Source organism: Triturus cristatus, chromosome 5_1 (genome assembly GCF_964204655.1).
Source record: "Triturus cristatus chromosome 5_1, aTriCri1.1, whole genome shotgun sequence".
Taxonomy (NCBI): domain Eukaryota; kingdom Metazoa; phylum Chordata; class Amphibia; order Caudata; family Salamandridae; genus Triturus; species Triturus cristatus.
In genome coordinates, this window is record NC_140587.1 from 636,591,187 (window position 1) to 636,735,365 (window position 144,179).

Consider the following 144,179-nt stretch of genomic DNA (forward strand, 5'->3'; position numbering starts at 1 on the left):
CCGCTGGCGCACTGCTCTTTTGTCGGGGCCACAGATTGTACCCAGTATGCCCAGGCACCTCTTGATCAACAAACAGAGGTGCAGACTTGCATTCACTTAGGGACCAGGACTCAGAGGCCTGATGCTGGAGTATCTGAAGCAACCCTTGTTCAAAAGGGGGTCACCTCAAGTAAAGCCTCCTTGCCGTCCTTGTCGGTCTGTGACTCTCTCAGCTGGGCATCAAAAACTGGATCAACACAAAGGACCGCTTCTCCAGTCTGATTTGTGACCCCGTCTTTCGCCCAAGACAGTGGTAGGGGTACACACTTCACTGTTTTTATGGGCCTAGTGCTTCCGGCCTTCTACCTTCACTGCGGTCCTAGTTGCCAGCAATGCCTGTGCTGGTTCCCTTTACCTCGGCTCCAAGTTGGATCGGCGCTGACTCCCCAGGCTGGATCTGATGTCCGGGCCCCTCTGGCAATGGATGTAGGGCAGCAGATATCTATTGGTGGACAGAACAAAGATCTTTAGACAAGGCATTCAAATAATCTATCAACAGAGAGGATACTCTATTTCAGAAAACTTCTTTAGTCTTGGGGCGCCCCATACATTAGCAGGGCACCCAAGAACCACTTCATCTATCTGAGAGTAAAAAAAACACCCTGGACCTATTAGCAAGAATAAAAGGAACTTTTGGTGAACTGACAAGAGTAAGCCGTTACATGATTTGATTTGTTTCTCCCAATCCCAAGCAGCCAAGGAAGTCTGTGTTTATTTACTAAATTCTGAAGGAAAAGGTAAAACAATATGGACATACTCTGAATCCTTACATTTGTGTATTCCTATATTATTCATCTGAAGAACCTCAAAAAAGGGAATTTTTAGAACAAGCATTCTTTTGTGCTTCTTGTCTTAACAAACTTGTGTTTCATAAGTCATAGTTCACTACACTTCTACTTATGAACCTTCCACTACTTGTACAGGACTGCAGACACTTCTAAAAGTATTTTTCTTACGTAAAAACACCTACATTTTATGCTTAGGACCATGCTCTCATGTTATAGGCGCAGCGGGAAAATCTAAAAACTGCTAATTTAACAGGGATCCTTACTACATAAATAAGTAACAAAACCTCAACATAGTGGGTACATGAATTTCTCCAGCAGAACCTGTTGTGGCAAACAAACTCCTATAAAGCAATATTTTCCTTCAAAATGTTTGCTGAGGATCACATGGGCGTCTCTCCTAACATTGTGAACCCTTGTGCATGCTACTTTTCACGATCTGGACTATGTAACATCATTTTCAAAGAAAAAACCCTATTCACCAGCTCTAATAAGGATTGTCAGCTCAATTACACAGACTAACTAATAACAGACTAGTAATGCCCTTACAAAACTGTAGATAGCATGAGAACAACATAAACAATAATGGTGTTATCACTATTAATCCTAACAATTTTAAAACAGTATTACTGAATAGCGAATTAGACGTGCACTATGGGGTGCAGCATCCTGTGGAATGAATGAGTAAAGCAAGCCCAACCAATTATCTCATGGCCGTTCCTAGACAGCTTAGACAGGCTCAAGAGAGAGTGAGAAAAAGAGAGAGAGAGAGAACATAAATTTGCTTACCCTTAATTTGCCCAGGAGCTAGCCTTCTTTCCCCCATTCAACAGTAGATAACCTAAACAGGTGACCTCCTGTCGACAATATTTACCCCCCTTTTTGGCAGCTGGGCACAAGCAGACTTGTAGGAGGTAAATAGCACATTGAGCTAACTAGAAAACATTAATAACCAACTGCCAAGTCCTTTAGCTTATTGAGCTGTGTAATATAATAGCACATTAATGCAAACTTTATTTCATAGCCTTTTTATCTGGCCCTAGCACAACAATTTTGATTGAAAACCAGTATTTCTGTATGCATGGCAGAGCTATTCTCTGCACATGACCTACAGACGCTCCTGCCCTTGATAATGTTACTCAGTAGGATAAACCCCACCCTGCATATCTACTACACTTGTATTATTTCTCAAGAAAACAGTGATATCCCCATGTGCTCCTAACAGAATATGCAATATTTCCTTTAGCTAATGTTACCTAAAAGAGATCTGTGGTGTTCAATCTTGTTCCAGGAAGGCTTAATCAAGGCCATAAGTTCATTAAAACAAGTAAGTAAATTCTTCCATTTCTTAAATGTAGTTAAATTACTAATGACGATTTCCTAAATATTATTAACATGAATTGAGAATTAATTTTGACCCTAATTTTCCTAGGCACATTATAGCTTCAGACGTCATTAGAGCAAAATTGACATTACCTGTAGCGTTTTACCCCACAATTTTAGAATCAGGAAATTTAATTAAGACAAAGAAATCAGTTTATTAAACTACTCTTCAATATTACAAGCTTTCATAGAGTAATGTGGAAATCACACACTGTCACAGTGGCTCCCTGCGTGGACATTTTACGTTCAGTAGTGCTGGTGAATTCTAAGTACAGAACTTGGCCTCTGACCCTTAAACCTGTTGTCCTTGTCTGTGCAAGGCTATCCCATGCGGCCTTTACAATTCAAAGTACTCCCAAGAAGCATGGTTGAAAAATATTCCTGCTCCGTGCCTGTGATCTGCTAATTTAAAGGTAGGATGCAGTTTTGCTGTCTTATTTTTGTTTTTATTCCTGTGAAATGTGCGTTCTAGCACCTAAAGAACTTGCTCAAAATTCCAGTTTTCTGAATGCCATAGTGCGCTCAGAATTCTTGTGCATAAAAGAATGCATAAAGGCTTGCAATGTAATTGACATGTTTGTACAGCTACTCTTTGCATAACATGTAAGTGCATTTCAGACTGCAGCCATAAGGCCATACTAGGAATTATGTTTTAAGTTTGTCCCTAAGATTCAGTAATATTGTCATTGCTAGAGAAACTAATATTTACCTTTTTAATTTGGTGCAACAACATAGTTTAGTTGGAGTGTAGCTTGTGAGCCATGTGTTATTTACTCACTGTGTTTCACAACCAGCAGGCGTCAACTTTTACGCTTTTTCAGGAGAAAAACCCTTTGCTATATTCTAATGTCCTCAAAACGTTTGTACCATTCATTACCTCCATCTGTTCTGAGAGACAGCTTCCTTCGGACAGACAGCTTTGAATAGCTGTTAAAAGCTCTCTTTCTAGCGCCTTGAATGTACACGGTTCAGTCTATTTAAAACCCAGGCATTCCAAGCCAGTCAAAATCTATTGTTTTGCAATGTGGTAAAAGAGGCGCTTTTATTTTAGCAGCAACTATTTACTCAGATAATGTGAATGCCTTTTAATATTTAATATAATGTATCTAAGAATAATGCTGTAACATATTGTATTGAGTCCTAGTTGTGTAAAGCACAGAAAATTCGTTTTTTTTTCTTTCTGTGAGGCCTATTTTTTCCTATTGAGTTATAATTATAATTTTTTTTCTTTCCACTGGGGCGATATAATAATTGAAGTTTCAGACATCTATACTTTGTTACTGCTTTACTTTTAATAGTAGTGTGCAGCAATTTAGCATATGTTATACAATTTATCCTTTGAATTTTAAACTGTAATTCTTCCAATGACATCTGCAGAACACAATGACGACAAAAAAACAAATTGAGCTCATTCCAGACATTTTCAAGAAGGGGCCACATACTCAAAACACACAACACTGCTTGCTAAGGCAAGCCATTCTTACACAAAAAAACACAATCGCTACTCACTCAAACAAGTACTTCACAAGCATCACCACTGGTGTCAGTCCACAAACCACATAGACATTCAAACACACAAACAACCCACAAATCAACACTTAGGACAAAAACAAGAGGCAGCCCACAGACTGAACTCAAACCAAACCATTTGTATATACCAATTGTAAATCATATTTACAAAAAGAGTGCTCGAAAGTAGTCCAGAGAGTGCACCAAGACAAGTAAACAGCCCAAAGACTGTGCCATGTTCAAAAAGACAGGCTCTAGCTCCAGACCTTTTCCAAAATACACCGAATTATCAATGGAGCTGGCAGAACACTCAAAAGTGCTCCGTATCACCATTTATGAATTTTACAAAGTGCGTAGATAAGGATCCTCTGTGGTGTATTTATTCCACAGTGTACTATACATTATGGAAGAAATACCATATTTAGGTGCCGATTCCGATCCTGTAAAACCCGGGTACAAATGGTCGTAAGGAGTGTTTTTTCCGTCCGACTCGTACCTGGGAAAAACACCTTACAAACTCGCAAGTACGATACGCACAGAAATACCATTTCCGTACGAGTCGTACAAAAGACCGACCGGCAAAAAAATACATACAAATCTGAATCCGGACAGCGCGTACGCGATGTCCGGACGGAGTCAGGCAGCGTTTTACGGACCAGCAAGTACGATCCGTGCCTACGTCACTCCGCACCGCTATTTTTTTACGGCAGCCAAAAACTCCCGGGAAATTGAGGACGACGCGAAGAAGGAGCACCGGTACGCGACGGACAGCGATGGACCCCAACCTACGCATCATCCCGGCCCTCATAGCCTACGACCTCGTGTTCAGAAACCGACGCAGACGCCGCAGAAGGTCAGAACAACACCCAGGGGCAAAGGGGGGTGGGGGGGCTGGGGCAGGAAACATTACCCCCACCCAATTACAAATATACGTATGTCCTGCACAGAAATTACCTCCAGGCTCTGGTCACTGGGGGGGCGTGTCCACCAATCCCTACCTACCTCCACAACGGAAGTGGACGTCGACTTGTACTCGTCACCACTACAATGGTGGTACGGCCCGTACCCATGCCCACAGAGCATGGGTACGGGCCATACCACGCGTACCCCTACGTCACCGCCACAATGGTGGTGCGGCGCGTATCCACGCTCTGGGGGGCGTGGGTACGGGCCGTACCACGCGTACCCATACGTCACCACCCCAATGGTGGTACAGCCCGTACCCACGCCCCCCCAGAGCGTGGGTACGGGCCGTACCACGCGTACCCCTACGGCACTGCTACAATGGTGGTACGGCCCGTACCCACGCTCTGGGGGGCGTGGGTACGGGCCGTACAACGCGTACCCCTACGTCACCGCCACAATGGTGGTACGGCCCGTACCCACGCCCCCCAGAGCGTGGGTACGGGCCGTACCACGCGTACCCCTACGTCACCACCACAATGGTGGTACGGCCTCTACCCACGCCCCCAGTGCGTGGGTACAGGCCGTACCACGCATACCCCTAGGTCACCGCCACAATGGTGGTACGGCCTCTACCCACGCCCCCAGTGCGTGGGTACGGGCCGTACCACGCATACCCCTACGTCACCGCCACAATGGTGGTACGGCCCGTACCACACGTACCCCTACGTCACCGGCACAATGGTGGTACGGCCCGTACCCACGCCCCCCAGAGCGTGGGTACAGGCCGTACCACACGTACCCCTACGTCACCGCCACTATGGTGGTACGGCGCGTACCCACGCCCCCAGAGCATGGGTACGGGCTGTACCACGCGTACCCCTACGTCACCGCCACAATGGTGGTGCGGCCCGTACCCACGCCCCCAGAGCATGGGTACGGGCCGTACCACGTGTACCCCTATGGCACCACCACAATGGTGGTACGGCCCGTACCCACGCCCCCAGAGCATGGGTACTGGCCGTACCACCCGTACCCCTACAGCCCCATTACATGATGGATACAAGGCGTTCACACGCCACGGATGTAGGTGTACGGCTTGGTGCAGCACATCAGCTGTAAATTGGGGGTGGTGTATGCCCAGGACAGCAGTGTACCACAGCAAGAGCGCAAGTGGGTGGGTGGGTGGGTGCAGAGGAATACCAGCAGTGGACAGGGACATGGGGGTGGGTGCAGAGGAATACCAGCAGTGGACACAGACATGGGGGTGGGTGCAGAGGAATACCAGCAGTGGACAGGGTGATGTGAGGGGTGGGTGCCCATCACTCCCAGCAGTGGACAGAGCCATGGGGGTGGGTGCAGAGGAATACCAGCAGTGGACACAGACATGGGGGTGGGTGCAGAGGACTCCCAGCAGTGGACAGAGACATGGAGGTGGGTGCATATCAACTCCAGCAGTGGTCAGAGACATGGGGGTGGGTGCAGAGGACTCCCAGCAGTGGACAGAGACATGGGGGTGGGTGCAGAGGACTCCCAGCAGTGGACAGAGACATGGAGGTGGGTGCAGAGGACTCCCAGAAGTGGACAGAGACATGGGGGTGGGTGCAGAGGACTCACAGCAGTAGACAGAGACATGGGGGTGGGTGCAGAGGACTCCCAACAGTGGACAGAGACATGGGGGTGGGTGCATATCAACACCAGCAGTGGACAGAGACATGGGGGTAGGTGCAGAGGACTCCCAGCAGTGGACAGAGACATGGGGTGGGTGCAGAGGACTCCCAGCAGTGGACAGACATATATGAGTGGGTGCAGAGGACTCCCAGCAGTGGACAGAGACATGGGGGTGTACATCATTATCAGATGACCACAACTCCATGGGTGTATGTACGCATCCCTAACTTTGGACAATGATGATAGTGCCATAACAACACATCACTGACAGCAGTGTCCCACTCCCAGGAGGATGGATGTCTTTCCCCCACTGCATGACACACCACATGTGGGTGTGAAGACAAATAACACATGCATACCCACCCCTGGCAGATGCAGCACAATACACACACTGAGATCATGCCACAAGACTGTATAGTCATTTCACTGCCTACTAAACTAAGAGAGCCAAAGAGAACACACACTGTCATGCACTTCCCAGGACTGATAGGAATGTTCAGGTGCTGGGCCAGCCACCAAGATGTTGTCTGTCATGGAAGGAATAGGGTGGAGTTCCCACAGATACAATGCCCACAATTGTGAGTCAGGTGTTCAAATACCCAGCAGAACAAGTACCATATGTGTGCTAGGCTGGTATTACACACATGCATTGTGCGGAAAAGGGACAATTTCTCCATGAAGGCATGGCAAAATACTCTATACACAAGTACAGTGAGTACCAAGGATGGCACAGACGATGCAGCCGGAGACATTGCTGAGCAGGCATGGCCAGAGTTGAAGGGATCCATCACCAACAAAGGAAATGTAGACACAGGTCAACACAACAATTGTGCAACTCTCTGCAGGGAAGATGTCAGGTGCCACAGAGGAAGGAACACTCCTTGGGACAATGTCTCCAAACACAAAGAGCATACACGACAAAGAATCTTTGCAGAGACCTTGTGATGGCACGCAGATACCAGGTTCCACCCCATGAGCAGCAGACTACAACATGTCCCTGAAACATAACACATGCCCACAACCCCAACTCCTGTAGCATCAGCAACAACATCAATACCTGAAATGCAAGACTTTTCTAACGAAAATAGAAAATGTTTTATTCAGCATGAAAATAATAATGTGCAAACGAGACTATTCCCAAAGGCCAATGGCCAGTCCGTATCATCAGTCCTTGGGGGGGGACACATGGCCATGCATCTCCCCTAGCTTGTCTGTACATCAGACGACTCTGTGTCGTCGACTGGGGGGGGCATCATGTGGGGAAGGACCAGGCACTGCAGGGACAGGAGGGGGAAGGGTAGGTGTGGTGGGTGCAGGGACGGACGACTCCACCACAGGGGGTGGGGCAGCGCCAAAGGTGGAGGTGAGCTCGGTGCTGCACACTTCTGCCAGTTCTTCAAGCGTCTCCCCTGCACCCGGAGAAACAACAGACCCCAAGGAGGGGGGGGGGGTCGGAGGGATGGGTTGCAGCGCTACTGGGGGAGGTGGTGGACAGGCTGAGGGACTTAACTCCCCTACCCGTGGAGTGCCTTGACCGTTTCCGGCCAGGTGAACTAGTCTGGCTGAGGCCCAGCCCAGCAAAGTAGGCCTCCTTCTCCGAATCTGGGGCAGGGGAGCCAAGGACCCAGTGGGTGTGCCTGCTTCCCCCTGAGTGTGCGTGTCAGGAGGTGTGCGCTTGCCCTTACGTGGTGGTGTGCTGCTTGTGTCTGGTGGGGTGCGTGTGTGTGGATGTCTTGGTGTGCTTGGGACAGGCATGGGTGTGGGACTTGTGGATGGGTCAGGGGTAGGGGGGATGCAGCGCTGCAGGTGACTCACTACTGCCATCAGTGACGAGTCCAGGGACCTCAGCAACATCCGTTGGTCAGACATCGCTGATGACATGCCCTCCATGTACGACACCATCTGGGTCAGCAGTCTGGTGTGGCCATGGAGGACAGTCAGGATCGATGTCTGCCCAACTTGAAACTGCCGCTGAATGTCCACAGACTCGGCAGTGAGGGCAGCAGGGGGGACAGGGGCAGGGGCTGCGGTGCCTGGCATGAAGGAGACACGGTGTGGCCTAGCACGGACAGAAGGGACCTGAGCAAGTGGGAGGGAGGTGATGGGAATGGAGGGGGCGGGTACGGATGGAGTGCTGCTGCCAGCTGTTGGACCTGCCTCCGCTCCCTCAGGGAGTTCAGCCTCGGACCCGTCAGCCTCGTAGTCAGTGTTGGTACTGGGCAGGTCCTCTGCCTCACTCCCCTAGCCCTCGGTGCCACTTGAGTCCGCCGACTCCTCAGCAGTGGTGACACCACTGCTCGATCCCTCCTCCACGTCCATGCCGGTGTCTCCCTCGGTGTCCTCCGATGATGCTGTGGGCAAGGTGAAGAGACAGGAAAAAATCAGTCACCTGTATACATCTGACACATGAGTCCAAACAAAATAGGCAACAGTGCATATCAGGAAAGGCATCATGAGTAACATCTAGAATACTCCCCACATATGTAAGCCCTGCACTCCCCAGTTGGTTGACCCACCATGCCACTTTGAAACAATGAAAATTAGGACACAACAGCAAATAACTTGGAATCACAAGATCATGAGAAGCTAGTGTCTGGGATCAGTTGAGCACAGCAAGACTATGAAGGCATGCCACCTCTTGTTCACTGTGAACCAAACAGTATTGTCGCACCCAAGGCCAAATACCACATGCCAATGCAGAAGGTGTCCCCACACTCAGAGACCTGTGAGTACTTTTGAAACGCCAAAGAAATACATTGTGACTCCTGGAGAATCACAACCCTTTACACAATGGACATGTCTAGAATGTGTGAATGTGGCACTCTGTGAACACAACACACATGTGTCTGTATAGCAGAAGTCACACAAGGAGGTGCACACCAAACTACATGTACACACTCATTGTCTGAGCTGCCAGACTCATTCAAATCAGCCACTGTTAGGCAGAAATGGCGTATCAGTAAGTACATATACATGGCACCACGGTGGTCTGGATGACTTGACACTCGTAAGTTGGTATCAGCAACAACCAAGGACTAACCCAAATGCTACCACACTGTGGGAACATGTATATGTATATACTCCAAACAAACTTTGTTCAAACTGTGCCTTACTTTAAAATGTGCCAGCGTGTCCCTGGAAAGTGTAAAGGTGGTGTCTTGTGCACTTCCTTGGGAGACATCTGTCATGCAGGCACATCATTGTCCTTCCCAACAAAACAACAAGGTCAAGCATATGAAACATTGAGACATGTTGACAGGTGTAGTGAGTGCCAATGGACATTTTCTCTGAGTAACAACTTGAATAATGTCATTTGTCACATGGCTATCCGTCACCTGATCACACAGTTGGCTACACATATGACCTACTGACTGTCATCTGGAGTGGCACACATGTCCACACCCAGGACAATGCATAAGCTAATGGGCCTGCAATTGTTTAGCAAAAAAGCCTAGCTGTACTGTGGGTTCCCCCTCATGGCAAGCCAGAATGTACCCACAGATGTCAGCACACAAAGTCACAACTGTGTAGCATCTGAACCACACACAGGAGCCAAAAATGTACAAGCAGGATACATGATTGTCAAAAACTGACACAGGCTACGAAGCACGAACATTAAGCACTGGCCAACATCACGGGGGCACTACACGATGACTTTCTGTACTGCGAATCATCACACACAAGTATGCCCCTCCCGCACACACCCACCCATACCTGAGTCAATGTGACTGATACCGATCAAGAAGTGACACCTCTTATTCAGGGTTACAATAACTGTGCTTGAAAACTAGCTTCATTAACACAACATCACCTTGTAGGGCTGCCAAAACATATTGGTCACAAACAAACATCAACAGATTGTTGTGAATAGCCACACAGGCACTGCCCAGTGTGAGTATGCACAAGCAAACTGGTGTATCCCTGTCCAGTGGACAAATGTATCACACATGTGAAAAATACTACCTAGGCCAGGGAACAATGCCACAGAGGCAGAGCCATGCTGAACCCACAGTGAATGTGCACAGTGTTGGATGACACACATGAGTAGGAGGGCAGGCTGTGTCAGGGGACTGTAGTGGGCACACTGCTCCATGGTCCTGGAATGAGCTGACTGTAACAGGAGCAACCTTCCCGGCACTATGCATATATCCCACTCATGCACATCTTGTCTGAGGCCACAACATTGGTAATGCATGCTGCAAGTCTGTTCATTTGAAACCTCACACTCCTATGTTGAGACTCAGCATCAGTGCCAACAATTATGCACCCCCAAATGACTGAACAGGACAGGGCACAGGCAGACCACCCCCACACATGATGCTGAAAGCAGTGTGCACCTTGATTAACTGGCGGCCTAGATGACCATGTGCAATAGTGATAACACACAGACCAGGTTACACATGTCAAGGAGGGGAAGGGAGGAAGAACAGCACAGGTTGACTTGGGTGAACAGGATATGCACTGCACATATATACCCTGGCAGTGTATCCAGGCGACTGAGCAGCTACAAAAGCTGGCGACACACAACAAACACACATGTACCTACCCCCTTCCTGCTGCTGTAACTCCTGTATCCGCCTACCCAGGTCAGGGAAGACCACCGCCAGGACACGCTTCATCTGGTGGGTCAGGCGCCGGCACCCGCCATGCTTGCGAGGAGCCTCCTCCTTCAGCATGACCCAGGTGATCCTCCGGGTCCAGCACCGGATGTCCTGCCATCTCTTCCTCACTTGTGGCAGGCACCGACTGCGTCCCTCCACCCATTGCACGGCCTTGACGGCATCCTTCCAGATCTTCCCCTTATGGTAGGCGGTTACCTGTGTGGATGACAAAGTGGGACAACATCACTACACCTGCACCATGTCACAGAGACACACATTTGAACATCTTTGATTTGTTGAACAGGGCATAGTATGCTGGCAAGTAATAGCACCTTAGTCATAGGGACTTTTTCCACTGTGGACGCACCAATGCACTACATGGCATAGTAAGTACACAGGTGGCATGAGGGGTGCGAAACAATCCCTGATCATGGTACACACTGTGCATCCCAAGCAACACAAGGCTGATGGACAGCACTGCAAAGCAGTCACATGCCCCAGGCCACTGACGAAACCTCAGCAGAGTACACAGACACACACAGGCACACATCAATCACCTGCCATTGGCAACAGCGGATGCAAACCTCACTCTGCACATGTGCCACTTGTCAGGGGGGGTCACAGGTGTGGGGCTAGCTCAGCAAGTCAGACACACAGCACGGCTTACTTCTCACATCAGATGGATTGAGCAGTTGCCTCCTCCATGCAGCTGTGGTGCAACACTCCACATAGACACTCACCCACATGACAAGAAACATTCACACACATCAATGTCCAGGGGGCGTACACATCATTTGGGCACTCTCACCACTCTCACCACAGCTCCACTCAACTCTCACACACATCTGTGGGTGCAGTCACCTGTCACACCAGGGTGACCACTGAATCACCGCAGGACAATAGAACAAGAATGCCCAAGAGGATTAGGCTGGCTGAATGTGCCATGCACTATGCAGTGAATGTCACAGTAAGCACAATGCAATTGAGGAGTGCACACATGAACTACATCAAGCCCTGCATGGGAGACATAAGCCATCCACCCCCCCCCTGGGACCCACTCCAACCAACATTGCATATCTGTCACACCTGGACACAATGCCAGAAGTGACAGACACAAAAAAGGTGCACAGGCAAAGGTAGCGGAGTCAGCACTCACCTGCTCCCCTGGCCGACCATACAGCATGGGGTACCGTGGGAGGATCACATTCAGCATGGCCTCATTCTCCTCCTGGGTGAAAGGCTGGGCCCTCTCCACAGTCCTTGGCATGGTGCCAGAGGGAGACAATACAGCAGCAGTGGTATCGACTGACATGTTGTGCAGGCAAGTGCCTTCCCATGGGTTCTGCCTGCCTTATATCTGCCTTGCTGGCCTATTTCATTTACAGGAGTACAGAGTGATTGGTCAGACTCATTTGCATCCTACGTTTCCTCCAATCCCTTTAAACATACACCAGTGACAGCCTTAGCATCTTTCGAATTTGCAGCATCATGTCAAGTCGACAAGCACTTTGCAACAATGTATAATGTGGCCAACTGCTTTTTCCAGACCACATGATGTTAAATTTTGAACTTGAAACTCGGTATCCATGACAACCAGCATGCATTTAGGCCCTAATACTTGTCCCTCATGTGTCCCCATTGTAATTCTTAAATCCCCACACAGGTACGGCGTGTTTCACACGTACCCCTAGGGCACCATTACTACAGTGATACGGGCCGTACTCACACGTGTACGTGCTGTCATGCGTGAGTACGTGCCGTATCACTAGGGTCTACGGTAACACAACTATAGTGATAGGAAAATACTCACGCGTGTTCGGCCCGTACACGCGTGAGTACGGGCCATATCACTAGGGCCCACGGTACCCCAACTATAGTGATAGGCACATACTCACGCGTGTACGGGCCGTACACGCGTGAGTACGGGGCGTATCACTAGGGCCTATGGTACCCCAACTATAGTGATAGGCACGTACTCACGCGTGTATGGCCCGTACACGCGTGAGTACGTGCCTATCACTATAGTTGGCCCTAGTGATATGGCACGTACTTACGCGTGTACGGCCCGTACACACGTGAGTACGTGCCGTATCATTAGGGCCTACGGTACCCCAACTATAGTGATAGGCACATACTCACGCGTGTACGGGCCGTACACGCATGAGTACGTGCCGTATCACTCGGACCTACAGTAACACAACTATAGTGATAGGCACGTACTCACGCGTGTACGGCATGTACTCACGCGTGAGTACGGCCCGTACACACGCCCTCAGAGCGTGTGTACTGCGTTTCACAGCTTACACTGGTGATAGGAGGCGCACACGAAAGGAATGGAGGTGTCAGACTTGCACAAGGCTGGACATCAGGTCATTGTCAGTGCAGTCTGTCATGTGCAGGGCCTAGGTGTGTCAGGCAGTGATGTGGCACATGTCTCATCATGTTGTGGCACAATAGATGTGTGATGAGCTGTTTACACATATCATGTGTGATGGGGCACTACGTCGCACACTTCCCCTTCACACTTTGCACATGTGTGCATGTAGGACACACATGTCAAGCACTGCATCACTGGTATGGCACAGTCACCAACTACGCAACTGTCCCCTGATGCCAGGTACACGGATAATTACACCTGACATGTGACTACCAGCGTGCCACGATGTGACTATGTCATGTGTGTGTCATGTGTTCCCATGAGCTTGCCGTTGGTGTTCCGTCAACTCCATCTGCTGTTGCAGCATCCAACATGTGTCTGTGTGCATATGTGCATGACACACATATACGCACACCATGCCACATGTGGACTCACACGTTACATGCGTCATGATGGTTTGAAGATGACTTCCTGACATGAGGCAATATCTGCGTTGTCTCAATATCTGTGTCATCAGTTTTTGACATGTACCCCTTCATGGAAATGTGTGTTATCTGTCCTTTTTCAGATGACATGTGACCTGTGCATCTAGACTCCCGCCAGCTGTCTGTATGAGATAACATCCTTCAAATGCTGATATGTGGATGTCTGTCACTCATGTAATGTGTCTGGCTGGTCACTTACACTGGCCCACAGCTATTTTAATGGCATGTCACGTCAACATTGCCATGCAACTATTGTGGCTGGCTCTTCGTAGGAGTATCACCTGGCTGGCCTGCGTGTCCTGGATGTATTGCACAGACCAGACTCTGTATTAAGCAGATGTGTATTAGCTGTTGAACATGTGCTCACCTCAGTGACATTGGTGTGGTAATGTACTCACTCTTCGTTATTCCTTCCAAATCTCTGCAGGGCACCGCCTCTCCCCAGACGAATGCAGACCTGGATGCCATGCGTGAACATGACTGCATACGCAGATACCACTTCTCGCAAGAGTTGATAGAGAACTTGACCCGTCGGCTTGAACCACACCTCCAACCACAACACAGGTATCCTACAGCTCTGACCCCCAAGATGAAGGTGATGGCAGACCTACATTTTTTTGCCACCGGCACGTTTCAATTGACCATAGCTGATGTTGGTGGCATGTCCCAGACAATGTTCAGCCGTGTCCTGCATGATGTTTTAGAAGCCATGTTGGTGCACCTGGATGAATTCATCCGTTTTGCCACTCGTGAGCAGTTGACAGGTATCAAGGGTGAGTTCTATGCCCTGGGAGGGATGCCTCACGTAATTGGGGCCATTGATGGGACACATGTGGCTTTGGTACCACCACAGGCACAGGAGGTAGCCTTTCGGAACCGCAAACATTATCACTCTATCAATGCCCTTGTGGTGTGTCTTGCTAACATGCTGATTTCCCATGTCTGTGCCCGTTTTCCAGGGTCCGCACACGATGCCTACATCATGAGGCGTAGCAGGGTGCCAGAAATGATGCTGCAGCTGCACGCGGAACGAGCATGTCTTGTTGGTGGGTATACTCTGTTAGTCCTGTGTTTTGTGCTATCTTTGTATCTTACGGCATCTCCTGACCCACTTCTTCACATGATGTTTCCATGTAGGGGTCTCTGGCTATCCCAACATGCCATGGCTGATGACGCCTCTCCGCAACCCCAGAACAGCCGCAGAACACCGGTACAACGCCACCCATGTGCAGACGAGGCGCGTGATTGAGAGGACGTTTGGACTCCTGAAGAGCAGATTCCGGTGCCTCCACAAGACCGGCGGCGCCCTCCCATATGCCCCGGTGAAGGTCTGCAAAATCTTCATTGTGTGCTGCATGCTGCACAACATGGCAGTGGAGAAGGCCGTGCCACTCATCCTTGATCCGGATGAGCAGGATCATCCACCCGTGGAGGATGAAGGGCTTGGGCACGGGGCAAGTGAGGATGAGGATGAGGACATCCGGAGTCACCTTATCCGCAACTTCTTCTCATAATGGTGAGTCCCTGTGTCTGAGTGTGCATGCTTTGAGCCTTGTGTGGCATGTGTTGCAATGTGTGAGTCCAGCTGACTGTCTGCTAAGTGACTTGGAGGTGTGTTCTGATGTGTCTTTCAAGTGATGATGTCATTCCACACATTTTAGCTGGGACACTAAATTTTTTAAGAGCATGGTGACAACATAATTCCTGTAGAGTACATGTACATGTCTGCGGATTACTAGCTCTTTGCTGACTTGTTGTGTGTCTGTCCTCCCCAGGTTCTTGCGGCTGTCGTCTGCTCATGTCATCATTGCCCTCCTGCTATTCCTCATGAGTATTGCAACGTGTGCTGGATCAAAGTTACATGCACAGACATGGTGAAAAGTATTTTTGGGTAAGGAGTGCAGCAATGCATTTTGTGGGTGGTATGTGTTTGTGATATGTGGGGACTGCTCCTGTGCATGTTGTGTTACCATGCATACATGTCGACTCCCCATGGGGCACATGACGTGTTGCATGGCTCCCATGAATTGATAGTCACCCTTCCTGACAGTCATCTGTAATGGTTTGTGGATTCTGATGAAGGCATCAATGTGTGTATAACGTCCCTCAGGAACATACGGGATGTTAATGGTGGACATAGTGTGGGACATCCCCATATGAGGCTCAATGGGGAATTGTAGACTCTCCGTGTGCAGCAAGGGGTGTTAGGCTCAACCCCTTCACTTGTGTGCCAGCTCAGTAGGATTTACCACATCTGTGTGTTGAAGGGGGTGTCCAGTGTAGGTCACACATGGTCAGCCAAATGACCTGTGAGTCTGTTCCAATTGATGCATTTCCCTTAGAGTGAGGCTGAGTAATAAAGGTGTTCGTCACACTCCAAGGTGCCTCATCTCTGTCAATGCAGGTCTCTTGCCACTTTGCATGCGGCATATCTGGCATAGTTGTGGAAGATTATGCATAGGAGTCCATGTGTAGTTTAGCAACATGCATGCAGTTGCTCATAGATTAGGCTCCCTATTTGGCATGAAGTACATGGTCGTGTATGTTTTTTGGCATGTTGGTCCACACAATGGGCCATCAACACCTGCTGAGGGTGTGTCTCCTGTGCGCAGGTCGGCCTTCAGTTTCCTGATCCGGTGTCATGCTTCTTTGGTAATTGTGCATGCATTGTCTCTGGGTGTGCCATGTGACACTGGACACTCCTTACTTTACACAAGGGCCCACAGAGTATCCAGATTTGGATACGCCTCCAAGATGCTCCTCACTTCCTCCCTCCACCCATTCATTTGGCTGTCCTCAGCTTGTCTATGCCACTGTTGCCGCCACGCGGTGCCAAAGGCTGGACCATCAGCACATGCAAGGTGCACATTGCACCACCACCCTGTCCTTGCATAACCCACATCACACTACAGTCTGATGTAGCAGCCACACTCCTAGCTATGTCCATCCGCACATCTAACGCCTGCTGTCAGACATACCCTGGGCACACACACGACACCTTTGCATGCTGAGTGTGCAACTCCAACTGCCTACACTGCGCTGCCCCGTCTTCCAGGCCCTGTCACACCAACCAGGTCACATCCCTAATACTCCCCACCGGCTCTGTAGCCCAGCAAGGGCATGGGAGTGGGACTCAAGGCTTCAGCATGTAGTATGGTGTCATCGTCTGGGACATGGCACAGGTATAATTTCTCAGCATGTCAATCTACAGAGTGTCCAGGACCCCCCTCTCCACCATCACATGCGCACAGCACCTCATCATCAGCTCGTTTGCCATTGACAGCCAGGTGCTCCTCACCCTCAACAAAGACACAGACATTGGCAGTTCCATCATTCAAGTATGCATGAGATCCATTGATGAATGGCTGAACACGAGCCACCTGGGGCTGGACTTGTACAGGACTGAGGTGATCATCTGAGGATTGTCCCCTTCCAGCTGGGTCAAGTGCTTGTGTCCCACCCGCAAGAGCCCTGCACAAGCACCCAGTGGCCACACACACAAGATGGTGTGCATCATGTTTGGCTCGCTCACATTTGCCATGCTAGTCCACAGCATCTGTACCTCATGCTGCAACGCCCTCTGCATTATGCACATGATCCACAGATAGATCCACACCAAGAAAAGACAGACCATCCACCAGGTCCATGACAACATCCGTATCAAATACTGCCCTGCCCTCTACGGAGCAAGTACATCCAAACTCCCAGGAAACTTGTCCACATCCAGGGTGCATCTGCACACCTCAGCTTCAACACCCTGCGCCCCAGCCACCTCACCGTCCACCATAGATTACTGCAATGGATCACTGTCTGCTGCAGGATGACCTCCACACTCCCCACCCACACTCAGGAGGCAGTCCACAACCCCGACCCCAAACCAACCTTGTACGTCTGTCATCCTAGATCCTGTTGGGCCATCTCCGTGCATCCAACCTTGCCCTGGCCACCATTCTTCACATCCACCGTACTCCAGCATACAGGACATTGTTCTCCCACCTGGCCACACATACCTGGGACTCCCTCCCCGGGAACCTCCACATGAGCCATGACCTCTACGCCTTGATGATAATCTCCCAAATAGGTCTGTCCGCACAGTTTAGCAAGCCCCCCCTCAGCAGCCAGAGGCCATCACAGGTGAGTGTTGTGCTCCATGGCTACATTGAATGATACCTTGTGACCCATGTGTGTCCTGTACCAGACTCTGATCCCAGGGTATGGATGGCTGGAGTTACTTCAACACTGAGGCATAGTTTGACATTTCCACACACATATGTTGTTGAATAATGCAAAATGACAGGAACGTCTCATGACCAAAGTAATATCTTTATTTGCGGTGGGGTACGTGTTTTGGTAGATGAAATTAGGTGCTCTACCGGGGGAATAGAATCCAAAGTTCACAGGGGGAGATGGTATCCTTGGCATTGGAAGTCATCAGAGTCCAGGGCACAGTGTTGGTCATCATTGGTCAGACTGTGACCAGCAAGTCCATGTGGAAGAGAATGTCATTGGATGAGGTGCTGCTGTTGCGCCAGAGGGCCAGGTGCCAGGCCAGGTGACCTGGGAGATGTGGATGGTCCGCTGACTCTCACGGTCTTTTCCGTGGATGACCCACCTTCCTCCGGGGACCCTCAGATGCAGGCCTTGACGATGTTTGGGACGCTCCGTCAGACGAATCCTCCTCCTCCTCCTCCCTCCCTGTGTCTGGTGCTGGTCTACGCCTGGTGGCACAGGGAGGGTTGCCCATGCTTTGGGCGATCTGACGGAGTGATTGGCTCATGTCCCTGTGCACCGCCAGGAGCTCAGCCAGTCTTGCCTCCATCCGTCCTTGGTGTTGTTGATGACTGGCATGATGCTCGACCTGCAGGTTCTTTATCTCATCGAGGGTCCCCTGCATCTCTGAGAGTCTCGACACAACCTGGTTGATGCCTCTGGTGTCACGCCGGTATGTGTCCAGGATGTTGCGTATGTGTGACATACCGGTGTCCTGAGCTGGCTGGTCAGGTTTGCGCCTCCGCCTGCCTCCACTCCCACCACCCCTGCCCACTTGAGCCTGGCCAGCCCTTGTGGGCACATCGGGTCTACGGGACCCCTGAGGGATGGCATTTGCAGGGTTGCCTGCCTCCTCCTGGGTGCCCGGAGAACCTTGTCCCTCCTGGTCAGACTGGCTCTGTTGTTCAGTGCGAGCAGGGCTCCTGGGTGTGTCCTGGGATGTGGCAGGAATGGGGGGGGGTGGTTGGCTTGGGCACCAGAGGGTCCAGGTTGGTCGGGGTCATCCACGGAGTGGTGAGAGTCGTCGCTGCCGGTGGGATCATCTTCACGCGGAGCCTGGGACTGTGATTCTTCCCCCCCAGTGTTGGGGGAGATCGACGACGTTGCCCTGTGTGTGAGAGAGAGACAATGTTAATGTTGTGTCATGCGACATCTATGTTTCATACATATTCAAGTTGACACAGTTCCTCCAGGTAGTTGGATGTGCCTAGCATTCCTCTCAATGTCCACTTGGGGATGGGTATGTTGCGGGGGACAGATTGGGATGTTCTCCTGAGTGTTTGACCTGTAGATTGTTGGCTATGATGCTTATTTGGCTATGGATTGGTCTTGTTGTGTCACATGTCCATTGTGGGAGTGTGTAAATCCGTTGGCTGCCCTGGGGGTGTGTGCTTGTGGTTGGGGGGGGTGTGTGACCGGGCCTGCTGTTGTGTGTAGTGTGAGTTGTCATTGAGTCTCCCAGGTGATGTATCTGTCCCCTCACGGTGCATGCTGGCATGACAGTGAGTGTGAGTTCCTGTGCTAGATACCTGTGCTTGTGGAGTTGTTGTTTGAGTGTACAGTGGTCCCAGGAGGGCCTTGTGCTGCATACAGCAGGGCTAAGTGTCAGCTACCTTGTCAGTACTTTGCCAGTCCCTGTGCATTGTGCATGAGTATGTATCTATGCCATATGGGCTGAGGGCATTGGTGTCTGCGTCTCATTTTCACAATGTATTGTGTGGGGCCCACCCTCCCAGCCTCCCGGACATCCAGTCTTGTGTTTGTGGTTGTTGTAGCCTTGGACATGGCCTTGCCTTGATTTGTGAAGGGTGCATGGAGACGTTAGTGGCATGAGCGTGGTTTTTGAGTGTGGTTGTGTGTGGTGAGTGCTTGGGGGAAGTTGCGTGCATTTGGTGTATATGTGGTGTGGACCCCATTGCCCCCATGTTACGTAAGTTGTTTGTGTACTCACCAGGCTCTGCGACTCCTTCGACTCCGTGTACTCCCACCGGTGGTAGCAGGGCCATCACCTTCTCCTCCCAGGGATGGTAGTGTACGGGTCTGCGGGGCGGCCCACCTCCAGTGATGTTACTCTGGGCATATTCTTTGTTCATTTTCCTCTTGACCGCCCTGCGCAGATCGTACCACCTGGCTTGGCATTCATGCCTGGTCCTTCGGATGGGCGCAACAGCATTCACCTTATCGACAATCCTCTGCCACATGGCAGATTTCTCAGCTATGCTGGTTTGTCTGACCAATGTTCCAAACAGCTGTGGCTCGACTTTGATGACTTCGTTGACAAGGAGGTCCAGCTCCGCCGTTGTGAACTTTGGATTCTTGTCTGTGGGCATGGTGTGGGGTGTGGGTGTGGGTGTGGATGGTTGTGGGTGTGTGGGTGTGAATGTGACGGTGTGTGTGTGAATGTGAAGAGGGGGATGTTTGTGAAGGAGGTTGTGTGAAGGTGTGTGAGTGAAGGTGTAGTGAAGGTAACAGTAATGTAGAGTTGTTTCTCTGTCGGGTCTGGCAGCAGTGGGTCTGTTGCAAAGGCTCATAGGTTGTGTGTGTGGGCCCTTTTTATTGGTCCATTTTTGGGTGTGGCTGTGTTTGAATTTTGGTGGGTGTGTTATAAGAGGTGGTTGTAATTTAGGGCCTCTGTTTGCCTGTTTGGATGTGCCAGGTCAGTCATTGAGATGTATTTTGTCATGTAGACGTGTTTTGTGGTGTTGTGCGAGTCGAATTGACCCTCCTTGTGCTGTTTTACAGTGTCCTGGTTCTGTAAGAGTCTTTTTCGCGTAGGTACGGTCCGTACATACGCGATGCTGGGTGAGGGTGCTAGGGTACGGTGTTGGAGTGCGGCGCGTACATGCGGTGGGGGTACGGTGCGTACACGTGTGGGCCTGCGGTATGGTGCGTACATGCGGAGGTACGGCACGTACATGCGGGGGTAAGGCGCGTACATAGGGTAGGTACGGCGCATACAGGTGCGGGCCTGGGGTTTGGCGCGTACATGCGGAGGTACGGCGCGTACATGCGGGGGGGTAAGGCGCGTACATGGGGGTACTGCGCGTACAGGTGCAGGCCTCGGGTGCGTCACGTCCATGCGGAGGTACGAAGCATAAATGCGGGGGTACGGCGCGTACTTGGGGGGGAAGGCATGTACATGGGGGTACGGCACGTACATGGGGGGTATGGCGCATACAGGTGCGGGGCTGGGGTACAGTGCGGACAGGGGGGTAAGGCACATACATGGGGGGGTACGGCGTGTACATGGGGGGTACAGCGCGTAGAGTTGCGGGGCTGGGGTACAGTGCGGACAGGGTGGTGTACGGTGCTGACATATTGGGGGGTGGGGGGGCTGTACAGCTCGTACACGGGCATAAGTTTACCCGTGTACATGTGTGCTACTGCGTTGGCTCCGTACGGGCCATTTTACGTGCGATTGTGTATTCGGACGGACAGTCGAGATCGGACTTGCGCGCTATGACTTGTGTTTTACGATTTGCACGTAAAAATGTCCGGCTCACTCTCGTACACTTTTCTCGACGATATTCGGACGTAAAAACTTTCCGACGCCCTCTCGTACACTTTTCCCGACGCTATTCGTAGTTATTTTTCACGTACGAATCGTACTTGGCCGTTTGTACGGTACTTGTACGACTCGCACGCAAAAAAATACGGATACGGGTCGTACGCAAAATATTTTTAACGGATCGGAATCGGCACCTTAATGTACATAAACCTATTTAGGTGTCCCCTCTAGGGGAGCCAGCTGAGTACATTCTAAATCCATATTGTTACCACCAAGACAGCAACACATTCTACGAAGTGTGCTAGGATCAGGCATGCCAAAAATATTACAATGCGATGTAATATTATAATCAAAGCGCATTTATCCTGAGAATTATCCTAGAAATAGAGAAAAATCTCCTCATTACCTGCCTTTATTTGCTGCAAACAAACAAACCAAAATCTTGGCCAAGGTATTCTAAAACAAAAGTGTTGCATCGCGACCTTACCAAACAAAAGTCCCCAGCTTCCAACTGCCAAGTTCTGAATCGACCTAATGGTCACTGTGAGATGTACGCCAAAGGGATCTCAGTCAGGGACCGGTCACCACCTGGAGGGTCAAATCAGGAAAATCGGAAAAGCACTTTGGTCTGCAAAGACAAGGGTCTCATAGTGCAGTGTACATCCTCAGCGAAATTCCAATCCTCCGTCGAGACTACTCTTTTGAGTGACCGTGTCTCCTGATAAGCACCACGACGGGCACCAATTTGTGGGGGGGAGCCTTTTCAGAGGCCCATTGGTGCTGGGGTTCGCCCTTTTTTATCCTTAAGTCCTTAGACTAACAAAATAGAGATTGGCACGGAAGCTGTAATATCAAAGCAAATAGATTTATTAACCTCCCATGAGGGAGACTACGTCAATACGGTACCCTCAGGCCACTGTATGAGGTAGTCCAAGGAGTACAGAAACCATGGTGCTTATATATGCATTAGTTGCATTGTCAGCATGAGACCAAGGGGAGGTACTGGCACATACAAGAATAGTTATTGACTAACATGGGTATACAAAAATTGCTTGTTCAACAAAGGGGGAGGGGAGACATTTCTCCTTACATCAGTAAAAACAGCCTGACAGTCACACACTAAGACAGATGCATTCTGGCAACTACAGGTCTTTCTGAGCATGCGCAAGACTCTGGCTCAGTACTGAAGGAGTTAACTGTAACTGATGACTCAAGCAGAATAGAACAGCAGGCAACAGTAAAGAGACAAGAAGCACATGGCTAGCACATGGCTAACTAAAATGGATGCCACAAACAAAATGGCTTCAGCTCATGCTAACAGCGATCTCTGCTAGTTTCCACACATGGCTGTCGGGGAACAGACTTAGTGGCATCGGAGCTGAAGGGGTATGCATTCTGCGATGAGGCCAGTACAATGATATAAAAGCTGCCATAAATAAATCAAGACTGAGTTCCCAATGTGTGACCTACTCGACCGCAGTGTAGGCCCAAGGCAGCGGTCAGCAGAGGCCCACAGCCACGCATTGCTGGCTCGCGATGCACAGAGTTAGTGACACCAGAGCAGGTGTTAGCAGTGTTCGATCACCTCCGTAACGAGGACCCTTTTTTCCTCCGGACTGCACCACGTCTTCCTCTTACTCCTCTCCATGATTTCAATTATATGAACTCTGCCATACACAAATCAAGACTCATTTCCAACTGTGTGAACTACTCGACCGCAGTGTAGGCCGCAGGCAGTAGTCAGCAAGGGACAACAGACAGGTGTCGTGAGGATGCTATGCACAGACTTGGTGTCACCACATCGAAGGGAGTACAGTGTTATAAACTCTGCCATAAAGTGTGTACTCTGCCATTGCGTAATCAAGACTCAGTTCCAAATGTGTGACCGACTTGGCAGCTGTGTAGGCCGGTGGAGTATGTCAATGAGAAAGGAGTACTGCTGGCCTGTGTCGCGGAGGCCGTGATGGTCTGAGGAGGCTGCTAAGCTCGTGGACCTCAGGCTTGGGTCTTGCACATGGTGAGCCCTCCTTGACACACACCGGTGTCGGCAGGTGAGCAGTGGGGCCTGGGTGCGCAGGTGCGGGCAAGACGGGGTCAGGGACAAGCGGACTGGGGTGCAGCAGGCGCACAGGATCGCAGGCAACACCGCTAACGGTGACAGCGTCGGCCTCGTGGTGGGCTGGGAGGTGCCACCCTGGCAGAGACGTTGGGCATTCTGGAAGAGAACCATGCCCAGAGCTTCGTGCTTTTTATTCACACCCCTAAACTGGCCTGGCGTACGTCGGGCCGGCCCACTCCGCTCACGCTTACAGGGGGGGGCGTCACAAGCTACATTTCCAGGATCTTCCCCACTGGCTGTGGTGACATGGTAGCGTCCACTGTGCACTACATTCCATACAGCAGCAGTGCATATGGACATGGATATGTCTGTGGTCTGTATACTGCAGTCTGTCCAGCACATCTCCGCCACACTTGGCATTGTGTACCTTCTCATTAATGGGTCACTTGCCTCCTTCGCACATGCCTGGTTCCCACCTCTCCCCACATTCCGCTATTGTGTGGCTAAGGAGCCTTGCCGTTGATGGCTAATGTACATGGCTAGCCCCGGTTGCCACAGAATGTTATGCTGTTGTGTCTGGTGGGTGGGCATGTTGTTTGGCATGTTTGATGTGAGTCTGTGACGTGTGCATTCCCAGTGAGTTGTGAGTTGCATGATTGTGCAGTTGGGGGGTGTGGTGTGTTCATTTGATACTTGTCAACGAGCAGTGCATTTCCATGGGTGCCATCCTGTTGGCGCTGATTGATGATGGACTGTCTGTAGAAGCAGGAATCATGCACACTGCCTTGGTAGTTGGCGACAACATTGGTGGCAATTCCCAGGTGGTCCACTGTTGCCAGCACATTGATGGAATGCGTATGCTTTCTGTTGAGGTAATTGTGTGCAGTGTCACCAGGGGGCACGAGTAGGACATGTGTGCGGTCAATTGCCCCCTAACATGTGTGGGAAGCCAGCTATGGCATAGGCGCCTTGCTAGGTCTCCAGCTGTTCCTGCACACTGTGGGGGGAGTATAGGTACTTGGGTACCAAGCTGATGATGGCATCCAAGACAGTTGTGATGAACTTTAATAGGGCTGGCTGTGGGACTCCTTCGACTCTGGTGGTTGCTGGTTGGAAGGTCCCAGAGGCCAACATGTGTGGCACAGCCAGCAGCTTTGTCTGCGGAGGGATGCTGGTTGTCCGCTGTGCTGGTACCATCAGCCTGTGGGCATTGGTGGTCAGGATATGTAGGAGGGTTGTCCTTTTGAGCCTGTAGTGGGCAATGACATTCTCTTGTGTTGGGTCTGTGAGGTTGGTGCGTTTTCTGACGGTCCGCTGTCCTTGTCTGCGCTGCCTCTGGGGTGGTCCGGGGGGCAGGGAGGGTGGTCCTGGGGGTGGTGGCGGTGGGTGTTGTGGCCCTGTTGGGGCCCGAGCTGCATGATCAGTGGCTCCATGGCATCTGCTGGTCTTCAGGTGTGGCTGTGGTCTGGGATCCCTTTTCTGGTGCCGGTTGTCATCCGACTTTGCACCAGGTCAGAGCAGGTGTTAATTTCCTGCTGCTAACGCGCCTTATCGCATGTTTTGTGATCTTATCACCGATCTGGCTGGTCGATGAGAATGTTGAGGTGTGGTGTTGTTGCAACTATTTGCTCTGGAACGCCTACTCTGCATCTCATTAGCGATAGTTGCAGGGGTCATCTGTGGCGATGTTATTTGAGGATGCTATCGCCGGAAAACTGGTGATATCGGCTGTTTGCACCAGCTTGTGAATGTGGCGATATATTTATCGCGACTTTGGCTGCGATAAAGTGCAGATAACTCGGCGATAGGCCCTTGAGTATATGCCCCTTGGTGTCAAACATGACACAGGCAGCATTCTAGTATGTGAAGTTTGCATCAACACGTTTCCATCATGCAGAAGTAGACATATTGTAATGATTTAGTACATAAAGGAAATACATATGTTGTTGTGCAAATCGTGATCGGCCTCTACCATGTAAGGGAGAAATAAGACCTCCAAAAATAGGTTTACTACAGTTGTACTAAATATTGTGTCATCCCCTGAAACTAAAAGGTTGCCCAGAAACAAACATCATCGTTAAAACGGAGACTTCTCTTTTTCAGCTAACAAACCTGTTTCTGCAACCATCTGCACCGACAGATGAGGTTCTGCAAAGGCTTGTAACACATATATCTTGGATCAGAGTAGAAGACACAAAGCCCTTCCAAAGATCGTCAGTATATATGTCACCCTTGAGGTGCTTGGAAGGAGAAAAGGCAGCAGTGGCCCGCCTGAGAGTTAAATGTCTTAATTTGCCTTTGAAGTTTTAACCCCTTCAGCGCTGCGGGAATTCCCCCGCGGTGCTGAAGGGTTCGAGCGCGGGCGGGCCCATGACGGAACGGTTCCGTCATGAGCACAGCGCAACCGATGCTCATGACGGAACCGTTCCGTCATGGGCATGGAAGGGGTTAAACCCAGAGCTTGTACACTCACACCAGTAGGTTTTCTACTCAGTTCTCCAAAACATATTTTGGTAATGCAGTAATTGTCATTGCAGTTAGGTATTTTCATAACTGAGTGAAGCGCTGTTTTTCCCATAAAAGAGGTAAAACATTGCTGATACATCCTTCACACGGTAAATGTTTTTCCTCCAATTGATACACCAGTGTTCTGATGAAAAATTAAGTTAAAACGTTTTTAAATTGTGACTTCACGCCTTGGTAAACAATGACAATTTGTATTTTTCCCACTGTTTCTTGCTACTGTAAGTAAACAACTTTTATCAATTAATATTTGCCCACAGGTGCCGGCTGAGCTAGAGTCCAAAAAGCTAGACGCAGTGTGAAAAAACGGTCTGTTTTCACTGGAAAAATGTGATGTCCACACGTTGCGTTTTGGCCATTTCTTGTTGCGGGCACTAGGCCTACCCACACAAGTGAGGTACCATTTTTATTGGGAGACTTAAGGGAATGCTGGGTAGTTTGTGGCTCTCTGCAGATTCCAGAACTTTCCATCTCAGAAATGTGAGGAAAATGTGTTCTTTTTTTTTTACAAAGTTTGAGGTTTGCAAGGGATTCTGAGTAACAGATCCTGGTGAGAGCCACACAAGTCACCTCATCCTAGATTATCCTGGCTGTCAAGTTTGGTTTAAGCAGAAGTCATTGAGTGTCGTGGAAGAAAAGGGTGGATTTGAAAGAAATCAAGTATAAAGTCAAAAGTAAAAGTAAAAGGAAGATATACCAAGAAAGTGAATGTGTGTGTAATTTATGTGAAAGAATGAGTGATGTTGAAGGACATGACGCCTAAGAAATCCAAAGTGGATTTTCACTTTAATGGACCATTTAAGGTATCCAAAGTGGCACGTTCCTCTGTCAGATGAGATGTTGGCCATTGGTAGGCAATAAGGCATTTCATTCTCTTAGATGATTTCCAAAGTGACATATGAGTAAACTGCATAAACCTGGAGAGTTATTGGTACCTCCCATTGATTCTGTTTTTCAAAGGGATGGCATTCAACACTCGCAGCCTATTGTTGCAAGTGGTGTCTCTTTGGACAATACTTGTGTTCTGGATTTAGTAAGTTCCGAGTCGAATATCAATGCCATGGAGTCAGGAAATAAAGGTAACAATTTTTGTGTTTCTTAGTTTCATTTTCCTTTACAATATTTTGTTGTTCATTATTATGGAGGCAGATGTGTTGTATTTAACAGTTGTGTTTAAAATGTATTTCATTTAACTTGTGTTTCCTTGCTGCTTTCATTTGTGATGTCATTGAACGTCCCAACTGTAATTTACGAACATTTGCAAAAGTCAAAGTAAACGCACTGCATGCACGCACAATACTCCTACTGCTTGAGGAGTGAACAACAGTGTCCGAATGGCACCTGCTCTCAGTTTTTGCAGTGCGACCCCATTTTACAGCAGGCCCGACCTTGCTTTTAGTTTACACTCACTGATGCAGTCACAACACTGTAAGGGTCTGATCTCGTTAGCCTCACCTCCATATGTAGTGTTCTCAGTGCGGCTCCTCCTACACTGTAAACGCACTGAGGTCAGTGGCAATTGCATTCCGTGCACAGCACTGCCACACTATACAGGTGCCGGGAACCTTCCAGGCAGGCCCGGTTCTAGCGGTGGGCCAGGTGGGCCAGGCCCACCCAAAGGTGACCTTTACCCTCCCAGTCAGCAGAAGAGGCCATGAGGACGGCCAAACATTGTGATGCTTTTTCACTTACTTTACATTAATTATCAATCTGAGGTAGCGTTAAAACCTTTCCAAAAGAAAATACTGGCTATTTGTTGTAGTTTTAAGAGTGTGCACATGCATATGCATGGAAATGATACTAAATAGAACTATGAATAAAATTGTACAATGACTTTTCCGTCTGTTTTTACTTTATTTAATAGGAATCTTTGCAGTTCTAGAATCCATTTAAAAGTGTTTTCCATTTATATTTGCTGTTTGAATTAGGTACAGATAAGGGCTAAAAATTCTTGCTTTAGGTGGTTTTGCTAATTTTTATGCCAGCTGGGACACTAAAATACGGTGGTGCCAGTAAAAAATTGGCCAGGTGGCAACCCTAGTCAGGTGTAATTAAGGAACCTCCAGAACACATTTTAAAGTGCATTGTTTTTATAAATACTGTTCCAAGTATGCACTGTAAAGGGGAAAAATGCTGACTTTGGGTGATTTTCTCTATTTTGGCTGGCTGAGACATTAAAATATTCATGTTGGAAGAAAACCGCAATGTGGCAACCGTACCTCATGTTTGAGGCAAGCTGCAGTTAGGCAGTGTGTATGGGGAAGTGGGGACAGGGTGTTACCTGCCAATGATGCAGCAGGTGCAGTGGCACCGGAGTCCAGAGCTGTGAGCGTCCTTTTGCACCTCAGTTATCTAACATAACATGTGTATTTGTAAAATTCATGTTAACCCAAGGGTATCTAGGCACTGAATAAAATATGTTTATTTTTACCCAACTCAATGGTACTCATTTTATTGACTTCAGAAGGATGGAAGGCTGAGTGAACCCACCAGGATTTCAACCTGTGACCATGACGTCGAACACAGGCCTCTACAGTCAACGCATTAGTGCACCGGACCTGAAAGTTTCTGTGTGTGGATTCTGAAGGTGTTTATGTATTTTAGTCTGTGTATGATGCACACAGTGTTATACTGTAGGATGTGGCATACATTATAATATTCCCATAGTGGCAGTGCATGCCGCATTGCATAAGCAGCTACAAGGGAGTCATAAATGTCCGCCCATTATCTAAAAATAAATGTGGAATTATCCTCTTCAGATGAACACATAATTTTTCATTTAAAACTAAGAAACACAATTAATGATCTCCTTTCATATAACATCAGCATACTAATACAAGTGGTAACTAAAACAGACATTTTTCGACTTTCTGTTATTGTATTAGTCATGTTTTATTATGGCTTTTATTATAACTTCAGCAATGTTAATTATTGTGATGTTATATGGGTAATGGCCATGTGACATCACTTCGTAGGAAGATTGAGGGTCAAAGGTCATATGATGTCTCTTCTTTGAAGTCATTAAGGTCAAGGATGTGTGATGTCATTTCTGCTACCCCTGGCATTTTGGTGAATTGATGTCCATGTGTAACTCTAGGGCTTGTACTCTACCTTCAGAATTATCATAAATTGGGCCCGCATTGGCCCACCCAAACCCACCCTGGGCCCACCCAGATAAAAATTCCTGGAACCGGACCTGCTTCCATGTAATGTCGTACCTGGCCTACACGTCCTTGTGCAGAGGAAAAAAATTTAGATTTCCAATTCTCCAGCCACCAGGCGCACTGTTCTATGCTGCTCTGTAGCTCTGCATCCAGAACTACGGCGCTGTCTGACAACGCTCAGCTGGGGATGGACCACTGCCACCCGTGACCTGCCTGCTTACCCTGTGTTGCAGGGGAGCACCTGTACATCACGTGGTAATAAATGACTGACATATTGAAGGCAGTAACTTCCGCTTCAGACCTCCACTGAAACAAGGAGTCTGGTCCGAAATTGTACAGGGAATGGTTTCTCTTCACGAGAGTTGTAGGAGATACGAGCAGCCGCGTGCACGTACTGCTGAAGAGTAAGTGAACAAGAAAGGCTCGTGGCGTTTTTCGAAAGGTTTCATTACCAGATGGCATCAATTTGGAGCTTCTGTGTTTCAAGGTCTGAAGGAGCTCCCAGACCGTGGCCTGGCAGTAGCCCGAGAGCGGTTGCCATGGAGATAGTCGCATGCTGGAATACTGGCAGGAACAGGGTTTGTTTCTTCTAAATAAGAAACAGAAATAGAAAGTAAAACAAAACAAGCTCTGGCAAAGCGAAAAGGTCTGGGCCCTGAAACCTATTGACATGGCTAACGATTTTTTTATACTTCTGTTAGTCCCAAAAATCTCGAGAAAAAAGACAGAGTTCGTAGGTGATTTGGCTTCCTTCGATATTAGGAAGTCATTGAAAGTTGTAAACATCGGCTCTGCACTCTTAGCGGGAGAAGAGTTTCTAGTATAGGCTCGCCTTTGTCCTGACAGCTAGAACAGAAGTGATTGAGATCACAATTGTGCACACAACGCCTTTACTGCAACGAAGGATTTCACATCAGAAGCCGGACTCCACCAGTGTATTAAACTACTTCAGACTGCTGACATAAAAGGCCTCCGCCTTATTCCCATCTCCCACTTTATAGTTATAGACTGTTGTGATGAGGATGGCTACATTACATCAGGCTGGAGTAGGAAAGTAGAAGGTTCTCATGTCTATTCTAGAATGCCATGCTCTTTGTTTGCTCGGTATGTACTACGTGTTTGCACACAGCTGAAGGGCTAGTGAACAGAGAGATATAACAAAGAACGAGAGACCGAACTTATTTTAGAGAATGCTTTATAAAAAGGCCCACTCTGCATGGACAAAACATTCTTGACATCCTCTACTCTCTTACCCAGCTGTGGAACCCTTCAGCGTTTTCACTGTGTAAAGGCCCCATGCAGCACGCTCACAGCTAAATAAATACTAGAACACAAGAAATAATTAACCCTCTATGACCAAGATTATAAATACAACTGGATCAGGACTAGTACCACAATTCTGGGCCTGCTCATATATCATACCACTTTTTAAGACAGGATCAAAGCAGGACCCGAAGTGTTATCGACCAATCTCTCTACTCGATTCCTCTGCCAAACTATTGGGGAGGGTTCTTTTAGTGCGACTGGAAGACTGGGCAAACACCCAACATGGCTTTAGGGAAGGGCTGGGGACTGTTGAGCTTTCGCTCAACTTAAATCTGCTGATGGGGAAATATACTCGAGCGAGAGAGAGTTCTTTATATCTATGTGTTATTGATTTAAGTTGTGCATTTGACAGGGTAAATCATAATAAACTCTGGGCCTGTATGCAACAACTGGGGGCACCTGGGGAAATTATTTCACTCCTGTCATTTTTGTATAGTAACCTAACAGCTAAAGTCCGCTTTGGGACCGAGGGCGAATTGACTCCACCTTTTAATCGAGCTAGAGGAGTTCGGCAGGGGTGTGTGCTGGCGCCCTTCCTCTTCTCTTTATACATAAATCGGGTGGCCAAAATATTTCAGCAGGCAGGCGCGGATACCCCTAAAATTGGAAGGCAGCCAATACCACTGCTTTTGTACGCAGACGATGCAGCAATTGTGGCGCTTACACCTATAAGTCTGCAAAAACTATTAACTCCTTTGCGGACTACATGGAAGAGCGAGACTTCAAAATAAATATAGCGAAAACTTTCACCATGAGTTGTGGTCAAGCAAGGGGAAAGAAGGATAACACCTTTTTTATCAAGGGGAGCAAAATACAAAAACATTTAACTACCTATGAAACAGTGGCTCTCTTTAAAGGGGTCTGAAGCCTCATAGGGAAGCTGCATATTGATTATGGCAAGAAATAATGAAGGTCTTTTTAGGTTTGCCTCGAAATTGGTTCCAAACCTATTAGAGAGCTTCTTATTTTATACAACACCAAATCAATCTCATCTTATATAGAGCAGGAGTCTGGGGGATGGAGGACAATGGAATGATATGGGAACAAGAACATTCGTTTTTAAGAAGACTCCTAGCAGCACCCCAATCCACATCAGAATCTATCCTTCATAGCGGCCTGGGTGTTGGGTTTGTTTTAGAGTTATTAAAAGCTAAACTGCTACTATTATGGCATTCTGCTTTCTGTAAAGCAGAGACACATTTCACTACAGCCATAATTAAAGATTGTATGGGTCTGGATCAGGCAAGTAAGATCCCCTGGCTGAAGCATATTAAGCACATCCTTGGAAGACTTGCTCAGACAGTTGGGGACCTTTGGGCCCACCTGGAGGATATTATTGGCAATCCCCAAAAAATGTGTCTTAAAGAGCACACCCTTACAATTTGCAATGAGGAACTATTTCAAGGCCTCTGTGGGAAGATATTTGGCTATGAATGTTCAGTCCGGGTGTAAAAAGTATCTTACGCAAGTCCATAACAATCACCACAGGTTTCTTTTAAACCAATTCCGACTTTTTATCTTTCATCAAATGGTCTCTTTTCCAATAAATGATGGGTGGGGCCCCCTTAACCAAAAATGCCCCTGTGATAACACATCAGAGCAATCGACCCTGCACATTGCACTTTTTTGGTAAATGTTATCAGTCATATAGAGAACTAGGGGCCACATGTATCAAGCATTTGCGCATTCACAAATGGGCCAATTCTCAGAATGCTTTTCACATGAAGGTGTCCCTTCCAAATACCGAATCGTAATGGTATGTATGAATATTTTGTGACTATGAATGCAGTTGCAAAACATTTGCATTTTACCACCAACTTCAAGTTGGAGGTAACCCATTCGCCCATGGGACCCCTTCCCATTTGGGAATGGTTGTAAAAAAAAAAATTAAGAGCAGGAAGTGGTCCCATGGATCACTGCCTGCTCCTAAAAAATGAAAATAAAAATTAAATTTTTATTTATTAAAACGCAACCCATTTTCCTTTCGGGAAAACGGACTGCATAAAAAAACGTTTGCTTTATTTAAAAACAATCATGGATATAGAGGTCTGCTGACCTCAGGAGGCCACCATCCCCATAATTTTAGCAATTCCTAGGGGGTCGTAAATTGCGATCTACCTCATTAATAAAAACGAGGTAGGTCGATTTGCGACCCCCTACGAATTGCTATATGAAACTCTTAGAGTTTCATACATTTATACTTACGATTGTCTAATTGCAATTCACAAAAAATTGCAATTAGGTAATCGCTATCACAAACTTTCATACACGTGGCCCTAAATCTTAAACCGCTTTTTTTTAAATGAAATCATTTTTTATTATCAAGAGACCTTTCAAGTTCTGTATGAGCTTAAGGATGATTTCGTCTGCTATACGGTAGCCATGTTTTTTTCTACGGTGCTGCATAGTAGGGACGCACTAGATAATTTAGAATTTGACATTTCTTAATTTATTAGACTACGGTCCCCCATGGAGGATGATCTTTGATTGTGCAATATGTAATATGATCTTATCCTGAATTGTGTTATGCGTTTAGATTTTAGCAGTTTAGTGTCATCATCCTAATTATGGCAGGCTACATTTCTACAGGACTGTGGTTCTTTCCTTTTAATATGAATATTTACTGTACATTTTATAATTCAGTTAAAAAAAAAATTGAAGTTTTTATGTATTTATATTTTAATATTGTACAACTGTCACAATTCTTTTGTGGTTTTAACATGCTATAAACCGAATAAAGTTTATTGAATTGAATCAATTAACCCTCTAAATGCTTGCCTTGGCTGCTAAATAGAAAGGGCGATTCTACCTTGAAAATAATGCAAAAATATCTTACACTTTATTACTCATAATTTTACTTCGACAGGCAGTATACACTAATCAGTAGGTTGCACGTTTTGTGGACAACTTAAAGTTAGGATGGTGCTGGACTGATTCCATGCACTCCGCATGTTATGTTGTCCCTAGGACCAGTGCCATGTGTTAGCCCCCTCTAAACCTAGACATGGAGCAAAACGTTCTGGCAACTACTGAACATGACAACCCTTTTCCCTTAAGAACTGTGGTGATAGACCTAGAACCTTTCGTTCAGTCACTCGTGCTCTCTTTCGCTCAGAGAAGTATACATAGAATACAAGAAGGGATGTTTTTCAATATTTATTGAACCAAAGTGATACTTGTGTTGAAAATTTCTGCTGCAATGATCAATAGACAGAAGCAGGGAAAAGTTATAATGAGTGTCTAGACAGTGAATAAAATGAAGAGTTCCACCATCTTACTGAGACAACTTATATATGCATTCATATACAGTATTATAACAGTCTAGTGTACTCCTATGGTGCAAACCCTAACCTACGTGTCTAAGGTGAAAATGTATGGTCTGTCAAGAAACCCCCTTCTGGATGATCTCCTTTACCTGGTGGGTAACAATGTAGGCCACCTTCCTGGTCACAAACTGGACACCCCTCGGGGAGGTGTCAGTCAGCTGCTGGGCGAAAGACTTCAGCATGTAGGGACCCCTGGAAGTCAGCAGAAGTGTCTCCTCTGATTATACTTGGGGAAAAAAGGTGATACATACAAAAAGGCATCCTTGCCTTGGGCCGAGATTGTGAACTGGCTGCCATTATTTGTATTCCACAGACAGCTGTGTCACCATATGGACGTATTAACAAACACATCTGTATAACACATAGCACACATGAGGGCCTTGTACACAATGCCAAGGCAGTGTGATAGTATTCTCACAAAGTTCACTGTGTCAGCAAGGTTGGTGTTTTCATGAAACGAACCAAAGTGTCCCAAATGCAAATGTGTGTCAAAAGTCGATGTGACAAAGTAAGTAGATGGATTGATTACTCAACAAAGCAAGCAGTAAATTAACAGTCTTTTGCTGTAGGTGTTTATCATAAGACAACATTTGAAGTGTATATTTTAATAAGCTGGTAGTTTTTTTAGGGCACACTGTATGTACATTTTTTTTTTTTAAAGAAACCACTTGTCCTATACTGAAAGATATTTTAAATATTTGTCTAACCTATACAAGTATACACAACACATTTCAGGCCCTCCCATAACCCTACAACGGGGCAACTGGGAGTAATTTTCCTCCATACATTTAACAGACTTGTACAGCATTCCCCTCAGTGCTGGTATGTTCTGTGAGCACAGTTACCGCTCTAGTTCTGCATTAGAATTTATTGGTTTACATACTATTGTTTGACTGTGTAGACCACCCATTGTGCCTCTGTGCATTTTAGACATGGAGAACTCACCAGTTTAGCCCCAGGAGCAAGTAAAAAGCATGTCAGAATTTTTCCCATGCAGCACGGATAAACCGGATCAAAAAGGGAGTCAGAATAAGGCCCAAGGTGTTACACCAGTATATACATAAAAGTCAGGGTACATACACAACTTTGCATATAATCGGCTGCAAAGATACAATATATCATGCAGGCATATCCAGCTTTGAATATCCTTGTACTTGTTGTGGCTTGGAACCCATCCAGTGTCTGAACATGGATGACACTGAGGGAAAAATTATTCTAGGCTTGTTTTTGTTCTGTAAGTATAGGTTATTGCCGAGGAGTTTGGTTGGACTTCTCCTAATGATGGGGTCAAGCTGATTTGCCTATGATTAGCCTCTCTAATAAAGGCACAACAGGCCACTTAAGAAATAAAAAAATTCAAAATCCATAGAAGCATATGCAGAGCTACATAGTTCGTGTCCCTAGAGGTGCAGAAATGTGGGGATGCCTTAGGAATTCCATGACGCATGCTGGGTGTGATACATTCTGGAATTCCATATGCAGCCACATGTTCCTCAGGTGTTAGTTGCCCCTATACTGCTGTGACAGGACTCCTCTGGGCTTGTTAGCAAATAAAGGCCTATAACTGTACCCAGAGTTGCCTCCACGTGCATCATTCTTTAATCTGGAGTTGACCGGGCCATCCTGAACCACCTATTTAACTATGTCAGAGAGTACTGTTATAGATTTGAGCAGAAGAGACTTTCTCCCAATGCTGTTACCCATTTAAGTTGTTTAAAGTATCATACACACAGGCATGACCCCTCTAAAGATACTAGGCGGATTTCAGGCTGTGAAGTATGCAGCATTCTCCTGGTGGCTAACAGGTCGAAATTCGTGAGCCACTGCTTTGGCCCAACATTCATAGTGATGCTGACAGGTGTCTTCAGGGGATTTTCAGAACCAGTTGCCAGTTGGTGGCTCAGTAGCAAGAAGTGCGGGTTGGCAGCGGTGATGATTGACTTCTTCTTCAAGGCTTTGATGTTGCTGGTAGCAAATGGTGCGATGCTAAGGACATGTGGCAATTAAAATATTCACTGTCTTGGTTGGCAAAATTCAGTGGTGTTCAGATTCATGCCAGTGACTGCACTTACCTGGTAATGGTTTCAAAATTGTGAGCACTCTTACTGCTCAGTGGGCCCTTGGCTCATTGTCTGGAGAGATGGTGGGTCTCATTCGGTTGGAAGTGTAGGACCAGGGAATCATAATAGAAGGAAGGGCTCAGGCCTTTGAACATTTGTGATGCATATTTCAGCAGAGGCTGAGAGCCAGGAGTGATCATGATTACTCCCTTGGCCTGTGTGGTGGGTCAAATGGAAATGCAGATGCTACTGCAGATGCTCCTGATGTGGCAGATTATCCCTTTGACAGAGGACAGAACAGATGTGAGAGCACTTCGAAGGAGTTGACACTCACAACACAAATTTCAAAGGCCCAGACACTAAATCACATCTGGATATGGACTATAAACGTGAAAGTGTGAGCCCCACAAGTGGTTCAACAGCGCTGTACACCAGTGTGCAAAGGAGATCACCAATACATCTGCTTTAGCCAGGACTAGGTACCAAAGTCTGCTAGTCTTTGTGCTGTGAGAGGGACCATCACATCGGAAGTCAAGACTACTTGCCCTGAGCCTGGAGTACCAGTCTTCTATCTACCTGCCAGGAGTAGCGGACCCTATAAGGAGGAGGAGAGCACCTGGAGGAAGAGAGGCCCATCGAGGAAAGCTATTGACTGGATCCCAGGGAGGAAAAGTGTGAGATGTCCGGTCTAGTCGGGACTAATGCGAGAGTGCAGGCTGTCAATCTCTTCTCGTGGAAGTCAGCGACATCCGTATGCCAGGTGGTGGCCACTGTGAAGTTAGGGCCGACGCTCTAGCTATATGGAGTCCGTGTCCCCCATATGTCAGGTAAGGGCTACAGTGAAATGGTTGAGCCCTTTGTATATATTGCGAATATCAGCACACTGTGTCATTATTTTGTGGTTCACTATTGCTCACTTGCACTGCGCCATCACTAGGAGCACCTGCAATTTTGTCCAATTGTTTTTATCATGGATTTATGTTGCGTGACACTGGAAAATATATTTTGTTGATGTATCTGTTTAGATCACATTTGCTCAGTGGTTAATAAAAATAAACAAAGTGCTGGTGCTCTCGTCAGGAGGCAGCTTGCACCTGCCCATTTATCCTGTTAGCACCACCTAAAACAGAACCAATTACTAACCATGAAAGTGGAGAGAGGATGTGGTGTAATGGCCAGAGATGCAGACTTCGGAGCTGGGGAACCAGGCTCGAGTAATGACGGCGGCTTGACATCCTGTGACATCCCTGTGCCTACCATAGAAGAATGTGAATGTTTCTTTAACTGGTGCTCATGAAAAGCGCCAGTGTTGATGATTAAGTGCCTTGCTCAGCACCAGCTCAAATTAAGCACTGCATTTGCTGTGTTTTGGGAGCAAAGTTGTCATACATCTCAGTTCCTTGCTGATGTGTCAAAGAACATCTAAATAATTCCTAGGGGAGCATTGTTTTTTGCATATCTGTATTACTCATGTTTCTTGGACTACTGGGTGCCCCTTGTTCTTTATTTTTTTTTTATGGACCAAGGGCAAAGAGTGATAGTGTGCGACCAACAATTCTATGTGTTCTAATTGTCTCTCATAGAATGGAATGGAGGAGCGATTCTTTTGGACCAGGAAAGTTTGTCTTGATGTCCCCTTCTAGGTATTCCATAAACAAATCAGGGTCAGCTATTTCTTCTACTACTATTCATCGCCAGCACCATACAGTCTTATGTCATACATAAACACTAAATAAATTTGATTACATCACCTTCCCTCCCATCCCCCACGATTGTATGCACTGACTCTCCTTGTCGGTATGGGACCAGGTTCAAAACTAGTTGCGCCATCTACAAAGCCCTCACAACTGACCCAACTGACCCAACCAACATCCCTGCCTACCTAGCTGACAAGCTCACCATCTCCGGTGGGTCTAGGCAGACCTGCAGATGGGAACCATTGGATTGGAGACATAGAAGTGGGAAAAAGGCAACATGCCTTCTCCATCAAACATCTAGAGCAAAATCCCTTTATATATCAGGAATGCCCCAACCCTGCTCCAATTTAGGTATGAGCTGAACACTCGCATCTTTGAAGAACACTACTGCATTAGTAGTCCTTAAACCAGCTATCCTCTGTATCACGTTTGACTATCTTTGACATTATACAGCATCCTATTGCCCATTGCCGAGGTTGTGCTGGATGAATATCAGGTACATAAATACATAAAGAATTTTGACCCTACGATCTAGATTGCTCCTGCGCCTTTACAACAGAGTCTCCCAGAGTTAGTGTCCACCCCTTGAAACGGCAGAGTGCCTGATTACGACTTTGGCGGTGGGGCACTGGGTCCGCCCCCTGCCACACAGCCAAAGTCGTGGTTGGACCGTCCACCAGATGAGGAGTTTCCTCCTTCTTGGCTGGCTGGTTTTTAGCATTCTCAAGGCACAGCCTCTATAAACGGGCACCGCAAAGGGAACTCCAAAAACAGTTCCTGCACGGCATGGACTAAAAAGTCCATGTCGTACAGGAACTGGGGTGCATGCACACGGGGGGCACATATTGTGCCCCCTGTGTGCCTCCCCATGCAGAGAAGGCACAGGGGGCCCTGCAGGGCCCTGTTTGTTTCCTCTCCACCACAGTGTTTATGGAGGATGACTCTCCCTGGGGCATATTAACAAGCCAGGCGATAAAATTATCGCCACTTTAGCGGCAGAAAACTGCTGCTAAAACGGCGATAATGGGCTTTATAATATGCTCTATGGAATTCCAATTGAAGCCCAAGTTAGATGTCCTTCACATTTAACATGGGTTTCAATTGGAATTCCATAGAGTATATTATCAAGCCCATTATCGCCAATTTAGCGGCAGTTTTCTGCCACTAAAGCGGCGATAATTTTATCGCCTGGCTTGTTAATATGCCTCCCTGACACTGCCGGCGGAGAGGAAACCTGTAATATTGTTGGCGGGACTGTGGCGGTACCGCCGTGCCTATTACTGGCTCCTGACCACCGCGAAGCCAGCATGGAATGGCTGTTCCCCGGCGGCTGTGGCTGGACTGTGGTTGTCCCACCGCCCAACTCTTAATAGGGTGGTCGGTAGATCGCCACCACCACCCCCACCGGCAGTCTAGCTGTCCGTGGACCGCAAGACTCATAATCGGGTTCATAGATTGAGATAGGACAGAAGATAGGGTTCCACGTCAAGATGAATCAACCCAATAGGGTTCTCCGAAAACAGAGCAAGATCATACCCATTGTGTAAGTGTGTGTTTATGCTGCCTAGACACAAGAGGCATGTGCTGCCAAGACAAACGATGCATACAATCTTAGGTTCCCAATCTTGCAGCTCTTTCCAGGAATTGAATTGCCATAAGTCTTTTTAAATCAACTCGGACATTTTTTCAACCTGTATTCTGCTGCATGTCGCTGCAGCTGCCCCTCTACCATCGTGTGAATTTCCTCTGAAGACCAGAAATGTACGCTTTATTTACATGTTCTCTGTCTTGACATGCGCTTCTGTGAAACTCACATGGTTCCATTTTCTGAAAGAATTAGGCTTTTGTTTGATAAAGAGAAAAGACATGGCTTAGATTACACAGTCAAGAGACGCTGAGTGGGATCACATGGTGCTAAATCTATTTGTTTCTGTCACTGAGATATCCTTCAGCTGAGATTTATAGCTCAATGAGGTATATGAATTACAAACTGACGTCTGAAAGGATGCAATGCTCACTGTAGCTGCCAAGTGTTTTATAACAGTGCACCGTATACCTCTTTGCTGTCGATGTTTGAAGCTGCTTGTGATAAAAGGTTGGGCGGACCTTTGATCCTAAAGCATTAATTGTGGAGCGCGTATTCCTTCATTAACATTATTTTCTTTGTAGTTACTACCATAAAATGCATTTTTTTATGTTGCTTTTGTATGCTGAGATTATGTTGAGTTCTTACAGAACATTTATAAACCTCCTGTACTAAGGGCCCATGCATCAACCGAAAAACCGGTCGCAAACTGGCAGATTCGCAGAATCTGACCCTTTGCGACCAGTATTTTTGCATTTGGGATGCATCATCCCAAATGCAAAAATAGCAATTTAAGTAATCGCTAAAAAAGCGATTACTTAAATTGCGATTGCATTTAGGAAATCGCAAATTGCGATTCTAAAATTCAATGCATGATGCAATCGCAAATAGCGATTTCGCTATTAGGGGTCGCAAATTACCATCAATTTGAACTTGATGGTAATTAGCAAAAACTTTGAAAAATGCACTAAAGTGCATTTTTCAAAGTTCCATGTACACACACACATGCCCTTGGGGCATGTGTGTGCGCAACATCTGCACACATGCATATTTCAGGGGTGCAACAGGGTGTCCTCTTGGTACCCTTATAATTGCATGCGCAATTTGCGAGTACTTATTGGATACTCGCAAATTGCGCATGCAATTTCCATTTATTCTTAAGGGCATGCAGGCCCATAGGAATGAATGGGAAGCCATTCCTTAATTGCGACTCGCAATTTGCGAGTCGCAATTAAGGAATGTGTAGGAATCGCTATTTTTTGAGCGATTCCTACATGCATAGGTTTTTGCGATTCCATAATTGCGATTCCTTAATAATCGCAATTAAGGAATCGCAAAAGCCTACCTTGATGCATGTGCCCCAAAGTCTTTATTACCATGCTTAGTTAGTAAAACAGAAAGTGAGGTGTTAATAGTTTTGCTCAAAAGTCCGCGCATTCACTACGAATATTCTGGGTGCCGAATACCAAGGCTATGCAGTCTGATTCCACTGCTTGCCTTCTTCATCCACCACCAGACACCCCTGAGCCTTCATCTCACTCTTGCAGAGTTCTTTTTCATTCTTGCTTTCTTGCTTCATCACTTCGTCATTGATTTTCCATATTTCTCCTCCTCTTTCGTTTCCCTTTTTGTCTCTTTTACTCGCTGCGGAGATTTATTGAGCAAAAATAAGTGCCAATCCCCAAAATGTTGTGCTGGTGGGCCCCACCGGCTCAAATTAAGCACTGCTTTATTGCCTTCTCTTCTGTCTTACATAGTCTTTGAGTGTCAGTCCTCATCCTGGAGACATCCAACTCTCTTTACTCCAGCAAAAAGAACGTTCTTCCTTTGGGTTCTTCAGAGACAAGTCTCTTATGTCTTCCATTTTCTTAAACTCGTCTTCACCCACTACCTACAGACAGTCCTTGGTCCTGCCTGTTCTTTCATTTTGTTCAAGTAAGGTAGCCAGGGTGATAAGGTTTCTGTTCTAAGACTGGATTCCTGACCCAGTTGTAATTCTGCATTTGTCAGGGACTGCTTTAGTGTCAAAGTCAGAAAGCTACAGTATTGGTAATTTTGGAAACAAACACCACATCTGGATTCCCTATACACTTATAATGTGAAGATAAGTATTTATCATATGTTTTCTAATCAACTGTATCCTACTGTGATTTGTAGAGCAGTGCTTTAAGGTCTTCAATACACTGTTGTGGTACTTGCCCTGTTGATTGGCAGATGTCTGTTCTGGACAGTTTATGGGCTAGAGAGTGGCCTGCTGTAGAGGATTGAGGCTGCACGCCCATCCTCCTCCTGGCAGCTTCCATTTTGGGAGCCTCAGTGCATTCTGTTCTTTCTCTGTTGTGGTATTTCTGTCATGCTAGTGATGTTTAACAATGTTTAAAGTGGCTTACAATTAATGCTTTTTGCACAAACAGAGGGGCCTAAAATATTGTGAATTATTTGGTAATGCTGTCTAATGAAGATGAACAGTGTGTATGTATAATGGTTTAAAATACTTAAAGTAAAAAAAAAACATAAACAAGGTTAAGATAATTAAATGACTTGATCTTTACGCAAAAATAGAGTTGATTAAATAATTCTCAGCCAAGGAATATTTGGTTTTGCACTAATATAAATTTGGCATTTTCTTGTACTAAGCATTGTACCTTCTGCCTGTGTCCTGGGTCACATGACCCTGAATAGTTCTGCTATTGGGGTTTGTGTATTACTTCCATACAGTAACACAAAGGGGGCTTAGGTATGGACAAGGGGGCGTCCTAGTAGGATCACTGAGAGGAGCTGTATCCAACCTCAGTTACACTTCAAAGGGCTTTGCCTAACTGTATACACAAGAGAATCTGAAACAAGGCCTGCCCTGTCTTTTGTCACCCCAGAGAGTTTGGAGCATGGAAGGGCCAAAACCTTTCCAGAACCAGATTTGAGGGTAGGCCAGTGAGTCGCCCACACAAAGGCTTGTACTAGGTATAAATATTGGGCCTCCAAAGTTACTCTTCAGAATACTCCTGGATACGTGGAAGTGAAATGAAAAAAAATGTATAGAGTGCAAACAGAGGCCCAAAGAAGTCAAGGAGCTGATGGTTACATATGTCACAGAAGAAGGAATGTCTTGTTGCCAGAGGACTTCCCTGCTGCTTCAAGGACTGCCCTGCTGTCTGAGAAGGAAGGTTGGACCTGCTTGCCTTATTCAGCCAACAGAAGCAAGGCTTTCATTTTATGTTGAACAGCATAAATGTTCACATAAACATTTTTCTATAATTAAATAGATGGTTTGACTACGGATATGGCAGAGGTCAAGAATGACTGTTTGTATTGAATAATTAGACTGAAACTGAGTGTCCAGAGTGGTTAAAGTGTTTGCTGAGCCCAAACCTGGTTGTCTTGCCTGCTGGAAAGAAAAAGTCCTGGAACCCATCCATCGAGAACGAGTCAGTACTCCAAATTTCTTGAAGGCGTTTGATGTCATATCTGGTGAGAAATGTAATTGCTCTGTGATTATGTAATAGCTTTCTAAGCCTTGTAACATTCCACAAGAGCAGTTCGCAGGGAGCACCCAGAAGACTGCTAAGAATACTATTTGGACCCACATTCTTGATCTGGTGAGTCTATTTTGTAATAATTATATTTATCTAGGTGAATGTGAAGATGGTGAATTGTTGTTAAATTTGATTCAGGGCATCCTTGTGCCCCTATTAATAATGGTTGATGTTTTGTATTATGCAGTTACTCTTGTAACTTTGAGTCTAAGGGGCATATTTATTAGGATATCATGCAGCGCAGAAAGTCACCTTGCTGGCTGCATGATAGGGACAGGGCAGGAATGTGCTGTACTTAACAATATACAATGCATCCCTGTCATTTCCCAGTGCTGGCACACAATGTGCTGCCTAGCGCCAATGCAGGCACCCTTGTACCATAGTGCAGGAAGGGACAGCATCCTGCACAACAACAATCCTGTGAGGCATTTTCCTTTTTCTAGGTGTGCTGCAGAAAGAGGAAGTAATGAGGAAAATAAAGTTATTTCTCCTTGTTATGCCTCACCTATGAGGCATAGCCTTTTGGCACATTCCCTGGTCTGCCAGTAATGATAAATCTGGGAATGCGCCAAAATCCATGGGAGGGTGTGTTGGAACACACACTCCACCCATGGAATGCCTCCCTGGTACATAGTAATGCAAGGCAGCGATTTGCGCTGTGTTATTCTGGATTTATCAAGCCACTCAAGGCCACGCAAGGTGGCCTTGCATGGCTTGGTAAATTCCACTACGGTTTTGCACCTCTTTGCATGGTGCAAGGTGAATCAAAACCTATATAAACATGGCCCTGAGTGTGGAACTCCTGAATATTTCTAATGTCCTCCCACTGGACACTGATACTCCAGTCAGAAAATGTTGGTTGATGCCTGAGGGCAACTTCAGCTGTTGCAGGGGAGCACCAAGTAACAAAAGACTTCTCTCTTCTTGAATGTAATTCTAGCACTACTTATTGAACTCTGGTTATGTCCTCTGATGTAAGGTGAGATAAATTAGGCATATGTAAGAGTAAACGTAAAATATTAGATTAGTGGCATCATCCTGCCCGTGTGAAATATATTCAGTAAATGAGCCTGGTCTTGGCATTGTGTCCTTTGTTGAGTTGCTATTCTTATAATACTGCTCCTGAGTACACGACCCTGGTTTGTGGTGTCAGGTGTGGTGCAGCTGTTGTGTAAAAGTGAAACACACAAAAGGTGATGGGAGGCTTCTTGCGATAAGTCTAACCATTGGTAACAGCATGGGCAGCACACCAACCGATGGTTCTTTTGATCACCATGGCACTTCAGTTTGGACCCAGCCAAATGAAAATCAGCCTTGATCCTGTTCCTCATGGGACCCGTCGAGCCTGATCTGGCAAGCCAAGTCCCCCTTGAACCCGAACGCAAGCAACTCAGCACCATTTTCACCCTAGTTATGGGCTCATCAGTCGGATACAGCTTGGTTCCAGTGACACATTGAGCATGGGACCCTTGTCTGGGCATACCCATGCCACTTAGAGTGGTACAAGAGACACACAAAAGGTGATGAGAATCTGCTTGCAATAAGGCTAACCACTGGCAATAGCTTGGGTAGCACTCCAACCCATTATTCTTTTGTTCACCATGCCACCTCAATTTGGACCCATCCATATGCAAATCAGTCTTGGCTCTGTTTCTCATGGGAACAGTCCAGCCCGAACTGCCAAGCCTAGTCCTCCATGAACCAGAAAAAAACAACCCAGGACCTATTTCACCATAGTTTGGGCTCATCAGCTGAGTACAACTTGTTTTCAGTGGCACAGTGAGGATGGTGCCTACATCTAGGCATACCCATCCACTTAAGGCGGTACATGAGACACACAAATGGTGATGGGAGGCTGCTTGCTATAACTCTAACCACTGTCAATAGCTCAAGGTAGCACTCCAACCCATCATTCTTTTGCTAACTATGCCACCTCAGTTTGGACCCAGCCATATGCAAATCAGTCTTAACCCTGTCCTCATGGGAACAGTCCAACCCAAACTGCCAAGCCAGATACTTTCTAAACCAGAACTCAAGCCACCTCTGGTCTTTTTCACCGTAGTTATATGCTCATCAGTTGGGTACAGCTTGGGCCCAGTGCTTAGTGAGCATGGGGCCCATGTCTGGGCCTACCCATTCCACTAAGGGTGGTACACAAAACACTTAAAAGGTGATGGGAAGCTGCTTACAATAAGTCTAACCACTATAAATAGCTGGGGGTAGCACACCAGCTCATCAGTCTTTTGCACTTGTGTAGAAGTGAGTCTCTGAGTTAATGAATCCCTGGTGTACTTTATTAATTTTCTGGTCCATGATTTAATACCTGGCGAATGAGCTTTCCTGTTGCTTTGTGGGATGTGTTGCTCGTACTGATGTTGCTTATGCTCTTCCTTGGTTTATTGCTTGATCAATCAACTGGAATGCCTCCTTTTTCGTGGATCTAGTTATCGGGCAATCCAGTGTCGCTGTTTGTTACATGAATCTATTGCTGTCACTGCTGGTTTTCGATTATCTTTTTGCTGTGTGGAGTTAGCTTTTCTATTTTTAAATATTGGAAATCATTTTGTTATTGAGTATAGCTATTGGTTTTACCATTTAATTTTGTTAAAATGAAAGAGTTATCTTTTTGTGGTACTGCAGTAAGCTGCCTACTTTGAGATGCTGAACATAATGAGGCTGAATTTGTAGTAGTGAGTTTCTGAATGTTTTATTTCTCTTTTTAGACTTTACTGTTCTGTCCTAGTTATTTGCCTGACAGACTTTGTACATTGTTCACCCTGTCGACCCTGCATATTGTTAGGAGTGTTTCTGGAGGTAATGTCACCTGTCTGAATAGGTGCTACCACTGCAGCTTTTAAATGGCTTTGATACAAATTCTTCTTTGTGGTTGATTTGGAGGACATTCTGTGCAAGATATTCTCAGATTTAGAGCATATTAAAGACTTCAAACTATCAATTAGAAGATGCAGTGAATCTGGTAGGGAGCATAATCTCTCTAAAGTTTGCAATCAATTGCAGTCAACATTTACTTTGGTGACTGAGTGATTTTCTTTTAATTCTATAACATTTTAGATTTTGACCACGGCGTAGACACTCATTAATAACCAATGCGAGTGTGGCTGACTTGAGGGTCTGTTAGTATTTTTAGCTTACTGTCTATTGTTTGTATTGTGTTCAATTTGATGTTGAGATTTGTGATACACACAGTGGTGGCTGGTGACATTTGAAAGTTGTGGGGCATAAAAGTTCAGGATTAGTGACATGTGGCGAGTGAGCAGTGCAAGCTAACCTGACTGCTATAAAGTGGGTTAGGGGGGCTCCCCAACCTGAGAAAGTTTTGAAAAAAGAGTGGGCAAATGGTGCATTTTCAAGCAAATTTCAGAAAGCAAGAAGGTTAATAAGTCAATTGTGAAAGTGTAGTTATGGCATCAATAAGGAGATTTCAGATGCCAACACAAGCGGGCCTTTTACTTTCAAGGTGCATCTCCATATCTACCCACAACCCGGCTCTCACCCACACTTTAATTGATTTTATTTAAACGTCCACTCACCACCACAGGCTAGAAGACACCAGACTAAAAGCTTGAGCCGATTTGGTGTTGGATTAAAGAGTAATGAACACTTAGAAGTGGGAGTCTGGGGGGACGAAGGAATAGGGAACGTGTCTTAAAAAGAAGCCCCTGCAGCATGACATTTCAATAGATGGCCTCAAACTTTGTCACGCAATAGTATATCCTGCTGGCAGCTAGAGTGAAAGGCGTGGGACAATTCTAAATGCATACCCTAAACATCTTAAATTAGATTCACCTGCACCAAAGAACAATGCAAAATACTAACCCAGATTGGATAATAACTGAAGAAAGAAAACAATGCTGTCATAACTGATGTCAGAAATCGCACTTTGTGAGATGCTTTCTACATACCCTTTGGAAACCTCACCACATGTTCATTGAACACTATTAACAAAATATTAGCTAATTGTGCGCATGCATTTAGTCACTAAGACTGACATGATTAGACCAATTTGTACGCCCATTCCTAATCTGTCTCTCTTAAAATCAGACAGGTATAGATATACAAATAATTGCTGAAATGTTGTGGCATGAACAAATATGTACAAAAGCAGGCATGCCATACACAAATACATGTACATGCATCCATATTTCACAGCAGATATTCACATGCCCAGAAGCATGTACTTTACACACTCATGGCCCACACATTGTTAAGCTACAAGACACTCGCATTTCCTGTCTACTGAGATAGCATTTGAGCCCAAAGCTGCCACTGTAAATATGCTGGACTCACAAGGAGAGGCAAGGACACTAAGAGCACAAAGTCTTCCAGGGGATAGTCGGGAGTAAAACGCCACCTAAACATACTTTCTTGCTATCAAGCATACTCAAACACATTCACAACTTCAAACAGATGCACACACTGCTCAAATACATTCAGAATACACCTGCAATGCTTTTTTCTCACTTACACAGTACTCAGATCTTCCTGACGATTGAATGACGATCACGCACAAAAGGCTGCTCGCCTAGCTCCAGCAGCATGAGGTTCAGGTCACATGTGTGGTCTGACTCCGGCTGGTTCCAGTTCGTTGAGGTGGGGAGAGGGAAAGACAGGCTGGCTGACGAACCCAGCAACTGCAGAAATGGCCAATCACAGCATGACTTGACAATCCATTACAGTGATTGGTCATGCTCTGTGGGCAGAGGATCCCACCCCCTCAGTGCCATGGGCACAAACTCTGCACCAGCAACCGCTCAGTCTATCCAGAAGCTGCTCCCTTGCTGTTACACAGCATGGTAGCAGTGCCAGGATTGGCTTGAATGGGGAAACTCACTAGTCATGAGGAGACAGGGGGTCTGCGGCTTCCAGCAACCCCCACCCATTAATGTGCAGCAGACAGTAGCCTCTAGTGTTCATGTCCGACTGGCCAGAGGAAGGCAGCCGTCCAACCTGGCATGCGCACTTTATGGCCTAGGTGACCTGCGCTGCTACCCATGTGTGTCTATCACATTTGAAGCCCCGCCTCCATACCCTTCAGAGCCATCATCATACCTGTAGCTGAAGGCTTACTTGTGATAACGCTAATTGGATTGAAATTGTTATAAGTGTGCACTTACTGTCTGTCTGTTAATATATTCACATAATAGAGGGGCCAAAATATCAGAGGTCAACACCCCAATGCCCTCAGGCAGGAACTGTCCTTGGATACACGTGGCCAGAGATTACAGCAAATACCACTGGAGCTCCAACGTATGGAACTGCCAAGTGAGGGCAGAAGGGTGCTATTAACAGGGTTAGAATGCTATCCTGTAAGTTAGTTTAGTTTGACTGAGATTTTGGCTGTTTGTCTATTGATGTTATCTCTGAAGTATTATTAATTAAAGCCACTTCTTCAACTACTTCTATCTGATGAATGTCAGAATCATCCAACTGGAAGATTTAGATCTCCATGAAACTTTTCTGTCTGCAATCTTCCTGCTCCTTAATGAGTGCTGGTGCCTTGTTACACAATGGGCCCTGAGTTGAAAAAGCGAGTTCAATAATAAAAAAAAACAGCGGGACTCTTGCTATGATGGTAAATTTTTGCCACTGTCTTGAGTGTATTCGGAAATAAGAGCTGATTTGAGATTAAGTTGCTTTAGGGAGCTCCTTAAGGCTCTTGTGAAGAAGGGACTCTCTCAGGTTGTTGCAAGAGAGATTGAGCATTTGCTTCTCCTTTACTTTTCTGGAAATATTCTGTAATATATCACCTGGTCTGCACAGGGGCGATGGTTCTTTTTGTGGCTACACAGTCAGGATTATGATTGTGTAATTTAACATCAAACACTGCCAGGGTAAGTTTGAAGTGCTTGTTCAGTCTGGCTTCATTTGTGGCGTATGAGATATTCATATTCCTTAGCATGAAGACTGCTTTAGCGGTTTTGAAGTCAACTTCTAGTCCGACTTAAATAGGCTGTAGAGGCTGTAGTGCTGCAGAAACCTCGGGATAAATGCCACCTGTGTGGTGTACTATTCGGTACACCATTTGTTGAAATGTGGGTAGTGTGCATTGCTGACTGTTTTAAAATCAAGAACTAGTGCCAGTTTCTCAGAAGATTTAGTTAGAGTTCCAATAGTAGATGTTATTACACTTTCCACGTACCCACCAGACAACTCCGATCCTCCCAACACGCCCTTGCCTCCGTCTACAGAATCCACAAGACTGGAACCAAAGGAAAGTCGTTCTCCTACCTCGCCAGCAAGACCTGGAACACCTTACCCCTCCGCCTTAGGCTATCTGCGTCGCTGGCCCAATTCAGTAAGGACCTCAAGACCTGGCTCTTTGAATAATCCTCCACCCAGTTTGACCAGCAGGCCCCTCCCCCAGCGCCTTGAGACTCTCACTGGTGAGTAGCCGCACTATACAAATCCCTGATTGATTGATTGAAATATGGCCAGCTGTAGTGTTTTCCTCTGCCGAGTAAGTAAATCATCCTAATTTGCAGAGTGCTTCACCCACTTCTGTGACCAGCTTTGCACATTACACACAGGGGAGAAGCACTATGAGGTGCTGGAAAACCAGGAATAATTACTACTATAGGGGAGGGGGTTTGCAAAGTGCAAGGTGGAGTAAAGGGAGGGCTGAGGAAGGTTCTAGGGAGAAATATGCACCCACCACCAAAAGAGTAAGACTATTGCTATTCACAAGCTACACTTCTATAGTTACTACAGCAAAAAAGGACCAAAAACAGTTGCAAGTATACTTCAGTTCAGAGCGAGCTGGATTATGTCCACCATTACTCATGGCCACTCACAGGTACATCGACACCTTCCCGCAGAAACTGATGGAGGTAGGGACTTAAAATAAAACCCCATAGGAAATAATGTTTAAAAAAATACACGTGTTTAAACTTTATAAATTATCTAAAAATGCATTTTAATGTAAAAAAATATAATTGAAAGTTTAAATAAATATTATTTACCTAAACCTATTTTAGTAACCTTTTTCAGTTAAAAATATATACATTTTTAAATTCAATGATTAAATTTGAATGAATTCAAAACATTATAATAACTCTTAATACATAACAAATAAATATAAAAAACTTACATTTCGGTTGGGTGCTATTTTTTTAATAAATCTTTGAAATGTTTTGTTTTACTTTAATGCACTTACATTAACTAAAAGTATGATTTAATGATTAGTTAAAAGTGCTGTAGCATTTTCGCAAGAAATAATCTACTCATAGAATGCATTTAATTAATTCACATTAACATTCAACCTACAAGTATCTCCAATATTTTTTATAACTTTAATTAACTTTTCAAAATGTACCCATACTTTACCTGATGGAGATCTCTGCCACAATAGTGGAGGTCTCCACCAAGTGTGTAGAACAAACAATACAGTGATAAAGCCAGTACTAGTAGTACCTTTAAAGTCATATATGATTTATTTGACTGGTTCTACCCCCTGTGGGGGTGGAGACATCTAAATCTATACTTTTGAGTAGCTTTACTCTTGAAAATGGTGAAAAGCCAAAAATAGTAAAGTTACTCAAAAGTGTAAAAGTAAACTTACATGTGAAGATTTACCCATTCATAAGTTTACCTTTGTAATTAGTATCCATGGCGTTTTGGTGAATGCTCCATGCTATTTTGTAGCTTAAGCGTTAGGCAAGATCTTTTAATTTTTCTAAAATTATAAATATAATATACTTATAGAAGGTTTCAGCCAACTCCCGTTCTCAATTAGTTTTTTGTGGTGTCATTATTCACCAACTACAGCACACAGCATCAGGAAATCGGTCACCCCACTTCAGCCATTGTATAACTTCACAGTGTGCTGCCAATCTGCTCTAGAAAGAGGACATCTGCACAAAAAGTAGTTGTCGTAAGTGCCAAGGCAAGGTGTGCATTTTGAATCCATAGATTTGTTTTTTAACTAATTTTTTTTTTTAATTGTCATGGCTCCAGCAGTTCAATAAAGTTTTACAAAAACCATGATAAAACATGCATTGATAAAGCCAAAGGGCTGGCAGTCAATGCCATACCTATTGGCTTCACCACTGCTTGTCTCGTGCTATCCTCTAAGTTGTCATGATGCTACAAAGATCAGAAAGTAACACAAAATGGAAAACCAGACAAATAATAAGAAGAACATGGATACACAAAACAAATTGCAATCAGATACCTGGAGACTGTGGAGGACCAGATAGTGGCTGCTGGGGGTGAATTACAAGGGTCCAGTTTTCCAGGTCTGTAAGAAGACAGACTAATCAGAACAGTGAAAGGACTGCATCCAAGACAATTTAAGTAACAGGATAGTGAAAGTAAATAGTCTCACAACTAGTTGGTTGTATGGTTTCTGTACACTCAGTTTGCTCACCGTATTTACACTCCCTTTACTTTTGTTTTGTTTTAACTGACTTTCCTTTGCATTTGTTTTTGGTTAACGGCATCGCCTATGAAGAGAGCTCCCCTGTCAGTTTTGGGCCTTTAAATGCTGAACTTAATCAGAAGTCACTCTCACAAACAGTATCTCTAGTTCTCTGAAGCTCAGGAGAGTGTGGGGTACTTCCTGGGTTTGCTAGCAGTGCTACCTGTCAGAGCATCAGGTAAACCATATATTGATTGAGCTTGCTAAGTATTACTATATCAATAAATCAGTCAGGGAGTTTTAAAGCGCACTACTCACCTGTAAGGGTCTCAAGGCACTGGGTTGGGGGGGGTTCGGGCAGCTGCAAGGTCATCTGAAGATCCAGGTCTTGAGGTATTTTCTTAAGGCTTGCAGTGTAGGGCTTTGTCTGATGCTGAGGGGGAGTTTGTTCCAGGTCTTGGCTGTGATGTAAAAGGATCTGCCCCCGTTCGGGCTCTTTGAATGAAGATGGTCTCTGCAAGGGCTAGGTTATCAGATCGGAGGTTTCTGTTGGGGACGTAGAAGGAGATTCTTTTGTTGGAGTATTGAGGTCCAGTGTTGTGGAGGGCTTTGTAGGCGTATGTGAGCAGCTTGACAGTAACTCTCTTTTCAATGGGGAGCCAGTAGAGGTCGCGGAGGTGCTGGGTGATATGGTCATGTTGTGGGATGCTGAGGACGAGTCTGGCTGTGGCATTCTGGACGGTCTGGAGTTTGTGAAGGAGTGGTTTGTTGATTCAGGCCTAGAGGGCGTTTCCATAGTCCAACCTGCTGGTGAGGAGTGTGTGGGTGATGGTCTTCCTGGAGTCGGGGGATCCATTTGAAGGTCTTGCGGAGTATGCAGAGGTGGGTGAAGCATGTCGAGGGAATGGCGTTGATCTTGATGGTTCATGGTGAGTGAGGAGTCGAGTATGATACTGAGGTTGCGGGCGTTGTCCGTGGGGGTGGGAAGGTTTTCGAGGGCGAGGGGCCACCTAGTGTCATCTCACGTGGCAGAAGTGGATCCAAGCATGAGGACTCCCTTTTTCTCAGAGTTGAGCTTCAGGCAGCTGCTGCTCCTCCAGGATGCAATGCCCTTCATTCCTTCCTGGAAACGCTGCTTGGTGATGTAGAGTTCCTTGGTGAGGGAGAGGATGAGCTGGGTGTCATCGGCATAGGATACTATGCTGGGTCCATGTTTTCTGACGATGGTTGCAAGGGGGGCAATGTAGATGTTGAAGAGCGTGGGGCTGAGGGAGAATCCTTGGGGTACTCCGCATCTGATCTCTGTGGGTTCAGAGAGGAAGGGCAGAAGTCCTATTTGTGTTCTGCCGGAGAGGAAAGAGAGAGTCCAGTCTAAGGCAGTTCCATGTATGCCGGCGTCGTGGAGTCTGGTGGCTAGTGTGAGGCGGGAGATGGTGTCGAAGGCTGCTGAGAGATCTAGTAGAATGAGGGCTGCAGGGTGGTCTCGGTGCTGGGGTTGCTATGTAATCCAGATTGAGATGAGTCGAGGATTTTGTTTGCTTCTATGAAGTGCGTTAGCTGGTAGTTAACAATTTTCTCAATGACTGCAGGTGAAGGGGATGAGAGAGATGGGCCTGTAGTTCTTGAGGTCCGTCGGGTCTTCGGAAGGCTTCTTGAGGAGGGGTTTGACTTCGGTACATTTCCAGTCATCGGGAAACATGCCGGTTTCGAGGGCGCAGTTGATTGTCCCTCGTAGTTCTGGTGCGATGGCGGAGGCAGCCCTGTGGAGGATGTGCGGCAGGCAGGGGTTAGTGGGTGCTCTGGAGTGGATGCTCTTCATAGTCTTTGCGGTGTCTTCTGTGGTGATGGGGGTCCAGGTGAGGAGGGTCTGCTGGGTGGCATAGCTTGTGGATGGTGTTGGGTCTGTGCCTTGGTCTTGGTTGTCGAAGTTGTTGTAGAGCGTCCTGATCTAGTGGTGGAACAAGGACCTGAGTTTGTTGCATAGGTTCTGCGAGGCAGGGACATCAGTGGTTTTGCTGTGGGGTCTGGTAAATCCTTGTATGATGGTGAAGAGTTGTGGGATTAAGGGAGGATTCTGTCCTGAATGAAGTTTCTCTTCATAGATCTGATGAGTTGGTGATGTGCTGTGGTGGCGGCCCTGTCGGTGGTGCGTGCTTCTGGGGTTTTGCTGTTTCTCCATGCTCTTTCTAGTCGCCGGCATGAGCACTTGGATACTTGGAGGTACATGGTGAACCAGGAGGGTTTCGTGATGTGTCGTCTGTCGGAGTTCTGGAGGGGGGCAGGTGTGTTGGAGCAGTCGGTGACCCATTGGTGGAAGCTGTTGGCTGCAGTGTTGGCATCTGTCATGGTAGGGGGAGGAGTGCGAATAAGGGCTAAGGTGGGTTGCTCCCCAGTGATCTTGCTCCAGTTTCTGCATGGGAGGTGTAGCGTAGGCCTGTGTGTGGTGGGTTCTGAGAAGGATAAGTGGACGCAGTGGTGGTCTGTCCAGAGAGGTTCGGTGATGTGACTGAAGCGGATATTTTTTCCTCGGGCGAATATTGGGTCAGGGTGTGTTCCGGCGTGTGGGTGGGGGTGGAGACGAGTTGCTTCAGTCCAATGTTAGTGAGGTTCTCTAGGAGGGCGGTGGAGTTGGAGTCGCTGAGGATGGCTAGGTCGAAATGTAGGTCTCTGAGCCGTACATAGTCAGTGGATGCGAGGACGTGGGGAACGATATAGTCTGCGATGGTGTTGGTGAATGGGAAGCTGGGTCCGAGTGGTCTGTAGGTGAGTGTTCCACGGAGTGTCATTCTGGGGTTGGGCTGAATCTGGAAATTTATGTATTCAATGGTGTGCAAGGCGTCGTTCGCGACGAGGTTGTCAGTCGGAGGGAGCTTTTGCGGATGATGGTGAGGCCTCCTCTTGGGCGGTAGGCACGGTCTTTCCTCAGGATCTTGTACCCATCAAGGATGGCGGTTGCGATGTCGGGAGCAGAGGTGGCGTTGGTCCAGGTCTATGTGAGGAAGGAGACATTGGGCGAGAGGGTGTTGAGGAGGTCCCAAACTTCTACTGTGTGTCTGTGCAAGGAGCATACATTGAGAAGGATGCAACTCAGGGGTTTGGGTGCGCTGGTGTCTAGTGGGTTGGCGAGCTGTCTGGGTCGGGTGCAAGGTGAAGGTGCAGTGGCAGTTTTGGCAGGAGAAAGAGGCTTGGGAGTTGCTCGGCGTCAAGAGCTGGCAGTTGTTGTTGTATTCAGGGTTGAGTGTGTGGAGAGCGCTGGAGTCCAATCGGTTGGGGGTCGAAATTGGGTCACGGACGGGCACAGACGGGCTTGCCTTTGGCACGCCATTGGCGCGCACGCTGCTTGAGAGCCTCACAGCAGCGGCCATTATGTAGGGTAAGGCAGATGGGAGAGCAGCTGGGAGGTGGAACATGGTGGGGGGAGGGGCTGCGGGGGCAGTAGCAGCAGGGAGAAGGCAAAAGGCAATGAAAAGCAATGAAAAACTGAGCCAACAGAGAAATAGGCAAAGAAGGCAGAGATAGAAAAAACAGAAACAGAAAAAGACAGGAAGAACAGTAAGCAGAAAAATACAGAAAAGGCTGAACAGAGTGGACCAGCAGAAGAGCAGGCTCTTCCACTGGACTATCAGGGACGAGGTGCAGGCAGGACTTATTGTCATACTCAAACTGTATGTGCCTAGCATTACATTCAGACTTGCTGCCCTCTGTCATGTGCTTTACAACTACTGTTTCACTCTCCATACTCCTTAAGAGATTGACAGAGTGATAGAAAAAGAGAGAGGGAGATAGAAAGAGAGATCAGGGCAGTTCTAAACTCCACGAGAGTAACCTCCAACCTCCAGTTTCTCTTCTACTGCTCATGGGTATTTCCCATTCATGCGAACCTTTAGGTTTGAGTTCAATCAAGTCACCGCTTGCAACTTTACTGTGGTGGTAAGTGTGAATTAGCATCGTCCCACTCTTTTCAACTTCCCATACAAGCCTCCTGGGCAGTACTACGCCTATTGTTTCCTGAACTAAAATGCTGGAGAGAAGGAAATGGGAAATGTATCCCACCAGGCTCAAGTAGTGATCCTAATTATTCAATATAAAACATTCAAGGTATAATGCCGCTTTTATCTTTTCCTTTTTTCTCATTCAAGATTTAATAATGCTTTTATCTTTCCCTTTTCTTTTGAAACGTCTTGGGTACTGTTTACCTATTCTTTTGTTTTTCTGCAAGGTGAAAGACCTGTGAGTTCATAGCTTTTACAAGTGATTTATAAGTGCCATTAAAACGCAGGCAATTTAATTTTCCTCTCTGTTGGATGAAATGTTAAAGTTTGTGTTATTAGGAAAGCAATAGTCAGTTTATGAGGCAATCCATTTACCTGCCCACCGACTATCTGAGTGCTTATGAGCTGCTGCAAAACAGACACTCAAAACTACTTAACGAGTATCTGCAAATATACAACTTGAAATCCTTGATGTGAAAGCCCCTCACTTTCATTTTTTCACGTGTGCAATGTTGTTTCAGAATATATTCCGCATCACTTTGAAACATTTGTGGTTTATGCAACTCTTTAAAATGTTTACAGTATTTCCTAGACCATTATAAGGAGTGACTAAACATCACTATTTAATTTGAAACTGATCTTTCATGAGATTAATGTAATTAATCCCCTATTCTTGACATTGTTGTACTGTAGTAAGAGTTGGAAATTATCTTAATTGACTGAACACATCATTCTTTAACATTTGTTTCGTTTTTTTTCACCAAAGCAAATACAGATATTGAATAGTGACACATTAATGCAGCATGCTAGGTGAGGAACCACATTGTTACTCCTGTGGATGAGGAACATGAAGGAACTTAAATGCAGCACCCTAGCCAAATATCTAGTTTATGTGTGTAACATAATCTGAAAAGGCCCTTAAAGTACACATACAAAATACACCCAACATTAGTGGAGGCTAAAAACTAGGGAGAAAAAGGGAACAGTTGGGGAACAGTGGCAGGCGGGTCCACGCGACGAAGAAGCATCAGGGTTAATTCAGGTGAGTGGCCACCAAGGAGGTAGAGGCACATTAGGGAGGCGGGGGGCATCAGGTCCTTGTGTGGGTATCAGCAGGAGGATGACGGGCAGAAAGGGGATGGGAGGAAACATTGGGGGAGGCGTTGATGTAAATCATGGAGGAATTCTCATAATAAAGGCTCTCGGGTTGCTGGTGGGTGGTCAGTTAAAGCCAGTGGAGTTCACGGAGGAAGGTTATCATTAACTGTTAGTTATAGGAAGGGGCTAAGGAGAGTGCCCTACTCTGGGGAGATGATGAACCTCCTCATTCCACAGCCTCAAACTCTGCTATCCCCCATTTTCGCATCCCTCCATGCCATGCCTCCATTGAAGGCACTGACGTGGCTCCCCAATGGAGGATAAGCAACCTTTTGGCCAATAGCGGGGCCATGCCACCAAAGTGTGTCTGTACCTTTTGGTGTTACCTGTGTTTAAAGATATATTAACAGAACACATCATGTTTTACGATCCCACATAATAGTACTTAAGATGACCTGGCTACCTACTTGTTTTGCAAGGTACCCCTTTAGGTTTTTTTTTAGGTCTAGCTAGAGACAGTTTAAGTTGATTGGCAAACGCTTATACTGTCCATACAAAGAGACGGCACAAGGTCTGTCGCTGAGTCATACATTTTTGTTAGCATTAGTCACATATTGCGCAGTCCATATTCGTCAGCAATTAGTTGATTGTAAGGATCATTCATGAAGTATCTAGTTGTTCCTCTTTGAAAGAGTAGTTTCATGAGCTGGCACAGAGAGAGGTTTCCTTTTATTTCCCCATCACACTCAAGAGTCCCTAAAGTCCCAGCAACTCTGCAAAGGTGGGTGCTCTGCAAGCTCTGGTGGTGGGCATGACTTTGGTGGCTTATAGTAACACAGAATCTACATGGCACTCTAGCTTGACCCGTCTGAAGAAGTAGATCACTGCAACTTACAGCACCTCTTCTTTACATCTGGGGAAGGAACCAAAACAGGGACAGCAGATCACTGACACAGATGTAAGACTAACTGGTGAAAGACACAGACCTAAAAATAAAAATGTACTTGTAACAGATTTTTAAGCCACTGTGCTCTCAAACCTCAATTGAGTGTTCCTTTAGTGAAAATAAATAGTGTAACTGAGTACACAAAGTTACCTACCAAAACTAGAAGCAAGGGAGAGCTGGCCACCGTAAGGCTCTCTCCACCCGACTTTGCTTGGAGGCACTGAGACAGACAGGCTGAGGGAGTTGTTGGGAAGGGTCAAATTGGGAGTCATTGATCACAGTGTGTCAACAGACACCCATAAGAACAAACAGATAAGCATGCATACAGGCACAAATATATACAGACCAACAGACATATTGGCAGCCAACCACATGCAGTCACCAATAAACACACACAATAACAAATCATCAAGCACTCATACATACACATACTGATAAGCATACAGGAACTCATGGAGGAACAAACAACATATATCCATCTTCACATGGAGAAGCAGTGCAATATATATATGTTGTAAAACCAATGATGATGCCGCACTCAGTAATCCACTTTTCTCGAAATTAGGACACATTCATTTTTTTTGTTAGGCACGAGGAGATTGAGGGCCCGATTCACAGAACTAACTTAAGACAAAATCCTAAACTTACTACCATTTTTGTATTCACAGAAGGCACTTACTCATTTTGGTATTCACAGAAGACACTTACTCACTTCGGTATTCACAGAAGTTAGGAGTCCTAACTTTAGGACTCCTAAATGCCTTCTGTGAATACCGAAAGTCTTATAATTAGGATTTTTCTCAGTTTAGGAGTCCTAAAGTTAGGACTCCTAACTTTACTACTACTAAACTGAGAAAAATCCTAATTTTAAGGCTTTCGGTATTCACAGAAGGTATTAAGGAGTCCTAAAGTTAGGAGTCCTAACTTTACTACTACTAATTTGAGAAAAATCCTCATTTTAAGACTTTCGGTATTCACAGAAGGCATTTAGGAGTCCTAAAGTTAGGAGTCCTAACTATACTACTACTAAACTGAGAAAAATCCTAATTTTAAGACTTTCGGTATTCACAGAAGGCATTTAGCAGTCCCAAAGTTAGGACTCCTAACTTCTGTGAATACCGAAATGAGTAAGTGCCTTCTGTGAATACCAAAATGAGTAAGTGCCTTCTGTGAATACCAAAATGGTAGTAAGTTTAGGATTTTGTCTTAAGTTAGTTCTGTGAATCGGGCCCTAAGTGATTTGCCCAGAATCACAGGATGTTCAGCGTCACTGCTGTGACTTGAACTCGGTTCCCCAGATTCTAGGTTGACCGCCCTAGACGTTAGGCCAACTCCTCTCCCCAGGAGTTTCACTTAACCTACGTGTTTCGGCCTCACAGGTCCTTTGTCACTGTGGTGAGTAATTTTACTACATGCTTAATTACCTCTCCCACTTCTGTCTGTTATGAGGCATTGTGGGATTTGAAGTTTATTTCAATAATAGAAACATTGCTTACAATTCATGACAATTTCCACATTTGATTTCAAACATCAGTTTATGTTAATAGGATCCTTTGCATTGGTTTGCAATTTCTCAAATGGATCCTCACCCGGAGCGGAATTTCCACCATCGGGCCGGAATACCCACAATGCATCAGATATAGTCAATTAACACCAGATTGTGGGTATTCCGGTCCAAAGTGGAGATTCCGGCCTGATGGTGGGAAGTCCGCTCCGGGTGGGGAGGTTCCGCTTCGGGTGCGGAAATTGTGGCCCGAGTCCGGACGTAAACTTAGGACAGTCTTAAGTGCATTCTGTGAGTACCATGAGTAGTAAGTTTAGAATTTTGTTTCTGACTGGTTCTGTGAATCGGGCCCTGAGTGCCTGTGTAAATGGCTGTTTGGGCGAGTACAGGAAAGTGTGAGTGCTTGTATGGATATGTGAATGGGTATGTAAGTGGTTGTGTGAGTGATTGCATGAGGGCTTTTATGGGTGAGTGAGTGGCTGTGTTGGGAGGCTGATTCGGTGAGTAAGTGAGTGACTTTGTAGGTATATAGGTGGGTGTATGAGTAGCTGTATGGGTGAGTGTGTGGTTATGTGGCTGGCTGTATAGGCGAGTTACTGGTTGTATGAGTGGCTGTGTGGGTGAGGGAATGGTTGTTTAAGTAGGTGTGCATGTGAGTGAGTGGGTGTGTGATTGGCTCTATGGAGGAGTGAGTGGGTGTGTGCGCACTTGTATAAGTCATGTTAATGGGTATGTCAGTGATTCTACAGGTATGTGAGTGGGCGTGCAAGAAGTTGAATGGAGGTGTGAGTAGGTGGGTGAGTGGTTCTGTGGATGATGTGATCAGTGATGTCATTTGAGATGTCATCAGTGATGCCATCAGTGATGTCACTGACCATGTCAAGAGTGATGTAATATGTGAGGTCATAAGCAGTGCATTGCGGGGACATAATTTATAGTTAGCTCAGGTAAGTATGACTGCCGAATTTCACTGGTGTGGTATGAGGGAAATCTGATCCTATCTATAACATCCCTGTAGCCTTTGTTTTTTTCAGTGAATTTCTAGGCGTTTAAAAAAAAAATCTCTTTGTAACTATAATGTCCCTGTCACCTCTGGTTTTTTTCAATGAATTTCTAAGGTTTTTCAAAAGCGAATTCCTAACTATAACGTCCCTGTAACCTTTGTTTTTTTCAGTGAATTTCTATGGTTTTTTAACTAGTAGTTTGCAGAGTGGTGGCGAAAGGGGGCGGGCCTCTGACCAGCTTTCAGGAATCCCGTTGTGTAGGACTTATTGGAGGTACCAGGAGGGTTTCTTGGCCCCCGAGGTCCCTCAGGAGCAAAGTGGACTTCATCTCTCAACCTGTAGTGCACCACGAGCCACGTTTGCATAGTGGTGGAGAAAGGGTGTGTGTGCTCCGAAGACCTCTTAGCAATGCCGCTGTGTGGGACTTACTGGAGGTAACAGGAAGGGTAGTTGGCCCCCAAGGACAACCTTGAGGCCAACTACCCCTCCAGTTATCTCCAGTATGTCCCTCACAGCAGGATTGATGAGAGGTTGTCGGATGTCACGCTCCCTTTCTCCACCACTGTGCAAACCCACATACTGGTGCACTACAAGTAGGGGGATGAAGTCCCCTTGGCTCCAGAGGGTCTTTGGGGGCCAACTGCCCCTCCTGTTAACTCCAGTAAGTCCTACACTGTGGGTTTGCTGAGAGGTGTTTGGTGGCCACCCTCCCTTTCTCCGCCACTTTGCAAACGTGCCTCCTGGCGCACTACCAGTTGGGGAATGAAGTCCCCTTGGCTTTTGAGGGTCCTTGGAGGCCAACTACTCCTCCTGTCACATCTTGTAAGACCCACACAGCTGGATTGCTGAGAGGTTGTCAGAGACCATGCCCCCTTTGCCCACCACTCTGCAAACACACCTCCTGGCACACTACTGGTTGGAGGAAGTAGTCCACTGTAGTGCTGAGGCCCTCAGGAGTAAAGTGGAATTCATTCCCCAACCAGAAATGCACTAGGAGGTGATTTTGCAGAGTGGTGGAGAAAGGGGGCGTGGCCGTCAATTCCTCTCCACAATTCCACTGTCTGGGACTTACTGGAGGTAACAAGAGGGCTTGTTGGCCCCCAAAGACCTTCAGCATTCAAGGGGATTTCATTCCCCAACCACTAATGCCCCAGGAGGCACGTTTGCAGAGTGGTGGTGAAGGAGGTGTGTAGCCCCCATCGGCTTGTCAGAGTTTTTTAAAAATATTTAGTTTTTAGGGAAGGGGCTGCATAGCCCACCTTCCGTGGGCCGATTCTGGCTATGGGGACCCCATTCCCCGGGGTCTGGCCTTTTCCTTTTTTCCTTTTTTTAAATGAAGGAAGGGGGGTTGTGTGGCCTCCCTTTCCCAGGCCAATTTTGACCCCAGGAACCCCATCCCCAGGGCCCACCAGATACCTGCGTTGCAGAGAGGTGGTCCAGGCAAAGCCCCTTTTTACACCTCTCTGCAACGCAGCTCTGTGGCGCTTACTGGAGGTACCTGGTGGGCTAGTTGGACCCTAGGGACCCTCAGGATTCGAGGGGACTTAATCCCCCAACTTAAAACGTGCCATGGGGTGTGTTTACACTGTGGTGAAGAGAGGGGGCGGGGCCTGAGGTGACATGTGCAAACACGCCCTGTGGCGCGTTTTAAGTTGGGGAATTAATTCCCCTTCAATTCTGAGGGCCCCTGGGGGCCAACTAGACCACCAGGTGCTTCCAGTAAGCGCCACTGCGCTACGTTGCAGAGAGGTGGTCCAGGCCATGCCCCTTTTTACACCTCTCTGCAACGCAGCTCTGTGGCACTTACTGGAGGTACCTGGTGGGCTAGTTGGACCGCAGGGACCCTCAGGATTCAAGGGGACTTAATTCCCCAATTTAAAACGCGCCATAGGGTGTGTTTGCACCCATGTAACCTCAGGCCCACCCCTCCCTTCACCAGTGTGCAAACGCACCCCGCGGTGCGTTTTAAGAGGTAGTTTTAATCACCCTGCCCTATTATGTACTAGGGGCTTACAGAGGAGGTCATGCTAATCACAGGGGTACCCCAACGCATAGTATTCCCTAGTGTATGTAGGTGTTTTCACTGTATTCTAAGTGTCTTTTAGCATACCACTGGCTCTAGGCCTGGTTAGTTAGAGTCAGTTACCACCAGAACCCGTCTGAAAAAGTTGTGGGCACAGGATGATTTTGTAACAAGGCGTCTTTCTGCACCTCTGTTGGTTCTTTCTGCACACGTCTTGCTTCTTCCTGCTCTTTGCTTTGTCTTTGTGGACTTCTGTTGCTTCTTTCTGCATTTCTTTTTTATCTTTCTGTGCGTTGTTTCTTCTTTAATCACATGTCCTACCTCTGTAGGCATAGTTAGAAGCTAGCATTTACAAAACCTTTGAAATTCACTGAAAAAAACATAGGTTTCAGGCACGTTATAGTTACAAATTAGCATTTAAAAAACCTTAGAAATTCACTGAAAAAACCATAGGTTTTAGGGAAAGTTATAGTTAGTTGGACATTGCACTCGTACAAAACCAGTGAAATTCCCCCGTTATAGTTAGTTCAGCTAACTATAACTTGTGCCCCTGCAATGCACTGCTGATGATGTGACATATTACATCACTCATGACATGGTCAGTGACATCACTGATGACATCACTGATGACATCTCAAATGACATCACTGATAACATCACTGATGACATCATCCATGTGATAATTTCATGCATCTTCTCACACCCTAATATAATTTTAGATACACCCACTCTAAATTACAGACTGCCATTCTCAAAACAATAGACACTCCAACAGCAATAACTACATACCCACTCACTGATTCTTAGGTCTATACACACATCCACATAGAGTGGGTGTATCTAAGGTCAGCGGAAAGGCAGGGAAGGGACCCCAAATACGACCCAGGTGTTTTAGCCCACTGAGCGTTGTGGATGGGGGCATATGTTGTGCCCCCTATGCCTCCACTGTTGTGAACACACTGTGTACCATGCATGACATTGTGCATAGCAACAGTGAATGCATGACAGTGCAGGCACTGCAGTGCAGTGGCTTTACCTTCAAGCTCACTCTGTGAGCCAAAGCATGGCACCACTGCAGGCCCACCACCGCCCGGCCGTAAACTGAAAATGCGGCAGTCGGGATGATGCCGGCTTGGCGGCTCTCTCCCGACCACTGATGCTGCTGCCTGGTGGTCCGACCACCAAGGTCAATCAGGGCTAAAGTATCAGATCACTACATGGTTGTATGTGTCCTCGCCTGCCAGGAAGTTGCTTTCCGTATTTGCACGTACATGCAATTTTTCCACTGTTTACCATTTGACTACATTTGCACTCCTTGAGCTCATTAGCAGTCCCTCAGCTAATCTCTTCCTCTCTGCACACACTGTTAAATTGAGGGGCAGAAGCTTAAAAGTTAAAAGGGGGAGTCACTAATGCGGATGTTTTGTGCAGAAGTCAGACCTAGACAATCTGCTAGAGACCTTCCCCATAGAGGCCTCTACTTGCTTTGCTTACGTGCCAGTAGTCACTACAGTCACTGAAACCTACTTACTTACCAGTAAACTTCAATACTCCAGGTTCAGGTCTCTCTCTTCACAGTCCCCACCTCCCTTCAAACCATTGGATTTGGTGGGCCAGGAATTTTTGTGCTAAAGGGTATTGTTCCTAATAGCAAGCTGTTCGCAGGAAAGAATAGGGATTTTGGGTGCATGATTGTCATATGACACATCTATTAATTTTTTATAGATAAAGTTGTGCTACGGTAAAGCTGACTTTTGTTTTGAAGGTTTCTTTGGAGTTTAATGCTTCTTAGAACTAAGGGCCAAATTACGAGCACGGGGGTTCTTGGACCACCGTACCCATGGATGGCAGTCGCAATCGCGTCGGACCTCCCACCTTAATTCAATGGTGGTGGTGGTGGGACCACCACAAGCCTCCAGGATCCTGCGGCAGCAGAGGTGAGGAAAGCAGGCAGGGATTGCCGATGCCGGTAGCGCTGAACAGATTACGACCTGCCTTTCCACCAATTATTTCATGTCGGGGACCCCGCCATGAAATGCTTGGTCGAATAGGCATGTAAAGAGCCCCCCCAAAAGAGCCCCTGAGCAAATCTGCACATGGTGATGCGTGCAGGGGGGACATGATGTGCCCCCCCCAAAGTGCACAGTTGTGGGTGCACTGTGTGGCATGCACATAAACTATAGATCAGCTATAGAGATCTCAAATCTAACACCTGCACTGTTCTCCTCCCCGGTTCATTACTAGCTCATTATTTTGCTTCATTATTCGGTTCAGTCTCTTTCCTCTTTTCTGTCGTCATTTGCTGCCTCGCATCAGGAACATGGGGACCTTCCTATGCTCAGCTAATATAGCGAAAATAGCCTGCACTGCTGCAATGATGTCCCAGACTGCACGAAGATGTCCTGCAACACAGTGGTCATAGTTTTCCAGCCAAGTTACCTATTGAGATGGCACCCATCCCCGGAAGCTTGTTTCCTTCCCAGTATAAGAATTGGCTTGGTAGTTTGGTTTGCTCTGTTCCCATCATGCACTGGGACAGGTACAGACTAATTTGCATGTAGCCAGGTTCTGAGCTGGGATGGTGCAGTGAGCTAAAAAACGGTGATGGATTAAAACCATGATCTCTTGACTTGGTAAGAGTATTCTGCATCATTCAGAAACTGTGTCCATCACCACCCCCTTTTTCCCAAATCGATTTTAACCGCACTTAGTGTGGGAGGGTATGCTCAGACGTGAGTCCCTTGCTCATTGCACCATCAGGATTCAAGCAAGCCGGGTCGACGAAGGCTGTGATGCCAGAAACCGGTCCCCGGAAGCTTGTTTCCTTCCCAGTATAAGAATTGGCTTGGTAGTTTGGTTTGCTCTGTTCCCATCATGCACTGGGACAGGTACAGACTAATTTGCATGTAGCCAGGTTCTGAGCTGGGATGGTGCAGTGAGCTAAAAAACGGTGATGGATTAAAACCATGATCTCTTGACTTGGTAAGAGTATTCTGCATCATTCAGAAACTCTGTCCATCACCACCCCCTTTTTCCCAAATCGATTTTAACCGCACTTAGTGTGGGAGGGTATGCTCAGACGTGAGTCCCTTGCTCATTGCACCATCAGGATTCAAGCAAGCCGGGCCGACGAAGGCTGTGATGCCAGAAACCGGTCCCCGGAAGCTTTTTTCCTTCCCAGTATAAGAATTGGCTTGGTAGTTTGGTTTGCTCTGTTCCCATCATGCACTGGGACAGGTACAGACTAATTTGCATGTAGCCAGGTTCTGAGCTGGGATGGTGCAGTGAGCTAAAAAACGGTGATGGATTAAAACCATGATCTCTTGACTTGGTAAGAGTATTCTGCATCATTCAGAAACTCTGTCCATCACCACCCCCTTTTTCCCAAATAGATGGCACCCATACACTCCAGAGCCCAAAGGAACATCATCAACCTCATATGGAGTAAGAGGTGAAGGAACAAGAAAACTAACGTATAGTCAGGCAAACACATTCATCTATAACATTCCCAAACTGCAAAAACTATCAGGATTGCTCCTGCACATCAAAAAGCACCCAGAGAATCAAGGAATTAACTGAAGTACTTTTATGGCACAGTCCTAGGGCGTGGCCCAACCATACGTGCCCAACTCATTATCCCAGAAATTTTCCAGCAGCAAGGGAATACATTCAGAGCTGCGGGAGCAGCACTTAATGCCCACCTGGCACAAGGATGAACAAAAGGAAGGGCTGCCATCACATGAATTAAGTCGGAAAAGGATTCAGCACCCTCACCCCCACCTTCGTGCATCTCTGTTAGAAGTCTGCCGTAGCCTAGCGCTGCAATAAAACTCTCTCCTGGAAGGACAGAGTAAACGTTGATGAAAATAGTGCTGCAGATTAAAAAAAGGAATATAGATGTAGGGATTATACCTACACTGGAAAAAAAACTGATAACTGTGATTAATTCCTTGGTCCATGAAAGCAACAGCAAGGTTACAAGAATAGAACCTTAACCAGAATTAGTGGGAGACAGTGGAGTCATCAATTATAGAACACTCCGAGCCACAGTGACCACCTATGGCTAGCATGCAATAGCTCAATGCTGAAGAGAGAATGAATTGAAGTCAACAGGCAACAACTATCTATCTATCTATCTATCTATCTATCTATCTATCTATCTATCTATCTATCTATCTATCTATCTATCTATCTATCTATCTATCTATCTATCTATCTATCTATCTATCTATCTATCTATCTATCTATCTATCTATCTATCTATCTATCCATCTGTCTCTCTGCTCTCTGTTGGTCTGTCTGTCTATCTATAGAGAGAGAGAGAAAGAGAGAGAGAGAGAGAGAGAGACAGGGCAAGAGCAAGAATACATTTAAGTCAATATACAAGATTTTTTAAATTGTTGACAGAGTCATCTTTACTACACTGGCAACAAGTTAGAACCCACTGCTTGGAACAGTCTGACATGTTTATAACACCTCAAGCGCTTAACAACAGTTAGAGGATTATACGTTTGAGACAACAGTCCCAGCTGCACAAATGTTAATTTGCCCTTTTCAGACGAGAGCACTGCCGGCAATTGGACAAAATATCGAATCAGCAATATCCTATTACAGAAATCTCATGTCTAGAATATTGTGATAAGAATATTAGCATGGATATTAATATCGCTGCCAAAAATATTGTTGTTGGTGATGTTTAAACTATTGTTTTTATTAATATCGATGCAGTATATATTTTTGGTGTTAATACCATATTTTAGTGGTAAATAGTGTGTTATATATTTTTTTATGTGGTATGTTTGTTTTATTTATTTTAATGTTTTATAACATTTAACTATGTTTAATTTATACAAAATGTTTAATTTGTAATTAAAATGTTTTAATGTTTTGATTTGTTTTAGTAGTGCAATGTAGGGTTGACAGGGGGGTAAGGGTGGGGAGATTTTTCAAAATTATGTATCAATGTTTAGTGTGTAACTTAAAATGTTTTAACATTGCTTTTGATATTTAGAAATATTTTTCTAGCAGCAGGGTGTTGAGTTTATAGGGGATAAGGGTGGGGAGATTTTTAAATATTATTATGTTTTGTTGTAAGTTGCATATATATTGTTTTAGTGTGAAAAATGTTTTATTACTTCAATTTACAAAAAATAATTTTAAGGAAATTAGTTAATGTGAAAAAATGTATTTGTAAAAAAAGTGGAATACATTTATTAAATATGAATGTTAAGAGATTATATTTTAATTAAAAACATATAATACATGTATTCTAAGTTTAAATATGAAGTAATGTTTTTGTTGCAAATTAAAAACATTTTCTTTTAAAAAATTGTATAAAAATGTTAGGAATGTGAACATTAAAAAAAGTATTGTTAAACAATTCAAAAATAATTAAAGTTTCATTAGTAAAACCAAATTATTCTTTTAAATGCTGAAGTATTTTTTTCAAAAATGTATGAGTGCTAGAAAATAATTTAAAAATATTTGTGAAATAGTTTCATACATTTGTCTAAAAAAATTATTTTGACTTCATATTCATATATTTAATGGTAGTTGTAAATAGCATGCTAAAATATGAAAGTTTAGTAGAAATGAAAAAATGATTTAATTGGATAATGTGTAGTAAAACATGCAGTATTATATATTTGTAAAAACTAATATTGTTAATGACGTTTATTTTGATTTGGAATTATTTATTTTGCATTTTTTATTTTGTTCCTTAAGTTTGTTTACTTTGCAGTGGGAATAGTAAGTGTAACCCATTCAGTGTTTAGCATCTTCCTTGAATTGGTTTGCAGTGGAGTAGGAATAGTAAATGTCACCAGTTTACTGTCCAAACCCATCCCTGAGTTACTTTTTAGTGGAGTGGGAATAGTGAATATCACCCCTTTAGTGTTCAACAACTTCCCCAAGTGGTTTTGTAGTGGAATGGGAATAGTAAATGTCACTTCTTTAGTATCCAACACCTTACCTAAGTTGGTTTGTAGTGGAGTGGGAATAGTAAATGTCATCCGGTTAGTGTCCAACACCTTCCCCTAGTTGATTTGTAGTGAAGTGGAAATAGTACGTTTTATCTTGCTAGTGTCAAATATCTTCTCTGAGTTTCTTTGTATTATAATGGGATTATAAAGTTTTATTTTTGCACTATTATTATTTATATGTCCAAAAAGTATATAAAATCCCACCCATGTATTTTTTTAATGAAAAATATTTATTACATAATGTTAGTACTTGCATAGAGATCTGAAGGCCTGCATTAGGACTAGTCAAGGGGGTGAGGTGACTGACGTGGTAAGAGTGCACAGAGGGGTTAGACAGGGCTGTGTTTTAGTCCCTCTTTTATTTATTATTTATATTAATGGGCTACACAAGTCCTTGGTTTCTCTAACCTGTGATGTTCCCAAAATAAAGGGCAATTACCTTCCCGCTCGGCTATATGCAGATGATGCGGTCCTAATGGGCCGCACCCCCAACGCGTTACGTATCCTAGTGAATGGTTTCGTCGACCATATGGACTCTTTGGACTTAAAGACCAATTTTAAGAATTCTTTTGTTATGTCCTGTCGGCCGAAGAAACGACACATTGGAAGCATCGTTGTGGGGACAGAGAGATTGGGGTCTACCAGCAGCTTCCGGTACTTGGGAGTGGTCTTTGCTGCGAACAACTCTTGGAGTGGGCATATCGCCCACTCCAGGGGTAGCTTCTCAAAGGCCAATAATTCTATCCTGAACCTCCCCCGCCCTAAAAAGCCTGGTGCGTTGGTTGCCACTTTAAAAATATATAAGGCCCAATGCGTTCCGGTTGCAACGTATGGAGCTGAGGTTTGGGGAACAGCCAGATGTCCGCACATTCTTGCAGAGGAAAATAGATTTTGCAGGAAGCTCCTTTGTGCCCCCATTTCCTCTCCCCATTACATATGTCACAAAGAATTGGGGTTGCATTTTATAGGGGATTTTATTCGTGCTCGCCCTGCTCTTTTTTGGCTGGCTATTTGGAAAAACCCTGCCGCTAAATTGACTAGGGACATTATAGAGGATTGTTTATGTTGCGATAGAGGCATGTCCATCCCTTGGCTTTCCGGGGTGCAGAGCGCTCTTGGTAGTGTGAACTTTCAGAATGTTTTTTCTGATCCTACCACCATTCAGCTCCCACCCAAGTCTGTACTTAAACAAGCTCTCTATACACTGTTTGGTGATGAAAGGGCTGTGAGAGAGTCCGTGAAATCTAGTGTTACTAGATACTGAGCCCGTAATCTTTTAACTTATCCTATGCCCAGCTATCTAACTCTCCCAATGAGCCACTGGGAGCAAGGCCTTTTATTTCGCCTTAGGGCTGGCACTATTAAATATGCTCTGAGTTTCCCGCTATGGAATTATAATGATCAAATTGTCGAGCCGTGCCCTTGTGATTGCCGGAGTGATCAAACAATTTTACATTTCTTATTTTTTTGTAAATTTTATATTAAATACATCAAATGGTTTTTAACTCCGTATTTTAAAAAATTGAAACCGATTAGCCTGGACCTTTTACTGATATTAACCCTGGATGATTATGAACTTGTTTTCCGTGTGGGTTTCTTTTTAAAAACTGCGGTTCGTGCCCGTCTTAAAGCATGAACGAACTGTTGTTTTTATTTTGTAAATACTTGCATATTGTACATCTGCAATGTTAATTGTATCTTGTGCTTTTATGGATTACTATTATCCGAATAAAGTTTTTTTGAAACTTGAAACTTGAAAGTAGTTGTCAAATATTTTTGTAACCCTTTCACTTCTAGGCCTAACCAACACCCACCTCCCACCCCACTACGCCTTTTTTTTGGTTACTTCTGGTAGTTCAGTCTTAGGCCCCCATCATTTTTTATCCACATAAGGTATTCACGCCAAATGTGCGTCCTTTTTGCCAACATCCTGGGGACTCTAGCAGCATCCAGGGTTTGTTGATTCCACTGGAGGGGACCAAGAAATGAACCAAAATATAACAATTTATGGGGGGGGGGATGGGAAAAAAGAGATGCAGAAGAAAGTGTCTGTTTTTTCCCTGCAAATGGCATCAGTAAAGCTACATTCACCATCTTCCCAGCTATCAGGAAATGGCAGATGTTTGTCAGAAAAATAACATTTTCTACACAGTTTTGGCATTTTACTGAACCATAGCCTATTTTTCCCTTTTTGTGTGCTTTCAACCTCCTTCCAGTTAGTGGTAGAAATGGGCATGGAACTAATAATAGATCCCGGAAATCTATACATTTCTGAAAAGTAGGGAACGCTGGGTGTAGGATGGTGCTGTGATAACCAGACAACAAAATGGAGTAGGTGAGGCAAAACGTTTGGGGAAAGACTGAAAGGTCTAACAATATTGGTGTTTCTACAATGTGTAAAAGTCTCTCGGCTACAAAATTGACATTACTGCTGGGTTTTCTGTCACCAAAAACAATTGCAGTTGCAAAGGACCTGTGTTCTTGGAGATTATGCACTTTGAAACTCATAAACGTGGGATTAGAAGACATATGTTGAGGGTTAATCAAGGTTCCCAGAGCTTGTTAGATCCGGTGACTGCCCTGGAGGAAATTAGCATGCACTCGGCACATTGCCTCCCAGCTAGAAGGCTTTAGCCAAACATTCATAATGTGCAAGATTAGGTTGTTATCCTTAGGCTAGTCTCTCGTGACAGTGTACATGATCGCGTTGGCTTTACCGATCAAACGGTCCCAATTATCATAATTTCCAAGGTAAAGAGAGATCATGTTTCCCAACTTGGCTTCTTCCAAACCATCCATACAAAGCCACTTGCGCATATCTTTTGACATCCTCTGAGTCTCGCGGGCAGAATGCCAGCCAGCATCTGTCTTTGTCATGTAATCCCTTTTTAATGTACAGAGCTGCACGAATGTATGCTCGGTGGAATTGTGTAATCATGCTGTGTTGGCACACGAGGACGGGATTTTAACAGTAAATTTATGCTTTTCACTGAGCTTGTGGGAGTCCTCGTTTTCGAAAGAGATTTGATTTCAAACCTTGTCACTATTTACCAAACATACACAGACATGTAGAAAGTTTAAGACTCGGCTGCCTGTTGAAGGCAAGAATGACGTCTGCTTGCTGAACAGCCCTCGGCGCTCGAAGGCAAGCCACGGAGTTCAGTGCTAAGTTAATCGGAACAGCTGGTGCTTCAGGAAAGTTCATTGAAAGCTAATAGCAAGATCCGGGCCTTTCACCGGAGACGTGATCCCACGAGGCCCCTCGTGAGACGGACCCCCACTTACAGGAAATGTAAGAACCTGGGAAATGGAATAAAAGTACTTAACTACCAATCACGTCTGCCGGAGCCCCATACTGCATTAAATTAACCATGCATGCCCAAAAATTCCATGACTGGATAAGAAGCTGTCTTACTTACTGAACTATGCTGCATTTTGAACACCCTGCCTAACACTTGTTCCTTACACAAGGCTTACAATAAGGGGTTAAAGTGCTCTGTTTGTCCCCCTTTCACCTTTGCTCGGTTGGTCAAGATGTGGGGACTCCAGGTTTATTTTAAACAAAAAAATGTATTTTATCTTTATGAGCTAATTTAAAGCCCTCTGCTTAAAGCACACTGCACTTTGATAATTATTGTAATGCTGGGTAAGTTATATCTGAGCAAAAACCAAAGGAAATGATGGACGGAGTGTTGAACATTGCACGTACTCACCCCCAGTCAACTGATCTGGGTTTAATCCATCACCGTTCTTTAGCCCACTCTGCCACCCCAGTTCAGACATGGCCATATGCAAATCATTCTGACCCTGTGCCTCATGGGAACAGTCCAGCCCGAACTGCCAAGCCATGTCTTCCCTGGACCGGAAACAAGCTTCCTAGGACCGGTTTCTGGCATTTCAGCCGTCTTCAGCCAGGCTTGCTTGAATCCAGTGGCAAAGTGAGCAAGGGACTCACGTCTGAGCATACCTTGCCAACTTATGGCGAACAAAGCAAAAACCAAAGGAAATGATGGACGGAGTGGTGAACATTGCAAGCACTCACCCCCAGTCAACTGATCTGGGTTTAATCCACCACCGTTCTTTAGCCCACTCTGCCACCCCAGTTCAGACATGGCCATATGCAAATCAGTCTGACCCTGTGCCTCATGGGAACAGTCCAGCCCGAACTGCCAAGGCATTTCTTCCCTGGACCGGAAACAAGCTTCCTAGGACCGGTTTCTGGCATTTCAGCCGTCTTCAGCCAGGTTTGCTTGAATCCAGTGGCAAAGTGAGCAAGGGACTCACGTCTGAGCATACCCTGCCAACTTATGGCGAGCAAAGCAAAAACCAAAGGAAATGATGGACGGAGTGTTGAACATTGCAAGCACTCACCCCCAGTCAACTGATCTGGTTTTAATCCATCACCGTTCTTTAGCCCACTCTGCCACCCCAGTTCAGACATGGCCATATGCAAATCAGTCTGACCCTGTGCCTCATGGGAACAGTCCAGCCCGAACTGCCAAGCCATTTCTTCCCTGGACCGGAAACAAGCTTCCTAGGACCGGTTTCTGGCATTTCAGCCGTCTTCAGCCAGGCTTGCTTGAATCCAGTGGCAAAGTGAGCAAGGGACTCACGTCTGAGCATACCTTGCCAACTTATGGCGAACAAAGCAAAAACCAAAGGAAATGATGGACGGAGTGGTGAACATTGCAAGCACTCACCCCCAGTCAACTGATCTGGGTTTAATCCACCACCGTTCTTTAGCCCACTCTGCCACCCCAGTTCAGACATGGCCATATGCAAATCAGTCTGACCCTGTGCCTCATGGGAACAGTCCAGCCCGAACTGCCAAGCCATTTCTTTCCTGGACCGGAAACAAGCTTCCTAGGACCGGTTTCTGGCATTTCAGCTGTCTTCAGCCAGGTTTGCTTGAATCCAGTGGCAAAGTGAGCAAGGGACTCACGTCTGAGCATACCCTACCAACTTATGGCGAACAAAGCAAAAACCAAAGGAAATGATGGACGGAGTGTTGAACATTGCAAACACTCACCCCCAGTCAACTGATCTGGTTTTAATCCATCACCGTTCTTTAGCCCACTCTGCCACCCCAGTTCAGACATGGCCATATGCAAATCAGTCTGACCCTGTACCTCATGGGAACAGTCCAGCTCGAACTGCCAAGCCATGTCTTCCCTGGACCGGAAACAAGCTTCCTAGGACCGGTTTCTGGCATGTCAGCCGTCTTCAGCCAGGCTTGCTTGAATCCAGTGGCAAAGTGAGCAAGGGACTCACGTCTGAGCATACCCTGCCATCTTATGGCGAACAAAGCAAAAACCAAAGGAAATGATGGATGGAGTGTTGAACATTGCAAGCACTCACCCCCAGTCAACTGATCTGGGTTTAATCCATCACCGTTCTTTAGCACACTCCGCCACCACAGTTCAGAGTGCAATGTTCAACACTCCGTCCATCATTTCCTTTGGTTGTTGCTTTGTTCGCCATAAGTTGGCAGGGTATGCTCAGACGTGAGTCCCTTGCTCACTTTGCCACTGGATTCAAGCAAGCCTGGCTGAAGACGGCTGACATGCCAGAAACCGGTCCTAGGAAGCTTGTTTCCGGTCCAGGGAAGACATGGCTTGGCAGTTCGAGCTGGACTGTTTCCATGAGGCACAGGGTCAGGCTGATTTGCATATGGCCATGTCTGAACTGGGGTGGCAGAGTGGGCTAAAGTACGGTGATAGATTAAAACCAGATCAGTTGACTGGGGGTGAGTGCTTGCAATGTTCAACACTCCGTCCAACATTCCCATTGGTTTTGCTAAGTTATATCTGAGCCACATGGGGCACTGATTAAACATCAGCTCTAGTGTGGGAGGTATGTTTTTCCGAAGTTACTGCTTTCATGCATGGCTACCATGTCTCTGCTGTAAAAGTGTCTGTCAGCTGGAGGTTTGTACATATCGCTTATGTGCAGCATAAGTGCCTCGAAAATACACAGCCACAATCTGTTGCACAAAGCAGCAAAGGGGGTGAAGAAGATGCTAGTGTGACTTTGCGAAAAGGTAATGCTTTTTTGCACTTCAGGGGTCTGATTTATGATGTCACGTGAGGCGAGCTACACTGCAAGTATATGCACCAGGCACGCACATCAGTGTAGCTGGTTCCCCATAATCTGTGTACATTTTGGGCCACACAGCAATCCATTGATGGCACAATATGAGCCCTTTCTCACCTCATATATATCTTGAAGGAACTGAAAATGCTTACTTTCAGTGAACTACTCACCCACCAACATTAAAAAAACACAGCTCCTTCTAAACTTTTGTGAAAGAGTGACGTTTTGAGTTTTGAATGGGTTTACCCCAATCCCACAAACTGATTAATTTGTAAAAAAAAAAAAAAAAAGTTCCAGGGCCTTCGTTGGGAGGCTACTGTAGCTTTCACCACCCATTGCCCCTGCAGCACTCGAAATGACAGTACCAACACAAATACTAAAATTACACTCCTGTTAGTGAGACAATTGAAGGCCACCAAAGCTTAAATGATGTCTTGGGCGGCAGGTATTAGTAATGTTTCATGTATATTGAATGAATAAACTGCGGCTGTGCGCATCTTTAAATTCGACAGACAGCACCACCATGTGGCAGACTGTCATAAATGTCGGTGTTGACAATTAAGTGCCATGCCGAGCACTGGAAACCGTACCTTTTTCTTGCGGCCGACATGTTGGTGCGAGCCGGTCATTGCAATCATCGCGGTTGCAATGCGAAGCACAACGGTGCCGCGTGCAGTTCCCTCAAAGCGCTGTGTAGGCAGCGGCTCGGTGACAGTTGTCCAGCGGCGTTGGTGAGACCAGGGCTGCGATGCAGAGTGAAGATGGCGCTCATTGCAGTGCTGACAGATCACAGTGCAGGCGACAGAGCCAGTTGTTGAAGTCAGTAGGCAACGACTGGGCTGGTGAGACCAGGGTGGCGAAGTGAAGCGAGGTGGTGCAGAGTGCGGTGCCCACAGGTCACGGTGCAAGCAGTGGCTTGGTGGCAGCCGCGGCAGTCGTTGTCGTCAGTGAGACCAGGGTTGCAGTGTGAGATGCGACGGTGCCCTCTGCGGTGCCTTCAGGACATTGAGCCAGCGACGGAGTTGGCTGCTTTCTTCCCCTGTGACAGCTGAAACCACGGTTCCAGAGGTAGTACCCAGAGGTCAATGAAGTCTTTGCGTTCCCTGAGACTTCAGAACAGGAGTCAAGCTCTACTTCAAGCCCTTGGAGATACTCAGCACAAGTAAAGAAAGCTCAGTCCAGTCCTTTCAATGCTCATAGCAGAAGCAGCAACTGCACGCCAACTCAAAAAAGCAACAAAACAGCAACGGGGCAGTACTCTTCCTAGCAGTTCTTCCAGCTCTTCTACTTGGCAGGTTCCTTGATTCCAGCGAGTTCTAAAATTCTGGGATCTGGGCCCCAATATTTATACTCAGTTTCTCTTTGTTATTTTGAACAGAGAGTTTCTGTGCCCAGTCCAAACCAGTTCTGTCCTCTCTGGCCTGGTTTCCTGTTTAGAGGTGAGTCAGCATTGTCCAAGGTAGACCAGGTCCATTCAGGTGCGAGGCAATCTCCTCCCACAACTCTAAATGCAACCCAGGTCTATTCTGCCCAGCCCTGACTCATCCAGGAAAGGCAGGACACACCTCAACCCCCCAGTGACTGTCTGAAGAGAATCCACATCCCCGGCCCCTGTCCTTCCAAAGCCAGACAGTCAGTCCACAAACCCAGCAGAGGCACACAGGATAGCTAAGCAAGAAAATACGTACTTTCTAAAAGTAGTATGTTCAAAGACAGAACATAAAAATCATCTTTACTAAAAGATCCATTTTTATATTCTGAGTTCAGGCATACTAAACTTCATTTCCGCATCTTGTCCCAATGTAAAGATGTGCTTATAAAATACTATAAGTAAACTCCCATTCTGTCCTATGGGACAGATAGCCTTTCTATAGTGAAAAATGAAATACACTGTAATGCAATACCAGGACATGTCACACACACTAGTACATGTCCTACCTTTAATATACATGGCACCCTGCCCACAGGGGTATCTTGGGCCTACCTTAGGGGGGACCTATATGTAAGAAAGAGGAAGATTAGGGCCAGGCGGTCGGGTGCACTAACCAGGTCGGCAGAGCAGTTACAAACTGCACGCAGACACTGAAGCAGCATGTCTGAGAATCCTTTACAGGGCTTCTTCTGTGGGTGGCACAACTAGTGCTACAGGCCCCCTAGCAGCATTTGATTTACAGGCCCTGGCAACCTCAGTGCACTTTACTAGGGACTAACTAGTAAATCAAATATGCCAATCATGAAAGCACCAATCCATAACACAATTTTACAAGAGGAGCACTTGCACTTTAACACTGAAGAGCAGCAGTTGCGGCCAGCATGGCTTATGGGTGGGGAGGGCGGGGGGTTCGCGCGGGGGAGGGGTTCACACTTGGAGGTCACGCAGGGGAGGGTTTAATTTAACAAATAATTATATAAAAACAAAGAAACTTACTTTTCCACCGGCAGGGTCCCGCGTCTTCACTGCTCCTACTCTCCTGCCTCTAGCAGGAACAGGAAGCAGGCAGCAAGGCTCCCTCCCCTTGGCCAATAACAATGCTGCAAGGGCAAAGTGCGCATGACTGGTTAGGCGGCCCCAGAGGGCCGACCAAATAGTCTTTGCGCACTCAGGAGTGGGCACACCACTCCTCCCCTGCCCTGGTTGCAGAGCAGCCCTGCCCACCCTCTCGCCCGCACCCAAACATAAAATGGTAATAACTGCGAGAAAACAGCGTGGCGAAGCTTCTCCGCCCTAGTGGAGCAGCCGCCCTTGAATAGCAGTGAGAAAGTGTACAGAGACACTGAACCAGCAAAAACAGAGTCAAAACCCGGAGGTCAGAAAGCAAAAAGACAGGGGAAACACGGCAAAAAATGCTAGGTATAACAACATTTATTTGGAATATGATCTTCCATGGCAGCTGAGGTAAGTAAAAATATGTTTTAAAATGAAAGTTGAGTGTGTGTAAGTGTAAATGCATGTATGTGTAAGCAGTGTGTGTGTGAGTGAAATTGAAGGTAAAGCACGTGTTAGGTCACTTCTGCTACCCCAGGTGTTTTGGTGAATTGACGTTTATGCTCTAGAAGCTACGTTTGTTATTATGTGAAGACAGAGATTTAGGGTAAGTCGGCCACTGAAGTTACCCATTTTTTCCCTACCAGACTAGGAGCAGCCCTGTAGAGCACCAACAGCTAAAATATCCTCCGACCATCTTGAAATCCTTGAAATAGTGCTTTCTGGGATTGTTTTGACTAACATTCAGGAAAATTGTTGCAAGGTTGGGAATGGCCTAGTGTGGGAACGTAGTTGGGAATGCTAAGGGGATTCCATCAACAACCCCTGGGTCACTACTGTTACTTGAGGTTCCCTGCACATCAGAACACTTCAAGCCTTGAACAACAAGGGGAGCATGTATGCTTGCTTGCTGCTGTCTGCCTGAGAGAGGACTGAGGTCGTGGGTCCTGGTTTATCTCACACCCAACCTCTGAAATAGGTTTTCAAACTGTCAGCAATGCTCACTTTAATCTTTGCATATTCTTCCTTTCCATCACATTGGTTTGGGGATTTCACAGTTTAATTTAATGTCTTTAATGTTTTGGTGCTTCTAAATTATTTGGCATACTTTTATTCTGAGGTAGGTCTCTCGAGTTTGTGCCACACCTACAAAGCCCATAATTCCTCATTGAAACCTGCCTTCAATTTAAAAGGTAGTGGCATACTAGCTTTATCGAAATTCATACATTGTTCTCCCACAGTTAGTGCCCCAAAAAAACAAACTTTTCTTTATTCCTGGTATGCATATAGGGCATATTTTCACACACACAGAAGTGTAAATATAAATGTGTACAAGAACAAGAACAAGTGTGAAATCTTGTTCTTAAGCCGGTCCTACTCATTCACTATTAAGTATATAAATACATGCAAAAGATATCCTACTGTGTTCTTTACCGAACAAAACTTGGTTGCTATTGAAATTTAGTTTTATCCAAACAAACACATAATCACCATTACATCATGCAGCACAAATAAGACACAAAATATTACATAAGATTCAACTTTATTTTAAATCCAATATACTATGCAGTTTATTTTGATGGTGTACAGTAGATATATATCTTTGAGAAACATTGTCCCAAATAAGTATTGGTCTATTTTGTTTTTTTACCCAAAAGGAAGCAATCAGGGGCCACATTACACATGCAGCGCATTTTCCTTCATTTCGCTGGGCACACCTTTTAAAAAATGCGCCCATCACAAGGAAGGATGTTGCGTGGTATTATGATGACTGCACTGCCCTCAGGGCAGCCACGAACTCGCACTGCCCTGGGGGCAGTGCATTTATGTAAAAAATGGAACGGCTGCTATGAAGTGCTCCGTGTTTTCACAGTGCAGGCGGCAACCCGCCTGCACTTTTAAAGTGGATTAGAGATCCCCTTGCAGGCGGGTTCAGTCAGTGACTACACCCACCTGCAAGAGGATGTCTGGCGATCCATAGGGCTCCCTTTTCCCCCTCCAGAGGGCTGCTCCCAGGGGGTGCAGTGACAGTGCGCCACCTTTTAGGTAATACCAAAGTGCCCAGGGACACACAAAGCGGACTCAAACACCAGTTGCGCCCCCGTGGCACTTTGTGTAATAGAGCCCCAGGAGTGCTTGCTGATGTGCTTTTGAAACAATGTCCCTCCTATAATCCCGCACTGCTCTAGGAATTTGTAAAGCTTTAGGGACAAAGCACAGATGACTACATATTACATAAAGTACCCCGGGGGAGCAATGGGCATTTGCACCCGCTTGGTGCGCCCCCGGGGCACTTTGGTATTACAGATGGGGCCGCATACGTTTGTGCGTCCCCTTCTATAATACAGATAGTGCTGGTGCACATAAAGTGCCAGCGCATTCTTCAGGGGGCATTCCCACATTTTCATGGGGGCATGCCCCATACCAATGAGGGAATCTCTTTGCCTCTGTGCCTGTGCCGTATTACAGACGGGGGCACAGAGGCAAAGAAGCTCTCAGGAGGCGCACTAAGAGTGAGCCACCTAAAGGGTGGGCCACAGTCAGTGCGCCCCCTAAGAGCAGCCCTCTGGAGGAGGTAAAGGGGGTCCTATGGACCCAACGGACATCCCCTTTAAAAGTGCAAGCGGGTTGCTGTCTGCACTGTGAAAACACAAACTGTCTTGAAAGCAGCTGCTCCGTTTTCACATGAATGCGCCTCCCACAAGGTGCGCTCAGCGCAATAAAGAAAAATGCGCTGCATGTATAATGTGGCCCTTAATGTGCCAATGCGTTCTGATTTTCACATGAGCTCAAAAAGTGGATCTTGCTGACTTTGCACAAATGATGATTTTGCACTCGCTTTTGCACATGTAAATGTGATTTTTGTGCTTCCATGAGTTTAGCACCTAAACTGCTCCCACGCATGTGTTGAGGTTGCACTAAGTGTGTTTTTTTCACCTAATAGTTTTAGTGTGCTCCTAAACGTGTATTGCACCTTAAAATGTTTGCTCATTGCTGATTTACACTTAGGATGGTTTTGTCCTACATTTGCACCTCAGTGTATTTTTGCACCTAAATATGATTGTTGTGCCTTAAAGTGCTTCCATGGCCCTGTTCTTGTTGCATCAAACGTGAATTTGCACCTAAATGCAGTCTTGCTCCTTAATGTGCTTTTACACCTAATTATGATTTTGCACATAAGACCCTGATTAAAAAGCTGTGCACTAAATTCTGATCTATGCGCAAACACATTAAGATTGGAAATATGAGATATATGACAATTATTAAGTACTCATAATTTTTATGTTGATATATTCTAGCCCACATTTATTGGATGAAGAGGCCCAGGCAAAAAGGCAAAAATCTGGGGAATTTTGTGTATTAAATACCAATTCCTCATGTCATGCATCAATTTCAAGAAACAATTTATGAATTAAACCTGTTTACCACACCCAGTAAATACCTCGCACAACGGTTATGTTATTCCCCAGGGGCCTATTATGTGAAGGGCGCACTTTCCCTGTTAGCGTCCGGTGCACCGTAAAAACAGGTGCTCCACGTGCAAACAGGGACAGTGCACCCTACTACATTGAATGCACTGCCCCCAGGGCAGTGGCGAACTCACGCTGCCCCAAGGGCAGCGCATTGCTGGTGAAAAGGGAGCTGTTGCTTTGAAGCTGCTCCGTGTTTTCACAGTGCAGGCGGCAACCCACCTGCACATTTAAAGTGGATTAAAGATTTCCTTGCAGGCAGGTACAGTCAGTGACTGCACCCGCTTGCAGGGGTATGTATAGGGGGTCCATGAGACCCATTTTACACCCCCGTAGGGCTGCAATCAGGGGACACACTGACAGTATACCTCCTTTTAGATGGCTCACTGTCAGTGCACCTCCTGACAGCTTTTTGTCTCTGCGCCTGTAATACAGCACAGAGGCAAAGGGATTCTCTCATTTGCATGTGGCCTCTCTCCCATGCGGATGAGAGAACACACCCTGAAGATATCCCTGGCTCTTTATGTGCACCAGCGCTATGGGTATTATAAAAGGGGCTGCAAAAGTGTCTGGGCCCCTTCTCTAATCCCAAAGTGCCCCAGGTGCACGCAAAGTGGGCGAAAACACCTGTTGTGCCATTAGGACACTTATGTAATACATCCCCAGGTGTAACCACCTAACCTTTAATTCCCTATCACGTAATATGTTCCTAAATGTCTTCCACAAAAATGCTGGCTGAAGTTGCACTAAGGGTATTTGCCCCTTAATGTGATACTAACCAATTGCAAGTTTATACTAGAGCACACCTTATACACCAGGGCCCTAGTATGTGAAGGGTGCACTTTCACTGTTAGACCCTGGTGCACCTAAAAACAGGTGCGCCAGGCACCAACAGGGAAAGTGCCCCCTATTACATGGTATGAGCTGCCCACAGGGCAGCTGCAAACTAGCACTGCCTTGGAGGTAGGGCATTCCATGTTTTCACAGTGCAGGCGGCAACCCTCCAGCACTTTTAAAGGGGATTAGAGATCCCCTTGCAGGCGGTTGCATTCAGTGACTGCACCCGCCTGCAAGGGGATGTCTTGGAGGGGTCCATGGGACCCCCTTTCCCCCCTCCAGGGGGCTGCCATCAGGGGGTGCACTGACAGTGCACTACCTTTTAGATGGCACACTGTCAATGTGCCTTCTGAGAGCTTCTTTGCCTCTGTGCCAGCATCAGTAGTACGGCGCGGGCACAGAGGCAAAGGAATTCTCTCATTTGCATGGGGCAAGTGAAGTAACCAGAGGGAAACCGAATAGTGGTTACACGCGTATTTATTCACACGGAGAGAGAACAGCTTGGACAACCACTTCCAGGCAGTGCCTAGGAAAACCAACCGCCCGTCCAGAGTAGAACCTGGAACCCCAGATGACCCATAACATTCTACAACGTGAACACCACACACCTTTCCCCTTTGAAAACAAAACAAAAATAAACAAAAAAAAAAAAAAAACATTTGCAGATCAAACAGGACTCACAAAATGATTGACAATTGAAAATAATCAGAATTTAACAAAAACATTCATCTTAACAGGTAATTTCCTGATGCGAGAACTCCTTCTTGGAATAGACATTTCACCATTTTGCCTAGATAAATCCTCCCCAGGAACAACATTTTGACTCACAAAAGGAGAGATGCTTTGTGTTACATCACCAACTGGAATCGGAGTTGACTCAGCAATGGTCCCAGACGTGCTTTGAACAATGGAAGGAGGAATACAAAGATCTGATCCAGAATAAGGACCATTAAAAGCATCTAAAAAATTTTGAAAATCCTCCTTGTTTTCATTGACTACCCTATCCTTCTGTGGCATAGTATTCAATTTGCTAAAGTTATTGTTAGACCTATACATGGACACCCGTCTGAAATTCCAAATCTTCCCATCTTGTACCCTGACAGCCTTACTAAAAACCTCAATCACCCTGACAGGATCAGACCACTTGGACCATTTTTTGTCCGGACAACCAAACTTCACTCGTACCAAATCACCCACTCTAATTTTATGATTGGAAGAACGACTTTTACAATTCTCCCTTCGCATTTTGTCTTGATATTTTAGTACACGTTCTCGAACTACTTTAAGATCCAATATAGGGTCATCATCAGTTTTTACCCACCAAGGTCTGAGCTTCGAACTGGCTTTCCTTCCCCTTAACATCTCAAAGGGAGAGCAACCAGTTACAGAATGAGGAGATGTACGGTACGTACGCAAAGTGGCTCTCAAAGCTTTCCTCCAATCCATTTTACTCTTGATTGCTAATTGTATGGATTCCTTTACCACCCTGTTGAAACGTTCAAATTGACCATTGGCCATAGGGTTGTAATTGGAAACTCTTTTGTGAACAATACCACATCTATTTAAAAACAGTTCTAGCTCTTTGCTAACAAATTGTGGGCCATTATCAGACACAAGTTCAGCAGGCAAACCTTCTCTACTAAAAATGTTGTCCAAAAACTCTATAACTTGAGTCGAAGTAATTTTGTCTACGATCTGGACCTCTGGCCATTTTGAGAAATAGTCTACCAAACCTAGTGCGAAAACGTGTTTCACAGGCGTAAGACACAACGGGCCAATTATATCAATGCCCAATTTCCTCCATGGTCCTTGCGAATATTCAATGGGAGTAACATCTACGGATAAAGGTTTGACTGACTTATCACTTTTAGAACATTGGGCACAATCTCTAACCCATTTGTCTACCATGCCATCAATGCAAGGCCACCAATAAAACTCCCTTAAACGTCGTTTAGTGCAGGACATGCCCAAATGTCCTTCATGGGACAAATTGATCAGATTATCTCTGACACCTTGCGGAGGAACTATTTTATCACCTCTGGTTACAAAACCATGAGAGAACATAAGTTCATCCCTGATTTTGAAAAATGAACTGATTTCTCCATGCAACTTCCTTTCTTCTGGCCAACCAACTTGCAAATATTTTATTACACTATCCAGTGTCACATCATTAGACATTGCATTTGCCCACAGTTCCTCAGAAATAGTATCTGAATTTACACTATTATTGACATCCTCAATAGTATACGCCACATCACATTCTTCTTTGTCCCCATCCATCTTTGGAACCACAGACAAAGGCAAAGAAAGTCGTGACATACAGTCAGCATGTACATTCATTCGGCCAGGAATGTACACAACAGAACAATGATATTCTTGCAATTTAGCAGCTAATCTTGCCAAACGCGCTGTGAGTGTTCTGCCACCACCCGCTGCCAACATGTTGATCAGGGGCTTATGGTCTGTCCTCAATTGAAACTTTGTCCCCCACAAAAATTGTCTGAAATGTTGTGCAGCCCAAGTGCAAGCAAGTAACTCCCTCTCGATCGTAGAATAATTAAATTCTACTCCCCGCAGTGACCTAGAGGCATAAGATACAACAAATTCTTCTCCAAAATTCTTTTGCATGAGCACCGCCCCCAAACCTGTGCTGCTAGCATCCACCGCTACTCTACATTCTCCACCAATGTCAAAAGGTCTCAAGAAAGGAGCAGAGCTGATGTCTTTTTTTAAAACTCCAAAAGCTAGTTCCTGCTCCTTACCCCAGACAAATTTTGCATTTTTCTTCAACAATTCACGTAAAGGGAATACTTTTGAGGAATAATTCTTCACAAATTTACTGTAAAATTCCATTAAACCTAGAAAAGATAACAACTGCTCTTTCGTGGTAGGTGCCGGTGCCTTTTGAACACTAATCACATGGTCTAACTTTGGTTTGATCCCTTCATTTGAAATTTCATGTCCTAAATATTCAACACTAGTTTTCCTGAACCTACACTTAGAAAATTTTAGCGTTAGACCTTTCTTTTGTATGCTATCTAAGACCTTCCTCAGATTAGAATCATGCTCCTCGAAATTTCCCCCAAACATTAAGATGTCGTCTTGAAACGCAATTGCACCAGAACAACCTTCCAGCACCTCTTTCATAATCCTCTGAAACACTGAAGCTGCACTAGCTAACCCAAAGGGCATACGTTGGTATTGGAACATGCCTTCAGGTGTAATGAATGCTGTTAGCGGTTTAGATTCTTCGTGTAGCATAATCTGGTGATACGCACTAGCCAAATCCACTGTAGAAAACACACATGCACCAGAGAGGGTTGAAATCAGCTCATGTATATTGGGCAAAGGATGTCTGTCTATCCAGATCTCCTTATTTAAGCTGCGCAAGTCAACACATAAACGCAGATCCCCGTTACTTTTGAGAGAAAGAACCACCGGAGAAACCCAAGGAGAAGATTCTATAGGTTCAATTACCCTCCTAGACACTAGATCTGCTAATATGTCTTTCAATTTGGTACGGTAAGCCAAAGGCACCTTGCGGACCCTGTGTCTTACCGCTACTGCAGAATCTTTGAGGATGATCTTATGTTTAAAATCTATGTATTTCCCAAGGGTGTCTTGAAATACTATAGGATACAAGTCTTTTATGTTTTGTGCAAATGTCTCGTTGTCTGCAGCAACACTATACACAGGCGGCGAGGCATTAGGATCCAATTTAATCCCCAACGCTTGTTGGTGTGGCCATCCTAATATGGATACACCCTTGGTAGCAACATACAATTTTCCTTTACTGTTTTCTCCTTTAAATGCAAAGTCTGCCCAAATAAAACCTTCCAGATCAATTTTGTGTCCTGAATAACTACCTGGTTTTATATCTGGAGGTAATAATTCTTTGCTACCCCACAATTTTTTAAATAGATCCTTGCCTACAATAGAGTACCATGCACAAGAATCTATCATCATTAACACCTCTTTCCCATCAATTAATATTGTACCAGATGGAAAACCTTTACAATTGCTTTCACATACACAAGAAATACAATTGAATTATTTGAAATCCGTGGAGATGTCTTCTTCTTCACATGTTACACAATTAACCTTTTGTATTGACCTACACATTTTCCCAAAATGTCCTGTTTTTTTACACTTGATGCAAATTTTACTCCAAGCAGGACACTCTTTGTAGTTGCCTACGTGGTCGAAACTACCACATCTGTAACATATAACAGGGCTTCTTCTATTGTTGAATTTGTTGTCTTTAAAACTAAACTCCTTTCTATTGGCAAACTGCGGTCTTTTCGTTGTGAATTGATTTTTAACAAGGGATACTTCAACTACAGGGTCTTGTACTTTTGTATCACAAACTTGAGGTTGGCCTCTGATCTCTTTAACAAACTTTTCTGACTGTTCAATGCCTTTGGCAATATTAACTACGGCACTTAATGACGATTCCGTGCCTAACCACAAACGTTCTTGTATCTTCTTGCTTTTTGTCTTCATCATTATTTGATCTCTTAATACTTGCTCATAATTAATGGTATCAAATGCACATGAGCCTGCTAAAGAACGTAAGGCAGATACGTAACTTTCAATGGACTCATCTTCTTTTTGAGCACGAGAATAAAATTTGAACCTTTCCATTACTACATTAGTTTTCTTCCCAAACCTGATGGTCATTTTCTTAATAGCAACTTCAAAAACATTTACACCTTCTGTACTCTCTAGGGGAGGCAGGTTATCAAATTCCTTAATACCTTGGCCACCTAAACAGTGTCTCAAAAGATCTAATTTTCTCTTGGGACTACAACCATCCTCTTCTAAGACTTCTACATAAGCTATAAACATGGGGTACCACAAATCCCATTCTATTTTAGGCTCACCCGCTGAGGGTAAAAAATGTGGAGGTGCTGAAATGTTAGACATATTGAATATGAGAATATAGCAAAAATTATATAATATATCTAAAATTCCTATATTAGAATTATTCAACTGTATATCTATACTTGCTATTTAAATATCCAGTATTAACAAATGTAGCAATAAAAATGAAGTAGCATAGAAACACCATGTAAAAAGAACAATTTCCTTTGCATGAACAGTGTGCGAATCACCGAAAAAGTGCTCGCTTTTTCCCTTCCTGAAAATACGATGAAATAACTTTAAACCGATGAAATAATCACACCAGGGGTTAAGTTCCACACTCAAGATGGCCGCCGAACGTGTGATGTCATCACGCTCCCAGCATGCTCGGCAATGCAATCGTGGTCATTCTCCTAGCGTCCCTCTTTAGCGAGCGTGAGAGAGCGCGAGGTTCTGAAACGGGTAAGATTCTTGTTTACTTTTCAAATTCCTTCGTCGTCGTTCTCGTGGATTGAATGTAGGAATGTGGCCAAAAATCTTCCCCTTTGTTTTTTAATTAGTTGCAAGGCCCCTTCACCAGCATTTGTTTAAAGCGCGTACAAATACAAACGCTAGTTATTCACCGGCGCGCTAGTTGTTCGCCGCTCCAGCCAGTAACCAGTTACACGCTACTAGGGCACTTTGCTTCACAGTTAATCTTTGGGTCATACAGTGGGCGAGATGCTCAGACGCAGTCACGGCCGCAGGTGCGATCACAGCACAAACATTAGAAACAGCCGCTGGTGCATTCACGCACTTAGCCACACAGGAGTCAGAAAAAAAAAATCGATACCTTTAAAGATATTCCATAAGTGAACGCTGTCCTCTCCTTGAATCCCGCTCGTCGCCAATATGAAGTAACCAGAGGGAAACCGAATAGTGGTTACACGCGTATTTATTCACACGGAGAGAGAACAGCTTGGACAACCACTTCCAGGCAGTGCCTAGGAAAACCAACCGCCCGTCCAGAGTAGAACCTGGAACCCCAGATGACCCATAACATTCTACAACGTGAACACCACAGCAAGCCCCCATGCAAATTAGGGAATGTCCCCTGAAGATAGCGCTGGCGCTTTATGTGCGCCAGCACTATCTGTATTACCCATGGGGCCGTACAAGCGAATGCAGCCCCTTCTGTAATACTAATGGGCACCGGGGGCGCGCAAAGCAGGCGCAAACACCTGTTGCGCCCTCTGTGCACTTATGTAATACATAAGGCCCCTAAGGTGACTATTACTATTGCATTTTTTGTCTCTTCCGAGTGAGACCCCCTGGGTCCACATTGCAGCTGTCTCTAGCGGAATCTGCTTCTCAATCTCAGTGTCTACAGTGTTTTTGCGTGATATTGTTATGACCACCAAAGCGAAAAAACTTCATATCAGATACGAGTCCAGGACGCTGTTTACTGTTCCACAAGCTTAAACTACTGGTGCCATGCCCAAACTACAAAACATTACACAGACATAGGAGGCAGAGAGAGACGCAGGTTTATAAAGACTTCACAGAGAGTCAGCAAACATTTGTACATGCCTGTGTTTATATGTGTTAGCACATTCAAGCCACACTTACTTGCTTTACCAATGCTTGCTTCAATAGTTTCTAGAAAAGCAATGGTACAGCGATGGAGGTGATTTTACAAACTAATTGAAATTGGGCGTGGACGCTAGACTTTTCACAAAATAATACTTCCTGTTTGAGCTTATAATATTTGTAGGACCTTTGAAAATGATTTGCTTTTGTGAAGTCAGATGTAGTCAGTTATGCTGACATGCAACCACGCCTTTTCTTGCATGTAACCTGCATTATTAGTACCCAAAAGCCCAGCCGCACCATTAAGATGCATGAAAGCGAATTCAGATTTCTGCATTGAAGAAGATACCTCATAGGAAATAATGCGAAAGAGTCCAGTATGACCAATAAAGGCTCAGGGCCTGCCTGTGGAAGGAGGAAGACGGCCAGTAAAAGTTATTTATAATATTTTAAGTAAATGCTGCTGTTTCTGCCTGATATCACTGTCACTGAAGACCCAGCACGGATTTCAAGTGTCCTCTCAGGCTTCCCCAAAGCAGACCCAGTAGGGCAACCCAAAATCTCTTTTTCTTCCTTAAGCTTTGTGGGTATTGGGTGCTAATGCGTTGTCTGTATAAACACAGTGACATTTGAATTATGAGTGCCCTGAGTGTGAAAACATCTGTTGGCAAAGTAAAGACTCTTACCTCTCTTTTGTGGGTTATATTTGCACTTTTCACCTTCCTGTGGTGTTACCAATGAAATGAAGTGATGCTGCCCCCACGCAACGTGTTGTGCTTTTTCGAGCATTACATTTGTATGTTTTTAATGCCGTGACTGGAAGATCAGCAGCAGCTTCTTGTCGCCCCAGCACCAGTGAGCTGAGTGATGCTGACAGCTGGAATGCAGCATTTATCCCTGTCCCCTGGCGTCAGGGCAAGTTCTACATCTGCCAGAATAGGGCAGTGAGCCTGACTATCAAACTGAAAACGAGATAGGGATTGACAGCTTCACTGGGAATAAGTGTGTAGAGGCAACCAACAGGCACCCTCTCTGATAGGTGCCCCTTGGAGCAGCAGCACTGATGCATTGCATGTCAGCTCACAGCAAGCTGCAGAGTGCACAGTCCCCTGATCTGAAGTAAAGTCCTTTACCCAATGCAGCAAGCCTAGTGTGCAGTCTGGGGAGAATACACACGTGCACCTGTGCCCCTGCAAAGTATTACACTTGGACTGTTCAGGAGTTTAAGATTCATGCTATCTTCACAATTGTTATCACCTCGCCCCCACCAGTCATTTGGCACCGCACAAGCTGCTGTAGACCAGACGTGGGTAGTGGAACCCACAGAGGTGTCTGATTGTCCGCTGTATGCGCCCTAAGGGTTTGCTCCAAAGCTGAGACACTTGGAGACCGGAAGAGGAAACACATACACGAGACTTCTCTCAGGCTAATAGGAACGCCCAGGTATTGCCTCTCCTTCATGTCTGGGCTCCTCATCTTCTTCTGTTGTATACACTTCACTTCGCCAGGCAGTTGTGAAGATGGCAGCTGGGATGCATTGTGTGGCTTCCCTGCTCACGCTAACAAATGCAGCTAATATCATCAACAGATGTTTAATAATTCCTCCTATGGGTTTTATGACTTATCAGATTTGTACCTGGACATTGTTAGGTTTGCCAAGGTTTTCCTTGTTTGCCTGTATTGGGGACGAGTATAGGGATAAGTATGTTGAAGGCAGTGCCTTACTGACTTGCAGAGTGCTCGTTCATGCATGATCTGTCACTACCATGGTATCAATAAGTGCCCTCAAATACATACTTGTGACTGTATCAGAGGCTTAATCAGCTGAGCTTGCACACTGTTAAAATTATGATGAATGTTATAATTTGCAAGATAGGACAGGGGTGGGACATTCCCCGTGGTGCTCTGCGTGAACCTTCACCAGGGAGTCTTGCCGCACCTCTCGCGCTGGCATAGCTCATGCATGGCATGCCCGTCAATGACCGCACCCTAGGCATGGATCACAGATAGATGGAACCAACTTGCATGGTCGTGACTCCAGGGCTGGCACACAGGATCCCCATCCATCCATGCAATAGATTGAGAGGTCCACCAGTATACAGGGTCAACAAATGTATATTTTCTTGCACACTGTCTGTACTGGGGAAGCGAGTGTCCAACAGGTCATGCAGTTTCCCTTTTCTTCAGACAGAGCTCTTGCAGAATACAACTCGTGGCTTCTGGAGACCTGGTCCTCGATTGCCTGCTCACTTGCCCGAGATCCTTGTTGGCCTCATTCGCTGAGTGATTACATAAGGCTGGATGCCTTCAGCTATCCTGCAGTCTCAGGGCTTTAACACTGAAACCAAACTCCAGGAGCCAATGCAGGCACCCGTACGTCTAGGCTTCAGCCCCAGCAAACGTATCAGCCACTGTCAAAAGTAAATCTATCAACAATCTCATAAGAATACAGTTTATTTTCATGAGACACACCATTGGCCTTGTGGGAGAAGGTACAGCCACTCCCATACTTCATGAAAAAAACAATGTCTGTCTTTAATAACAACTTCTGTAGCCCTATCTGACGCCACTAATGTACTTTTGTTGATACAATTCTTGCTCTCCCTGCATTTCCAAAGGCTGGTAATACTAGCGCCAATTTAAAGACTCATGATCAAAGGTAACTCTGTGTCTCTACCCGCTGTCATTTGCTCCCTGTAAGATTCAAGCAGCCCTTCACATACTCTTACACCTAACACAGACAGTGACATTTTGCCACCTCCCAGCATTTTCACCAACCATTGTGAGACACCCTTCTCAGATCTTCACATTGACACTACAATGCAATGCTCATGTCTAAACAATGGTTGTTATGACCCATATTTACCAAGAATACTCCAAGTAGAAGCAATAGAGGTTTAGGCCTCCAGCTACAATAAGCAATTCCCAACAAAGTTTCCATCATTTACCCATCAACTACAATATCCAACACCACAAGGAAGAGATTAGACATGCCTCCATGAGGTTAAACCCACATGGCAGGGGGCTTAGCAAATGCAGACAAGTACCAAGACTCACCTTATTTTCTTTACAATGAACCCAGAAGCTGGCATTCTGCGTTTCAGACAAAATTCTTCCCAAAAAAAAGATACAGAAAATCCAAAGCGGCCACCCACTCAATAGCTGAAAATCCACCCTTAATGTTTATACCAATCATGGCTCACAGCAATGGTAAGAATGCACCTGGCTGTGAAGAAAGCTTCCAGTAGTTCAAAAGGACTAATCAGTTCATACTCAAAAACTAAAAACCCACTTTCTATTACAACTCAACACTACTCCACTAAAAACACTGACTAATCTCCCAGCTTCTGCTCCTCTGCCACACCGTGACCAAAGACCAACACATCATCATCAGTTGTCAGTACCCTTATAACCTACCCTATTTCCTTTGTGGCATCTCTGGCACACCCTTTCACCATCGGTAAACTTTCTCCCAAGACAACCAAAACCATTACTCCTCATCATTCCACCTTCACTGCATCTCTAAATGCCACGGAACCTCCAAACCCCAGTACCCTACTTCAGTTTTATTAATCAGTTCCATATATCCTTTATACAAAAACAGATCCTAATTATCAAACCTGAGGCATAAAATGGTCACTCATATTCTGCTGTCTGAATGTAAATGTCACAGAGCTAACCTTATTTACTCTTAGATTGGAAACAACTCTAGCTCCTTTCTCTGTGACTGCTTTACCACCAGCTATAAAAATGACCACAAAGAACATACAAGGGAAGAGGGGGGAGGGGTTGATTTAGCCTATGTTACTGAACTAACCTGCACACATATCGCAAACGTAGCAGTTCAGCTGCAGATATGATCAGACTACACTTACAGCTCAATAAGCCTGACTAACCTTATGTACAGGCCAACCACCCACAGCAGCATTGTCAGGCCTTCCATCCCTACTTGACTGTTCTGAAACATAAGCTCAGAGGAGTTTGCGAAAAACACACAGTGCTACTCAAATCAATCAAACTGACTCAGTAGACCCTCTTGCTTACAAATGTCTACAAAAACCAATAACCAACTCTGCATATCCTACCACCTGCCAAAGCCAGGAAAACCTAGATGAGCGTCAAAGCAACCAAAAAGGGATTCTCTGGCATGCCAGCAGAGTATAAACATGTCAGCAACAACCTGGAATAAAAATGGGGAAATTTACAGACAGTAGAAGATACACTCCTTTGTACAGAACACGTGAGAGGATACCATCAAAAGTGCCAAAAAGGTCTACTTTGCTAGATACATTTATGAAGTGGCTAATCAAATAAAAGCTTAATTATCTATTACAAATTGTCCAACCTAGATGCCCCAAAAGGAACCATGATCTTCTCCAACTCTCCACGGCTCTCACCATGTCCTCCCACTTCACCATCACATACACACTCTGTTTTCATTTAATTCAGACTGCCAAGTTGCTTAGTATGGCCAATGGAATAAAAGCTTCCAAACCACCAATGGGTCCCAGCTGCATCCTTCAAACAACACTACTCTTCTATTGCAATGGTTAAAGCAGTACAGCCCTCCATTCTGAAGCAACCCCTGCCCTTTGAAACATGACGTTATCACTCCATTCCTGAAGAAAGCGTCAACATATCTAAAGATTCTGGCAAAATATCATCCCTTCTCTAACCTTCCATTCCTGAGCAAGATCATGAAAAGTGAGGTGTGAACTTCAAGAGTATGTGGAACTTAACCTTAGTCTCTATGATATTACATTAGTCAGGATTCAGACCTATAAGGGCCTCCAAATCAGACTGAGCTATTAGTAGAGAGGAGCTCATTCTCTTCATGGAAGAGGACACAAATCAACTCTCATACTATTGGATGTATCATCCTCTTATGATACTGTAAACTGTTCAATATTCCTGGTAAGTCTTTAATAATAAAACTTGCAAACCCACACCCCTTGAATGTGCCCAGGTTAGGGAACTAGAGGATATGGGGTGTCAAGGGTGAGCTGGCCTCCCAACACAAAATCTGCACACAAAAAGAGCTAATAAAGTTGTTTTATTTGACTAATTATGCATCCCTCCCTTTCTACTGAACATGATGTCCATTGTTAAACATGTACAAAAATGTAAGGAGTTGTCCTCCCACACCACCAGGTGTCATGCTTCATGAAGGTAAAGTGGTGATGGGGTACTAATCTCCCTTGACCCCACGACTTGTTTTAATACCAAGTATCACGTCTAGCAAATAACATGGGGGCATATTATCAAGAAACGGCGTTACAATTATCGCCGCTTTAGCGGCAGAAAACTGCCACTAATGCGGCGATAATGGGCTTGATAATATGCCCTGGAGAATTCCAATAGAAGCCCATGTTGTGGTGGCAACATGGGCTTCTATTGGAATTCTCCAGGGCACATTATCAAGCTCATTATCGCCGCTTTAGCATCAGTTTTCTGCCGCTAAAGCGGCTATAATTGTAACGCCTTGCTTGATAATATGCCCCATGGTTTTTAGAATGCCACATTGGTTTTTAATACACTTAGATCATTGGACCACTCTTAGTTTGAAGTGCCTTCCTGACTCCAGGTGAAGGTCCGCTCTCTGTCAAACTGGGATTTTGGAGAGTGTGGGATGTTCTTTTTTAAAATTTTCTTTTATTTTTATTGTCCTGATGTCAGCATGACATCTTACAAGTCAAGGACCATTTTCTGGCGCCCTTATATCATATGGACCCTTGCCATTTCTCAGCCAAACCCTTAAAAAGGTTCTTTCATCTCAAAGGATAAACACCTCCACCATGTTCTGATATAATCACAGGACTCGGAAAAAAAACAAAAAAATATAGGAGAAGACAACATTCTCCGCATTACTAGCTTGACCAATCTGCGAACACCTGCCACAGATCCCTAGTCCTTGATAGATTACCATCTATAGCTGTTCTACATGTCCACCTGGCCGCTTTCAACCAGACATTGGGATGCGGGGTATAGAATCTGTCCAGTATTTACATATCTCTCGTCTGGCCAGTAATAACAGGTAAAATATCAACTCCCTTTGTTTACTGTCAAGCCTTGTTTGCAAATCATGGATCACCCCGAAGAGCACAAGAGTTACTGTCAATGTTAATGGTGTCTTCAAGATGTTGCGAATGGTAGATTCCACCACCTTCCAATATTGCTATATTTTGGGGCATGTAAAAAAAATGTGTATATCATTGGCTGTTGGTATTTTACATCTGTTACAACTAGGGATTGTTTGAGATACAAATTTGGCTATTTTTTGCGGTGTCCAATACAGTCTATTTATTGTAAAAAAGTGATGCCTTTTGAAATTTGCTGGTGTAACTAAAAAGTATAATGCTTTTATGGAGTCCTTCCAAAGTGATTGCAAATCCTCTTCCTGGAGTGTATCCTGCCAGATAGTGTGTGGGGGCTCTAATTTCCTTTCCTCCGCATCCACCAGTTGCATATACCACTTGGAGACTTCTTTGTTCTTTGCTCTTGTATCCTGTATATCATTCTCGAAGTCCCATAACGACCCTGTCTCTCAGGGTATTGTGGAGAGCCACGAAGTTAGCTGAATATATTTGAATTTAGATAACCTATTATCAGTCTTGGCTTTCAATACTTCCCAGGGGACCAGTTCGCCTTCAGATAAAATTTCACCCCACTTGATCAATCCGGCTTGCTTCAGTGGTAGCGTCAGGCCATCTTTTAGGCATTTCGGTGTGCCTGGGGGAATTCCAGATAGGGGCAAATTCCGAAAAGTATCATATATTAAGAATCCTCCTTAACCATAAATTCAAGGATGCCTTTAATACTTTTAGTCTTACTATTAAAAAAAGAATTCTGAGCACCAAATTTGTACAAAAATGTTGTCCCGAACTCATTTGTCATTTCCCGTAATATTGAGCCCCAGATGGTTGAGTCGGGGTCCCCTATAAGCATTCAAAATTTTTAAAATTGGAATGCCATACAATATATTTTAAGATCCGGCAGGGGTAGACCACCCACATGGAGCCGTCTTCGTAGTTTCTTCCATGAAAGACGTATTCCTCGGGAGGCCCAGATGACACTAGTTATTTTCCCTTGTATTTTATTTATCATTTCTTTAGGGAATTACAAAGGGATACAGTTAAAATTATACGTTATTTTGGGCAGGATAGACATTTTTATCAAATTCACCCTCCCTTAGATAGTAAGTGGGAGATTTTTCCACCTAGTCAGGGCTCTATCTATCTCTTTTGCCACTCTCACTAATTCCGGGTTGGGATATCGCTAATCTGTTTAACTATATTGATCCCTAGATATTTCATCTCCTCATACCCTCTACCTTCCCAACCATCTAAATTCCAAACCATCACCTCGGTTTTAGTAGTGTTTACTGCATATCCAGAGATTTCCCCAAATTCTTTAGTTAACTGTTCCATCCTTTGTATCGTTCTAGCTGGGTCAGAGGTATAAATTATAATGTCGTCCGCGAATAGGGCTATTTTGCTACAGGAGCGTAGTGAGTGAATGGGAATTATCTGCTCATCCTTCCGCAAAAGCTGGGCTAGGGGTTCAATGTAAATATCAAAAAGGAGGGGAGACAATGGTCAGCCCTGCCTTGTACCTCTGGTGATCTTAAAAGACTCCGCCAGGGCTCCGTTTACTAAAATCTAAGCAGTAAGCCCTCGATATAGTTTTTTTTTATAGCCGTAATATAACCCGCATCAAAGCCCATTGATTCCAAGACAACCCATAAAAACACCCAACAGACGAGGTCAAATGCCTTGGCGGCATCTATAGTGATTACCGCCAAGGGAAAAGATTGCGTGATAGCTATATCAATATTCCCGATCAAGGACAGGGTCAATTCCTGGATCTGTCTCTTAGGGATAAAACCCTTCTGGTTTACATGAATTAGTTGGGGGGCTACCTTGGCCAATCTCCCTGCCAAAATGCCAGCATAGATTTTATAGTCGACATTTAGCAGGGAGATGGGCCGATACGAATCCGCACTATTCGGATCCTTTGCAGGCTTAAGAATCAAAGTAAATATAGCTTCCATCCATGAAGCTGGAATTTGTTCCTCCCCCTTATATATCGAATGAAACAATACTTCCATGTCTGGAGCTCATTCATCTGCAATTATCTTGCATAGCTCTCCTGGCAATGAGTCGGGCCTGCTGTATTTCCGTATTTTAAATGTTTTATTTGCTCTCTGATTTCGCCCTCGGTGATCTCAGCTTCTATTATCTTCTTGCCTTCACTTGAAAGAACTGGGAGATCCAACTTATTGAGCCAATGCTTTAATGTCCCCTCATCTGGCCTGATTTCCTCAGTGTATAATTCTGAAAAAAGCGAGACCAGGCAAGTCTTAATCTCGTTTTCCTTATTTGAAATGTCTCCCTGGGCATTAATTGTTTATTCTCGAATATGATTTGGGGACTTATCAGCCCTGGACTTCCAGGCCAACAATGCGCCGGCCTTCTCTCCATACTCAAATAGGTCCATGTTACCAGTCACCCACTTCTCACGGCACTTGGCCTCTATGTTCATCCTATAATTTAACCTTGCCTCTTCCAATTGTTTGATTAAAGACTCAGCATTATGGGAGGGATCTGAAGACTGTACCTTTAGTTCCAACGCCCCAACTTTCCCTTCCAGACATTTTAATTCTGCTCTGTCGAGCTTATTTAAATATGATGCTTGACTTTGTAGTAACCCTCGTATATATGTCTTAAAAGCATCCCATATTATATTCAAGGGGGCGGAATGGGCGTTATCCAAAAAGAACTCCTTTCTCCTTTCCCTCACTATGGTGGACATCCGTACCTTTAGTAAGATAGATCTTTTTAGGGTCCATCTCATATTATAGCCCATTCTCACCCCAACTAATGTTACGCTTACCGGGGCATGGTCTGAGATATGACCTAGTAAAATATTTGTATCTTTTAGTTTTCCTGCCCACAGTCGATCTACTAATGAATAATCTAGTCTGGAAAAGTGGGAATATTTTTTACTGTGAAAGGTGTACCCTAATTTTTGCCCTTTTAGCTGCCTCCATGTGTCCACCAAACCCATTTCGTAGATCTTATGCTTCAGGGTCTGCCTTGTCCTAGGTGCCTGTGCCTGTCCTCTAATCTTGCCAGTGGATCTATCTAGTAATGGATCTAATAGGGTGTTAAAGTCTCCTCCGATAACAATAGGGGTGGACACTCCAGCCAATAACAGATGTAAGTCAATTATGAACTGGGGTCGTCTACATTAGGGACGTAATTGGCCACACATGTGAATATTGTACCAGCGCACCTAAGAGCCGCTATGACCCACCTCCCTGAACTGTCGGTTTTAAAAGCAATTAAATCAATTCCGGAGCTCCTCCTGATCAGTATCACCACCCCTTTACAATATTCTACTTGATCAGAAACCGCATACCCCTCTATCCACTTTGCCTTTGCATACAATTCCCAACTTTCACTTGTGGTTAGATGGGTTTCTTGTAACATAATGACTTGTGCTTTAGACTCCTCCAAATATTTCAATATTAACCTCCGCCTAGCTCTAGATCAGAGACCATTTATGTTCCAGGTTAACACCTGGAGTGAATTCTCGCGCCCATTCATCTCTGCATGAATTCTTGATTATGGTCTTGTCTATAGTTAATAGTGCTGTCATGAGTATTTATTTCTTTATTTATTCCTACTGCTCGCCACCCTATGCCCCCCCTCAACCCACTCCCTCCCTTCTCCTACCCTTGGGAACCCTCCCTTGCTCTTCAGGCATACAAATGCCTATTTGAACCACCAGAGTGAGGACATTTTCCAAATCAAGGATAAGATAGGAATAATAGAGAGAAAAACAAAAAAAACAAAGAAAGAAAGATGTAACCCACCCCCCTTCCCACCCCAACTTAACCTATCCTTTTTACCCCCTCCAAGTAGTTTTAAGTTTTCCTCCAAATATTCAATTCATATATTCAATTCATATAGTTATACAGAATTACTAAATTGTGTGGGGTTATCCTTCTTTGCTTCTAAAGATTTTTAAGAATTTTCAGAAAGTGCCCGCTTCTTTATAGTGGCTATTAAGTCTTCAACCTCTTCCACTGACCTAAAGTTTCGCATTTGGTTATCCCACATTACTCAAAGCATTGGCGGAAATTTCAAATGAGCTTTGGCTCCAAGTTTGTTTAATTCATCCATTTTTCTTACAAGTTTCCATTGTTTCAGGTCTGTGGCTCGGAAGACATCAGACCTGATACTAAAAGAAAACTTCTGGAACGAATATGGGCCATTTCTCAGGGCAGCTGTCAATATTGATTCTTTCACAGAATAGGAGAGAACATTTATGAGGATTTTCCTTGGCTTCTACCTCTGGGGGTTTCGTCTGAAGGGATCGCGATGTACACGCTGTACTTTGATATTTAAATCAATATCTGGCCTATCTTTTAGAGCAGTTTCACGGAGCAGTTTAATTACAAAAGCCTTGATATCCTTCCCTTCTTCCGCCTCGGGAATATTTAAAAACCTCAGGTTGTTTCTCCGGGCATGGTTCTCTACTCTATCCAAATCTGCCCTGAGTCGTGTGTTTTCCCTAGCCAACGCTCCCAGCCCCTCTGTATTTTTGGCAATATCGTGTCTCATCACCTCTACCTCCACCTCCAACAATTTGGTGCGTATTGCAACTTCATCGAGTTTCTGTGCCAAGGAGATACAGGAAGCTTTTATATCGGCTTGAGTTGCTTCTGACTTTTTAAACCTGGAGCTAATCTCATCTTTTAATCCCATGAGTATGGAGGCAAAGGGGGTTTCAGGGTGTAGATTTGATCTCACAGAACCATTTTCAATCTCGGCCACAGTTCCTGGTGCTGACTCAGGATGGTCCTCTTGAGTAGGACTTTCTCCATCTTTGTCATCTTCGGCTTCTTTCCCCATTTCAAGGCCGGTGAACCTATTCTACGTTGGCAACTGAAAAACAACGCCAATTGACTCCTCGTGGCCACTACTTGCCTCTTTACCACCTCCTTCTACTTGCGCTGGGATGGACTTTTCCGAAGCCTCACCCGTACTTTCTCATCTCCCCAATCCCCTCTGGGTTTTAGCTGTCAATTCCCCCCTACCCATCCCCATTGAGGTAGAATGCAACATAACTTTATAGAAGGTTTTAAGGGAGGGAGTAACCCTAACCTGGGGAGGTGAGATTTTTTCCCCCCTTCCTTGGGGTCTCTTTCCCTGTTGCTTTGCCGGCCTGCCCGTTTTTAAGGCTTTAACTTGAACCGCTTTTTTCGTGACAGACTTAGTTGGGGCCTCTACAGCCGTAGATAAGTATAAATCAGGACTTACCCCGGGGTTTCCCACTGCACGAGTGCGCAAAGTATACCTGGATACTTTTTCTAGCAGGGCACCTGATTTATCAGAGGGCACTACAGATTTCTCAATACGAGCACTCTCCTGCTCAATAGAGTACCCTAAATCTCTGACCTGCTGCTTCTGGCTTCCATGCGAAAACTGGGGGGCTATACCTCCTCTCCCAACAGATACTGCCTCCGACTCTCGTAACTCTGAACTCCTTCCATCCGGGTGATCTAGATCGCGTCTCTCCTGCCAACCTGTGCTGCCTCTGCCGCTACGTGCAAGGATGCGAACAGCCCTTGCACGTCTCAGCTGTATCGCTGCTCTGCTCCATGTCAAGGTGGCGTCTCCGCCTCCGGCCAGCGGGTGATGCGAGTGGCTCCCACACGGCACAGAATTGCATGGACCCCTAGCTGCTCAGGAGAGGGTCTCAGTTACGGTTATTTAATGATTATGGGGTGCGGGAGTGTAAGTTACATGTCTACACACTGATATCTCAATCTGCCACACTCCTCACTCCGGCGGTCCGCCATGTTCCCCCGTCGTATTTACCGAGTTGTCCTATGATGAAGCTTGACACCTGGTGGTGTGTGAGGACAACCCGTCACATTTTTGTGTATGTCCAACAATGGACATCATGTTGAGTTGAAGGGTGAGGGAGGCATAATTAGTAAAATTAAAAATCTTGGGTAGCTCTTTTTGTGTGCATACATTGAACAATTAAACAATACATCTCTCATGATCCAATGGTTTATCTCCAACCATAGTCACAAAATCAGTACTAAGTTTAATGAGACAGATCACCTGTGACATATGTCTTTTTTAACGAATCATCTCACTTGTACCTTACGCTCTGTATCTATGTACAACCATTGACATAGGTACTTGAACTGTACTATGTGAATTTCCAAATATATCCTGGTGCAACCTAAATCCAGATCTGCCTAAATAACAGATCTGATAACTGAGACAACGTCACCTTGTGACCATGTGCTCTACCAGATGAAGGTGAGCTTTCATTACATGAACAGAGTCAAAACTTAGATTCTAGTTATGGGAGCTTCTGAGTACTGGCCTCCATGGTGTGGAGCTCTGCCACTAACTTCTCTAAAATTAGGAATCCTAGTGATAGCTTTTGACACTAAACTTTGCTTGCTTCTCATGTGAACACAGTAGTTAAGGACATCAATTTCCATCATCTCCATCTCTTCCTCTTCTGAAAAATACTCCCACTACTTCTCAATGAACACCAAGACGAGCTAGCAAGAGCATTGATCATGCCATGCAAGGGGAACTGAAATACCATTTACGCTACTCTCCCCAAGTCACTCAATGCCAGATAACAAAATTATAGACACAGGCATCCAAAAAGTGCCTAAACGCCCACACGTGTGGCAACATCAAATCTGCCCTGCCAGCAGGCACCCCTGACTCACAGTACTGGATAAAAATCCCAAATACCTAAAGAATCTGGCAACACAATATGTTCCGGCAGAAACCTCAGTTCTGATCTGCCTACTTGACCAAGCAATGATGCTTCGTGATGATAAAACACAGAAACAGATCCCTAGTAGCGGAAGGCATCAATAAATAGGTGGCCATTTTATTTTGTTTTGCTTGTGGTCTTTAGTTTTTGATTTCTAACATCTTTCAATTGGCCATTCTCTGTGATATACAATGAGCTCTGTTTTTATTTGAGTTGATTGATTAATTAACCAGTGTAGCCTCCACCAGCTTTTGAGTTTTTCGTTCTCTAGTAGGGACATATTAGTCCACAAATGTTTAAAATGAAGAATTATAATGGTGAATCATTTATATCATATTGGAACCAGGCATCCCTAAGAGAAATGTATGTTTAATGTAAGGGCAAAATATCAATCTGGTTAGATATTTATAATTTCTTAAAGTGTGCCTGATAGGATGCTTAATTATCCTAACAACATCACTTTAAGATCCCTGAAATGGCACCAAGTTGGGATCAGAACAGTCTCATGACCTGGACCTCATTCCCACCAATTCCAGATTTGCTGCATACATTCAGAGAAGAATGTCGCCTTTGTAAATTTGCTTTATACATTCAGTTATGAATTTAGCCTTTTTCATGATTAAGTAAATGTACTAACAGCCCAAGCCTTAGTTGAATTTTCAACACTTACAACAACTTAAAGAGTACTATAAGTTAAAATCACCAAGAAACAAAAGTTAATACACTATTATCATAAGAGCTATAATTACGTCCAGTAAATTTGCAGCAAATAAATCACTTCTGTTAGATGGTCTATTTAATAGGACAATGATCATAGTCTTTGTGTAGCTCAGAGAGACCTGAGCAACAAAACGCTCAAGATCAACCATTCAGTTGTTCTGTCCGTAAAAATTGAATGACAAATCACAGCTTCACCTTAAGCCAGAGGATATTTTTTCTGACAATGTCAAAATCTATATGAATGGCATTATGTACATTTAGAATTGAAGCCTCATTCAACCATATTTCTATCACAAACAGTAGATCAAAGTGGATGACCTATTTACCTTTCTGCATTTTAGGTCATGACCTCTCAATGTTCTAGCATTCACTAATCTGCACTTCAGTTGCTCTTTGCCTTTTAATGGATCTTATGGCCTACTTTAGTTTCCTCTCCTTCATTAAAGACTAAGGGCCAGATCTAGATTTTGACGGATGGGGCTCCATCTGTCAGGGTGGTGGAAAACATTTCAACCGCCACCCTGAAAGATAACCATCCGCAAAATAGCCGTTTAGTGAATGGCAACTGCATGTTTCGATTGCCATCTACCAATCGTAAACCAATGTTTTCCAATAATAAACTCTCAAGGTGGGAGTTTTTTTATTGAAAAACAAAACCCTAAAGAACTCCATACCAAGGGAGTTTTTTCCCCCTCTGTGTGTGAAGGGGCAAGTGTTTTGCTTTTTCCTGGCCGGCAGGGATAAAAAAAATAAGAACTTTACACCATCCACCCAAATTAGGGCAGGCTGGGTAATGCCCTTCCTACAAGCCACCTATTCCATCAGGCTGTTGGAGAAAGCTTTCTGTTGATGAAGCCAAGGAGTACTTCATTGACAGAAAACTGATGGTCCTCCTGACAATTAATAGGGCAGGTGGACAGTCATTTTCTGTGCATTTGTCAAAACTATAAATCAAACCTAAATCATCTTCGTAAGCTTTACTGTCCTCCGCTTTTTTTGAAAATTAACCATTAACCCCTCCACCTAGAGTACTTAGAGGACCATTAGGATGGTGGGCGGAAAAGCACCCCGACCGCCATGGAAGAGGAAAACAACCACCCGCCGGCACCGTGGGAAAAATTAGGATTAACCGCCCCAAAAATCCGACCGCGGCGGAACGAGGCCAAGAAAAACCGCCGTTGCGTGCGGAGATGGCCAAAATCTGTCCGCGGCAGTTGGAATTACGGCGGAAAAACACCAACCCGCCGCAAGTATAGCGGAGACACCGCCCCGGAAATTAGGATATCCCCGACGGTCCCGCGGTACGTACCGCCATCTCTGACCACCGCGGTCGCACAATGGGATGAATGGGAGAGCCAGCAGAAGAGCTGAAGTCCAGCCACTGCGGCGGACGAACCGTAAAAAATATGGCGGACGAAGCCGAAACCCCACAAGAAGGCCAAAAAGTGCACACAGAAAACTAGCCATGCCCCCCAAATACACAAAACACACCCCAATGACACAACCATATGGCAAAACAAAAAATACAAATCCCAGGACAACACACCTGTCAGCAACACCCCAATTGGACACACCCACATAGCTGAGTATAAAACCAGCCCTTTCCCTGACCACAGTCCCTTGCAAAACTCCATGAGAGAAGGGACACATACCACAGCTGACAGGAGAGGCAAAGGACACAACATCATTAGCCACACCACACACCACACACCACAGCACCACCAACACCTCCACACCAGCACAACTAACCCCCTTTTCAACACACACAATACACAGCACAACCACAACCACCACTCACACTCCTGCACCCACAATCACTTTGCACACCACACACCATGGCCACACAGAAAATGCCTAAATTCACTGAGAGTTAGTTGAAGGTCATGGTAGATGAGATAGTCAGAGTGGAACCACAGCTTTTTGGTAGGTTGGTCCAACAGACACCATTAGTCACAAGGACACAAATGTGGGCAAGGATAGTCCAAAGGGTCAATGCAGTAGGGACCACCCCAAGATCAAAAAAGGAGATCATGAAGCGGTGGCATGATCTGAAGAGGGTGGTCAAGGAGAGGAGGAGCAAGAACCGTGAGCTGGTTCAGAGGACTGGCGGTGGCCCTCCCATTCCACAAAAACCATTCACACCATTGGAGGAGAAGGTGCTTGCCATGCTGCATCCAGAGAGTCTCACAGGAGTATCCGGGGGAGTGGAGGCTGGTAAGTACAAACAAATGACTACCACCATGTACTTGCTTGCACAACTACAAAGCTACACCACCTAGGACACATACCATCCATCTGCACCACACACTCACAAAAACATGGCTCACAAATCCAACATTCACCCACTCCCATTCACCCCAAACATAGCTACCAACATTACCATGGGGGCATGTCTACAGACAGACAACACTACAACTCCCACCAGGGCCCCTGGCATGCAGCCTCAGCAAGATTCATCCCTCCCAACACCCCACCCAGAAGCATGTGTCAGCCATTACACAACCCACATCAAACTTACAGGTAGGTAGCCATCTTCACAATGAGGCTGTTTGTGGGGTGGAGGCATGCACTACTACTCTCACCATGCCCCCTGTCCCACACCTCAGCAGGATGGAGCCCTCCCCCACCCCACCCAGAAGCAGTTGGAAGCCATTGCAGTACACCAATCAAACTTACAGGTAGGTCGCCATCTTCACAATGAGGGTGGCTGGGGGTGGGGGGCCTGCACCACTACTCCCAACATCCCCTCTGTCCCACACCTGAGCAGGATGGAGCCCTCCCCCACCCAGGAGCTGTTGGAAGCCATTGCAGTGCACCAAAAAAACTTACAGGTAGGTAGCCATCTTCACAATGAGGGTATCTGGGGGTGGGGGGCCTGCACCACTACTCCCACCATAGCCCCTGTCCCACAGCCTACCATGATGGATCCCTCCCCCCGAAGCATGTGTCAGCCATTACACAACCCACATCAAACTCACAGGTAGGTAGCCATCTTCTCTGGGAGGGTGTCTGGGGGTGGGAGGCCTGTACCCCTACTCCCACCATGCCCCCTGTCCCTCACCTCAGCAGGATGGATCCCTCCCCCACCCCACCCAGAAGCAGTTGGAAGACATTGCAGTACACCAAACAAACTTACAGGTAGGTAGCCATCTTCACAATGAGGGTGTCTGGGGGTGGAGGGCCTGCACCACTACTCCCCACATCCCCTCTGTCCCACACCTGAGCAGGATGGAGCACTCCCCTCACCCAGAAGCAGTTGGAAGCCATTGCAGTACACCAAACAAACTTACAGGTAGGTAGCCATCTTCACAATGAGGGTGTCTGGGGGTGGGAGGCCTGCACCACTACTCCCACCATGCCCCCTGTCCCACACCTCAGCAGGATGGAGCCCTCCCCCACCCAGGAACAGTTGGAAGCCATTGCCCTACACCAAACAAACTTACAGGTAGGTAGCCATCTTCACAATGAGGCTGTTTGTGGGGTGGAGGCCTGCACCACTACTCCCACCGTGCCCCCTGTCCCACACCTGAGCAAGATGGAGCCCTCCCCTAGCCAGGAGCAGTTGGAAGCCATTGCCGTACACCCAACAAACGTACAGGTAAGTGGCCAGTACGTGCACCCACCCATTTTAAAATAATTAAATAGTACCATATGACAACACCAGCCCTCTCATTGCACAAAGAGGCATACCTACCCCATTGCCAAGCACAGTGTGCACACAGGTAAGCTAAGGAAACTGTCACAGCTACCAAAGTGTGACACACCAATGCACAACTAGAAGAAAGTCAGGGCACAATCATGCACAGCACCTATTGACAGGTTCATCGCCATGGGGCCAGAGCAACAAGGATCATTCGAAAAATAAGACTGCATGTGTGGTGGTAGAAATCAAGATATGCACATGACAGGACAAAGGGATGCAGGAGATGACAACGGCCAGTCCATGGCCAGATGTGACGTCTGCCAGGTCAGACAAATAAACAATGAGTTCTCATTTAAACACATGTTGTGCCAGGCCCTAGATGGCAACAAGTCCCTGTAAACCTCAATTGTGCACGGGTCGCATGGTATGCCTTGACGCCTCACACCATGGACAAGTAATGCCTGTACCACTGCATCATGTCAGGAAGCACAGCACTTCACATAGTCAACAATGTGATGATATGCCAATTGTGCAGTGTACAAAAAGTGAATGACACACAGCTAACACAAAGCTTACCGGGTGCACTACAATGACCATTTCACATCTGACCCACAGGTGACCAAGAACCCACTGCAGAGGGCAACACCAGCAACCTGCAGAGCCAGTCTCCACCCCTGGTACAAGGACTCTCGGATATTGACTCCCAGGATTCCATGGACGATGAGCTCGAGGACGGCCCATCTGGTGTGCCAGGGAGCAACAGGTCCCAGGACCCCATCGTCCACCCCACCACATCAGCGCCAACAACAACTCCACAGCAGACCCCTGCTGTCACGGCCTGTGCGGCCACCACCACCACCACCACCAGTGCTGCCTGCAACACCCTCCCTGTCCCAGAGGAGGACCAGCACACACCACCAACAGAGGAGGGCAGGAAGAGGATGCGGGTGCCCACAGTGGTGAGGCAACAGGTCTGTGGCAGCAGGGCAGGTGGGAGGGGCAGGGTCACCCAGGGACACAAGGAGGCTGGGACCCACTCCCTAGAACACATCACCAGAGTCCTGGGTGCATACGAACAGGCCCAGGGACAAACGGGCTGGTCGGACCATCTGTTGCACGAGCTCATCCTGCTGATGAGGTCCATCGACACCCGCATGGGACACATCGTGGACCTCTTGGGCCAGCAAGTGGCGGTACTGAGGGACAGGCATGCACCACAGACAACACCTCCACCTCCCTCTGGTGGGCCGCACGATGACAGTTCACCATCCTCACCTGCGCCCACAGAGAGGGGTGAGACCTCAGACCCCACTGGCCCTGCAGCAGGGCCCCCTCTGCCAAACGACGAAGGGGCCATCCTAAGAAGACCCTGGGAGTATCTGGAGGCCAAGCACCTGCCAGACGCCAGTCACGGAGCCAGGCATGATGGCAACCCTCTACACCACTGAATTGACTGTTTGGACTGTCCTTCCCCACACTGCCTTGTGAATGGCATCTGTCTGTTGGACTGGGTCACCACAGCAATGTGGTGACTACTTGACTATCTCATCTACCACAACTGTCAACTCACTGCTCCACCCCACCCCCAATGGAAATGTACACCCCCCCTCGCATCTCACCATTGTAAATAAAATATCCTCACACACATGTCGGCGTGTCCGCTCCATCTTTATTGCAGGAAGTACAGTCTTCAACATGATCACAATGTACCAGGAACATGGGCTGTATATAGGCAAGGATAAGTCGAAGGCACCTAGGGAAACACAACAGAACAACTGTCACTGGTCTGGGTGTGGCATCACAGACATCACACAACACCTACCATCAGGATAACCCAACATGCACATGTCACAATAGCCAACAAATGTCAACATACACGTCCTGTAGATGTCCCCGAATGACATGTCCCAGAAACAATTCCAACCACCACTGAGTCTACAACTGGCTGATGCTACAATTCTCACATGCCCCTTCGTGACAACAGCAATATAATCAGACAATGGGTATGTTGCACATTGACACCCACCATCAAGTGAAGTAACGGGCGATGATCTGTTCACACAGGTCAACACCTTCCTCCTCTCCACTGTCCTCATCACTGGACACGGCTTGGTTTACAGGCTGGGGCCTTGGGCCCTCACCATCATCCAGGAGCAGGGGAATCTCCTTGCAAATGGCTAGGTTGAGGAGCATACAGCATGCCACAACAATCTGACAGACCTTCCCGGGCGAGTATGCCAGAGCACCTCCGGTCTTGTCCAGGCAGCGGAAACGTGACTTGAGCAGACCAAAAGTACGCTTCACCACACGACGTGTCCTCCCATGGGCCTAATTGTAGCGGATTTCAGCCGGGGACCTGGGATTCCGCAGTGGGCTCAGCAACCAGGGACGGTTGGGATATGCAGAGTCACCTAGGTATGACAAACACAAACAGACATTGCAACATCGCTGAGGCTCAGGGCGGCAGGTCACACACACAGCACGCCACACGACTAGGCATACTCACCCACAATCCATGCACGCTCGGGAAGAAGATTAGACATCAGCTGGGGCACTATGCTGTTCCACAGGATGTAGGAGTCATGGGCCAAGTCTGGGAATTTGACACACACCTGCGATATGGTCATATCTGCCAGGCACACCACCTGCACATTGATGGATTGGTAATGCTTGCAATTGCGGAATATGTGCTAATAAGCTCACTTGCCTGTGGTGGCACAAGACCGACATGGGTGCAATCAATGGCCCCAACAACATTGGGAATGTGTCTAAGGGGATAGAACTCTCCATTCACAGCTGGCAATTCAGCACCCCTGGGGAAATGGATGTATCTGTCCTTGTATAGCATCATGGCAGACTGTTCATCACGCAGCACCATGCTGAACATCGGTTGTGACATCCCACCAGCGCTGGCCACAGTCTCCTGGAACGATCCAGTGGCAAAAAAATGCAGGGCTTCCATCACCTTATAAGTAGGAGTGAAAGCTGTTGGATATGCCCTGCGGGGCTGCAGGTGGGGCTCCAACAGATCACAAAGGGTTTTCAGGGTGGCTCTGTCCAGGCGGCATTTCCGTATGATCACAACATCCTCCATGTCCTCCAGCAGCGTCAAGTGACGAGTCAAATTTGTCCTCCTCCTATTTGAGATGATAGAGGACACATGTCAATGCAATACTTCATGAGATGTGCACAGCATATCACGTTCTGGATGACACAACCACACCAATGACTGACATCTATAGTGACTAACAGACCAGCTGACATGGAGTGACACCTTCAGCTACACAAAGGGCACATGTGTCAACTTACACAAGACAAGTACCTCAAACACCACCTTGGTCAATGTGAATGCACATAGGGATATGGCCACAGTTCACATGGGCACGCCTGGGAGTATAGCGTCCAGCATATGTGTAACTGATCAAAACCACTGTCTCATACCTAGCTGGTGTACCTGTCACACCTTAATGCGTCATTGCAACCTGGCACACATCCACCACAAAATGACCACATTCGGCGCTGGAATGACAGTTGTGTTCATGAGCAGACATGAGAGGCAATGCTAAATAGATCATCATTCATTGAGACGAGCATCGCTGTGATTGCCACTGACATGTGTACATATTGTACAGTCCAGAACAACACTGTCCTGCCTACACCAACATCAAATACATAAGTGACATATGAGTGGGTACAGGCAAATCTACGTCACACACACACAAACATGGCATGTGTAGCCATCAGTGGAGTGAATTGAGCATTGGCATCGTGTGCATAGTGATTTGCCATTGAACATGTTGGCACTGTGCACTGTTGATGTTGGACAGATGGCCATTGCCATTGTATGGCTCCCAAATCGCGGTAGCTACCACCTGGCCCCTGTGGTGTGTCACCCGCACCCCCATTCACACAAGTGCGGTAGTGATAGGCATGGAGACATGGGGAAATGGAGGTTGGCATGCTCCGCCGCCTGAATGGCGGAGCCTCGTGTCAATGTATGGCACCCAAATCGCGGTAGCTACCGCCTGGCCCCAGCGGTGTGTCACCAGCACCCCCATTCACACAAGTGCGGTAGTGATAGGCATGGAGACATGGGGAAATGGCGGTTGGCATGCTCCGCCGCCAAAATTGCGTTAGCGCACCCCGGGCCCCTGCGTTGTGTCACCACCATGGAGCATGCCCATACAGCCAATAAGAGCCATGATTGCGGTGGCATGATGCAATTTTGAAGATCGCGGTAGGCATGCTCCGCCACCGGGGAGGCAGTCATTGGATGCATTTGAAAGATGCACCATCGCGGTAACACACCCCGGGCCCCTGCGTTGTGTCACCGCCATGGAGCATGCCCATACAGCCAATGGGAGCCATGATTGCGGTGGCATGATGCAATTTTGATGATCGCGGTAGGTGTGCTCTGCCACCGCGGAGGCGGTCATTGGATGCATTTTAAAGAGGCAGACTTGGACCACCAATTGCTGCAGCTTTGCACCTTTGAAATGACCCTAGGGGGCTATATATGTTTGGGAGTGAGCCTCACATTTCCACTGCTCCCAGAGCCTGCTGCATGAGACCCCTCACCTGCTGCTGCCTCCAGGGACTGCTGCCTGAGAACCCTCACTTGCTGCTGCCTCCAGGGACTGCTGCCTGAGACCCCTCACTACCCAATTTCGCTGCTGTTGTCTCACGTCCACAGTGATGGCAAGGACAGAGAAGATCCGTGCCAGTCCCTTCATGAGCACGGAGCTGGAGGTCCTAGTGGACGAGGTGCTCACACAGTACCCAAGGCTATATGATGCCCCAAATGTCGTGGTAAGTCTTCCAACAGAGGTGGTCTAGGGCAGGGGGGCAACACCTGTAGTTGGACTGATGCAGTATGTGCCTGGGAGTATGGGGTAGTGTCTTGCACTGCCTGACATGATGTCTCCAGTGGGAGGGTGTGTCTACCCAATGCCCCAGCTTTCCCTCCCTGCACATGTATGTATGAGTGACCTGCGTTGTGTTGTCAGCCATACAGTGGCACAGAAGGTTGTTCATGCTGTAGTCAGGACAGTGATTGCTTGGCTGGATGGCTGTGTGTGCCCCTGTAGTCCTTCTCAGTGTGAGCCCAGCTGGCCTGCACAGTCCCCGCCTACAAAGTCAAGGACACCTCACTCAACTTACAGAGTATGACATCATTCTTTTCACATTGCACTCCAGGTATGGGCCATCTCAGCACTGTATTTTGCACACAACTGCTCTTGTGAATGGCATTTTGTATTTGTGTGATCATGTCCCTCAATGTGACCACCATGACACATTCAACTATTCACAGGACAGGGACATTGCTGGCTGCGCAGTCTTGGACACAGTGAGTCCACCCCCAAACACAGGTTGACATGTGATGTATGTGCTGCTCAAGCCAAAAATGGACTGGAGTGTGGGCAGGCTACATGGGTGTTTCAGTGCTGGCATCTGGCATGTGCGTAAGATATGCAGGGATTGTGTTCCCCCTCATACCTGCATGCCTTAACATCAGCTTTTCCCACGCAGGTGTCCCATGTGAGCTGTACTATAGTCTCTGATTGCCAATTCTGTTTGATATGTGATGATTTTGTATCTTGCTGCTATACTGATAGATGTCGTTACATGGCACTGTGTCACTGATCATTTCCCACTCTTGTCTCCCATGCCTGCAGCTCAAGGTACACCAGCGTAAGGCCGTGTGGAGGGCTATTGCAGCGAAGGTGCGAGCCCTGGGGGTCTCAATCAATCAATCAATCAATCATTTGTAAAGCGCACTACATGCCCGTGAAGATCTCAAGGCGCTGGGGGGGGGCGCTACTGATCGAACAGCCAGGCCTTGAGCATCCTCCTGAAGGTCAGCAGGTCTTGGGTCTGTCGTAGGCTCAGTGGGAGGGTGTTCAATGTCTTGGCGGCGAGGTGGGAGAAGGATCTCCTGCCGGTGGTTGTTCTTCGGATGCGCAGGACGGTGGCGAGTGAGAGGTTGGCGGAGCGTAGCTGGCGGTTGGGTATGTAGAAGGAGAGCCGTCTGTTGAGGTAGGCTGGGCCGGTCTTGTGGAGTGCCTTGTGTGCGTGGATGAGGAGCTTGGAGGATATCCTCTTGCTTACGGGGAGCCAGTGCAGGTCCCTCAGGTGGGGGGTGATGTGGCCGTGGCGTGGTACGTTGAGGATTAGTCGTGCCGAGACGTTTTGGATGCGTTGTAGTCGTCTGATGAGCTTGGTCAGGGCTCCCGCGTAGAGGGCGTTTCCGTAGTCGAGTCTGCTGCTGACGAGGGCCTGGGTGACTGTCTTTCTTGTATCTGTCGGGATCCATCTGAGGATCTTGTGGAGCATGTGGAGGGTGTTGAAGCAGGAGGAGGAGACAGCATTGACCTGCTTGGTCATTGAGAGCGTTGAGTCGTGGATAATTCCCAGGTTGCATGCATGGTCGGTGGGTGTCGGTGCTGCTCCTAGTGCCGTCGGCCACCAGGAGTCGCCCCAGGCTGAAGGGTTGGAGCAGAGGAGGAGGACCTCTGTCTTGTCTGAGTTCAGCTTCAGACGGCTGGTCTTCATCCAGTCGGCGACAGCCTACATTCCTTCGTGGAGGTTGGCTTTGGCGGTGATGGGGTCCTTGGTGAGGGAAAGGATCAGTTGAGTGTCGTCGGCGTAGGAGATTATGTTGAGGTCGTGCTGTCGGTGTGCGAACGGGGCCATGTAAATGTTGAACAGTGTCGGGCTGAGGGAGGATCCCTGGGGTACGCCACAGATGATCTCGGAGGCTTTGGACCAGAATGGAGGGAGGCAGACGCTCTGGGTTCTGCCGGAGAGGAAGGAGATGGTCCATTCCAGCGCCTTGTCTCGAATCCCTGTGGTGTGGAGGCGTGCGTGTAGTGTGCGGTGGCAGATGGTGTCAAAGGTGGCGGAGAGGTCTAGGAGGATTAGTGCTGTTGTCTCGCCATTGTCCAGCAGGGTCCTGATGTCGTCGGTGGCGGCGATGAGGACGGTTTCGTGCTGGAGTTGCTGCGCAACCCTGACTGGGAAGGGTCCAGGATTCTGTTTTCTTCTAGGTATTGGGTTAGCTGTCTGTTGACAATTTTCTCTATGACCTTGGCCGGGAAGGGGAGCAGAGAGATGGGCCGGAAGTTCTTGAGGTCTCTTTGGTCAGCCTTAGGTTTTTTCAGTAGGGCCTTGATCTCGGCGTGTTTCCAGCTCTCTGGGAAGGTCGTGGTCTCGAGGGAGAGATTGATGACATTGCGCAGGTGGGGTGTGATGGAGCTGCTTGCTTTGTTGATGACGTGGTGCGGGAAGGGATCTGACGGAGAGCCGGAGTGGATTGTGCTCATGGTCTTGATGGTGTCATCGATGCTCACGTTGGCCCAGGCTAGCAGGGGGTCGTGGTCGATGGTGTGCGGAGGGTCTGTTGTGTTGCTGTCTGTTGGGTCTGTCTGGGTGTTGAAGCTGTCGTGGATGTCTGCTATCTTGCGGTGGAAGAAGGTGGCGAGGGAGTCGCACAGGGCTTGTGACGGCAGGATGTTGTTGGTGTTGGAGCTGGGGTTGGAGAGTTCCTTCACGATGTTGAAGAGCTCCTTGCTATTGTGTGCATTGTTGTTGAGGCGGTCTTTGAACGAGGTTCTCTTGGCGGCTCTGATTAGGTGGTGGTGGTTGCGGATGGCGTCCTTGTGTGCTGCGCGGTTGTCTGGAGTTTGTTCGCTGTGCCATTTCTTCTCTAGTTTCCGGCAGTTTGCTTGGAGGCTAGGAGTTCTGGGGTGAACCAGCTGGCCCTCTTGCTGGTGTCTCTGTGGGGGGGTTTCTTCAGCGGGGCGAGGGTGTTGGCGCAGTCTTCGATCCAGTGTCTAAGGCCGTGGGCAGCGTCGTCGGTGTTGGAGGGTTCAGTGGGTGGGCTGAGAGAGAGGTTTGCATGTCGTTGGTCTTTGGTGATTTTGCTCCAGCAGCGGCGGGGGATCTGTTGGGTGCGGTGGTGTGTGGTGGGTTTCTGGAAGGTGAAGTGGATGCAGCGGTGGTCGGTCCAGAGGAGTTCGGTGGTGTGGCTGACGGAGACGTGTGGGCTTGAGGAGAAGACGGGGCCGAGCGTGTGGCCGGCAGAGTGGGTGGGCTTTGCGACGAGTTGCTTTAATCCGAGGTCGGCGAGGTTATTAATCAGGGTTTTGGAGTTGTTGTCGTTGTTGCTCTCAAGGTGAAAGTTCAGGTCTCCAAGGAGGATGTAGTCGGTGGAGGTCAGGGCGTGCGTGCTGATGAAGTCGCCGATGGAGTCGCTGAGCTGGGGGCGGGGTCCGGGGGGGTCGGTAGACGAGGGTGCCTCTGAGGGTGGAGTTGGGATCTGTGTGGATCTGGAAGTGCATGTGTTCGGCAGTGCTATGCGCGTCGTCGGTGCTAGACGCGACCCTGATGCTGTTCAAACTGACGGCGCACCCACTGCCACAACAGATGGGATGACATCAGTCGGCTGGCAAAGAATGTGGCGGAGATGACCTTGGGGCTGCTTCCTCACACTGGGCGTCTGGCACGGCGCAGTATGGCACCACTAATGGCGCGCATCTTGGCGGTGACACAGCCTGAGCTGGATGCATGTTTGAAGGAGCATCAGCAGCAAGCCAGGGTGAGCATTTGGGGAGTCTGAATTTGGCTGGGAGTGGCTACATGTGTACAGAGCCTGTGCCAGCGCTGGCCTCTGTGATGTAGGTAGTGTGATGCTGTGGCATGTAAGTGGCTGCTGGCCTGGGTGCCTGTGGCATGCATTTGCTCTACCTATACTTACAAAGGTGATTTGGATGCTGTGCCTTCACATTACATTCTGAGTTGGGCTCTTCAGGTTTTTTCTGCATTGGTGTAGTCTTGGGAATCCCATGGGAGGGAACGGCAGTGTGGCCAATCTGACTGTGCGTACATCAATGCGTCCATTGCATGCACTCATATTGGGGAGGCCTACACATCTTACAGCAATGTGCAGCATTATATTGTCCTCAAGGTAGGACATGGTGGATGGCATGGGCTAATGTCCATTGTGGACTGTCATGTTGTAGTCTGGGTCTGTGTTGTCCCCTCCTGTTCCATCCAGTTCTGTCATTGGCAACAAGTAGTGGGCCCCCATCATGTCACTAGGTGTGCTCAGAACTAGTTGTGTGTCTGTTTGAACAGAGCCACAAGCAGGGTGTTGTGCTGTGTGGTCAACACATGGCTCAATCATGCCTGAGTATCCTGTTTCCACGCACTGCTTGAGTCAATGTAGTGAGTTTGCACGATGTGATTGCACAGGGTGGTGTGCAACATGTAGATTTGGTCAATTTTTGTCATGCATTGCTTGCATATGTTTGTTCTGTTGCTGCCACTGACCTGACCCTACATCTCTCTCTCCCATGCAGCATCACCTGTGGTTACGGAGGGACAGGAGATGGACACCAGTGGGGGTGAAACTGGCACCACAGCTGCCCAGGAGCCCAGTGACACAGATGTCACCAGTGCCTCAGAGGGGGACAGGAGTCTACTGGAGGAGTCCCAGCCTGAGACGCAAAGCACCACATCATCTGATACCAGCGGGGATGCATCCATGTTGGAGGGGACAGGGAACGGGGATTCTGCATCGACTTCCACAACACAGCGGCCATTGCCCACCCTCCCAGCCACTTCCTCTGGTGCTGCCCGTGTCCGCCTCAGTAAGAGGGGGAAAGTGTCCTTCACCTCTGGCACTGCTGCCCCTGTCCCCCCTGCTGCCATCAGTGCTGAGTCTGTGGACCTTTTGCGCCAGCTGTGTGTAGGCCAGACAGCTCTCCTCAATGCCTTCATTGACCACGACAAGAAATTGGCCCAGGTGGTTGCTTTCATGGAGGGCATACATTCCGACGTGGGTGGCTGCACCGGACAGTCCAGGCTTTGTCATCAACAGTGACATCTGCCCTGCAACAGACACATACTCACAGTCCAGCTCCAGTCCCTTTGTCCAACCCCCTGGCAGTGGCCACGTCTGACGATAGTGACCACGGAACACATACATCAAAGTCACGATACAGCACACGGAGCACACAGCAGCAGCAACCCAAGTGGTCCCGGGCACAGACACCATCCCCACAGAAGACCAGAGGCACACCAGAGCACAGGGAGAAAATTCCGTCAGGCGACACCAGTGGACAAATAGCAAAGCAGCAGACCTCAGGCACACATGCCTCAGTGGCATCCCCATCCAAGGACTCTCCTGCCCCTAAAGCATTGCGCGAAGATAATCGTACAGTGTCTGTGCCCACCAAGGAGGTAGTGCATGCCGAGGGTACACCTAGGAAGGGTTCCAAGGCAGTATCACCAAACACCTCGACTCCCATTCCAAGCCCAGTGAAGCAGGGGCCGGAGAGCACTGTAGGGGTAACACCTAGTAAACAGGGGGAGGGGGGGCAGAGGCAAAGCAAGGCAAAGAGTTCCGCTGGATCCAGCACATCACCAGAGTGGCTGCCAGCGCCTGCACCTGCTGCAGCAGTGGTGGTGAGTGTGCCTGTTGTGCCCACACCACTTCCCATTGATCCAAAGTCAGGCAAGCCATTTAGGATCCCCAAGAAGTGGAAGGACACCCCTCCACAATCTCCCAGCCACTCCGTGACTCCCGTCTGCATGACTCCGCCTCCACGTGCCACTACACCAGCTGGTCCAAGCAGCCCTCCGGCTTGCCAAGCCACTGATAGTTCTACCTCAACTGTTCCGCTCTCTCCCCCATCAAGTGCCCTGACAGTTCCCGAGACACAGCCAGCTCCCAGTCCGCCTGACAGCCAAGTCTGAGTGTTAGTCACCCTCACACACCTGTCTCTCACACAGGTGAGCCTGTACTGCACATTGTTGCCCCCTGACTGTGCAGCTTCTCATGGACTCAGTCTGCACTTTGTCCTACCCACTGGCCTTGTCGTTCACTGCTGTGTTAGACCCTTCCCTGTGCAGCTTCTCATGGACTCAGTCTGCACCCTGGACTGGCCACTGGCCCTGTTGATCTTCGCTTTGTTGGATCCTTCCCTGTGCAGCTTCTCATGGACTCAGTCTGCACCTTGGACTGGGCACTGGCCTTGTGTTTTGGCCCCTGCCTGTGCAGCTTCTCATGGATTCAGTCAGCACCTTGGACTGGCCACTGGCCTTGTGTTTTGCCCCCTGCCTGTGCAGCTTCTCGTGGACTCAGTCAGCATCTTGAACTGGCCACTGGCCTTGTGTTTTGCCCCCTGCCTGATCAGCTTCTCATGGACGCCGTCTGCACCTTGGACTGGCCACTGGCCTTGTGTTTTGCCCCCTGCCTGTGCAGCTTCTCATGGACTTAGTCTGCACCTTGGACTGGCAACTGGCCTTGTGTTTTGCCCCCTGCCTGTGCAGCTTCTCAGGGACTCAGTCTGCACCTTGGACTGGGCACTGGCCTTGTGTTTTGCCGCCTGCCTGTGCAGCTTCTCATGGACTCAGTCAGCTCCTTGGACTGGTCACTGGCCTTGTGTTTTGCCCCCTGCCTGTGCAGCTTCTCATGGACTCAGTCAGCATCTTGAACTGGCCATTGGCCTTGTGTTTTGCCCCTGCCTGATCAGCTTCTCATGGACGCCGTCTGCACCTTGGACTGGCCACTGGCCTTGTGTTTTGCCCCCTGCCTGTGCAGCTTCTCATGGACTTAGTCTGCACCTTGGACTGGCAACTGGCTTTGTGTTTTGCCCCCTGCCTGTGCAGCTTCTCATGGACTCAGTCAGCTCCTTGGACTGGTCACTGGCCTTGTGTTTTGCCCCCTGCCTGTGCAGCTTCTCATGGACTCAGTCTGCACTTTGTCCTGCCCACTGGCCTTGTCGTTCACTGCTGTGTGCCCCCTGACTGTGCAGCTTCTCATGGACATGCTCTCCATCTTGTGCCTTGCTCTTCTCTTCTTATGGTACCTATCTGTGCACTATGTGAATAAAGACAGTTTGTCCTGTTGTCTACTTTGTCAGTGTCCTTACTGAATGAAGTTATTTTGCTGTGTTTAAATGGTTTACTGTGCCACATGGTCTGTGTGGCACTTTAACATGGTCAATGTTTGGGCTCACTTACTCTTTTTTCAGGGCTGACAGGGTCTTCATTTCTTTTCGACCCAGACACTTGTGGTGGCAATGGTATACATTTCGAATGGTTAGCAGTAGTAATTTACTTGATTAGTTCATGTTGGCTCTATTGTACACATGTCAGGGGGGGGTCACTGCCAGCACAGAGTGGGTTTCTGCACACAGTATTGCAGGCAGGCTGTCCAGGGTCATCATGTATGTGTGTTCTTCCTTTATATGTGCCCAGTGGTGTATGTGTGTGGTCATCTTGTGATGGCAAGTCATCCTAGTACCATGGCTTACTTTCCATTTGTGCTCTTGGTTGCCCAGGTAGTGTGCAGTGTGAAGGGAGTGGGTTTGTGGGGAGTGTTGATGTGTACATATCTCTGCAATGTCAACTACACACATGTGTCACTCATGAGTTGTGTGCCTGTTGTTTTGATTGTACATCCCTGTGGATGTGGTTGTATGCCCATGTGTGAGTTGTGTGTTGTGCACTGTGCAGTGTGTTGGTGTGTCCTTACAGTTCTGTGTGACTCCTACTTGTTGTTTTTGTCACTTGTGAGTATGCAGTGAGTGTTACTGGCAAGTCAGTGTTGTGTTTTGTTGCACATCCATGTGTCTGGTGGCTGTTTGTGGGGACTGTGCAGACCTGCTGCTCCACACTGCCTTTGTGGTTGTGTTTTCTCATGCCTTGCTATCACATGGTGCCTTCTTGCCTCCAGTGTGGCATGTTGTGTGTGTTGTCATGCCATCCCCTATCTGTGCTTCAGCTGCCCACCCATTGTGGATCTACACTCCCTCTCTTTGTGTATGGTACACTCCTGCAATGTCCCCTACTGACATGCAGTACACTTCACTTTGGTGTGAGCTGTCCCCTTGCTTTGTATGTGTGTGTGCCTTTGTGCTTTGTGGTGCAGTTCTTTGTTTAGGGTCAATGTGTCACTCAGGGCATTTCCCCAATGGCTAATGTGCGATGTTCTGGTGCTGTTTGTCAGTCATGGTTGCTCCTATGCAGTTCAACTGTGTGTGCTGCCCAGTCCTGTGGTCAAGTTGTTTCCACCTTTGTGTCCCAGACTTGTGCATCTATTGGGTGTTGTGTTGTATGTATGTGTGTTGTTTGTGTTTTTGCTTCACTTCCTGGGTGTGCTGTTGTCTTTGTGCTGTGCTGTGTGGTGTTGTGTGGGTTGCTGTTCTGTCACTGATGTCTGTGTGTGTCTGGTATGCTTGGTGTGCACACACCGCTTGTTGTCCATGCAGTACTGTGTGTGTATGTTGCCTTGTGATTGCCTGGTGTGCATCCCCTGATGTTGTGCTGTGTTTGCTATGTCATTTTTCTGCCTGTGCATCTGTTATTTGTTTGCTGTGGCTGTGTTGTTCTGTGATGGTGCACTTCTTGTGTGTGTTGTGGTATGTTGTCTGTGCATTTTTCCTGGGTGATGGGGTTGTGCACTCATGTTGTGTTTGTGCTCCCATTGCCTTTCCCCAGTTTAGCTGCACAGGGAATGTCTCTTGTTGTTGTTGTGGCTCTGTGTGTGTTTCTGTTGGGCTATGTGTTTGTCTGTTGTACTTGTTTCCACTTTTGTGGTGGCATCCCTGTGTGTGTGTGTGTTATGTCAAGTATTGCCAGCCGTCAGTGTGTTTGGCACTGGTGTTGTGTGCTGCTGGTGTGAGGTGGGTATGTGTGTAGATTCTTACTGGTGTTTTTCAGTCCTGAGGTGTGTAGATGGACCCTGTGTGTAGTGCTGCTGATGTGCTCCTGTGAGGTAGTTGTATGTATGTGTGACTGCGCATGCTGTGTATCCATTTGGATGTTGATTCCTTGTATGTGTTCTTTTGTTGCTTGTCCTCATTGATATTTCCCTGAGTGTGGTGTTGTGTGTGTTTCCCTGACCCTGTGCTACTGTGCTGTGTGTTGTGCGTTCCTGTGCAGCCACTCCTGTAGTGTGTGTCTCCATGATTGTTTGTTGTGTGGTGCAGGGTGTGTATTGCCCTGGCTTGTTGTTGTGCATGGTGTGCACAGGAGGGGCACATGGCATGTGCCTTCATGGGGTGTGCTAGTGTGTAGTGGGTGTGGGTGTGTCCCTGTGGTCTTTGTGCCCTGCCCATGCCTGGCACTGGCCCTGCCTTCTGCATTGTGCGCATGTATTTGCTTGTGTTTGCTGCTGCGGTGACATGACCGGGACATTGCTGCATGGTGGCGGTAGCTGTGTTTCCAGGATGCAGCGGGGTGACTTTGTGGCAGTTGGGTGATGTGTGGCTGCCCTTGTGGATGTGTCGCTGTCCCCCCTAGGGTTTCTGATGTGTATGTGGAACTGGTGTCAGGCCATGTGTTGTATGTTGTGTGTTGTGTTGTTGCTTACCTGCGGCGGAGTCCGCGGCGGTCCATGATGAGTTCGTGGTGATGTAGCAGGTACAGCACTGGAAAGACGTGTAGAGCTGGGTCCATGGCGGTCGTGACCGGGACTCTGGTTTGCGCTCCGCTGTCGAGCTTCCGCCATCTCTGGTTGGGCGGTGTCTCCGCTGCGGTGCGTCTGCTTGCTTGTGTCATCCTAATTTGTGGAGCAGTGCGGACGTCATTCCGCACGGCGGTGAGTCTCCATTGGCTCCCACCGCCGCGGTGGCAGGCACACTTTGATGGCGGTGCACGTCGCACCACCGCGGTCGGGAATTGGCCTATGTTTGTCCATACTAATTTGGCGGGCGTGATGTCTGCTGCTGGAGGGTGGAAAAAGGCATTTTTCCGCACCGCCAGCGCCTCGGTGGTCCCATCACCCGACATCCTAATGGACCCCTTAGAGTGGAAACCAACATGGTTAAATTATCATCCATATCAATTGAACTAAATGCTTCACAGTATGTAGGTACGATGGTAATTCTCCCTGCATCAGTGAAATTTTGTCTGTCACCTGTAAACATATTTAAAATCTTCATAAACCTAGAAGGGGATCCATGCATTTGATGTAATTTCAAGCTCATCTCAGAAGCTTCAAACCAAAGGTGTTTCTCGCCCCCTTGACCCAAGGCCTAAACAGTCATGTGTGTATGTGCTCTGCTGTCCACTGACATTACTTGTTTGTGGGCCTACTGCACTCAGAAGTATACTCCAACACAGCAGCAGCTCTGGCTCAAGTGTTCAAGGAAATGGAAACCTTAGCCACTGATGGTCATAGCGTGTATAACAGGTTTATAGTGGCCTAGCCCCTCTGCTACCCCCGTGGACCCACCCATGACTATCCATAATCCCCGGTTTAAAATAAGCTTGATGATATTGCACAGTAGGTAAAACAAATCACACTGGAAGAAGCCAGCCAATTCAAAGACAAATTAAATACATGGGCAGAAGTAGCAGGACATAAAAGCAGTGCTCCTGTGTATGCTACTCTTGTAGTTCTTTTCCTGAAGATAATGCTTGCTCTAACAAAAATAACCAAGACAAGGTTCCTTTAGAAGATACCACTCTTCTTGCTTCAGTCGCATTCATTAATTGTTGTTTAAATATTTTAGCATTATTCGAACATGAAGTTAGAGCAAAATAGTGTTTTTACAAAAATTTGTTTTCAGGCTTAAAAGACAGGATTGCTTGTGGTGGTCAGTGGTGCTAGTGCACCAATGACATGGCTTGCGTCAAAGTAATCTCCTAACAGCTATTCCTAATTTACAATTACCACTTGCAAGATGGTCACATTTATTATGAGATACAGTTTCTTGCCGGATCTGGTGTCCTGCAAGTTTTTTTGCTCTTGTACATGGCCAGACTTTGCTCATCAATGGCCTTCTACTGTCTCCCTGGATCTCCAGGCTGCCCACATAGAGCCCCTCAATGGCTCTGGGCGGATTCCATTTATGTTCTGGAGCTACTTTGTGGTCTCAATTTTAGGGACTAGAGTGGCATTTCTGGTTCAGGGCGAAAAACAGTAAGCTAAGGATGGTGTCCTGATGGCAATTCTGAAAACAACTCACTAAAGTGCTGAAGCTGGGATTGGCTTGAAAAAACCATTAACAAAGTTTGAGCACACTTAATGTAGCACTCTTAATCAATGACTGATAGTTCCCAGTTGTGAACTTGCCCAACGATTTCCCAGACTATAGCCTCCTGATACCCTGTTACCTAAAATGTCAACTGAAATAAATACCAGTCTACTGACATCTATTTGTCTCTGTTTCCTCCTTTCCTTTTTGAACTTTCTCTGTCTGATGCAAATGCTTTCAGAGGCTTTCAGGCATCTGTTGCTTGACTAAATCAATTTAAAGCCATTTATGTGTTTCTTGTAATGGATTTATTTTCGATCACACTCAGTTCAAGTCTACATTTTAGCTGCTATTTTAGGTACCTGTTTCGCATTTCTTCTGCTGAGTGGTTGCGCTTGTTGAGATGATTAGAGGTTGGTCCTTATTGTGTTCATTTTCGTGATGTGAATGACCCCTGAGGGGCCCCTGGCCGGCTCTTCAATGTGACATGAAGAGTACCCTTGGGGTATGCACACAAAACAGCAAGTAGGAGACAAACCAGAATGTAAGTATACATTTTTAATGTGCATTGATCACTTTGGTTTCATAACATTCTACTAACACCATGATTAGTAGTGAATCCTATTTATGTTCTGCGATAGAAGAGAATAAATATTCCAGTCTTTTATGAATCATTAAGAGAAAAAAGCAGAGCTTTTAACCCACTCGGGCTTAAAGTGTTTCTTGTCGGTCTGGGTTTCCTGCCAGGAAATGCTCATATTCCTTTATAATGATTCCCTCAGGAAATGGCTGCTCAGTTTGCCCCAGGAGTGTCTGCGTAGTTTAGGTGAGATATTATGAAATGTGGGACAGACTTTATTGATTTTACCCAGACTCCACAAATCGAGAGAAAAAAAACAACATTGTTTAATTGTATTTCCGACTAAGTGTAAAAATATATAAAACTAAGGATAAGAAGTAACTCCCCCTCCTTTGCTTTCTTTAACATAGTTTTGACCTTATGTTTCCCGTGCTAAATCCTGGAGATTTCTATATTTTAAGCTTTACAATTGAATTTCTAGTTGCAAGTAGCAACATTTATTTTGCAAGCCCATGAATTGTTGATTACCTCTTCTCCTGAATGCTTTAACTGTGCTTTCTATTAATATATGTACTGCTGAGTATTTTCAATTTTGTTCATATGTATTGACCTCAGGTTACATTCCCTTCTACTTGTGGTGGAAGTATAAGAAAAGATATACTCTTCCATACAGTACAAGGGTAGTGCAAGTCACTGAGGATTTCTGTGAACACAGAGAATCAAGATCAAAGATTGCTTTTTTGGTCCAAGCCTACAGACAGTGCAGATGTCTGGATTGCTAACGACTTTTTGTGGGCATTCTGAAAGCTTCCCCATGAATGCATTCTACCCATTGCTGACCATTGGCTTTGTGGCTTGTAACTCACATTCACTTGTGCTCTATTTGCTGGCTTTATTTGTTATAGGCTGTCCAAGTAGAGATTGTCTGTCCGGTGGAGCATCGCTTCTTTCCGGTATCCTTCTGAGTTCTTGCAGTGAAACGAAATTCTTGCAGTGAAACGAAATTCTTTTTTCTAGCACACAACAAAACTGAACTGGGCTGATATTTCAGAATTTATCGAACTTAGGAAAGTACAAATTAGGTTTCTTTTTTTGCAATTCTGTGTGGTGAAAACATATTTGAATATATCAAAACACATCATTACACTAATGATGACATTTCCACACATTATCATTTGTGCGCAGTAATACTATATGTCCGTGCAAATGTGATAGTCTTTTTATTTGAAAATGTGTTGTCTGTAAGCGAGTGTGCTACCACACCATACATACTTCATCACTACGCCACTCCACTTCACTCTACACCACTCTACTCCACTCTATTCGTCTTCACTCTATGCCATGCCTATACATTCTATGACACTCTACTCCATTCTACCACATGCCAGTCCATTCTACGACACGCCACGTCACTCCATGTCACTCCACTCTATGACATATCACTCCACTCTAAGCCCCTCCTTTCCACCCCCTCCACTCTAAGGCATCCTATGTCACACCACCTCACCCTACACACTCCACTTTACTTGATGATGATCTACTCTACTCCCCTCCAATCCACACTTCCCCAATCTACCAAACTCCAGTTTACCCCACTCCAAACTACCCGAATCTGCTCTAATGTACCCCAATCTGCTCTACTCTACTCGAATCTTCCCCACTCAACTACAAGCTACCCCACTCCATTCCAATTTACCCCACTCCACTACAGTCTACCCCACTCCACTCCAATGTACCCCTCTCCACTCTACCCCATTCTACCCCACTCCACTCCAGTCTATACCATGCCACACAAATCTACCCCGATCTAGCCCACTCCACTCCAATCTACCCCACTCCACTCTAACCCAATCTACCAGTTACGGTCCGTGGAGGGAGTTCCGTGGGGCGGTGAGGCGGGGCGGGGGAGGGGCCGGGTGGGGAAATGTAAACACCGGAATATGGATGAACGGAGGTAAGTACACATTTAAATAAATAAAACGAATTTCGTTGCACGCGCTGCATCGCATTTTGCGATGCAGCGCGCGCAAAGGAATTCATTCAATCCATTCCAGTCTACCCCAATTCACCTCACTCCACCACAGTCTAGCCCACTCTGCTCCAATCTACCGCACTCTAATCTACCCGACTGCACTCCTTTCTAACCCAATCTACCCGACTCCACTCCAGTCTACTCTACTCCTATCTTCCCCACTCCAATCTACCTTTACTCTAATCTTCACCACTAAATTCCAATCTTGACTCTAATCTACCCCATGCCACTCCAATCTATACCATTCCAATATACCACAATCTACCCCACTCTACCCCACTCCAATCTGCCCCACTGCAATAAACCCAATCTACTCTATTCAAAACCCTTTAATGCTTTATTGTTCCAGAATTCATTTATTGAGTGGTCCCAGTTACTTATTACTGTGCTAATTTTGTTGTGCCTGATGTTGAGGAGGGTGGTGACACTTATTGCAAGATCAAGGGTGCTGGAGCAGAACCTCTGAGGTAAATTTTGGGGTGATCTAGAATATTGGGGTGCATTAGAATATTGGGGTTCGGCTCTTACAAGGATGATGTTAAATAATGCTCATCCACCTGCTTTGACACACTCGATGCACGGACATGTGCGTGAAGTAGGCCAGCTAAGTAAAGGTGTCTAGCTAGGATGTGCAAGTGGATGCCGTTGTCAACGTAAACTGGGGCCAAGATGCATAAAGCTTTGTAGGTGTGTAGGTGAAGGTGAGTAGGTAAAATAGGATACATTGCTAGATTGGGAGCCAGTGAAGGTCCCTCAGGTGCTTGGTTATTTGTGCTCGAGAAGCATGGTTGAGTGTGTCAGGCTGCTGCATTTTGTACCACTTAGATATTGTTGGTGAGTTTGGCTGTGATGCCTAAGTAGAGGAAATTGCAATAGTTCAGTCTGCTGGGGATGAGAGCTTGGGTCATTGTTCTGCAGGTGTTAAGTGGGAGGCATTTGAGTATTTTGCTGAACATTCCATGTGTCGTACTTTAATATTCATGTCCGCGTAGGGGACAGGGCCCTACCCCTGTCTATCTTGGTATTAGCAAACCGCAAATGGTAAATGCGGCATGTACGAGTGCTTTATATATCGTTCTAGCTATGAATGCACTGTGTACACGCTATTCTGCTTCACTACGCGGGTTCCATTTTGGAAGCAGTGGCCATCTTGTCATTGCCCTCACATAGGCTATAATGGAGTAAATACGGGCCTCACAGTACATGGGCTTCTCCTCTGACTTCTCTGTGACCTGGGCAGCTGGCTCTGCTGCCCCAGGTCAAACTGGTCTCACGAGCTCCCCTTCCTCCGTCCACCTGTGATTAGCATCAGGGCTTGACCCGTCATAAAACCCTTTCATTCTACACAAACCTCCGGCTAATCTCTTTCACACCTGCTTGTTCCTGCTTTATGACTTGTTTCCCAAAACAGGAGATGCTCATGTTTATTGGGGGGTCTATTGACATCCAATGTGGGATCTGAACCTTACTGTGTAAATCATTGTGGGCTGGCCGAACTGGAATGTGGGATGGTCATCATGACTCTGCCTTTTCTTTGTAATGTACACTTGTATATTGCCGTATCATAAAACCTAGGAATGTATGCTTGAGGCAGGGAAAAGTGTATTTAAGATGAAGTCCGTTTCTATGATTTTCAGCAGTCTCCTGAGAACATACACGCTGTTGTACTTCTAGGATACCTGTAATTGGTCTGCAGCCAATAAACGAATCTTTGACTTCACCCAGAAGACTCTGTGTTTCTGTAGGTCTGGAACAGGGTGAACCCAGAAGTCATAGGGTGTGTGCCCCTGCACCGCTGGGTCTAAAATACCCAGTACTTCAGTTTGGCGCCCAACTCGGGACGATTTCAGCGGTACCAGTCCAAGCCAGAGGTTCGTGAGGAGCTTCGTGTGGAAATTCCGGAGGAAGGCCGCCACTTCATCGACCCCTGCATGTCGACGTGGTCCGAAAGTCTTTTCTGCGAGGTTCTCCGCGTCCCGACGGCTACGAAGGACTGCTGCCCTGATTAATCGACCTGTTTTGGACCCTTGACGAGTTTGAGAGAGCGAAACAATCGAGAGAGTCTTCTGGTGACGTCATCGATCGGCAATATTCAGTTAAGTATAAGTGGAGCGTCTCCCATTTGTTTTTGGTATCCTTCGGGATCGTTTGATTTGGTAATTTGGTAATTTGGAGTTTGCAAACGCCAAAGCCAGAGGACTCGTGTATTCACGAGACTATCGTAATCGATAATCCTTTGACGTTTGGATCTAGACTAGTGAGCGAAGATGCCTGGTTCTGGAATATTTGGTAGATTATTCTGTTTGGGTTGTGGAAAAGATTTCCAGCTAGAGGAATCATGTCCGGTTCCTCCGGTTGGAACTCCAACTTATGAGCTCTATGTAAAACATGGCGTAGGCCCCATTGCATATAACGAAGTATGGATCCACTACACCAGGAAAGACGGTGTTTTAAAATGGCCCCAAAATGGTAGTTTCGATACCGATATTTTAGATAATTTGGAAATTAAATTGTTTAAGAAGAAAGCCCGGCCGGCGATGTTTGACTCTTTCCGCTTATGGCGAAAGGAAGCCAAACAAAAGGAAATTAAGTTAGCGAAAAAGAATAAAAGAGAGAAAGGTATGACAGTAATGCAAGCAGCTGTGCAATTCAAAGACAATGAGGAGGAGCAGATGAGTGAGCAATTGCACAGGCAGCGCAAGTTAGGGATTGACAAATGTTACCCAGCTTTACCACATTCTAAGCAGAATGAGTTAGAAGAAAAGGAGAAAGATCCCCTGATGTCACATTTGTTGAGTTCGCCACCCCCGTATGCTCAAAATGCCACGGCACCTCCCCAGCTTGTGAATATGCCACCTCCAGTGAATATACTGCAAGCCTTGCCGCAACCGCCAGCTGCTTTGCAGCCGGCTCTTATCCATGTAGCGCAGCCCTCTCAAGGGCCGCCAGCTGTGTTCCCGACTGCCCCCGCGCTTCCTGCGACTTTGCTTAATTCAGCAGCTGCCTCCCCTGACACTCTTCCTTCCACCACTCCAGTACCTGTTTCTACATCTTCTTTTCTTCCCTCTGTTTTTCCCCCTGTTTCCGCCTCAACTTCTCTTTCAGCGCGACAGCGCTTAGCTAATGTGGTTACTACATTAATGTCGCCTCTCTTTGAGTCATCTGGTGCGACTCCTGGTTTACAGCGTAAGCAATTGCGTAGTCAATTGCCTAACCCTGATGAGAAAAAGGTAATAGACAGCATGGCGCGTAGATGGATTGTTTTCCCTTCACTGTATGATGTGGAATCAGTTGTCAACGTTTTCCATCAATGGGATGCCCAAAAACAGAGATATGTGTTTGAGAAAATGTGCGAAATTCTCTGTGAAGAATTGGAAGATAGTGGTAAAAATCCGAGCCCGCAGGAATTGTGTAGAGTGAGGTTTGATTTTGGAACTGGTATAATTGTGGACCGCGAGGTAGATAAAGCAGTTGCGGTTGTATTGTCCTTCAGGAATGATGATTGTCAACAGTCATTGTTTGAACAAGATGTCCTTGTGGGGAAAAAGGTAAAAGCGCGACAATACCCCATGAGAGAAGTTCCCCCGGTATGGAAGGAAGCAGTTGCAGCTGATGCTAACGCCGGTATTGTCGCTGCGCCAGCGCATTTCCAGCGTGTTTGGGTGCATGTTCCATGGAAGCGCTCTGAGGTGTTAGCACTTAAGCAGTCCTTACCTGATCCCCGTAAAAACCCAGCAGGTTATTATAAAGAGTTGTCACAGACGGCAGGGTCATGCGTTATGAATCTGGCCGACATAGACATGTTGTTTGGTAATGTTGTTCCACAGCCTCTATGGGGATCAATTCGTAATGTAGATCACGATGCAGAACTAGGGGATACATGGGCTAACATCGTTGCTGCTGATGCTAGACAAACCGGTGGCGCGAAACCAGAACCTTTAATAGCTGAACTGCCTGGTAGAATCATCACGTATATGAAGACAATAATGCCCGCGATGCGCGTAAATTGGGACAAGCTATCTGCATGTAAGCAGAAGAAAGATGAGACAGTGTCAGACTTCTTTACTAGGTTTGAAGAAACGTTTATTGATCACAGTGGGCAAGATATGAGTACTGAGGGTGGCCAACGGTTATTTGTGGATAAGTTTGTGCAGAATTTACTTCCTGACCTGTGTAAAAAGTTGAAAGACTCAGAGAGTTCTTGGGCTGTTTCTTCTTCAGCGCAAATACTGGCTACTGCACAGTATTATGAAAATAGAGATAAAGACGAGAAAGATAGAACAGAAAAGAAAACGAAGGAATTAAAGACAAAGGTCCTTTTACAGCAGGCCTATCCGCCACGTGGAGGTCAGAACAATTATAGACAACCCCAAGGTGTCTATCACCAACCCCAACAGTTTCAGAACAACCAGCAAATGAATGGGTATTATCAACCACGTGTCCCTGTAGGTCCCAATCAATGTTCATACTGCAAAGAGGAAGGTCATTATAAATATAGTTGCCCTAAATTAATGCAGCGGAACGGTAATGCGTATGGCGCAAGAGGTAGGGGTGGTCAGCAAGCTCCTAGAGGCAGAGGGCGTGGAAGTGTTCCCCAGAACGCGCGTCCTCTTCCGTCTCAAAGCGCCATTAATAGCTTTGATCAGCAAGCTAACGCGACTAGTAATACGGCCCAGTATTATAATAATGATTATTATGCAGAGGATGGCGATGCAGAAAATAATGATTATTAGGACAGCCATAGACAGAGAGAGGGAGTTGTTTCAGTGCCAGTGGATCAGAGTGGACCGTATGTTGAGGTGACTACAGCAAATGTAACGGAGCCTTTTCTGCTAGACACTGGTGCTGCAAAGAGTTCAATCATGCATTCAAAACTCCCTGGCGCACCTTTGTCTGGCGATATAAATGTTTCAGTAGGTTTTTCTGGCGCCCCAGTTAGGAACCCGATTTCTAGTCCCATGTCACTTTCTGTTGGACCTTGCGAGCTGAAAGCACCCCTGATTCTGACAACAGGTTGTGGTGAGAATTTACTGGGATTAGATTTGTTGAAAAGATTGCACGCTACACTGTATTGTTCTCCTTCAGGAGTACAACTTACATTAGGCAAGAAAGTGATTTCCCCAATGTACTTGTCTAAAAACACAATGCCGCCTGAATTGTCATCCCTTCCGGATGCCCTTTGGGCTACTGGTCCCAATGATGTGGGCCTCTTGGAGATACCGCCATATGTGGTGACTTTAAAAGCTAATGTCAGACTGCCACGTATTCCCCTGTACAAGATCTCTAATGAAGGGCAGAAAGCATTGTTAGACATTGTCAGCGACTTGATTAATAAAGGTGTGATTGAGGAGACAAGAGGCAACGTTTGCAATAGTCCGATTTTACCTGTCTTAAAACGAACGGATCCTTCACAGCCACCTGTTTACAGATTTGTGATCGATCTCAGAGAGGTTAATAAGATTGTTGTGCCACAGTTTCCGGTTGTCCCTGATATAACTGCCTTGTTAACGATGATTCCAGCCTCTGCTGCATGGTTTTCAGTGATTGATTTAAAGAATGCTTTCTTTAGCATCCCAATTGCAGAAGAGAGCAGAGATATTTTTGGCTTTAGTTTGGGAGGCCGAAGCTTCCGCTTCAAACGCGCTCCCCAGGGCTACTGTGAAAGTCCATCAATATACAGTCAAGCTTTGAAAGCGCAGCTTGATGCACTTGTTTTACCTAGTGGCGCTATCCTGATTCAGTACGTGGACGATTTACTAATCGCCGCGGATACTGAAAAGATTTGTAAAGAAGCCACATTATCATTGTTGCGCCATTTATCTGCTTTCCATCACAAAGTGTCTCTCTCTAAGCTGCAATATTGTCGACAAGAAGTGACCTACTTAGGTCATCTCTTATCGAAGGAGGGAAGGAAACTGACCCCAGAAAGAATTCAAGCCATTGCACAGTTGAGTGTGCCGAAAACACAGAGAGAAGTGCGTGCTTTCTTGGGCATCACTTCATACTGTAGGCATTGGATCCCTAGTTTTTCCTTGTTGGCAAAACCTTTGGTAGCCTTAACATGCAAAGACACACCGAATCCTATCCCATGGTCTTAAGAGTGCCAGAGAAGTTTTGTGGAATTGCGTAATGCATTGTGTTCGGCTCCTGTGTTGGGTACCCCTGACTACAGTAAGCCTTTTACATTGTATGTTCACGAGAAAGATGGATGTGCGTTGTCAGTGTTAACACAGCCTTTTGGCGACAGACCGCGCCCATGCGCATATTTTTCATCAACCTTGGACCCTGTAGCGAGGGCATTGCCAAGCTGTCTGAGAGCGACAGCTGCTGCAGCAATGTCTATCCGACAATCTGCTGGTTTGGTAATGGACAATACATTGATTGTTATGGTTCCACACGCTGTAGACACATTATTAAATAGGACTAAGACACAACACTTGACTAGTGCGCGATTATCAGGTTATGAGCTCACACTGTTAGCAAATCACATACACATAAAGAGATGTAATACGCTGAATCCAGCTACATTATTGCCAGTCCCAGCAGACTCAGATGAGATTGAGCAACATGACTGTCTGTTCAGAACAGAAGAAGAGACGAAAGGGAGAGTAGATCTAAAAGATACTCCCCTGACTGAGTGTGATGGCACTTTATGGGTGGATGGTTCGTGTTTCAAACTCCCTAATGGTGACACGACTGCTGCATATGCTATCACGACTTTACACACGGTCGTGGAAACTGCACGAGTGCCACATAATTCGGCCCAAGCAGCAGAATTAATCGCCCTCACGAGAGCATGCGTGTTGTCTGAAGGAATGAGAGTAAATATATACACAGACAGCCAGTACGCCTTTGGCGTAGCTCATAATTTTGGGCGACTGTGGAAGGAGCGTGGGTTCCTGACGTCGCATGGAGCTAAAATTCAGAATGGCAAGTTGGTGAATGATCTCCTTGAGTCACTGACCCTACCGTTGCAAGTTGCGATCATGAAATGCAGCGCGCACAGGAAAGTCACAGATGATGTTGGACGTGGGAATGCGTTTGCTGATGAGACTGCGAAAGAAACAGCACAGAATGTGAAGACTAGAATGTATGTTGCAGGCCCCGCAAGATGGGTTAATGATGTGGGAATGTGTGAGAACACAATAGAGAGTGTGAAGTCGCTTCAGGCTGAAGCCACAGAGAAAGAGTTAAGCAAGTGGAGAGAAAGTATGGGTAAGTTGGATGAGAATGGTTGTTGGATTGATCTGACAGAACATAGGCGATGGTTGTTACCTGACGCATATGTGCTCCCAGTGGTTACTATGGCACATGGAATGGCACACATCAGTACGAAAGGAATTTGTAAGATGTTGGCTCCAGTATGGCAGAATGCTGGGATTCCCAAGTGTGCAGAGAATGTGGTCAAGAATTGCATGGTATGCTTGAAGTACAACCCTGGTAGGGGAACCCCAACTCCAGCTGGTCACTTTGCACCCCCATCATGTCCATTCGAAGTTTTGCAGCTGGACTTTATTCACATGGAAAGATGCAACAACCTGAAATATGTACTGGTGGTTGTTTGTGCTTTCTCAAAAATGGATAGAGGCTTATCCTCTGAAAGATAACACTGCCCTATCCACAGCCAAAGCCCTTGTGAAGGAATTTTTCCCTAGGTTTGGGGTGCCAAGAATGGTGTGGTGTGATAATGGAAGTGAGTTTGTGGGTAAAGTGATGAAGAATGTATGTGAAGGGCTAGGGATAAAGCAGAAATTCCATGCTGCAAATCACCCCCAATCAGCTGGACTAGTAGAACGCTACAATGGAGCCTTAAAGCTCAAGCTGGCCAAAATCCAGGCGAGCACCGGTCTTAAATGGCCTGACGCTCTGCCTTTAGCACTCCTGTCCACCAGAATGACCATACACTCACGAGTGGGACTTAGCCCTTACGAGGTCGTTTTTGGCCGTCCGGCCAACGTATGGGGTGTACCGAGGCCTACGAAGTTTAGTGAGATTGAGCATCCAGTACTACTCGATTACCTGTATGATTTGACTGTTAAACTGCGTGTTTTGCACCAACAGGTACATGATACTCTTCCCCAAGCTTCTGAACCTCCCGGACACCCCATCAACCCTGGCTCGTGGGTCCTGGTCCGAAATTTCCAGCGTAAGAGCAACGACGAGCCTCGCTGGATCGGCCCTCACCTTGTGCTCCTGTCGACAAGATCAGCGGTACGAGTAAAAGGGAAGAAACACTGGATCCATGGTACCCACTGCAAAGTAGTGCCCTTGCCTCTGCCATATGACCAGTGGGTCAAGGAGGGTATCGCCGACTTTGAGGCAGACACTGTACCTCGTTTTGTACCATTCAGTGACGCACGCATAAGAGGCACAGTTTCAGACCAAGAGAGTGACAATATTCTGCAAGAAGCTGTGCCACCATCAAATCGACTGGACACCACTGAGCCTGAACTTTTGTTTCAAGACCAAACAGCACCTGGCCGTCTCCGCTATAATTTGAGACCAAGGCCCATGGACAAATAAAGATTTCCTTACTATTTCCTTTTTGACATTTTTTGCTCTCCCATCTGAAGGACTTTCTTGATTTTTGTTTTTCGAACCACCATCCGGGTTCTGCCGCAGGGTCGCGGTGCTAAGACTTTGGGGTACAGGCCGAAGACGTTAGGTCAACGGTTCTGGTTGGTCTAGGGCGTTTCCCTGGACTGACAGGCGTACTCCTTAGCAGAAGAAACTCATCCGCCGCGAGCGGCCCGATTAGAGGATGGAGTTTTTTAAGATGGAGAGACCCGTTGAGGAAATGAACTTCAAAGCAAGGATGTGTAGAATTGTGAAAAGTAAATGTTTTGTATTTTTGTGCCTTTTTACACTGTGTAGTATCATAATGTTCATCGTAGGATTTGTGTTCTTCTCCGCTCAAAAGCCCATTGAACCCACTGAACAGCCTATACCTCTTTCTACTGCCTCCTCTCACTCTTTTCACCCTTTGCCTGAGCACGAACAGACCAGACGATCAGAGTTTGTAAATAACTCGTTTGTCCAGCTCTTGCACCAGCACCAACTGGTAATGAATACGACTAATTGCTGGGTGTGCGGATTAATGCCACATACCATTAACAAGGGTATTCCCTACCTGGTGCTGCCGTATAGTTACAATGGATCGTCATGGGCATTCCAAACCATGTTTCTCTATGCTCTAGATACATACTCCCCTCGCCAACCGCGTTCCATTAGACCTATCACCAATAATAAGGCTTTGATGAAAGGAGTTGCCGATATGAGTAGGGATATTGATGCATACTCATCCATTCCCAAAGAAGAGCTGAGACCTTATGTAGGATGGAACGCAACGGGGTATAGTATTAGTCTGGGTGAAAGACAGCGAAAAATCTCATCTCCAATCTGGGTCGTACCCCACATGGGTCGGTTCTGCTTACAGGGTAATGGTCAGAATCCTAGAGCTCAACTGGGAAGAAGTGACTGTACTGAAACGTACACTTTCCCGTCACAGTTCTCCCCTGCATTTTTGGCTGCCAAGGGCACATATTTCATCTGTAATGACCGAGCATATACATGGCTGCCCCCTGATTTCTCGGGCACATGTTATATTGCGAACTTGCTACTGCCGACATTTACTGCTGCCTCTGACTATCACAAGACCAGAGTTGTGAGAGGTGTGATTAGTAAGGAGGATACCGCGGGTCAGGAAGCGGGAGACTTCTTCTTGGGTTTCCTGCCGTTTTGGGGACCTATGGTGAATAGTAGGAACCTGAGACAACTGACACGTGTGGTTGAATCCACTATAAATGTAACGGCTGGTGCCCTTGGTAATCTGACAGCTGAGCTCCAAGCGGATCGCCTTATGACTTTGCAGAACCGCATGGTTCTAGACGTTATTCTTGCTGACCGCGGTGGGGTATGTAAGGTTATTCAATCTAGTTGCTGCATTTTCATACCAGATAACGCTCCGACAGTGTATCAAGCCAGCTCCAAACTCCATAAAATATCTGAATCCATACACGTGGATAAGGGAGACTGGTCACTGGTGGGGTGGTTCTGGGAATTGATATCTGCCTGGGGTTGGAAAGTTCTGATGGTCATTGGAATGATCTTAGCCATTCTTTTCCTGTTCTGTCTGTGTATACAGTGTGCTCCTACGATATGTGGCCTCTGTGCTACCTTATGTGTAAGGAAACCTGTATCGAGGGACGAGCTAAGTAATAGGATGATGCTACAGCAACATCTCCATGACTTCGTGAACATCGACCTGGACTCGGATTAAGATGAGTATAGTGATTGCCTATGTAAGGGCAAAAGGAGGGTCTGTCGTACTTTAATATTCATGTCCGCGTAGGGGACAGGGCCCTACCCCTGTCTATCTTGGTATTAGCAAACCGCAAATGGTAAATGCGGCATGTACGAGTGCTTTATATATCGTTCTAGCTATGAATGCACTGTGTACACGCTATTCTGCTTCACTACGCGGGTTCCATTTTGGAAGCAGTGGCCATCTTGTCATTGCCCTCACATAGGCTATAATGGAGTAAATACGGGCCTCACAGTACATGGGCTTCTCCTCTGACTTCTCTGTGACCTGGGCAGCTGGCTCTGCTGCCCCAAGTCAAACTGGTTTCACGAGCTCCCCTTCCTCCGTCCACCTGTGATTAGCATCAGGGCTTGACCCGTCATAAAACCCTTTCATTCTACACAAACCTCCGGCTAATCTCTTTCACACCTGCTTGTTCCTGCTTTATGACTTGTTTCCCAAAACAGGAGATGCTCATGTTTATTGGGGGGTCTATTGACATCCAATGTGGGATCTGAACCTTACTGTGTAAATCATTGTGGGCTGGCCAAACTGGAATGTGGGATGGTCATCATGACTCTGCCTTTTCTTTGTAATGTACACTTGTATATTGCCGTATCATAAAACCTAGGAATGTATGCTTGAGGCAGGGAAAAGTGTATTTAAGATGAAGTCCGTTTCTATGATTTTCAGCAGTCTCCTGAGAACATACACGCTGTTGTACTTCTAGGATACCTGTAATTGGTCTGCAGCCAATAAACGAATCTTTGACTTCACCCAGAAGACTCTGTGTTTCTGTAGGTCTGGAACAGGGTGAACCCAGAAGTCATAGGGTGTGTGCCCCTGCACCGCTGGGTCTAAAATACCCAGTACTTCACATGGGTATTGAAGCAAGTCAGTGCTACACTGTTGACTTGGTGGGCCATTGATATCTGGTTGTCAAACATGATGCCAAGGTTCCGGACAGTGTTAAGGGAGCGTGGAATTGGGCAGTCCCAGGTCAGTGGGCCTTCAAGATGTGGACCAGAGTGAGGTGTCTATGATGAACAGTACCACTTCAGCTTGTCGCTTTTGAGTTTTAGGCAGTTGCTGATCATCCAGTTGGCCACAGCAGACATATACTTGATAAAGTCCGTATTTTGGGAGAGGATTGTTTTTTTGTTTATCTGGATTAGAGATGATGCTGAAGCCATTGGAGCAGACATTGGTGGCGAGGGGGATCATGTAGACATTGAACAGGGTTGGGCTCAAGGAGGATAGCTGGGGTGCGCCACAGATCGGTTTGGTAGCATCCAACAGATAAGATGGTAGTCTGGCATTTTGTGTTCATTTGGTGACAAAGGACCATATCCATTGTATAGCAGGGGCTTGGATTCTTAATTCATGGAGTTGTTGGATGAGGATGGGGCGTGAGACTGTGTGTCGGGAGGTCCAAAAAAATGAGGGCTGTTGTGTCTCCCTTGCAATGTTGACGCCAGTGGCAGCTACGAGGGCCATCTCTGGGCTGTGGGTGGTTCTAAAGCCTGAATATGAAGAGACTAGGAGGTAGCCTGGTGGTGGTGTCATACAAGCCACCGCTGGCTCTCCTATGTGCCAGGGCGGAAAGCTTTAGAGCACCAGCATTTTTACCTTGAAGATATCATCAGCATACAACAATTAGTAAACATGCCACAGCAAAATGTTCTCCCTTTTGGGCAACTTCACGCAGCACTGCGCTACTCAATGTTTAGTAAATCTGGGCCGAAATATGCGTGTGCGCGCATGTATGTGCATGTGTGTACTGCAGATGGAGGGGTGGGTGGTGGTGTGTGTGTGCATGTGTGTACTGCAGATGGAGGGGTGGGTGGTGGTGTGTGTGTGCATGTGTGTACTGCAGATGGAGGGGTGGTTGGTGGTGTGCGCGTGTGTGTGTACTGCAGATGGAGGGCTGGGTGGTGGTGTGTGTGTGTGTGTACTGCAGATGGAGGGCTGGGTGATGGTGTGTGCCGCTGCCACTTGCCAGTGCTGTATATTAGGCAAGCTAGGTCAAAACATTTTTGCTACACATGAGCCAAGACCAATGCTTTTGCCAATGATTATTTCTTCAGTATTTATTTCACACACTTCTCTTTTAAACTGAATAGGATTTTTTTTTTACCCGTAGTTCTGTAATAATATTGAAATGTGTAGCCAGTTCAACCTCCTGTTTACGCATACGACAACTAAGGTGCCAGCCTCATGCTGGAACGGAGCATGGTGTGAAAGAACTTTGAAAGGCGGAGCAGAGACACTGCAAATGTGTTTACAAATGAGCCTGTGTTTAAAACTGTCTCATTGAAAACACTGTGGCCTCACAGCTGCTTGTCGCAGCTCACAGAGAACTCTTGAAAAGGCTAGAATCCTTTGTGGAATCCGAGCCCTGAGCAGAGCAGACTGCAGAGGAACTTGCTGACCCACGTCGTTCCTTTTTTTAATTTCGAAGCGGCATACAGCGGCCCAGAAAAGTTAGGCTGGAGTCTGTTTTCCAACAGTGAAGTAAAGGTACAGGTTAATGTATTTTTAACACATACTGTGACATTTAAAAGGTGCTGCGAGGCTGGCGATTCATGCACTTTCCATAAGGTCAGTTGTCAGCGTTTTTGCAGAAGCAAGGACAGGGAAATATTAATTAAAATGCCAATTTTGCAGATGGCGCGTTTTTAAGAAGGGGGGGGGGGTCATATTTCCAACTAAAGCGAGATTTCCCCTTGTTTCAAAAAATTCACTTTAGGAGCATTTACATAAAAAAAGAATTAGAAACCATGCAGATCTCTCTGATTTATGGACTTCATGTTGACAATCAGATGCAAATCGTGAGTTTATCATTTTTATTACACATATATCCTGCATAATAATCTGTGAATATATGAGTCAAATTCAATGTACTTTTCAAATAAGCAAGTACGAAACGGTCCATTGCTGTGACCCGGTTGGTGTACAGAATTGTTCGTGCAGATGTGCAATGGAAACAGACACAGAGATGGGAGAGTGTGGTGGGCATCACTCAAAATGAAGGGGGCAATTAAAGGGTTGTTAACTTGCGTGACAAAACAAGACCGAAGATCAGTAACATGGGCTTTACATGGCTAATTATATTTCTGTTCCCACGACAGGAAGCAAACGGACACTAACATTGCTTGCCTACCTGAGCTCCCACAAAGCCAAAACGATCTAATTTACCCTTGGTAGATTAGCTGTGACGTCGCATCCTGGATGAGAAACAGCTGCCTCATGCTCAACTCGGAGAAGATAGAAGTCCTCACCCTCGGAACCTCCCCGACAGCTTGGAACAACACCTGGTGGCCCAACTCCCTCGGCAGCCCCCCCCGACCCCCACGCTCGGAACCTCGAAATCATACTTGACTCCTCCCTCTCCATGAACTGACAGGTCAATGCCGTCACCTCCAGCTGTTTCAACACCCTCCGCATCCTCCGCAAGACTTCCAAATGATTCCCACCCCGAATCAGGGAAGACCGTCACCCAGTCACTCATAACCAGAAGACTGGACTACAGAAACGGCCTCTACGCCGGGATCAACAAGTCTGTACTCCACAAGCTCCAGACAATAAACAACACAGCAGCCAGACTCGTCCTTGGCATCCCACGACACGAACATATCACCCAACACCTACGGGACCTCCACTTGCTCCTCGTTGAGAAAAGAGTCACTTTCAAGATACTGACCCACACCTACAAATGCCTCCACAACACCGGACCCCAATACCTCAACGAGAGAATCTCCTTCCACGTACCTAATAGAAACCTCCGATCCACCAACCTTCCCCTCACCAAAACCTCGTACATCCATAGAGCCAGAACAGAACGAAGAGCTTTCTCCTACATTGCGACCAAGACCTGGAACGAGCTCCCGCTCTCATCAGATGCGCCCCCTCCCTTAGCATCTTCAGAGAGGTACTCAAAACCTGCTTTTTTCAGCTGAACTGAGCTGCTCAATCTCACCCCCCACTCCCTCCAGCGCCTTGAGACCCTTGTGGGTGAGTAGTGCGCTTACAATCCCCTGATTGATTGATTGCTGCTAGGCCTTTCCCGGAGAAAATTGCAAACAGTACATGGGCAGCACCAAAATATAATTGAAATTTAGAAATAAGCAAGTTTAACTTCAGAAACGACCTTAGTAATAAAGAAGGAACTTAATGATCACAATGGTTCCAAGGTGGGGAGACTTGGATCTAGGGATCTGGACTCATTGAAAAAAACAAAAAACATCACTTAGAAACTAACATCAACTTAAAAACTATTAGGTGCGGTTCATCAGGACCAAGCGCCCTCTGATACCAACCAGCATTTGGGTGAGATCAGATGTAGGTTATTGGTTCACCTTGTTCAAGAGTAAAAGAGATCTGAATTCTCAAAAATCCACCAGGGCCTGGCCAACCCACAGGATCTGACGAGCATAATAGTGACCTTTGAAAAACTATGTGAAGGCACATTAGCATTCTTTAGCTCACAAATCATGATGGTCTGAGAAACAATCAATATCCACAACATTTTTCAATTTTCAAGGTATTGCAGCTGTGACTCCGTTTTGCCTACCATTCTTCACACAAATGATCCCAAACCCGGTCCTGGAGAAACAGGTGAACCAGAGCAACCGGCCTAGTGAGTCAAATTGTGGCAACATTGATCAAATAATGTTTCAAAGCATGAAGGCCGGAGGTCCCCAAGATGCTGATTACTTCCGTCGAGAAGGAAGAGTATGAGGACCACTGAAATATCACATTGTGGCTCTGCTTCTGAATAAAGTCCCACTCACATTAGCAGAATTGCACTCTTTGGGCTGAACACAAACACTCTTAGACTTTTTACTGGATTCCTAGCAGACAGGAGTCAGATTCACTAACAGCAGAACAGCAAGATACCTGTGTGAGCTTCAATGTGAACAAGGTCAGGTGGACTACTTAAAGTTTGAAGTGAGACAAATAAGACTGTGGAATATACTTGGAGATTGTGAAAATACCCATTAACAAGGTAGGTATTGTATACAATTAACAAATTGTGGGAAACTAACCTTGATATCATATTACCATTCTTACAATGTAAGGAATTCTGCATGGAAATACTGTGTACTGCTTTTTAAATATTGTACAAACCAGGGGCCTGTCAATCATGAAAATTGCATATTAACCAATAAATATATGAATAGTGCTATAAAGTGATTCCTTTATTATGACGTATAATGAGTAATAGGAATGATTACTTGGAGAAATATTGTTCTTGTTTTTTTTAAATCATTACCCTAATGCAATATGCAGATAGAACCATTTATTTGCTGGATAATAAATCAATGCAATTTCATTTCTCTGGAATGTATATAATTCTTCTACTGATTTTTGTGTTGGATTGACAGTTTATAGACAAGAGTTTGTTTCAGAAATGGAATGGATTGTGATAATACAATCAATGTGGCCTCGCCGCTTTAGCAGCTGCATTATTGTTACAGGGTACCTGACTCAGAATATAGTGTGTGTGTGGGGGGGGGGGCTGGCTCTATTGTGAGAAAGTAGGCAGTGTGAACAAATTTGATTAGAACATCTACATATTGCACACTTTGTTGTATAATCACAACTTCTTTTTCATTCCTAAAGGAATACAGGTTTTTTGTGAAAAGAGTGAGACCAAGAGATCATACAAATATCTGCCTACCCATCGTGTTGTTCAAACACAGCCTTCCATTTGGCACTAAAATGCAGGATCATAAGCCTGATGTGCCAGGTGCATTATTCTCTAGACAAAGAATGGGTAAAATCCTTTGATACTTCAGGTCCCCTGTCCTTTGGAAAATATGTTACAAATTAGCTGGAAACCTCTTATCTTAGGAGTTACAAATATATATGGTATTGATCATTTGAGCAGGGAAATACAGCATGTAAAATGCGTCTTTTTGTATGATCACCCCCAAAGTTTTGGACTGATGCTGCTGTTTTTTTGACTTTCAGAGTGCATTGAGTCCTGCTAATCAGACCTCAGTGCTAGTGCTTTGACACTTAAGTATATGTTTGAATGGCTTACACCCAATTAGTATAACTTTACTTACTTATAAGTTCCAAGTAAATGGTACCAGGAGTACCCAGGGACTGTAAGTTAAAGTGTTTCACCAGGACTGCAGCACTTAGTGTGTCGTCCTGGATGTGACAATGTGAAAACATATCTACCTGCCTACCACTGCAGACTGGCAGAGCAGTTTGCCATTTAAACTAATGTCAGAGCCCAAACTTCCCTTTTTAAAATATTTAAGACAACCCTACAGCAGGCCTATTGAGTCCTAAGGCAGGTTGCTGTATATTAACAAGCATTTGCAATGCAATAAGTCTCGCATTTGTGAGAGTTTGAGCTTTTGGCATTGTAAATGACAATGCCTTATATTTATGTGTCTTGAAAACCTGCAAGTATTGTGTAAACACGCAACTTGTACTTATAGGCGTTTCTTACGACAAGCAAGGCTGGCTGTAAAAGTGCCTCTTTATACTTGTAGTCCATGCTTACCAGAAGCAAGGCTGGCGGTAAAAGAGACGCAGTTACTGCCAGCCTTGCTTCTCGTAAAAGTTAAGATTTGGAATTATTAAAAATTCTGTAGAGTTTTAGGCACACGTCATATGGAATACAGATTAAGAAGGGAGCTGATGTTTAGGAGGACTAGGTGGCCATATGTATATGTAAATAGCACCAGATAACAGTTTAGATAAATAAGAAAACAGGCTTTTGTGATATAAATCAGGACATCATTTCCCTAGCGAGGCGTGTATCAGGGGATGTCCACACGCACAAACACAGCGTATCCATTCATTCCATATTTGTCTATCAGGAAAAACATCCTTACTGTCACTTAAAGAGGAAACTTTCCCTGAAGTTTGAGACCTGCAGGAAAATTTGGTAGGATTGAATTTATTGGATGCAGAAAGCATGGGGGTCAGGTTCCCCTTGCCAGCACTCAAACCTAAAACCTGGCTGCAAATCACTGCAGATGTCAGAAACGATTGTTTAAGGTGTGCCTGAAAAGGGCGTTTCTCTGGGACTGTTTTTTATCAGAAGAGGCCCATAGAACATGCTCCCGATGTGATATTGCAGAGAATCAGGGGCTCACAAGCAACAGTTAAAAAAAAATTGGAGTACAAAATGAATTATTTATTTTTTATCGTGACTACATTGTACACAAAAAAACACGTAACTTTGGTGGTGTATGAGAATAGTTAAACATACACACTAATGAATGTTTGATCCGAAAGAGTTGGGAACATGTATAGGGTCATTTAACTTCGACGGATAGTCCTTAATTTGTAAGCAAACTGTATATGTACCTGCTTTAACCTCACAGCACGCATTAGGAGCTGGTGCACTGCAGATTCCTCTGAGTGGTTAACACACTGAAATTAAGATGATTTTTCTACATATCAAAGGGCTGCCGGTGCCTCGCAGTGATGACATGAGAAAGCATGGTGGGCAGTTTCATTCATCCAGTAAACTGTGCAGGCAGGGCGTTAGAGCGAGGGGATGGAGCAAGAACACGTTCACAAACCGAGTGCGCATGCCGAAGAGAAGAGGCTGCATTACATTTTACAGTTTGAAATTAATATCTTTTGCTCTTTTTTTCTCCTTAGTCTGACTCTTCTTGCTGTTATGTCTTTCTTCGCTATCTGTGAAGGCTGCAGCGCAGCTTGATGCAAACGTGCTCCGACAGCAAATTAAAGAACCACAGAGGGTTTTAGGCAGGCAGGAACGGATTCCTTATGATGCGCCCAAAATTGTGGCGTTACTGTTTGCAGCTCTTTGTCCTAAACTATGTGCCTGAATGAGGGGCCTCTGGCACCTGTGTTCATGCAGCATCTATGATACCTCAAGTAGCCAAACTGTTGTGGGAGGTATTAAAAACAATTATTTAATTATTTAATTAAAGCACAGCAAGTTCCTGATACAGATAAAATTTGAGAACGAAAGGAGAGGGATCTGTCAAATGTGACTCCTAGATTTTAAGCCGCTTTTACTGGTGGAGGAGGTGCAAGATTGTCAGGCCACCACAACTGAGAGGAAAACATATTATTGTGACTTACTAGGAGCATCTCCGTCTTATCTGTTTTACACTTGAAGGAATTGAGCTCCATCCAATGGATGATACTTGAGAAACAGTTCTTAAAATTAAGTTTGGAACCAAAAGAATTCTTGTCTAACGACAAGATCAATTGGGTATCGTCCGCATAAGATGTGGAAGATAATACCAAAGGAATCAATGAGTGATTAGAGGAGACATATATACATTAAAACGGGTGAGGCTAAGTGACTAGCCCTGTGGAACCCCATAACTCAGAGTTTTTGCATTTTGAGGAGAACTGGCCAAAAGATATAACCTGCCTTCTGTTAGTGAGAAATGACTATAACCATGCCCAGGCCTGTCCACAGATACCGATTTCACTGAGTTGCTGAAGGAGAATTAAATGAGATACTGTGCTGAAAACTGCGGAACAATTGTAAAAGTGTCATTTCTGTGGAGTGCCTTGGCCTACATCCTGATTGAGAATAATGAAGAATGCCAGAATTTTCCAGAAAATCCATGAATTGCTCATTAACTAATTTTTCCAACATCTTAGCAGGGGCAGGAAGAAGACAGATGGGCCTGAAATTAGCTAGGATTTTTGGATCTGTCTGTTGGTTTTTTAGTAGTGGTTTGACAACAGCCAACTTCCGTTACTTAGGCACCAACGCTGAGGAAAGGGAAGCACAGGGATTGCACGCATTGCAGGAAGTCATCATCAGGTGGGGAAGGTCCTAGTAGCTCATTGGCTAATAACCAATACATCTCCTGAGGGCAGTTTCTGGCCATAAATATGGCGCCCACACCTCAGATCACATCTGAACTGGAGATAGGACTGAAGAATGACTGCTCTCATGTTCTTAGGGCCTGGCAAGAGAAGCTGGACCAACCACTGGACTGCATCTACTGATACTGGGGCTAGCAAAGACAGAACTGTGCCTGTGGTGCCTTGCTCAAACAAAAGTTACTCCTGGGCCCCAGACAGAAGAGGTGTACTCCAAGAGGCAGTTGGCGGACTTCCTGTTACAGCACCAGGGCCACAAAACTGGAGGAAGCCTGTCCTCGCTAGCCAGTTGCCACAATCGCCTGATCTCGACTGAGCGCCAGTGTGCAGCCAGGGAGACCAAGTCCAGATGCTCAGAAGTTGCACCCTAGTGTGCTGGACCCGGGAGAGGCATCGGAGAGCAGATTGGTACCCAAAACAGACACTAGCCTTCACCAAAGGAAACTTCTAGTTTTGCTGTGACCAGAGACCAGTAGTCCAGTGGCAATTGGACTTTTGCTGGATCCCAGAGGACTTTGAGGGACATTGACTCCTGTGGCCTAAGTTGCCCTACCAAAACCATGGACAGAGGAATAGCCCAAGGAACCACCCCCCCTTGACTACCCAGCACTCTCAGCATCTGTATCCATTGCATCAGGACCACTCCATTATAGTCTATGGCGGTTCACCCATAGAGCCTAGAATTGGGCTTGAGCCTGCTTTGATGGCAAGGTAACTGTCCTATGAATCCATAGTAGCCCCCATTGACCTCCTCCCTGCCGGAGTTGGTCATCCAAAGGAGGCTGGATTGCCCAAACACAACTATTTAAAAGGTTTTAAAAAGTTTCCTCAGACCTTCTAATCGGAAGGGATCGGTATCTCCTTACTGGGCCCATGGGAATGAACAGGCCACTCGCTATGAAGGCGTAAGGAGGGTTGTATGTTGCTAAAGTTAGTGTGTTTTTCCATTTTTGTCATTTTTCCATGTTGTTCAGTACACGGTGCAAATGATTCTGGTTCCATGCGCCTCTCAAAACACATAAATCATTTTACAATATAACTTTTTGGGAGAAAATAAAAATAAATGTTAAGTATTAGCAGAAAGCACTGACGTAGTCGAAAAATTGAGGAAATAAGATGCAATTCGGGATGTCAGGTGAAGGTTAGAGACGATTTACAAAGAAAATTCAACGTAACTGTCCTTTCAGGCCCAAACAAGCTCATGAATCTAAGTCCTGGGCCCACCATGCATTGCTAATCACATTTGTGCGCAACATTATTGTGAAATAAGCAGTTTGGGAAAAAAGCAAACAATACAACTGTGATGCGTGAGAAACAAACTCAATATAAAAGCCATTTTGTGCATATTTTGAAAGAACGTGTTTCAGCAGGCTCTCGGCGTGGTACTTCCAAGCATCACTTCGGACGTCTTCTTGGTGGGGAGCCAGGGAACCGCATTAGTACTGAGCTCATGTGGGAACGCTTGGTAGTATGGAATTGCGCTCCTTTATTAGAAGGGATCAAAATAACCACACATTAATTCAGTCCAATTCCTCTGCTGCCCCGCTGCTGTCTGTTTACAGAATTTGCATACCTTTCTGAAACAGGGTGTTTTCTTAATCGTCAATCTTTTCTTTTCAGGGTAAATTATTTTTAAGCTGTTCATATTTAAGGAACACAAAGAAGGCTGCCAGTGGATTGTTGCTCATTTTGTTCCCAGTGCCCCTTAATGGCTGTGTGTTTTCACTGATAGACATACATTCCTTCTGAAAATTTGAGTTAATCATTACAAATGAATGCAGCTCAGAGACTTGTGTGCTGACACACGTTTCTGCCCCAAATCCTCAGCGGTTCTGTGTGAAAAGATAGCGCCATGTTAAGATCGTAAATACGCCTGTGATCTATACATTTGGACGGACAAACCGAGTGCACAGTATCTCCTCACCACTACGCCTTCTGGGAATTTTGTGCGGGAGTTACGTAGCCTCTGACTCTCTCCTCGTGCTGTGGACAAAAAGGAAGAAAGACTCCCACAGTAGGATGCCCAGGCTTATGCTACTCGGCCAACCACCGGATTCTCTGAACTTTACCTCAATGAGCGGGTGTGGCTTACAGTAGGGCGATGATAGGACATGTGTATTCCAAGGACACAAAAATCCTTTTTTGTTCTAGGTCAAAGGTGGGGGCAGCGTATTGATGGTGACTTTTTAATCTTAAAG